The sequence below is a fragment of the Carya illinoinensis genome, chromosome 1, assembly GCF_018687715.1.
Source record: "Carya illinoinensis cultivar Pawnee chromosome 1, C.illinoinensisPawnee_v1, whole genome shotgun sequence".
NCBI classification, from domain to species: Eukaryota; Viridiplantae; Streptophyta; class Magnoliopsida; order Fagales; family Juglandaceae; genus Carya; species Carya illinoinensis.
This window is the reverse complement of record NC_056752.1, coordinates 44,436,004-44,580,182: the sequence shown is the minus strand read 5'-3', so window position 1 is coordinate 44,580,182 and position 144,179 is coordinate 44,436,004. Positions and strand designations below refer to the sequence as shown.

General features: G+C 35.4%; 7 protein-coding genes and 1 long non-coding RNA gene across 13 annotated transcripts in view; 3 read left to right on the top strand and 5 right to left on the bottom strand.

Annotated features, from left to right (window-relative positions):
• LOC122276752 (phosphate transporter PHO1-like) overlaps window positions 1-5,937 on the bottom strand; it is a 10,430-nt gene extending 4,493 nt beyond the window's left edge. The window contains exons 1-6 of the mRNA XM_043086663.1: window positions 5,583-5,937; window positions 4,515-4,604; window positions 3,528-3,768; window positions 1,957-2,314; window positions 1,327-1,375; window positions 364-435 (exon numbers count right to left, since the gene is read on the bottom strand). Coding sequence (XP_042942597.1) covers window positions 364-435; window positions 1,327-1,375; window positions 1,957-2,314; window positions 3,528-3,768; window positions 4,515-4,604; window positions 5,583-5,822 — 1,050 coding nt within the window. The 5' untranslated portion in view covers window positions 5,823-5,937. The remainder of the gene's footprint in view (window positions 1-363; window positions 436-1,326; window positions 1,376-1,956; window positions 2,315-3,527; window positions 3,769-4,514; window positions 4,605-5,582) is intronic.
• Window positions 5,938-55,818: 49,881 nt separating this feature from the next.
• LOC122300279 lies at window positions 55,819-56,546 on the top strand. The gene is made up of 2 exons (XM_043110803.1): window positions 55,819-56,226; window positions 56,319-56,546. The coding sequence occupies exons 1-2, from the start codon at window positions 55,819-55,821 to the stop codon at window positions 56,544-56,546; spliced, it is 636 nt and encodes a 211-aa protein (XP_042966737.1).
• A 5,035-nt stretch (window positions 56,547-61,581) lies between these two features.
• On the top strand, window positions 61,582-65,228 carry LOC122276736 (peroxisomal membrane protein PMP22-like). 3 transcript variants are annotated; one of them, XR_006228933.1, is made up of 8 exons: window positions 61,582-61,897; window positions 62,069-62,167; window positions 62,497-62,598; window positions 62,759-62,834; window positions 63,323-63,393; window positions 63,467-63,552; window positions 64,425-64,524; window positions 64,623-65,100. XR_006228933.1 is itself a non-coding variant. In XM_043086653.1 (7 exons), the coding sequence occupies exons 1-7, from the start codon at window positions 61,826-61,828 to the stop codon at window positions 64,426-64,428; spliced, it is 510 nt and encodes a 169-aa protein (XP_042942587.1). In that variant the 5' UTR covers window positions 61,582-61,825; the 3' UTR covers window positions 64,429-65,100. The 3 variants fall into 3 exon arrangements, 2 of the variants coding, with proteins under 2 accessions (XP_042942587.1, XP_042942583.1); XM_043086653.1 differs by having other exon boundaries at window positions 64,425-65,100; XM_043086649.1 differs by lacking the exon at window positions 64,425-64,524 and having other exon boundaries at window positions 61,583-61,897; window positions 65,018-65,228.
• Window positions 65,229-77,728: 12,500 nt separating this feature from the next.
• Window positions 77,729-79,536, bottom strand: LOC122276729. Its single transcript, XR_006228932.1, has 2 exons — window positions 79,123-79,536; window positions 77,729-79,041 (listed from the first exon to the last, which is right to left on the bottom strand). It is a non-coding gene; the product is annotated as an uncharacterized LOC122276729 (long non-coding RNA).
• A 10,910-nt stretch (window positions 79,537-90,446) lies between these two features.
• Window positions 90,447-96,240, top strand: LOC122276715 (protein NPGR2-like). 2 transcript variants are annotated; one of them, XM_043086624.1, is made up of 6 exons: window positions 90,447-90,769; window positions 91,340-91,620; window positions 92,773-93,025; window positions 93,439-94,655; window positions 95,071-95,224; window positions 95,710-96,240. In XM_043086624.1, exons 2-6 carry the CDS (start codon window positions 91,366-91,368, stop codon window positions 96,024-96,026), a joined length of 2,196 nt encoding a protein of 731 aa, XP_042942558.1. In that variant the 5' UTR covers window positions 90,447-90,769; window positions 91,340-91,365; the 3' UTR covers window positions 96,027-96,240. The 2 variants fall into 2 exon arrangements, with proteins under 2 accessions (XP_042942558.1, XP_042942566.1); XM_043086632.1 differs by lacking the exon at window positions 90,447-90,769 and adding an exon at window positions 90,803-90,973.
• A 3,457-nt stretch (window positions 96,241-99,697) lies between these two features.
• Window positions 99,698-114,120, bottom strand: LOC122276697. Of its 3 annotated transcripts, XM_043086613.1 has the most exons (11): window positions 113,979-114,105; window positions 113,775-113,885; window positions 108,167-109,803; window positions 107,935-108,066; window positions 107,262-107,333; window positions 103,706-103,747; window positions 103,397-103,486; window positions 101,944-102,051; window positions 101,675-101,767; window positions 101,436-101,515; window positions 99,698-101,096 (listed from the first exon to the last, which is right to left on the bottom strand). In XM_043086613.1, the coding sequence occupies exons 3-11, from the start codon at window positions 109,562-109,564 to the stop codon at window positions 100,328-100,330; spliced, it is 2,784 nt and encodes a 927-aa protein (XP_042942547.1). In that variant the 5' UTR covers window positions 109,565-109,803; window positions 113,775-113,885; window positions 113,979-114,105; the 3' UTR covers window positions 99,698-100,327. The 3 variants fall into 3 exon arrangements, with proteins under 3 accessions (XP_042942547.1, XP_042942539.1, XP_042942529.1); XM_043086605.1 differs by lacking the exon at window positions 113,775-113,885 and having other exon boundaries at window positions 108,167-109,806; window positions 113,979-114,120; XM_043086595.1 differs by lacking the exon at window positions 113,775-113,885 and having other exon boundaries at window positions 113,979-114,120.
• Window positions 114,121-116,469: 2,349 nt separating this feature from the next.
• On the bottom strand, window positions 116,470-120,472 carry LOC122276690 (multiple organellar RNA editing factor 2, chloroplastic-like). Its single transcript, XM_043086581.1, has 4 exons — window positions 119,942-120,472; window positions 119,627-119,724; window positions 119,457-119,522; window positions 116,470-116,869 (listed from the first exon to the last, which is right to left on the bottom strand). The coding sequence occupies exons 1-4, from the start codon at window positions 120,346-120,348 to the stop codon at window positions 116,727-116,729; spliced, it is 714 nt and encodes a 237-aa protein (XP_042942515.1). The 5' UTR covers window positions 120,349-120,472; the 3' UTR covers window positions 116,470-116,726.
• Window positions 120,473-121,670: 1,198 nt separating this feature from the next.
• On the bottom strand, window positions 121,671-134,738 carry LOC122276682 (cyanate hydratase). The gene is made up of 4 exons (XM_043086569.1): window positions 134,417-134,738; window positions 134,219-134,290; window positions 133,820-133,928; window positions 121,671-122,020 (listed from the first exon to the last, which is right to left on the bottom strand). Exons 1-4 carry the CDS (start codon window positions 134,683-134,685, stop codon window positions 121,982-121,984), a joined length of 489 nt encoding a protein of 162 aa, XP_042942503.1. The 5' UTR covers window positions 134,686-134,738; the 3' UTR covers window positions 121,671-121,981.
• Between the last annotated feature and the right edge of the window lie 9,441 nt (window positions 134,739-144,179).

Sequence of the window (144,179 nt, the reverse complement as noted above, 5' to 3'; positions counted from 1 at the left end):
GAATTAATTAGGGTTTGAATTTTGGGAAGAGCTACGTGCGTACGTACAATTGATTTAATATTTTCAGCGAAATAAACATGGAATAACATTATACACATAATCGTCAGACTTGCCTTAATTCATTGGTCATGATTTCAGTACTCATTAATTCTTGACCAAGCTCTACGTAAGTGCACGTCAAATGCAAATTAAACCACATGCACTAGCTCTAGCTAATAAAAATCTGTTTTATTTTTATTTTTTTGAATGAGTGATCGTCAGAGATCATCAGGGAATTATAAGGCCGGAATCCGGATCGGAGAGATATATATTTTAAAGTAGTGCTAATCGATTCATTAAACAATATTATATATATGACTTTACCTTGTCGGAACTAACGAAATGAGAGGCCTTCACTGCTTGTAGATAATTCGCAGAAGCATGCTGGTTGGATACCTGCAGCATTCCCACGTACATATTGATCATCAAATACCTCTTTATATATATATATATATAAATATATATTAACAGAGTAATAATATATAGCTCATCATGTGTAGACTTAAATTAATTAACTCATTGAGAGGCCGGAAAATTGCACCAGTTCTACTCTATAATTGTACTTACAATGAAAAAATTCAGTGCAGGCAGTAATTATATATTATTAATGGAGGTACGTATATATATATAGCGTATTGCTGACGCAAAAAATGAACCAAAAAACGATAAAGGATGGACGTCCTGTACGTCAAGATCAGTCTGGTTTTTTACATTAATCAATTCGTGTAAAAATTAATCAGAATTTTACTTTAGTGGCCGGGGAAAAAAGATCAATTAAAAGAAGAAGGAATTAAAGGTCCTGCTCCAATTTAATAAATCCATTTCGGTAACCTGGAAATGGAGTCTCGCAGTCTCCATGCATGTGAGGTCATTTGGACGTACATCATTGTCTACGAAACCGGCATGCTAGGTAGCTGCTAGCTTAATTATACCTAAGCAAGGATCGATATATGGTACCGATCATGCATGCATATTATATATAGGCAAGTGTTTAATTTATTAATATTGAAGGTACTTTTGTGCAGATCAATAACATGACTAAAAATATCTGTGTAATTCCTTTAATTTGTCTCTATGTTCTCCTCTCTCTCTCTCTCTCTCTCTCTCTCTCTCTCTCTCTCTCTCTCTCTCTCTCTCTCTCTCTCTCTCTCTCTCTCTCTCTCTCTCTCTCTATATATATATAATACGTGTGTGTCAAGTATGTATGGTAGATGCATGAGATGATCATCATCAGATATTTCTCGATCATTTGGTAAATTGATGTTCCGATAAAGTACCACACCGTACCTTGTCAAACTTCTTGAGTATCTTTGTAAACGCCATCATGTTCATCGAGCTGACAAATTAAATAGTTTTTTCGATTAGAACAAGCAAAATTCAGATAAATCTCTACATGTATAACCCAAGGGGAAAAAAACTGATCACGCCCATGCATGCATATTGCAGCTAACACAACATTCAGTATGTATTACTTTGAAGTCACTAATTAAATACTTGATGGAGCTCATTCTAATTAGCGAGTGAGTCTGACGCATTTATAATTCGAAGCTAGCAAGCATTCGCCATTCTTATGCCGGCCGGAAAGGATAAACTTTTTTGTTTTTACTGAAGAATGATTTCTACTGCTTGTAACATCATGTAATATAGTAATTATATATATAAATACGTATGTAATTCTGCCTGTTGGAGCTTCCAACCTAAAGCTGGAAACGGCCAGCCGGTATCCCATGAAATTTATTTATTTATTTATTATCTATTCAACAAACTTAAGAGGTTATACCGCAAATTAATGAGATCGATTAATCCTTCTGATCTATATTTAAAATTGTTATTAGTTGTTCACGTCGATCACAAATTAATTAGTAAAAGAATTAATAAATAAAAAAAGATGATAAAAGTAATTACGTACTTACGTACCTGTAAGCTTTGAGCAGACCAAGGACTTTATAGAGCTCCACAAAGGCGCCACGAATCATCTTCTCTGCAGACTGAACCTTCTTTCGACTAATCGATTGTTCTCCACGGCAGTACTCTTTTTTGGGAGTCTTCATGACCAAATCTTCCCACAGCATCGATGTCAAGGCCACGATCGCAGGTGTTGGTGTCTCAGCAGGAATGTCAATCTTCACACCCATATTAGGCTTCCCTTGCTTTGTTAGTTTTGTCTTCGTCCCGCTATAATTCCTACTACTGTTTCTTTCTAGTGCTGCTATTACTTCGTCTGTCTCCGATATCTGATCAGGACTAAGGATTTCAGCTAATTCAACAGAGCTTTCTGCATATTATAAATTTCATCCCAAATATTAATTAGACATGATCACACACACATTTAATTGCCATGTTATTTTGAAAAAAAAAAATTAAAAATCTCATCAACACATCATGATATATATTATATATGGAAAATTATTTGACAAAGCTAGAAGTAGTTCAAAGTTATATGGAAATTAGAAAAAAAAAAAAGTCACAAAATAAGGCCATGGCTAATTGACATCAAGATAGTCAAAGTTTCCATGTGTTTCCAGTCGTGTTTATCAATATTTCACTACAATAAAATTCTTGTTTCCTACAAAAATAACTAATTCCAGTCAAGATGATCAATCTATTAGCCTTTTTATTTTATTTTAAAGGAGGACAGTACCTTCTTAAATTTTATTACCCATCACCTATGGCGAAGAATACCTTCCAAACAAACAAACTAATCGTTCAAACTATAAAATGACAACTTACCGTCCCAACCATAAACACTGCACACTTTAAAGAGTAAGTCTAACATAAGCCGTACTCATTTTATCCAATCTATACAAGCCCCTAATCAATTGAGAAAGCTAAATACAGTCTGTGAATATATTATTCTCACACATCCCACCACGTCTAGCCAATGCATCGGCCACTTTATTCCCTTCTCTTAAAAATGCTTTATAGAATAATCTAATCCCTCTAGCACGGACTTCAGTTGATTCCAAAAGTTCTAAAGGTACTACAAAGTACAATTATTAGTAAGGATCCACAATCTATTAGTGTTACAAATAATAATTTTTGTTAAAAATAACTCGTCGTAAGTATTTATTTTTTTCTGTAAAGAATTTGGTATGCCTTTTTATATATAATGACGTACGTTTCTTTTTCTAAAATCCCAGTTAAAAAATTAAAATTAAAAGGTAGACTAAAACTATATTTATTCATTATATATATATGATAATCTCGATCATATTTCGGATACCCTTAGGCCGCAATATTATAAGGGTATATTTGACCATGTGTCAGCGTGACATTGTTCCATATCTAAAGTACTTGGACTTCACGGGGAATTAGGCAAAAGTCAACAAAATGGAATTACCATTTTACCCGCATACCGATGAACAACACCGACAACTCCGAGGAATGACCTTATAACATGATCAGTGGCTCCATTTTTGGCTGCGCAACTCAACTTTGTGGCACGGAAAAACTGAGAAATAAAAGTTATAAAAGAAAAGGAAGCTCACCGGAATAATTAGAAGACCGGGGATGAGATACAGATGACCAAGAAGGAGGGGAACTTCCGAAGTTTGGACTCGACGGGGAGTTTTTCCTGAGACGGTGGCCTAGAACTTGCTTATGGTCCACCAAAATCTGCAGCTGCTTGTTTAAAGTCGCTGCTCTCTCAACAATCTCACTCTCTCTCTCCTTATAAAATTTGTCGATCTTATTATGTTCTTCGTCCAATTTCTCGAAGAAAATCCTGACCTATACAATCAGAAAATACCCATATATATAAAATCAGCAGACAAACAAACCAAGGTTTTAAAAACCGTTCCGTTCCGGCCGGAATGGTCGAAATTTTTCGTGCTGGAACAGTGACCGGAACCGGATAGGTGTCTATTCCGTTCCGGGTCAAATTCCGGCCGTTCCGGTCAATTCCGGCCGGAATTCCGGTATTCCGGCCGGAATAGTAATTCCGGTCCCAAAAAAAAAACTCTCTTATAAATAAGTTGAAAAATAATGAATAAAATTGTACTTTTAGAATTCAAATACCTCTTTCCGTGTACTAGAAGTATTGTTACTTTTAATAATCTGTCTATTCTTTAATTTTTTTTCCTTTATTTTTATGTCTTAACTCAAGTTTATGATTTTTTTCAATATATATTCATTTTATAAATCTTTAATTCTTCTATATATATACACATATATATATCACATACTTATATATATATATGTATTTATTTGATTAATTGTTAGTTTATATATACATATAAATATTTATATATAATATATAATTAATTCCGAAATGGTACACCGAAACGTATTGGTACCGAAATATTCCGTTCCAGTACCTCGACTGGAATGGTCTCCGGAACGGATTTCAAAACTTTGAGACAAACAAAATAAAAGATGATCAATATGATGGATCAAGTACATCAAAGAATTTGCTTTAAAAAAAAGTACCAAAATGAATATTTAAACAGTAAATTGTGACATTGTACGATTTTAACCTCATCTTCTTGGGAAAACAGTTGAGAAAGATCAGTTTCGTACACCTTCTGATCTTCACCGTCCTCCATGCAGCTTTTACTCCTCCTGAGCTGCAACAGAAAATGGATATATCAGGGAGAAGCTTCTTGCTTTCTGTAGTTTCTTTTTCTTTGGAGCTTTGTGACTTTATATTATTTTCTATGACTCATTCGTGAGATGAGTGTGTGCCTGCAACCGTTTCGTTTGCTGTCGTGAGAGAATGAGAAAAGAAAGGAAAGCATGCAGAAGAAACCAATAAAGGTTCCAATATGGGTTTTGTTTTTTCTTTTTTACGTTTATTTTCCTCTTCTGGTACTTGACAAACTTGTGCATCACTCGAGCTTTAGTTTTCAACAGCCACAAACAAAACGGCAAAGGGAGATCAGTTCTAACTTTTAATTAAGAAACGTAACATGCAGCGGGGTTTTAACTTTGTACGAAGCACTAAATATTATGCATGGGACCTGACTATAAGCGATTTACAAATTCGTCATTTCTCGTATAGGATCTAGCTATCTATTAATATTGTAAGGTAAATTATCGAAATGGAAAATAGTTCCTGAACAGCTTGCGCGAGAGAAATTAGACAGAGGATCCTATCTGGTACGTAGGCCACGAGGACATGGAGCGAAATTTCAGAAACACAAAGTACGACGGTGTTGCCGGAAAATCAGTCTAGCTAGCTATCAGTGCATCGGAAACCCTCTGAGGTTTCTTCTGCCTGAAAATGACGTCACTTCACTTTCTGGAAATAGTTACCAACACCCATATACACAATTACACAACAAGACAAAAATCCGAACTGCGCGCACTAACTTTTTGGGTGCAAAAAATAACTACGACCAAAAAGCTTTCGTAAATTTTGGACGCTTTTTAACTAGCCATAGTAGATCACCGGGAACACGTAACAATCGATGGGACATCCAGAATGAAGCCAACCTGAAATCAGAAACTACAGAGAAAAACACACAAAAAAAAAAAAAAAGTCACCGGAATCCGGTCATACAGTACTCGTTCATATTACGTGTGTGTGTATGTGTGTTATGTACCTGAATCATGTCAGTTTTGCTCTCGGAATTGCGGAACTTATCACAGATTTTCCTAGCGACGAAGCGTACGGGGTCAAAAATAGACAGACCATAGTCTCCGTTCATGTCTTGGTGGTGATGCTTGGATAATTTAGATAGCTTGATTTTCTTTATATGCCTCTTCAATTCCCTATAGTTCATGTAACCATCCCTCCATTCCGGGATTAGCTGACCTTCGAGCTCCTTTGAGAACTTCACCATGTTTTGTTATTTCGAAGTGTGCGTATGGAGGGGGAAGCTAGAGTGAGGAAAAATGAAAGACGGGCTTAATAAGTAAGAATGTGATCAGAGAGGTTTACATTTATAGATGAAGAGAGAGACAGAGAGAGAGCCGTGGAGACAAAGTCAAGACAGATTTTGCCACTCAGATGTGGATCCTTTTAATGTCTTTACGGATTTTTTTCTTTAACTAAAGGGTGATGGTGCTAAAATGGTTGTGATCATTTTTTTTTTAAATAATAATTATAAATAATGTGGATCTAGTACTGATCATTTTGTGGAGCCTAATTCTCATGTGGTAATTATTTTGGATAGTTATGGAAAGCTGGGCAACAGTGGCCAGTGCCACCTTTTTTTTTTTTCCATTCATTTAATTTTCTTTGACATTACCGGGAGACTGGGACATATTGAAGAGACCTTATATATGATTGAACTGGCTATATATATATATATATATATATATATATGAGAGTTATGGTTTATGTAAACCATGCAAAAATAGAAGCAAATTAAAAACAATATATATAATTGTGTACAGAGATATATACCATTTATGTAAAACCAGCAGATGATCAATCGATCGCATGCAATGTGCCAACTTTGCGGCTGCTGAACTACTACTCGTACGTCGGTGCGGCTTGAAGAATGTAAGTTCTGATCTCGCATGCATGATGTTAAAAAAGATTTCTGGCCGGCCTGTTTCAGAAACTATTGCAAATTATACAATGAACATAAATTTATGATATGAATCACAAAGTACTGCAGATTAGTAATGCTAGATCATCAGCTAGCTTTGAAGAAAAAACTGATCTTTTCTTCACCTTTTTTTCTTTTTGGGGGATCGAGTAACAATTTAGTTTCATCGATCACTTAATTAATTAAATGAAGTACACGTACAATTAATGACAATATACTTATGTATGTGATGTGAATGAAGTAGTACTCGAGAACTCAGATTTCAGTTGAGTTGTTCATTAGTTGAATTAATTAAATTAGATTTTCATAGATAAAAAAATAAGAAATTAACAAACACGTACACATGTTTAAAAAGTATGCATGCATATAATAAATCAAATGTCTTCTATAAATCCTTTTTCAGTTAGAAAAACTTTACAAAAAGGGATCAAGATCATATATACCTAATTAGTTAATTAACTTAATTTGTATCATTTGCAGTTACGGTACTACTATGATTATGTCAACATTTGAAGAGAAGCTGATCAGACAGCTGGACAATTAGCAATTAACCAACAGTATATATAAGTGATATATGTACGTACATGTGCATGTATGTGTGTAACATATACGATTAATTGAGAAAATATTAATAAGATAACATACTATTATATATGTATATATATAATTCTAAATACGAAAAATCTATTCATCATCATTTTTATCATCGATTATATTCTCGACATTTCTTGACACTTGACATTATTTGATAGACTCACAACTGAGATATAATAATTAATAATTTTCAATTATTTAATATCATGTTGTGAAATGGTAGGAGGATGATCACAGTAAAAGAGATGATGAATGCCACTACTCGTATTATGAATAATATCCTCGAGTTGTGAGTTTCTCTATTTACATATAAGCTTGGCATATAATCTTTTCAAGTAAACATGATTATCATCATGTGGTCTCTACTGATAGAAAAGGATCCTTGGTTTTTGTAGTACTCTCACAGAATATATATCGTTGACAGCGGTCATCAAGGTACGTAATCTTTCAGCAAATTATGTGGAGCCAGGTCGACGCGCGCTGGCTGCTGAGTAGTACTAGATCATTTGATCAGCTAGCTAGGCATGCAGTGGATCATCATCAATATTCAATTATTAATTAACAATATAATACGAGAGTAATGCACCATTATGATCTTATTATTGTATCACGATCTACTTATATTGGAAGTTATATAATTAAATAGTGTTAGAATTTCTATATATTTTTTCATTAACAATTAATTGATCTAAGAAATTCCCTTGTAATTACATGATCAGCTTATTTTAAGATGATAATAAAACATGATCATGAGTACTAATAATGTAATTTCTATTTTTCCGTAAAAAAATCTTTACCATGATCTCCTATTTAATTATAACGGCAACGGCAAAGAACAATATTAATGACTAATGATCACCACATGATGATCTTTTAATTTCCCTGAGCATCATCAAGAACATTGCACCAGAATTTAACATAAGTACTCATGTACGTACGTACGCAAAGTTCACATGCTCGGTGGATCGATCCATCTCACATAACTAATATGATAATAAAACTTTATATATATATATATATATATATATATATATATATATATGCATCATTCCGGTTAACCAACTAATTAATTGAGTCAGCTGAACTTAAAATGATCAGTACATTTCAGGATCGCATGATCGTTGTTATAAGATAAAGTTTTACCGGCTTGTCAATCTCAAGACAATAGCGGGCCCACAACCTGAAGACTACTGTGTACTGCCCTATTTCTGAAGGGACAAGATCACAATTCAAGGACCCCGGCCCAAAGGCACGAAGGGAAAGGCCAGAGGGAAATTATTTTAGATCAGTACTAAAGTTCTTAATTAACGTCCACCTAAAAATTAAGTATCAATCTTCAAATATATATATATTAATTATTACCGTTTCACGGAAATAAAAAGCAAAAGGAAGGAGGTGTGGATCGCTGATCACTAGTATTCATGATCTACTAAGGTTCTGTTTGGATGGTGACATTATGAGATGAGATTGTTTTAAATGAAAGTTTAAAATTAAATAAAATTTTGTTAGAATATTATTTTTTAATATTATTATTATTTTGAAATTTGAAAATTTTGAATTATTTATTATATTTGTGTAGAAAGAGTAATACTACGTACAGTTATTTTTACATACTGATCTCTACGCATTCCACTGATGTGATTGGTTGCATCAATTTTTTTTAATACACAACTAATCACATTAATAAAATGCATAAAAATATATACAAAAATAACTGTATATAAAATTATAGAGGCAAGATTATATTGTTCAAGTAACAATTAAACGATTAACACGACAACGATTAATAAATATGAATCGTGTGTTAATTGTTATAAATATACTGATCATCAAGGGGTGCAAAGACATTACGATTTGAAGGATGCTTTATTAGAAATGATAAATACATATAATTTAGACGTCTCAATAATATATATATATATATATATGATCATGCAAGGTAACTTACCAGCAGCAAACTGATCCCTAAGCTTTTAGTTTGATCAGAGCCCTAGCTCACCCAAAAATCATTTGTACGTTCTCTAGTTTCTCTTCTAATCTTAATCGCCAATCCAGATTTCAAATCTTCATGGATCTTTTATAGGCAATACGGAGATACGTCAGGTATTATATATAAGAAAGAGATAATTGGTACGTACATATAAAACGGATAATGCCTGTAAGATAGAGATAGTTATTAGAATATGATTAATTTGGCAGAAATGGAACCACCACTAACGTCGTTTGTGAATCGAAATGGTGGAAGCATTGTAGATTAAGCAAATTATATTTTCATATTTCTTTACTTAATTTAGTACTTTCCATACAATGTTGACGTTCCAAGTCATGGAGATCTGAGAGGGATTATTATATGGTTCATGAGTACCCATGAAGAATATTCCCAAATAAATGAAGAAAAGATATCGAGGAAAGAGCTATGGAAACAAGGGCTAAAATCAGTTTAAATTAGAAGTACATGCATGTATATATGAATTGCATGGAAGTAGCCCATCTTAATTAGTTGCTGCATATGTGCTGCGCATTAATGCGTGTTTCTTTACTTTCACAGAGTACCTACGGCGAAAAGCATGCATTCTCCTGTTTATGTTTTCGTGTTGGCAGGGTCGTCGAACCGTCGAAGCATCGATCACGTGTTCTTTACTACGGATTTTGCTGAGGTGAATGTGGCTTCAGACGCGTGGTAAGTAATAAAACGTCGAGTTGTCATTACAAGAAAAATGGGCAATTACAACCAATTTATAGCAAAGAAAATAGCATTAGCAACCAATTTTAGTTGCTAATAATCTTTTCATTGCTATAAATTGGTCACAATTACCCGTTTTTCTTGTAGTGGTGCAAATATTGGGACATTCCTTTTTTTTTTCTTTTCTTTTCTTTTCTACTGATCAAAATGGGGCAATATTGATTAATATTCAGTATGGATGTTGATATTTATATATATATCTCATCGAATTAGTGGACATTGTGTATTGCATGTTTATGTTTCTTCTAATGCTTGTGAATAAAAAAAGTACGTCGCCAACCATTCTGATCTATTTCTTTTACTTTTACAGCTCGGACGACTAACTTTTCTCCCAAAAGAAAATTTTCTCCTCACAGCTTCCATCTTCGAAGCTCCCTATTTGGTGGGAGAGAGGAGTACTAGTCACTCCCACCTCGTGTACCTCTCTCGTCTGTTCAGAAACAGAATCTTTATTTTCATTTTTCATGTTTTATTTTTCAAGGAACAATTAATGAATTGAGGTCGATCCCTCGATCGTACGTGTTTAGGACATCTCTAGCCTACATGTGCACCATCTGATCTGAAATTGCAACTGCTGATCTACAAGACTGAACAAGTGCTGCTGGTGACTGAATTCAACAAGTGTGTCAACCTCACGTTCCGCTCAGACTACGCATCAATAAAATGAGTTTTGCTTAGTATAATATTGTTGGGCCATTGACATTGATATGCGTTGCCGTGCTGGCTTTCCAGCCTCGAATATTTTGAAAGTTCCACTTCCGCCCTTCTCTTGCCAATGCGTGAGCTATACATAAATGCATGGTACCCTCCTATTGTCTTCTTCTAAAACTAGAGCCAACATACTCCACTATCTGTGACAGGGAATGCATATTTATCTAATAAGACCTCTTGAACAACCTATAAAAGCTCACCACTCCCAGCAAATCAAAGTGCTCCATGATCTTCTGGACCGCTAATTTATTGGCGGCTCTTTTCTTGATACTTGAGCGGCCAAGGAAACTTGGGATCATTGGAGTAGTAATCATTTAGCTCTATTTGATCCCTTTTTTTCGTTCTTTATTTTCATTTTTCTAGCAATTGTAATAAAACTCTTGTTGGAGCACTCCATCCCCTATTATTATTATTATTATAATATATGAATTTTTTAGTAGAAAAAGTCGGCAATCACATGTTGTAGGAAGGGTTGTTTGGGAATAGAGATGGTTTCATCTCATCTAAAAAAATTTTCATCTTATTTCCTTCCTATATATCACTCAAATACAAGCACTTTTCTGTTTTAAGTTTTCAAATTTATTATCTACTCATCACTGAATAATTCAGAAAATGATTCTCAAACTTTCAAACAAAATATAAAAAATAATTCAACTTTTTTAAATTTCAAAACAAAAGTAATATTAAAAAATTATATTCTAACTATATTTTTTATCTCACATTTCCCAAAACCCAATAAAATATCTATTCACAAGCTATTTCACTACTATTTACAAATTTCTCATCTCATCTCATCTCATTCTCCGAACATCTCCTAATTAGACAAAAAATATACATATCATGTGCTTCTATTGATCTCAAACGATTTCAAATATATATGTATATATAAACGTATCATGATAACTCCCAGATGGTATAAACTGTTGGCGTGAGCTGTCATACAAGGATCAAATCAGTTTATTTATAGAAAGTATTTCATTGTAAAATCCCTTACTGAAAGGGTCAACCATAATTATAGCCTTAGATTATGTATATCCTAGAATAGCATCTTGTGTATCTATATGTACTACTTGTATACTCTGCTATTGCAAGTATTGAAGATAGAAACTTTTGACATAAACACAGTAGGTCCTATTTTGATAATTCAGTATGTAAATCATTAATCATGCACTTTTTATTCCAATCTCATCAAATTAGTACGTACTATGGACACTGTGTATTGCCCTGATCATTAAGTTCCTTCTACACGATTTGAACATTAATTGTAAATAAAAAAGGTCCCCAAGCCTACTAATGTAGGAATTATTAAATATTGGGCACACAAGTAGTATATATATGATCCCTAAGATCTTCCTTCTCCCATCTATTCTACCTGTGCATCGGTAACACCCTAGCTAGCTACTATTGTAGCAAAGATTAATTCGACAAAAAAAATTGATTTGCTAATTTTTTAATATTTTTGTAAAATTCCATATAGGGGTACTGAGACCGTATATAGGAGTTCCTTAATTTTAAATGAAGTGTTGATATTCGTCCTAAAACTTAATTTATAACGTCAGGCCTGCTTGTATTTAATTATAATCCGGCATGTAAATGTATAATTAACACAGCTCCCCGAATTCTAATATCCATCGATCGTAAGAAGAATCGATAGCCACCCTACCAATGATGGGAGGAGTTCTGGCAGGATTTTTCAACAAGGAAGGGACGTAGCAGCACCATTAATTTTAGATCATGACGTGGCCCTGATGTGATTTGTTTACCTAAATTGTATAGAGCTAGGTGCGTGATAGCGTGCATGGACTATAATTATTAAAGGCTTTGCATATACATATATATTGGCAGCCACGCGGTGTTAATTTAAGCTGTTGATGATATACATATATACATACATACATACATATATATACATATATAAACTCTTGGTATTTAAGCAGTATGAGGCTTTTCTTTTGCTACGAATTCCAGTACTCTCAGAAGTCAGAATGGCTGCTGCATGTAATGGTGATCATGGTGGCTCTTTAATTAGATGTGTGGAACAGTGGAAGGGTGTAAAGATTCTTTGCCATTACTGGCTCTGATCTAGAGGATGATCTGGGACTGTAGGCAGGTTGTGTTCTACAGAGCAAGGGACAGAGACACTGGTTTTAGTGCGATCTATACATGGAAGTGGAGGAGCAAGTTTATGATCCAACACTTTTTAGTTTTAGTGTGCATGACGTTGGAACATTGCCTCCCCTCCCCTTTCCCCTTTTTTGCGTTTTCCCACTAAGAAAAACCCCCGCACAAATCAATTTTACTTATTGGGATTTGTAAGGGACACTTTTGGTGAGGGTGACAATGGAAAAAGGTTAGGGATTTAAGCCAAAAGATTGATAGGTAGCCCAGTACTACTTGGGGCTAGCTGGAGTACTACTGGCAGGACTCATGGGACATACCGTTGGATACCCTTCCAGAATAAGGACAGTATGGGATTTGAGGTTGTCCTAAAATTCGACCAACCGGATGAAACAAGAGGTCAACATGTTTCTGAGTAGTACTATTAATCACTCAATGTCGAGGCCGGGAAACTTTTTAGAGTCTAAAGTGGAATGAAAATCTGATAGGATGGTGCTTTTGGTAATCTAGTCGTGTATATGATCTTGAACCACCAGATCATGTTCTCAAAACCATTTAGGATTAATATGACTGTACTATATATATATATATATATATATATATATATATATATATTTATATAATGGAACGTTTTAGTTAATGTGAAAAAATGATCTTATCCTTCTGATCATGATCCCGCCCGCCACCCAACCACCCCCCCCCCCCCCCCCCCCCCCGGTCTCCCAAAAAAGAAACGAAAAAATTAATGGAGGGTAACAGATAAACCCCACATGCAATTTGTGCAAGAATAATGTATTAATTGATGAAGGCCTTAATTATTATCCTAGGTAAATTTCCATGCATATATAAAATATGATGCATGCAATGCATCTCCCACTGAAACTTCCATCCCCGTTTTTGTTCTTTTTTTTACTTCTACATATTTCTCCTATATACACGAGCTCACTACAAAAAATATGGCTTTTTGCATCGATTTTTTATACGTGGCAAAGAATTGGATGCAAATAAAGAGTAATTGCTTCCAAATTATGGATGGATGCACATTAACAGTGTGAGATTTCTAAAATCATGCAGATGTTTTCGCTCGACTCTCGCTCAACAGGGCGCTCAAGTGAACTCAAACAGAGTTGAACACTTGACTCTCGCTCGACATGGAGCTCGAGCGATCTCAGGCAGAGTCGAACGCTTGACCCTCGTTTGACACTATGCTCAAGCTAACTCAGGCAGATTGGAACACTCGACGTTCGCTCAACACTGAGCTTGAGTGAACTCAGACAGAATGTGCCGCTCGACCCTCGCTCGATACTTCGCTCGAGCCAAGGTTCCAGAACACTTAAAATTTAGGGTTTTGAAGTGCCTCCTTTGATTGGAACTATAAATAGAACAGCAACTTCCAACAGTTTTGTTTTTATAAATTATTTGCAGCGATATATTACTCTATTACGTCAAAATTTTTTGTCATAATAAAAAAATAGGTCATTTGCATCGACTTTTAACTGTTGCAGCGTAATTAACACTACAACAAAATAGGCCTTTTCCCATGAGTTCTTTTTCCACTATTTATGCTCATGAAGAGTACTAATTTATTGTTACAAATTGTATTCGTGGAAAAAAAATGTTCTTTTTCCATTAACTGCGTTAGACGGCAAAATACATTCAACCCTATGTAATTGTTTGCAGTGAATATTTAATCATTTGCGGTGAAATTTCAGTGTCGCAAATAGTCAATGAAACAAAATTAGAGGGAAAGTTCAAATAAGTATAGAAAATGGCAACATGCCCCCTTTATTTTTAGTCGCCGCAAATAAGTTTGCCATAACATCCACTTAATCGAGAGTGTACGATCTTTTGCGGCAAGTTATTGTCGCCGCAAATAAGTATCCTTCATTCAAAAACCCACACGTGTCCTATCTTTTATTCATTTCTTTCTTCTTGCTTTAAAAGCTTAAATATTTCTCCTCTCTTTTATTCAAATACTCTCTCTCTCTCTCTGCTACGCACAGCTGCCTAAGACGGCTCTACCGAACCTCCAAGTAAGCCCCGCACTTTCCCTCTAATTTTTTACTATTTGGGAAGACCCATTTTTGTTTCAGATTTTGGGCTTTGTTCAAGCAGATTCCAATTTGTATAACTTTTAGCTTTCCTTGCACCGGGTTGATAAGTTTAGTGCCTTATATATTGAAATTGGTTTTCAATTTCTTCCATTATTCAGTGATTGTGAAGTTTCTTTTGAGTTTTGATTATGAAGGTAGCTTTAATATGCTTGCTGAAACGATCATGTTTCTCATACCCTGTTTATGATCCCCATGTGTTTGTGCGAGTGCAATCGGATTGTGGGTAATACCTCAATTTTAGGCTTTGAATGGGTTGTTTTTGGTGCTGTTTCAGTGTTTGTGTTGCTGGGTAAATAGTTTTGGAGACATCTTTATCTGAGGAAGTTTCATCATCTGGCTTCTTGTGAATGACATTAGGATTGTTTGGGTAGTCTTGAATTCAAAAATAAAACAGAGATATAACAGATTGTTTTAGTGACATCAGAATTTTTTAACTTGTCTGGGTTATTTTGGTAACAGATTGTCTGGGTTGTTTTTAAATGTGTACTAGATAACAATACGATAACTTTTCTTTCTTGTTTTATTTGAGTTGTGCCGTATCTCTTGGAACTTGGAAATTCACTGTCTTTATTAGCTGTAACAACAAATTTGAAACGTTTGAGTAAAAATTTTGAAAGAACTAACTAGAATGAATAATCGAGCATGTACTCTATGGTTTTCTCAATAAATTATGTGCTTTACAGCCTTCTCTATGGTTATAGTTTTTGGCTATTGGACAATTAGCAAGTTGTGCAATTTAGTCTGGTATTATTTTAGATTTCTAGGTAATGCACGCCATTGCATAAATATACATGAGATACTTGTATATACATTTTTAAATGTGTAACAGATGCTTCTTAAGGAAGGGCTTGCAAGTAGACAAATTGAAAATAATAATAGAAATGGAAAGAATTTGAGCTTCAAATTGGTAATTCAAATTTGCTGAGCTGACCATATGTTTGCATAGATATTGAAGTTTCATATACAACTATTGGACTAATGCCTTTTTTGTTCTCTTATCTTAAACAGAGACCATCTGTTGCAAATATATTGGAAAAAGAAGTTTCAAACTATCATATCCTTTATGGTGGCCTGTTGGATGAAGAAGTTGTACTGAGCAAGTGTACCAATGCCCCACTACTAGTATATACAAATATTTGTATTTTTGCTCATTAGATAATCTTTGGTCATTTCCTGCTTTGAAGGACCCTTTAATTATCAATTATTAAGTTTTTGGTACAAGGTATTTTCCCTTGTGTGCTTTCCACATATTTTAGGTAGAGTTTGTTTCTTAATCAGGTGGTGTACTTCTTTATATTTGGCCCTCTATTACATTTACTTGGTTACAAGTTTATACTTGTAATAAACCTATGGCTTAATATGTGGCTATATTGTTGTTGGAAATGTTAATTTTTGCACACTTGTATTATTTAATGTGACAAATGTTAATTTTTCTTGTTACATTCTTAACACAATTTGAAGATGATGACAAGAGAATTTCTCTTGTTACATTCTTAATTTTTCTGGCACCCTCCCCTTTTGTTTTGTCCTTATGAGCAATTTCATATTTTCTTGTGGATCTCTTATTTTATAGGACTTGATTTAGTTAATTGAAACATTCTCTCAACCCTTCCTCATTATAATTTTAGGGGGCGGGAGCTTTCATCTTGATACAAAAACAATGTCTTGTTTTTTATGGCAAACTCTATGTCCCCATTATATTAGAAGGTGCTGTTAATAGCTCAAGTTGTTTTGGTATTTTGAATTCCAAATTCCTGGGCTGTTATGCTGTTGGAAGTGCTGGAAGTAAAGAAAAGATACCTTACTATTATACTCCGAGTAATTTTTCTGTTCTCTAGTCCTTTATTTGGTGGCTGCCAGCAGCGATTTATTCCAAATCTAGATTTTTAATGGTGAAAGTGATCTTGATTTTACCTTCTTCTATGAAGACATGCTGAAGATGCGGCTGCTTATATGTGGATATTGGTTGGTGCCCTAAAGGAAGCATGGGGAAAAGTTTGGTGGAACTAAGGATGATAGAGAGATGCTGAAAGTGGTTTCAATTTGCTTGAAGAAATGTGACCCACACCTGCTTCCCCAACAGTCCCTTGGAAGTTAAAGCATACCCTCCACTAATTCAGTACATGGCAAGTGTTTAGATGTTTTGATTAGAATTTGATGGGATGAAATTTAGTTATTTATGTAATAACACTTAATTGGAAATGGGCAACTGGCTAAGTATCTAGGTGGTTGTTCCCATCACATGTAACATGTTATAATATATATATATATATATATATATATAAATTAATGTAGATATGGAGTTTGACTTGGCTGACTGAAAGAGCAAAACATCTAAACGTGTGTAAGCAATTTGTAGATACTTGTTAATGATAGTTGGATTTGTCTTGATGATTTTTATACTCTCATGATTCAATAGAATGCTTGCAATTTATATTTTTGTCATGACTATACTTAGAAAATACAGGGAATGCAGTGTACATGGTGATCATGTGGCTGCAGAATGGGGTTAATCAAAAAATTTTCAGATTAAATTTAGTTGTTATTTCTATAGTGCTTTGGTTTTTTTTTTTTGTTGGACATGGAGTTATTGTGGATGCATCCAAATTTTGTTTTTGCATCAAGTTATTATGATTGCAAATGCACTAATTGCATCCAAATAAAGTTATTTTGCATCGAGTTATTATGGATGCAAATGTCCATTCGCATTCAAACACATCAGTGGTTGGGATGACTAATTCCAACCAATTTTGAGTTTTTTACAGCAGATAAAAATCGATGTAAAAAGTAAGGTATTAGTAACCATTTTATCAGATGGATGCTGAAATCCAAAAATAACCAAATAATTGCATCCAACTGTCGACGATAAAAAATCGATGCAAAAAAATATTTACATTAATATTTTCTTGTATTTGCAACCAAAACAAGCGATGCAAATGACTATATTCCTTGTAGTGGCTGGTAAATTAAGCAGTCATATTTTTTGTTCTGCTTTGCGTTCCGATCCTGATCATCTCTAACTTTTGGTGGTTTATTTTAATATGTAGTTGAGAGTCATTTGGAAAAGATTAGTGTTAATGTTGTACGTGTAACCCATTATCGTTGTGGATACCGAATTCAATCTTTCCTTTTATCTGGCTGACAACGAAAATTCACAAGCCAACGCGCACATTGCTGGATTCGCACGTGCAATAATATTTGAAGCTAGCTAGCTAGGTGTACCGAAGTGCGGTAGATATATATATATATATGGATATAATTTATTATTTTATTAATTATGATCTTGTACCGATCGAAGATGCAGAATTTGATACGCATCGTCATCTTCATGAGATCGAGTCACCAAATTAATTCATTGCATCAATATTAATGTATATGATGCCAATTCAATTCCACTTCATTATTAATATTGGGTACAAATTATATTCGAAGTGAGGGTTAGACCAATTAACCCCCGGCCAGTTATTTAATTACCTAACTCGTAATATTTAATGTAATATATATTATATTATATTTGTTTGAAAATGTTAAATATTGTAAACAGCCTACAACTAAGTATTTGAGGCCGCGGGTGGTATATATATATATATATATATATATATATATATGAGATCCCACACGATTTATTTTTGGAAGAATTAATTAGTTCTTATTGTTAATTATAATCATTTCAAGGTAGTCCAATATTACTTATGATCATGACACTGACTACGTACGCATTCCTTATAGAATATAAAACCACATGTGGATTGAGTTTTCCTCATTGGATTATAATCTTTTTTTTAATATATATATATATAGGTGTGGCTGCTACTAGTGCTCATGAAATTCCCAATGAAAGGCCCAAACTATATAATTTATATTCCAAAAGGATTAGTTAATGATACAATTAAAGTTCTATTGAAATCTTATAAAGAGAAAAAACTTCTCATTTTCAAACAATGTAGAATCTTATACACTATCTACCCTTATCATTATCATATGGGGATATCACAATCTACCCTCCTTGAATTCTTGATGTCCTCGTCGAGTCTGTCTATTGTAGGTGACACGGCTCAAGTCCCATATTTTTTATTTGGTTTAGACTAAAACCAAACCGGCGAGCTTTAGTCTGCATTAGTGACAGTCAGTCCCATCGATTTCTACACAGCGCACCCTACCCTGAACATGCAAGTGTATCTAGCTAGCTATGCAACGTCACTTGTATCCATAACCATCTAATTTCTTCTACAAATGTTTATCCAATTCAAGCTGTATTATTTGTATTTTCTTAAATTATCAACCAAAATGCAAAGTTATTTTTAAAAAAAAAGAGGACGGTACCCCAATTTTATTGATAGCCTTCACTTATGGTGAAGAAAAACCGTGTTCTAAGTACAATACCAAACCCAAAAAACAAACACAACAACACCTCAATAAAGAGCACACGAGCAAAAATAGTTATTCAAAGAATAAAATATAAAGAAACCAAACTTAACAAGGCCAAACCTACGAGATGCGAAGATAGGGAAGCCCGAGTTTGTCCATCCGAAGAAGCCCTCTAAGTTGATTAGGCATCTCACTAGCTTCAACCCAGTTTCTGTTTAAACCCCCAGCGCCCCTCTTAGTAAGAAAATCCGCCACAGCATTCCCTTCCCGAAAAATATGGCGAATGCAAAATTCCATGCCCCTAAGATACTCATGTAATTCCTCCCAAAAATCCTCTAAATACCAAATATTACAATTCCCGTTAGTAATCCAATTGACAAGAAATTGAGAATCCATCTCAATCTCAACACGTAAATACCTAAGTTGATAGCACCTACGAATCCCTTCCAACACCCCATGCAGCTCAGCAAAGTTATTAGAACCTTGACCTAAGGAAACAGAATAAGCCATACAAAGCTTACCACAATAATCACGAATAACACCCCTAGCACCAGCCGGCCCCAGATTACCTAAACTACTACCATCCGTATTAAGTTTAACCCAACCATAATGAGGCCGAGACCATCTCACCACACGCACCTGCTTAGGTTTAGGGGCTAAGATCAGGATCTCAAGTCTATTTAATATAGCAACATCATGCAGCGAAATTTTAGAAACTCTCATAATCAAATGCATAATCCTGTGAAGCCAAAATTTAATAACATGTCAAACCGCCTCAACATTAGAAACTTTACCATCATACTGGGCTTTACAATGCCATTCCCAAAGTTTCCAAGAAACAATGGAAGGGAGAAGACCAAAAATGATTCTAACTTGGGAAGACTCACTACAAGAAATTTAATTTTTAGGGACGAAATTAATTTCATCCCTAAAAGTACTTTTCTAAGACGAAATTGTAATTTCGTCTCAAAACATGGAAAATCTTATAAATCCATTCGAACTAAAACATAGTAGTTCGAACTTGAGATTCTGAGACGAATTAGGTCGTCTCCAAAAATCTATACCGTTCGAACTAATTAAATTTAATTCGAACAGAAAATTAATTAATTCGAATGCAATATTATTTGTTCGAATTAGTATTAACGTGTTCGAACGGTACTATTTAATTGAAAAGATATATTGTTAAAATTGTAAGAATACATATTTTTTCTATTAATTTTTTATCATTTCCAAAGTAAATAAAAAGTTCTATATATTATATATTATGATTTACAATGAATTAAAATATTTACAAATTCACAAATAATTAATTTTATGTAATTAATTTAAAAATATTTTAGTTAACTAAATATTAATTTAAAGATAGTGTCATTTTTTCAATTATCGTGAACACTAAGTATAATGAGAAAAAAATATAATTAACAATAAAGAAGCTAGCAAACACTAAAAATAAAAATTATACTGCATTAATTACATTCTAAAATGAGTTAGACATTCTATACAACATAAAAAAGTAAAAAAATTACTAACAATATTTATTTATTATATAAATCAAAATCCTCCTGTAAAGTTTGCAAGCGTCCTTCTAGGTCTTTAAGCTTCTCCAACATGGGCTGAATGAAGTCTCTCAATAAAATGTCGCGGTGGTCCGCCAATATAGCTCGTACCTCATCTGGAGTAGCCCCAGCAGGGTGTCTCTCAATAGGGGCAGCAGCAGTAGAAGCTGGATTAGTAGGCGGAGGCTGATCCTGTAGAACTGCACGAGTTTTTGACAAGTGACCCTTGCTCTTACTGAATGTGATCTTGTTAACGGGTCTCATCTGTGGCGACCTCCGCTCAGTCAAAGTCACTATAACTCCTGAATGGAGTAAGAGGTTAGATATCAAAAGCGCAAATGGTAGACTACCTCCACCCATATAGCGTGACTCTATGTAAATGTGGAGGAAAAAATATAATACCAGATCAATCGGCTCCCCCTGTGCTAACCGTAACAAAAATCTGGCCCGCTCGATCTCGAAATCAATCTTGTGTTTTTTTAAATCAATGTTATACCCAACAATCAAATTAAGCATTCTGAAAAATGCTATACAGTCGACCTGTCGGATCACTTTACTGCCATCATATGGAGGAGCCTTAGGGTCTCGCACTAGGTCACGAACCTGATCGTCTGTAAGACCATCATCAGGTACCTCATCACCGCTCTCGCTATCATCCGAGCTAGCATCCAGCTTTGCGGTCTGTACATCCGGCACTGGAGATGAGGATGCGACTGTTGTGTCCTCTCCAGATGGTGCAGTCACTGCTCTCGCTGCTGCTGCTGCAGGATAGGCACCGGGCTCTCGCCGCAAATCTAGAAACTCAGCAATAACGCGGGGAGAGAATATAATACTCACTCCCCGGACTACTAAGTTATAGCATAGAGCATCATCAGACTGCTCACCCATGGCACGGTAAAACTCACCGACCATCTCAGGATATGTTGTGCCCCTCTGTTGACAGATCGGGGTCCATCCACGATCGGTGATGATGTCATGTATGCTCCGCCCCTCCCAAGTGAGGTCACGGAAGTCGCCTAGAATGATCTCCCGCTCAACTAGTATAGGCCTGACGGCCGGCTGAGAAGGAGCTGCGGAGGTACTTTCGACTGTCTGGGGTCTGGAACGTTTTCTTCCGCTGCTGCTTGCCATTAGTATACTGTTGATGTATAAAATATATATGTGATCTAATTAAAGTGAATTAGAGGAATGATGATGTTGTGCTGTCATGGTTGACAACTGCTTATTCGAATGGCCTTTAATTCCATTCGAATTAAATTATATTCATTCGAATGAAATTTAAATTCATTCGAATGAACATAAAATTAATTCAAATGACCTCAGATAACTCCATTCAAATTAGCCTAAAATCCATTCGAATAAAATTATATTCCATTCGAATGAATTTAAATTTAATTCGAATGGACTTGACTTTAATTCGAATGGAATTTATATTCATTCGAACGGACCTAAGCCAAACAGACATGGCTGAGTCGACTCAGAACCGAACCGACACATTCATTTTTCATAAGGAATCCAATATTTTAATCGGTAGAAATGATTTAGGAGTAAATCCCTATCATTTCTACCGATTATAGTTGTGTCATTTACCCCAAAACAACAAAATGGGGCCGGATTGATTCAAAATCCGACCCCCCCAAAACTAACCAAAAAACTAATAAAAATAAAGTACATTTAACCCATACCTCTTGTTCTAGGAGATTTGAGGAGTTGGTGGCGGCGTTGTGGCTACTAACGGCGGAGGAATCGAAGAGTTCGAATGAGAGGAGGCACGAAATGAATGGAGAAGAAACTAGTTCGCGGCTTAAATAACGTGATTTCGTTCGAACGGAAGTATAATCAATTCGAACTAAAATGGTATAAGTTCGAATTAAAAGGATATAAGTTCGAATGAATTATATAATACTTCATAAAAATATATATATATATAAGTACAAGAGGTAAAACAATTGAGAAGTATTAGTAATACTAGTATATAATACTAGTATTAGTACTAATAAAAAATTTCTCACTAGTATATATAATAATATATATTAGATAACTATATATCAATAGTATAGAGTTTTATACTAGTTACTTATATATATTGTAAGTAACTAGTATATATATTATGCATTAGATGAGTATAAAATAGTATTGTCTAAAGCATTGCATTATAAAGTAAATATAGTAAGTATATAGTAAAACATTGCATTAATTATATGTATAAAAAACATATTTCTAATATATTTAGTTTGTATATTAATAATAAACCAAGTACTTGGACTATATTATAAAGTATTACAGTATTATTAGTTTTCATATTTTGATGCTATCTATACTTTAATATCACTTAGTATTATACTATTAGTGATACTTAGTATTATACTTATAGTGATACTAACTTATAAGTATAACACTATTAGTGATTGTAAATAAAATATTATACTATTTTAAATACTTATTATTATAGATTGATAAGAAACTTAGTATTATGATATTAGTGACACTTAGTATTATATAGTCTATATAATTTTTACATATACACATAATAATATTGGGTGTATTATGTGTATAGTTATAGATTTCTCTAATTATATATTCGAACTAATATAATGTCAGTTCGAATAGAGATAATTCATGTTCGAACGAATTTTTTTTGTTTGGAGGGAAAATTCGCGCCAAGTTATCGGTATATGCTGGAGAATATTCCTTTTTTCTGTTCGAACTGGAAAAATATTAATTCGAACGGGAAAAAATTGTGGAAAAATTAGCGGTATTTGGATTTTCGCGTTCGAACTTATTAAAATTTAGCTCGAACTGAAATGCACATATTATTAATCCGATCCTTTCACTTCATTTTCACTCGGATTGAAGATTGAGAAAATGAGAGAGAGCGTGGCAGAGGCTGTGAGAGAGTGTTGTGGAGGGAGAGAGCTTGAAAGCATTGAGAGAGAAGAGATTCTTGAGAGAGAAAGGAGAAGGACAAGAGGTAAGTTGTTTTTTTTTGTATTTTTCATTCCGATTTTCGTTTACAAATATCTATAAAGTTTTTGCATTTATTTGTTGGGATAGAACAACAGTTTAATGTGTTTTATGTATATATAGGTATTTTGGATGGATTGAAATTTGAATTGCTAGTACAAGAGGTAAGTTTTATTAGTTTTCTAAGTTGTTTAATAATCATATTTAGAGATATTCATATAGTTTTCAATGTGTTGTATTGAAATATGTCATCATGAATGTGAAAATTGTGTTTTGTGGTTCAGTTTTGTGCTCTGTTTCGTGACTGTTTTCTGGGTTGGTTTAATTCGAACACTCTGAATACTGTTCGAATTTATTTTTATTTGTTCGAACAGAATATAACTCGACCAGCGTTCCATTCAAACTTATAGAGTGTTTGTTCGAACAGTATCAATTAAATACTTATTATTTACAGTGATAATTAAATAGCAGTTAATACTCCAAATATAATAATAAGATAGTTAATTAAAAAATTATAATTAAATATTTGAACATAAGTAAGTACTCAAGTATTAATTATGATGATTAATACATAATGTATAATTAATTATATCTATGATATAGTTTAATTAAATAGCTTAATACTCCAAATATAATAATAAGATATTTAATTAAAAAATTATAATTAAATATGTGAAGATATTTAAGTACTCAAGTAATAAGATGATTAATACATAATGTATAATTAATTATATCTAAGTACACAAATTAAATAGCTTAATACTCCAAATATAATAATAAGATATTTAATTAAAAAATTATAATTAAATATTTGAAGATATTTAAGTACTCTAGTAATAAGATGATTAATACATAATGTATAATTAATTATATCTAAGCACACTAATTAAATAGCTTAATACTCCAAAGGAATAATAAGATATTTAATTAAAAAATTATAATTAAATATTTGAATATAAGTAAGTACTCAAGTATTAAATATTTCAAACTCTTTAATGGCCCATCATGTATACTTGTAATGTAATCTTCCCATGTATTTGTGATATATGCTTGTTATGTTTACTACTGAGTGTTTGGATTTTGTAGTTATTTTACATGTAGTTAAACCTTAGACCCGTTCTAGAGTTGTGGCCAAATATTCTCTTAAAGAATATTTGGATATAACTCTTGAATTGTCCAAAGTGGACAGTTTGGGATTCTATCATCTATATGGCATATATACTTAGTTATAACTCCTGTGTTAGTCAATTTAAATTTTGGTTTAGCATTTTCCTACATTCTTCGAGTATGTAGTTCATAAGTTTCTCGGCTCATGAATAGGGTCGACGGCTTATCGTGACTAGCATACTTGGAGAATTGTAGGGAAATGCTGCCAAAATTTTTATTAACATACGAGTTTTAGACTAAGTATATATGCGATATAGATGATAATCTCTCGAATGGGATATGACCAACTACCTTAAAAGTACAAGGTAATTAAACACATGTATTGTAATAGTTGAATGATAGTGTTTATCCCATGATTGTGGTTTTCTTTTATAGATGGATAAAAGTTGGATGTTGTTGGGAGATAGACTTGGTCGAGACTATAAGCAATATGCACAAGGGGTGAAGTCTTTTTTAGAATTTGCTTATGGGAGTGTTGATAGTCGAGGATTTATAAGATGCCCATGTAAGAAGTGCAAAAACCTTAGTTCTTATAATATGACGGCTGTGGAGGATCATTTATTCGTAAATGGAATTGATTCTAAATATTCACATTGGGTTTTACATAGAGAACCATTTTTCCAAGGAGTTAGATTTGGCAGTCATCTCAACCAGATAGATGAATGTAACGAGATCGACACGGAGGATATAAATGTTGATATTTCTGATGATGGTTATGATAATGGAGAAGATATGACTGAAATATTAGTAGATCTTGGCGCAGGCATATTTGGTGCCAGGGTTGGAGAAGGAACATCTACCCATTCATTTGAGGGAAATGAAGACTTTGGATCATTGTGGGAGGATGCACAACGAGAATTGTACGAAGGGTGCACCCATCATAGCAAGTTGTCATTCACTGTCAAGTTGCTACATATAAAGTCTATTTGTCGTATTTCTGCAAAGGCTATCGATATGCTGCTTGAATTATTTAAAGAGGCTCTGCCAGAGGATAACGTAGTACCTCAAAATTTTTATGAAGTGAAGAAATTGAAGCGAGGGTTAGGATTTGATTATAATATCATCCATGCATGTAAGAATGATTGTGTTCTCTTCTGGAAGCAATATGCAGAATGTGAATCATGTCCGGTGTGTCTTGAGTCAAGATGGACATCAGATAAGCATAATGTACCCCAGAAAGTGCTAAGACATTTTTCGCTTATTCCTCGACTTCAAAGATTATTTACTTCCCGGATGACTGCGAAAGATATGACTTGGCATCACACAGAAAGAGTTCAAAATGATCAATTTCTTACTCATCCTGCAGATTCCTTACAATGGAAGAAATTTGATAACGAGTATCCATGATTTGCTGAAGAACCTCGCAATGTACGTCTTGGTTTAGCAACTGATGGGTTTAATCCATTTGGCAACATGAGCACTTCTCATAACACTTGGCCTGTCATAGTAATGCTTTATAATTTGCTACCATGGAAGTGTATGAAGGATCCTTATTTTATGATGACTCTATTGATTCCAGGGCCAAGGTCACCAGGAAATGAAATAGATGTATATTTGCAGCCAATGATGGAAGAGTTGAAAGAGTTGTGGGAACAGGGTGTCAATACATATGATGTGGCCGCTTCGCGTGAATTCAAAATGCATGCTGCAGTACTTTGGACAATAAATGATTTTCCGGCATACGGGAACTTGTCTAGGTGGAGCACAAAGGGAAAAATGGCTTGTCCTGTTTATAACAAAGATACACAGTCTCAGTGGTTAGCGAATGGCCGGAAATTATGTTTCATGGGACACCGTCGATATCTACCTCATGATCATAGATGGCGAAACAATAGGGTAATGTTTGATGGAACGGTTGATCGTAGGTCATCACCGCCAGAGTATTCTGGCAGTGATATTCTCACTCAATTGGCAGATGTCCCAGACAACAGATTTGGAAAGAATGCAAGATGCCGAAAGAGGAAAAGAGAAGCAGTGGAATTGAATTAGACCAAAAAAAGTATTTTTTTTTTGAATTGCCATACTGGTCTACCTTAACACTGCGTCACAATATAGACGTAATGCACATTGAAAAAAATATATGTGAGAATATTTTGGGTACCCTGATGTCAATATAAGGAAAAATAAAAGATACAGTCAACTCTCGTAAAGATTTGAAAGAGTTGAAAATCAGATCAGAGTTGCATTTGCAAGATACTGAGTCATCAGCTTATATGCCCCTTGGATGGTATACACTTTCAAGTGATGAGAGAAATAAATTCTGTGATTGGTTTATGACAATCAAATTACCCGATGGTTATGCTTCGAACATGTCAAGATGTGTCCGACCTCGTGATTGGAAGATAACTGGTCTAAAAAGTCACGACTGCCATATATTTTTACAACGATTGTTGCCAGTTGGTGTGCGCGGAAAGCTTACTCCAGATGTTCGTACAGCTATCACAGAATTAGGGTGATTTTTCAGAAATATTTGCAGTAGAACGTTGAAAGTTGATGCCTTATTAAAAATGGAAGCTGACATTGCATTGATATTGTGTAAATTGGAGAGTTTGTACCCGCCTTCATTCTTTGATGTAATGGTTCATTTGGCTGTGCATCTCTCTCGTGAGGCTTTAGTTGCTGGCCCCGTTCAGTATAGATGGATGCATCATATTGAACGATTTTTGGAAAAACTTAAGCGATCTGTGGGGAATAAGGCTCGTCCGGAAGGATCGATCGCAGAGTCATATATTCATAATGAGTAGCATACATTTTGCTCAATGTATTTATGTAGGGTTGATACTAGATTTACGAGACCGGATCGAAATTATGAAGGTGGACAAATGAGAGTTTCGTCAGCATTTACCGTGTTTTTCCAGAAAGTACATCCTATAGGTGCACAAGAGGGCTATGAACTATGTGGGCGAGAGTTTGAAAGAGTTCGATGGTATGTCTTAAATAATTGTGAAGAAATTGAACAGTATTTAAGGTTCGTGATGATCATCTAATTTGGTAGTAGTATTAAGTGCATTTCTAATAATATAGTATATATTGATACAAATTAATAACTCACATTAACATATTCAGCGAACATATACAACTACTTTGCACGAATGGTGTAACTGACGTAGAAAAGACGCATGAAGAAGAATTTGCCTCATGGTTTGAACATACGGTATTATTCGGGAAAAAATTATGCTTGAAAGTATTTTAAACTTTATTTAATTTGTAGGTGTCATCATATTTATATATGATATTGATATAAGTAGAATAAAATTTATTTATGTAGGTTGCATCGAAATATAATGAACATTCAGGTGAAATCTCACCAGAAGTATATGCTTTGACATGTGGTCCATCTAAGCAGGCTATCCAATATTCAGGATGTTTGGTGCGTGGATATAGATTTCACACAGCAGACAGAGAACGATATAGGAAAACTCAAAATTGTGGGGTTGTTGTCGAAGGAAGCTATGGGGATGAAAATATTGATTTTTACGGAATTGTGGATGCTATCATAACATTAAAGTATGTGGGAGGATATATGGTCTGGTTATTTAAATGTAATTGGTGGGATTTATCGAATCCTAGGTTGGGAGTGCGTAAGGATGAATATTTTGTAAGTGTCAATACATCTCGCAAATAGTATGAGGACGACCCATTTGTTCTCGCATGCCAAGCAAATCAAGTTTTTTATTTAGATGATCCGGAGTTCGGAAATCCATGGAGAATAGTCGAGAAATTTGCGCCAAGAAATGTGTATGATTATATTCCAGAGGCAAACAAACCACATGAAGAAGTTGATAGTCCAGACCATGAAGAAGCATATCAAGAAAATGAATCAGACATCAATCTATTTGTTAATCTAAGCCATTATGACATTGTCCCATTGCGCAGAGAAGATGTTCAACCCGAAGTACGTAATTGAATGTGACATGTCAGAAGAACATGAATCAACTGAAGCGTCTAGTGAGGATGAGAGCGATTGGTCCGGCAATACTGATACCGAATGATTTTCAAACAAATATTTGTGTAGGTAAAATTCTTATAAAAATATTTCATGTATTTTGTTCGAATAATAATTTATTATAATTTCAAACTGATATGCTTCCTAAACGCAAAAGAACACGTGAGCCATCCCCACCACTTAGTGAATCCCCGTGTGCTTTACTTGCCAACAATGATGGGTCACCGTCACCAGAACCAGAACAAGATATTTTTTCACTGCATATCTTTCAAATAAGATTAATTTAATTAAAATATATGCTTTACTTTTTGTATATATAGCTGTTGTAAACCAGCGCCGAGTTAGAAGCATTACGAGGGGTGTCTGCATAGAAAAAGTAAGGAAAGTGGGTAAAATTAAAGTTGATATATCTGATGATCACACCGGTGGTTCTGGGGATTCGGCAGCTTGGCTTGCTTCTTATGTTGGTACACTTACTCGCACGTATGCACCGATAGCTACATCATCCTGGGCTAAAGTTCCCCAAGATGTGAAAGACCACATCAAAAATCGTTGTCTGGTAATAAGGTACTTTGTATAACATTTTTATTTAAATGCGAATGTTTGAAATTATACTAATTGTTTATAATTCTTTGAAGGACGAGTTTGAACTAAATTTTGGTCGGCAGGAGGATCAACTAATGATTGAAGAACTCATGTCGAATGCATTCCGGAGGTACAAAGGTTGATGCCATGCACACTATCAGAAGTTCAGTACTACGATAGAGGCGCGTCAAAATCCATTTCAAGCAATGCCACCAAACGAATGGGAGAAAGTTTGTGATCTGTTTGAAGATCCTGTTTATCAGGTAATTTCGCTACTATCTTTTTTTTAATAATATATAATAGATGTATTAAATAAAAATTATAATACTTTTTTTTAGAAACGGAGTACAGTGAACAAAACAAATAGATCAAATTTAACGATACACCATCACGCGGGTTCTCGATCTTTTCATCGCTTGTCAAAAAAAATGGTTAGTTCTTATTGTCTCCATTAAATCTTAATATATACACTTTTTTCGTATAAATTATGATATTAATTTTCATTTTGCAGCAAGAAGAAAATCCTACTGATTATGATCTGACCCAATTGTATGCTAAAGCACATAAAAATCGTGATGGTGTTTGGAGCAATCCTGAAACAGAGGCAAATTATGTAAGTTTAAGTTTATTTAATTTCATTGTCTAAATATATTTTTGTTACAAATACTAATTTTAATGTTTTTCTTTTTCCAGGACAAGATGATATCTCTTAAAGACACTGTTGCGGATTCATCTGATAAATTATCTGTCAATGATGCTCAAATTTTTTCTCAAGTTCTTGGATCACGTTATGGATATTTGAGGGGCTTAGGACGTTGCGTGAAACCATCCTCAACATCTTCATCATCTTCTAAAGCCAGATCGAATGACGACAAGACTAAAAAATTAGAGGAAGCTGCACTTGAGATAGAACGATTGAGATCGAAGGAAAAAGAGTTGCTGACCCGATTAGATCAAGCAGCAGATTTAGAAGCAAGATTAGAAGAGAGGCTACAATTAAATAACTAAAAAATATTTGAACAATTTCAATTAATGATGTCCCAAAACCCTATACCACCACAATCATAATTCATTTGGTTTTTTTTAATTGTCTTTAATATTTATGATGTTTGTAAACATTTGAACAATTGATGTATATAGATTACAATTTGTATTAGTATCAATTTCATTTTGTTTGATCAATGCCGTTCAAATGGTAAATTACCATTTATGCATACATTCGAACAAAAACATATCCATTCGAATCAAAAAATTCTCATTCGAATAAAAATATACCCATTCAAACTTACCGGGAAATACAATCCATGCGTTCGTTCGAACAACTAAATACTCATTCGAATAAATTCATTTCTAAAAGTCCGTTCGAACAGAAGATTTCTGTAAATAGATTATTTGTTCGAACAGTTAATATTTTTCTTCGAACTAAAGTCGCTTACGAACTTTTTTGTTCGAACGGACTTGGTTAGATATGGTTATTGATTCGAATTAACATTTCCTGTTGTTCGAACAAAAATATTTTCGTTTGAACTTGATTCTGAGACGACATTTTTTTGTCTTAGAAAAAAATTTCCTGTTCGAACGGTTTCGACCGGTTTCTCCCAATTTCGTCCTTAAAAATACTTTTCGGAGACGTCTCCGAAAACTTTCTGAGACAGCCTTTTTGAGACAAAATAGAGACGAAATTTTTTCATCTCCCAAAACTTTTAGGGACGAAATTTCTATTTTTTTTGTCTCAAAAAATCATATCTCTTGTAGTGACTTATTCGCACGACGGAACCAAAAATTAATTTGTTCATGGCAGGTTTGAACCAAAATGCAAAGTTAGAACCCATTAATTAATATTATTGGTCAGATCGATATTGCTTAATTATAATTAGGTAACTTTCCATTGCACGCACCATGGCCTCATGCATGCTTTAATTTCTGTGATTCAATTAGTTGATTAATTAGTCCAATATAATCATGTACGTGTATTTTCATATATACATATATATACACACACACACCAAAATCCGCATTCATGATCTAATTGGTCACGTGCACTTAAACTGCAACCAACCAAGCTAATTATAGTGATCAGGTGCACCACGCATATATACACAAAATTGATCACTCACCAAAAAAGTATATATGCTAGTTTATGATCACCCGATCTGGACTGCTCATGAAATTGTCGCCTTTTTTATACTATATATGCTCGCTACTAAATTATAGCTAGAAATTATCATTTTATAATTCCCCAAGCTCCCACTTCTCGATCTATAAATTTATACATTAATTATTTAAGATCTAATATTATATTCGTTAAGATCATGGGCCACGTACAATATTATTAACTGTTAATTTTATCAATATATATATCAATCTAATTAACTGTGGTACTCATATCATGTTATAATAAATTATCATCATGATCGATCAGGAAGTAAATTACACACTACAAGAAATTGTTCCATTTTTGCCGCCGGAAATAATACCTAAGTTAGCCTCTATTAGTTATTAGCCGCTATTTCTAGTTGCCAACAGATAGCCGTTATTATAGAGCCAAGTAAAAGTTTTTTCAGCTACTTTGAGAATAGCCAGAAATACACATTATTTCCGTCAATAATAATAGCCGCAAATGAATAAAATTTTGTCACAATAATTTTTGCCAAGATCCATCATCTATGATCAAAATTATTTCCAGCTATATTTTTTAGCCGAAAATATATATTTGCAGCTACTTTTTTAAAGCTGCAAATAAATGCTGGCTTGGTTGACCTGGTCAATTTTTTTTTTGGCTATATTTTTTTGCTAGAAATAATTATTTGCAGCTACTTTTTATAGCCAGAAATATGTTTTTTTATTCATACGTTGTTTTTTATCTAAAACGTAAAGGTACTTGTTCTTAATAAACAAAAAAATACTATATTTGGAAAAATTCAGTTTTTGCTTGAAACATCATTCATATAACCTCAAAGTACATATTTGAAATTCACCACTGCATTGCCATTGTTTTTAAGTTTTACATAAAATCATCCAACATATCACAATGGAATATAAATTTACAAGTGAAATTTTTTTTATATGGGTTTAACTTTAATTCCATCAATCTTTGACAGCTTCTGAAATGTTTTTGCTCTATATTTCTTGATATCTTGGTTCAATCCTGTGAGAAATAAGAACAAAAAATAGATCATAAGATTTTAGAGATGTCATCAAACACAAGCTAGCTAGCATGCACAACCAACCAAATAGAATGCAAAATGCAATAAATCAAAGTATAAGTATTCAACAATGTTGTTCATTTTTCTCGTACATGTTTTCTATACCAACTATGCATGCAGATTTTCTAATCATATTTAAATCATAATTTGTAAAGGAAGCAGTTGGGAGTTAAACTGCTCCTTCCAAGTGTGCCAATTGCATGAATTTATATCTAAAACATTGTGCAGTCCGCTAGCTGTTTCTTAGAGAAAACTGACATGAAACAAGCTGCCAGCAACTCTCATCATCACTTCAATCTTCTGCACATTTTATTATTATATTATTATAGATATCTAGGTGCAATGCTACCAAATCCTCTAATATTTGTGACGGTTTGCTTAAAAATAGATGAAAAAGACATTAATACTCTGTCGATCTCTGAAGTTTCAACGTCATTAAACCAGATATTGTAACTCTAATTATATAATGGGTTATTGTAACTCTAATTGGGCACATGTGCAGCGCACGTTGTGCCCTTCCTAGTGTACATCTCGGCTGAAAAGCATTGTGGGGTGTCCAAATGGATAGATAAACTTCCAAGCCTGGCATCCACAGTGGACCAAGCAGGAATGCTTACTTGAGGTGATGAAATTTACAGCTTAAACTATCAGAATTGTCAAGGTAAAACTACAATGACTCTAATATTAGCTATATTAGAAAAATTATACCATCTCAAATAGCTCTTCCTTTTTCTCCTCAAATGACACCTGAAACATTAAGAATAAAAAACATGAATGATTATGGTGTTCACCCAAAGCAAAATTTACTGATTAGTAATATATAAATAATTTTCAACAAGTAACTAGTACAATTACAAGCCCTTGTGCAAGTATTAGTGGCATGTCAATAGTAATATCTTTCTAATCATACACAAGTACATAGAAAAAGAACAAATGAAACCTTCCCATATATTATCATCTTGTAAAGCCAATTGCAGAATGGGGTGTTCCCCTGTGCAGAGCAAAAGACTCTCTCTCGTTGCCAAGTCTGTCAAGTATAACTGAATATACAAACAGAATTGGGCATAAAAAAGATGAGCACCAAAGCTAAATAGGATAAGACATTTAACGAAAGGAAGACAATGCAAGAGGATTTGCATCAGTTAATTTACAAGAAAACTTTACTCACAGAAAGATCTCTCCCACCACTATAAACATGACTAAATGTTGGAGTGCTGGCAAGAGTCCAAACAGAATCTGTATGGACATCATAGGAGTGCACACAGCGCTCCTGACCAAGATCCCAGAGTCTATATATGAGAGCTCAAATAATTAGTTAACAACCAAAGAATATTGTGACACTCTTATATACATAAGTGCTTGTATGTTTACTTATGATGCATGATTATTTTACAGTAAGAAGATAGGTGTGATATGTACCTGATCATAGAATCAGAAGATCCTGATAGGCAAAGTCTGCAATAATGACATTTACCAGAACCATCAAAAACTTGCAAGAGAGCACAAAGTTATACTAGTGCCCATTTGCAGAGATCACTCATCATTCAACCAGTTAAGATATTCAACTCATCACTCAAGCACACCATCTGCAAAATCTTCACGTCATCGCAACAGATCTGCTTTGGAAGAAAAAAAACTAATAGTTTTAAAAAGACTTGTAAATAGATTCATTTTTAAAACAATGCATCCAATGTATCCATCTTTTTGTAACTTATCAAACTGCTAAGACAGTGCCAAAACAGAACCAAATTAATTAATCCCCATCCAAAAAATAAATGAAACAATGAAAAGACAGCATCATTCATTTTCTTAACTATATACACAAAGAAGATATACATACACAATATGGCTAAATAACACAAGTACACTATGGTTAAATTAATTCTAAGAATATGACACTTTGAGAATAGATATCCTTCAACGACAAAGATGACATCTGCAATCTCTGTCTCTAAGGAATTAGTTTCCTGATCCTCATAGATTAGGAGCAATATACTTCTACTACATTCTAATCAAGAAAATTGTTTGCATCAGACAGAAACAAATGAACTGCACAGACCTGATGAAAAACTATAGAAAAGAATAGTTCTATAGAAGCAATCTATAGAAAACATTGGGGACTGAACCAATCGTGAGGGCATTCCATTTAACAATCTTTGAGGCTTTCAAAAGTCGCACAGGACCACAATAATAACAATCAGCAGGGGAAGTAATATGCTGAATTCATATGTCATTTGAAATATCCAAGTTTAGGTTGCTAGCAAACATCTTGTTTTTATCCATATTGAAGAAGGCCATACAACCACTGCGAGGTAATATTAATTAATGTTATCAAGAAGAATGATCCCCGCCTAAGGCGAGCAAGCAATAGACTAAATAAATAAGAACTGCAGAAAAAAAAAATAGAAAACAAAAATAAGAAAGAAAGATCAACTACATGGTAATATTTGGATCTAAAAACCCTACTAATTTTAAGTACTATGTAGAAGTACACGAGACCAAAGCTACTGCATGGAGAGGAGAGCCCCCATTATGGGGATAAAGAACATATGAAAGTTGGCAACATCTTCTTGGTTAACTCCCACTGCAAGAACTGCACCATCTGTTAGAAAATGAGCTAAGAGAATTGTTGGGGACCCAATTCGTGGGTAAAAACAGATATTACCATTTCAAAGATACGGGCAAAGCTGCCCCTGTTATTTATTTTTGGGCCCTGACCATCTTATCTTTTCTTCTTATTCTTCCTTATCTGTTATTATTTTTGAGCTTATAATAATCTTGCTTTCCAGACATAAAACTATTGGGTACGTACTTATAGAATATGAATAATATGGTTGCTGGATTTATACATAGATTTTATAAAAACAAGTTTAATAAGATCGGTTTAGAACAAACATTTCTGGTTTTTATTTTATCACTAAATATCATATAATTTAAAATCTTATGGTGGAGGAAACAAAATCGTGGTAACAACGAATCAAACAAATGACCAGACTAAAAATAAAACCATATCCAAATACCACCAACTAACCCATCATACTTACTAACCTACCTCCTACACTTCCTGATATATGATCATGAAAAAACTCCCTTATCCAATCTAATAATCCCTCTAATGAACCAAGAGCCAGTTTCTCCTTGAGCGCCCCTTTTAGCTAGACCATCAGCTACTCCATTGACTTCTCTATAAACATGAGCTAGAGATAAATTAATACCAGCCAACCGGCGCTGGATCTCATCCCAATAGTCCTCCATATACCAAAGACCACACCGCTGCGACTTCAACCAATTAATAACAAGAAGAGAATCCCCCTCAATTTCAACTCTCAAACAACCCAACCCATTAAGATGTCTAAGACCATGAAATTTAGTTGGATGGCAATGTTTGAAAAAATTTAAAACCCTTTGGACTGAAGGTAAGTAAACAGAAAAATGAGGATGAAGTCAGCCCTAATGGACATACAACATCACCATACCATAATCCAATTCATGATATTGTAAACAAGTGTCAGTTCTGGGACTGTTAGCACATATGACTTTTCTCATATTACCTTTACTTTTCTCATTTTGATTTTTCAAGCATACACAGCACAAAAAACTAAATCAGTTAGAATATATTACACATTAAGGTATTTGTTTGAATGAATCATATATAAAAAAGTTAAGACAAAATCAACTTTCACATGTACAAAATTTTGTTATTACATTTTAAGTATTTTGATTTTTTTTCCCCTTCCCACCAAACATTTCCACTGACAAAGATATATACCACAATCCTCTGCATCAATAGGCAGTACATACATCTAAATGTAAAGGGCTTTGCTAGAAGAACGCTCTGTTTTGGGGGAGTTTAATGGAGTGGTTGAATTGTGTGAATAAAGAGAGGGTATTGACAAAATCAAAACTTTCAGCCAAAAATTTCAGGGCCTAGCTAGCTTTTCTGTTTCATCTAAAATTCCAAGCTCACCAACACTACTGAAAGAGTTATTGTTGCTTTGATTTAAAGAACCATTCAAAGTTGGACATATTTTTTGTTATATGTTAAGGTCTTGGCATAGAACACAGGAAGTTAAAAGTTTATCCTGATAACACAATTTCATTTGCACATTTATATTTTAAATCTCCTAAACTGCCCATCCACTAGAAACCAAGCAAAGAGGACAAACATTTTCCAGAATAATGTAATAATGCCACAGAAAACATTACAACCTGAGTTCGCCAGAAAATAGCATATTTAGGCATTGCATATGCATTTACATGTGTATTTGTAGGAATGAAGCACCATAGTCGCAGGCCAATCGTACAGGATTCGAACCAAATCCTTGAATACCTTCTGCGATTTTTTCCCCTTAGTTAAGCAAACAAGACAATCCATATGGCAAAATCACGAGACTACATTTTAAAATCAAAGACAAAAAAGAAAAACAACTAAACTCTTTACATCTATCAACCCCAAAGTTACAACCTAATCGAGCGAGAGTAATGTGCGGCACAGAGAAACGAATGAGAGTTAGAGAGAGAGAGAGAGAGAGAGAGAGGGAAAATGGGGTCCCGCATGGGAAAATAAGAAGCGGGAGGATTTAAGGGTAGAAAAGTTATTAAAGTCACCTTAATAAATCAAAAAGTCACCGTAACATATATATGTAATGGCAAGAAAGTTATTATGACGATATTGAATTATAAAAACGACTTATTTGCGGCTATACTTATTCCGGCGCACTAAACTCGCCGGAAATAACTGATTTTCCCGGCTACTTTCGAAATTGACACAAACATTTTTCCCAAATTTAAAAACAGGCTTTTTGCGACCATAATTCTATCGCCGGAAATAAAAATAGCCGCAAATAGTATTTTTTTTTGTAGTGACAATTTATTTTTTAAATTGGAGTTTAAATTAGTGATAACTTTAATAATTAGATTGCCGGATTAGAAAATAAGAATTAAGTTTGTAACAATTTGAGGGGATCAGTAAAATCTAATTTTCCGTTCAGTCAATATATATTGATCACAAAATAAATTAGATGTACGTCACCCGCAGACTCCCGTGCATGAATTCATGATATATATATATATATATATATATATGTGTGTGTGTGTGTGTGTACGGTTCTTGACAACAAGAGATACCTATGACTAACGCACTCTTTATCAAGAAGAATTTCCCATGATTTTTTTTATATATAACACGTGTGAGGCAACTATAATTAATTTTATATATATATATAATAAGGGAATATTAATTATTAAGACTATTGGAGAAGTTATAATAAGAAAGTAGTGCCTTATTTAATTAATTATTTGTTATATTGGACGTAGACGCGTCGTTGGAAGTATTAAGAAAGAAGATGGACCATAATAAATTGAAACTTCTGGCCAGTGCCATAATATTATTACTAATTTCGTGATCAGACCATATACCTACGGCCGGGGGCGCAGAGACATCGATCATGAATATGCATCATGATTCATTAGTGATTTTGTAACGCGCGTGGACATTTATATAATTAATATATATATATATATATATATATATATATATATATATATATGAAAGAGAATTATATTAATGCTCGAAAATGCATATATAAATTAAACTCATTATATATTAATGCTGTCAAGTTTCAGTTTCTGGAGTCTTTGCTGGATAGCTTATACGTACGTACAATATGCTTTTTTTATTTTTTATTTTTTTAAATAAAAGAAGAAGAAGAAGAAGAAGAAGAAGAAGCTAAATGTCAACATCGGATCATGACATTCTCTTATCTATATATATAGCTAATGCATCGCTACTAATACTTAATTTACGGCCTATAACAGTACTGAGATCAGGATCATGTGGTATTGATCAAGCATATTATATATATGCATTCTCTGAATGTTGCTTCCATGCTTTTGGATTAAAAAAATATATATGTTGCGCGCACTTCTTTGTAGATCTTTTGAATGGCCGGAGATCATAAATAGCTAGCATGTGGTAAAAGAGCTGAAACATGCATGCTGCGCTTAAAAGGATTTTAGAGATTTTTCCCTTTTATTTAAAAAAATAATAATGAAATTGGTGCTTCCTACGCTTTGATCTTAATTTATTTTTTATGAGGATATTAATTATATATATATATATATATGATGTACATCCGAAATTGAAATTTCCAAAGGTTGAAACTAATTTCTCTTTGTCAAAGCGAATATTATCATTCATTCGTTAAGCAATCATATCGATTAGCAGTTTGTCCTTATATATATAAGATTGGGTGAATTAATGGGGCGATCGAAGAAGCTATAGGCAATATATAATATTATTTTTGTTATTCAATGGAACAAACAAATGGTTGGTTTAAATTCAATGTAAATGGGATTTGTTTGGGGAATCCGGGGTGTATGCATGGGAGCAGGTGGTGTGATGATAGATGATGTTGGGAAGTTGAAACTGGCCTTTGTACATGGCATGAATCATGGTACGAATAATTTTGTGGAACTAATGGCATTAGTACTTATTGGCTTGAGGCATTGTTAGGACCTTAATTGGAATTCGACAGGTAGAAGTGGAGATGGACTTTCCTTTAATTGTTCAGTAGTTGGGAAAAAAAAAAAAACGTTGTGAGATTTGGTGTTTGGAAGATTATTGGGATGAAATTCTATAAATTCTATCTAGTTTACAAGTTGTGGTTCGGCATATATATCGAGAGTGTAATGCAGGAGTCGATTTCCTTGCTCGTTTGGCGTCTGGCCGGGATGGTTTTGGGTACTTGGATAGAGTTTGGTGATATTCCACATCTTCTCAAAGGCATCTTGAAGTTAGACAAGTTAGGCTTTCCTTTTTTGATATTTTAGTGGTTTTTTTTTTCAAAGTCTTTAGTTTTATTGTGCTTGGTGGTTTCTTTTTTGGATGTCCATTTTAATTGGGTTTCCTCTCCCTTAGTGAGGTTTCTGAATAAAATTTGGTAGACGTTACCCTATAAATAAAAAATAAAAAATCTTTATCTGAAGGGTCGATGGCCCAATGTATTGGGCAAGGGACGCTGCCGGGTACTTTTAAGGTATATATAGTTTGATTACAACTGTCGACATCGCTATAAAACAAGAACCAGAAGAATGGCATGATATATAAAACTATTGATATATATGAGTAGTGGCCATATCTTTCTTTTTCAATTGATTCATGACTGATCTGATATTCCACCACCATATTTATATTCACCTTTGGCATCTAAATAATAATAGCTGGCCTCCTTTCTTTCTTCAATCAACTTGTCCAAGCATCACGGAGATCACATGTAAAATAAAACAAAAACCCATGTACTCAAGCCATGATGACAGATGGAAAATTTTCATTCACTATTACTTGCTATATATGTTTTTCCTTTGTTCGATCAGAGTGCATGCATTAATCGTGAATTATAATAAGGATATGTTTCTCAATATTTTGGGTGACAACATTAACCCTCATGAGATCAACTAACTAGCATCCATGTACGTTAATTATTATATGTGCCTGTTATATATATAATTACTGGAGATTTAGCTGAGTGGCTAAGGGTTGGGTGGGAGTTATTTATATATGCATGGCATGTCTAATTGGGTCCCAAAGTTACAATAATTATCAATGCAAAAGCTTTGTATATTGTGGGAAACTGCTGCTTATCAGTTTTGAGAAAGGGGGGAAAAGCTACATGAGGATGGTACATAGGAAGGAATGGAGGACTATGTGTTGCTGCTTACTGCTGATGCAATCATCCACATTGAGAAGAACTTTGATCGTGTGTTTACAATATATAGAAACTGATAGAGGCCTCAACTTGAGTGGGAAACTTTGAAGTGCATTAATGTGCTATGATTAATCAGGGAAAAGAGCCAAAACCACTGAAGGTATTTTAGTGGAGGCCAGATACATAAAACATTGAAAAAGACATGAGCACCACTAAAACAAGAAAGCAAATGAGAGCTAGGGAAAAAATATTAATGGGTATCATATACAGTTCTTTGGCCCATTCCTTTGGTGAGTAACGCTTCAAGACCTAACCCGGCCAACTCCTACAAAGCAATCCATGTCCTCACGTTCAGGTTCATTAAAAAACTGAATAAAATAAAATAAAAAACGCAAAACCTTTTACATCAGCCCATGATTTCGAGAGTTCAACCAATAATTTGGTGCAAACTCGGGCTGATGTCACCAGGATATTATGCCCTAACCAATCGTTCTTCAGTAACAATGTTATCATTGATGTGTGTGATACCCTTACAGACTTACACAGTGTAAGCACCCAATAAATGAGTGTATATGACAAATGAGATCTTCGGTTTGGCAATACAAAATTCTCATTTAATTTAAACTCAAAATTATATTCTCATCATTACAATTTTTTCAAATTTTCATATAAAATATAATAAATAATTCAACTTTTTCTTAATTTTTTCAAATCTTAAAACAATAATAATATTAAAATATAATATTTTAATATTTCATCTTAAAATTCAAAATTCTCAATGGCTAAATTAACCTAACCTTCTCCAGAAAAAGGTGTACGCGTTACTAATCCATGTCAAAAGTCAACCGGGATCATATTATATTGGAGTACATGATATGAAATGCATAGTTTTGAAATAAGTAATTAAATGCATGATGCATCTTTACATGACTTGGTATCAAACAACTGGCCTGCCCTTTTGATCTTGAATCATGGATTTTATTCTTTCTTCCTTTATTTGGGGGATTAAAAATATGCCTGGACAATGAGTCAGATGAGCAAGTGGCTTGCATTGTAACCTCGTGTTTGTTTATGAGACTCAACAATCGAAAATGTTGACATGATTCATACGTAAGTGATCATGACGTGATATTCAGCGCGCATCTGCGGGGCACTAATTAATTTTGATAAACTATCATTAAGTTGATCTAATGGGTGATCTCTAAAGTAGTAGCTTTATTTTATTGGTATTCAGGTACCATGATATCCTAGTAATTAGTGAGATTAGTAAAATTAGTGAGATTAGGATAAACGCACGAGCACTACTAATTAAATGCATCCGAAACAACCTGTATCATTAAATATTCCATGGAGGGACAGATCTTGGCGCTAATTTCGTAAAGGCTGGCGGTCAGAGCCAGACAGATCAATATTGTATTCATCTAGCCCTACAAATAATTAACTTCATGTTACCATATATGTAACATACCTTCTTAATTTCTTGTACTTTGCAGGCATGGTAAAATATTGAGAACACAAATTATAAGTTTATCATCACTAAATTATACATGCAGATTACTCGGCCAATAGCAGAATAATGTGCATATATATATATATATATATAAACTGATCTACCAGTGAATTCCAGAACACCTGGAAAAATCCAACTGCACATAAAAGAAGAGTAATTAGATACTGGATGTAACAGTGGATGGCTGCGCGCGCGCAGAGATATCATCATTTACATGATCATGCATGTCCACGTGGAAATGAAACAATTGTACGTAGAGCTAGCGAAGCAATTAACATATATAATGCAATTTCTTCTCTACATGCATGACAACAGAAGACCATGATCTAAACCCCTTTAACGATTTTAAACACGCGCGTTAATTCGATTGGTCAAAAAACAAGATGCATGCAGGAATATACATATTTATATATCTCGGATCAAGTACCACTGCAGAAGGAAGATATGGGTCGTCTCGATCGCTGATTTGGGCTGAAAATTATCCCTCTCGATTCCATCTTAATATCTTCTTATCTTCATAATTAAGAATGTTCTAAAGTGGCATTTTCTATTCACTACAAGAAAATTGGGCAGTTATTACCACTTATTTATCATGAAAATGACTATATCCTACTAAAATTAGTCTGTTTTAATAGGAAATGATCACTTTTACAGAAAATAAATGACAATAGCTGTCTAATTTTCTTGTAGTGATTATTAGTGATCATTTGTGCTATGATATGTATATGAACTAGAGATTCGAGTAATTGGCTAGTCATGACTTTCATTTTATGAGGCACATATAATATATATATATATATATATAGTATTAATATTCATTGGCCAACCGTTGGTGTTCCAATAAATGGCTGGATCGTGGATTGCAATTAATAGTGCTAGTAGAGAGTCCATCCATTATAAGGACGTTGTTAAACATCCATGGGTCCAAAAACTAGAGCTAGCTAGTTTCAATCTGACCATCATGTAGTTAGTCGATGTAGTCAACGACAAAAAAAAAAAAAAAAAAAAAAGTTTATGCATGTTGAAGTAGGCGATCGAGATGTGATGCATCTTAATTCATTATAAATTAATTAGTGCACGAAGGCCGCCAGAGACAAAATGCATGGAACAGTGGTTTGTTCCACTTTAAACTTAAAGGTTAATATTGTTCGTCTTCGCGCGGTCAATGGAAGTAGATCGTATATATTGAGAACAAATGATCATATGGGTACGAATATTTTGTAGTCGAGAGGCTGATAATTGATCAGCACAACTACCTACAATATTATCCAACAACTAGTCCAAGTTGTACGTGGATCTAGCGAGTTTACCTGGGCCAGTTTAAGTGATTAATGCAAGCCCATCTGCGATAAAGCTAGCTGCCAAGATGTTATTATCATTATTCACACACATACACACATATATATACAACTCAAATCAATAATCATATATCGATGGATTAATGTTAATTTGGCCCCTCATTCCCTAGTCATCAAGCTGCTCGCAGATTATGATTCCCAAAGACCCAAACGCATTTTATTGAATTCGTGCCTTAGAAATATATCCTATTTGTCTGCTCTGATAAGGTTAGAATAATGATTAATTACGTGATTAGTTTAAATATCAGCTTTTGGGATAATAAGTCATTTTTAAAGGAATCAAGATATTTACAACGCACATGCCATGTGTCGTTCAAAATTTAAGTCGTATTGGCGCCTATGCTTAATTTGATAATATGAGCACAACAAATCATGAATAGTACCATTAATTAACCATCCCTTTATAATGAAGGTTTTGTGAGCACAAGAAGCACAAAAGCCCCATGGCCTAGCTTGTTAAAATTCCCATCAATTTACCAATTGACAAAAGGACAAAAAATGATCTAACTCGGAATATTTCACGTGGGTTTAACCTGATCATGAAATTGTCTTTTTATGGTATCCCGCAAAGGAGGAAAATCTTCTTTTCACAATAATTGATAAGCATCTCTTGTTGAATATATAAGTACGCAAAAGATGAAACATGAAGAAGATTCTACTTTATAACCGGATGCTATTATATATATAATATCCTTTTTGTGTCGTATAGGTCCATAGAGGCCATCTAGTTGCAGTACTGTTTGATATGATAAGATTTGGCTTACACCATTACTGCCCGAAATGAAGTCTCGAGCAATATCATATATGCAATGCATGCAGGCATGAGTACTACTTGAGAGCTAGCTGCAACGTCATCCAGCACTCTTCAGTCAACTTGTCCCAGTATTGCGGAGACACATTGAATCCCACCGTATATAATCCATATTGGCCTATATATCGATTGTGACCCTTCAGAATTTGCATTTCTTTTATTGCTATTTTTTTACACAATATAATTGTCATTGCCTTCATGATGTATGGGGGGGTTTTACGTGTCAAACTTGGCAAGCTAGCTAGACCCTAGAATGATGTAGAGACCTCACGCTCACCTGTAGAAGTTTGAAACCAGTATCAAAATCCCCGGCCTTTTTCCAGAGCCAAACCTTTTTGGTTTATCACATTAATATACAGTAAAATGCATGACGAAGTGAGGTTGGTCCTCTCAGTTTTGTCGATGGTAGGAAAGACTAAAGGTCACATCTTGTGATATCATCTGCAAATAATCAAGAAAGTCGTGATGTTTGTAAGTTGGAGCGAATCAGGGTTTTAAGAGGCCCAGAAATGGGAATATATAGAAATTAATGGAAGACTCAATATCGTTCGAGTGGGGAGCATTGAAATGCATGCATGATGTGTTGGTTAGCAAGGAATAGCCAAGACCACCAACGTGTTTTGTGGACGCAACTATGCAAAGATGTTGATAGGGACACCAGCACCAAACCGAGTAATTAAGCGAAACAAGAAAGAAAACAAAAAGAACATCAACCACTTCGAAAAAAAATATGAACTCGATCCTTTTAGATCAATATATGAGAGCAAACTTGTAAAAGAAGGAACAAAGTTGACTCCCAACGACATTCCTACAATTCTTTAGATATGGTAGTGAATTATGTTCAGATGAATAATGATTTCCCAACTTGTGACAGAGCAATCCATGCTGCGTGTAGTACTTTCAAAAAGAAAAGCAATTAAACATCCATATGCATTTATACGGAAATATTGTCTCAATAATTCGATGGAAAATTGGGCCTGCTGATGTCACAATGAGAAACTTATTATCAACAGATCATCACATGTATATGTAGTACTTGGTCTGTAATATAATGATTAAGTAATTGTATGGCACTAATTTAATGCCCATTAATATTGCATTCAGATACTTATAATCTCTTCCCCCAAGAACTGGCTTGGAGAGTGCAACTGCAACACCTTTACAAAGTACAAGTCAACGACACTAGGCTAGCTATATATCTTTAATGGATCAAAAGCTAATTGGCTTGTATTAAAGACGAATTACAAGCTGTGGCCATGGCTTTCATGACTTTATAGATTCTCTTCCTTTTCTGGTTTTGAAAGTTGTGATCTAAGGGCGGTTTTAATGGTCGAAATTCCAGCAGTAGTGGAGGGAGATTAATATAATTAATTGTACTTGGGAAACTACATACAGCCCTTGGGACATTAATATTGTCAGCGCCACATGACAATCAGGCCGCTGCAGCTTCTAAAGTTCGACTAACATTGTGATTGCCATCAGCATGGGTTTCAACAATTTTGTCACTGTTTGTCTTAATTGCTGTTGGTATATATGTTAACGTATATATAATTTTGTCAAAGCGATATACGAATTGTTAAGGCAACTGTCTGTGCATTAACGTACAGAATTCATACGTACCTTTAATTTTAGTGTAGATTTTGGAGCGCGCAGTACTTGAGTTATTTTAGTTTTTCAGGTCAGGGAAAAGAATAATTTGTTTAAAATTTCAAACAAAAAGAGAAATGATTTAACCTTGATGTGATACGATTAAATTATAAACTATTTTTATTGTAAAATAGATCTAACTTATCATACGAAGTCATATCAATTTATGAGTTTAACTTTGTGAGATAATCATTTCGTCGTATAACAGTACTTTTCTTAAAAAATCATGTTCATTGCCAGGTTACCTAAGTTAATGTGTCTTCATCAGGAATTTCTCCTTATTAAACAGTGTTCGAGTGGAAAATGTCGATCAGTGTTTGTCAGGGTTGAAAATATTGGGCCGTCAAGAACATACGCGCGCCAAGCTAGATATATACTGTCAAAAGATATATAAAACTGAGTTGGACCAAAACATATATATAAATTGAGTTACCCGAAAATTTTGGAAAGCACAAGATCACAATTTGCTCGTCGAAATCATGAATACATTATATGTAGTAAGAGTAATTATCTAAATAATGCTGATATGATGAAGTCCGATCGATCACAGTACCTTGACTTGATCCTCTTTCTTTTGGAGCTCGAGTGAAGTAAAAAAAAGGGAGGATTTCCGAAAGTTGGATCGCTCCAATCTCACTTCATCAGTACATGCAAAAACCACAACAATAGTGATGCATGCTAATAATTAATAGAGAAATGCTGGTTGCACCGCCGTTGGGGACACGGCGCGTACACGGGTCCCACGTGGACATTAATGAAACGGTGCGTGTTGTCTTCAATAGGCGTTCATTGAAAAGCAGTCCCTTGCCTTCAGATTAAACAGAAGTTATTTCCCCCTTGAGATGAACAAGAAAAGGAACTCGAGGGATGGCAAAGATGGCCGGCCCCGCTGCTACAGATTCTGATCCCATTGGAAAAGAACTCGATGAATGCAAAGAGCTGTTAATCGACATACCACTTGCTCTGGAGCCTCCTCTTTGGCTGGAGTGCTGCATCTACAGGGTTCCCAAGAGATTTCGGGAGATAAATGAAAAGGCATAATGGTTATGAAAATTCTTCGTCAAGTCCGTATTCCACAGCATGCTTGATGCACGTATCTTTTCTTTCCTTTATCTTTTCGGCAAGCAGTTAGTATATTTTTTCAATATACTTTAGGTTATTTCTTCCATCATCTCTAGCGGTGCCTTCCGCGTCCATTTCCCTCTTCATACACTTTTCTTTTTGTGGGGTTTTTTCCATCGTCTATAAATATATACATACGTACCTGCATGTGAGAGTTTACCAGGCTTATAGCTACCGCAAACCTTCTATGGCAGTCTCCACCCTCCACAACCTCCATGCAGTCACCGTCCCTGTCTCTGAACCTCCACACCCACGGCGTTAGACCTCGCCTGTAGCCTAGTTGCACGACCTCACCATCACAAAAAATCCACGCCCGTGTGCGCTCAGCGAACGGAAGCCACCCTGTGCGAGTTTTGCCCCTGCACGACGGAAGCCACTGGCCATTGCCCAACCCCATGTGAAACCATAAGCCGCCGTAGCCCAGCCGTGAACATACGTGGAGCCACTGCTGGCCATCACTGAAAAGGGACCTCTGTTTTTGCTCCCCAAAACAGAGCATCTACCACTCCATTGTTAGCCACTACAACCAACCCACAACCTCTGGCCAGCCACCGTACCCCAGCCCTGTAACCACCGTGTAAGAAAGCCACCATGTCACCTGCAGTCACACGGTGAGCCTCTGCTTTTCAAAATAAAAAAATAGAGCAATCCACATACAGCAAACTCCGCACATACAGCAAACTCCGCTGACTGCTTTTAGCAAACTCCGCTGACTGCTTTTGCACCACCATAGCAGGCTCACGGTGACCTTCTTTCTGTGCGATGTACGTATTCTATGCTACATATAATTATTTTTACATTTTTTTAATACATAACCATTATGCCTTTTCATTTATCTCCCGAAGTCTCTTGGGAACCCTGTAGATGCAGCACTCCGGCCAAAGAGGAAGCTCCAGAGCAAGTGGTATGTCGATTAACAGCTCTTTGCATTCATCGAGTTCTTTTTCAATGGGATCAGAATCTGTAGCAGCGGGGCCGGCCATCTTTGCCATCCCTCGAGTTCCTTTTCTTGTTCATCTCAAGGGGGAAAGAACTTCTGTTTAATCTGAAGGCAAGGGGCTGCTTTTCGACGAACGAACGCCTATTGAAGACAACACGCACCGTTTCATTAATGTCCACGTGGGACCCGTGTACTCGCCGTGTCCCCAACGGCGTGTGCAACCAGCATTTCTGTAATTAATATTATATCAATTAGGATGGCACTCGACGTGACCAGTTCTCTATATATATAAGACCATTAATTAATTGATTTGGCATGTTTATTGTCTTCATTTCTATGAACCTTTGCGCAAAAGTTCCTCGATCGATCGTCACCCAAAACAGAACTTCAAGGTGACATTACCTAGGAGACTATAGGGATCTACGAGATGTAGTAATTCATAGTTTTTGAGTAATGAAATGCAACATTATCCTAATTAAATATTTAATCAGGCGGAGTTTCCCAAACAAAATTTGATCTAAGTACTTATATGCACTTAAATAATGTTAATTGGAGGAAGCCGGCCGGAGGTATAAATGATCGATCAAGATGACAAGAACCCCATGCATGCCAACTAGCTCATGAAGTACTATCGTATCGCACATGCATTATCTTTAAATTAATTTCCGATCCATCCATAGGCATTCGTCAGTGAAGATGGACTTTATTCGTCGTTCTCTTAGCCCCAAATGGTCAAGTGGTCTTTGTGACTGTGGAGTGAACAAAACTACATGTAAGTGTTTGTGGCTACTGCAAGTGCAAATAAGAGGAACTACCTTCCGAATTTTTCGGAAGTTTGTTTTAGGCGATTTGTGGGCGATTGGTTTGGCGATTTTTTTTTAGGGTGTGCATGGCAGCCGCCGAGGGCCCCCAGGCCGCTCTGGTGGTTGCTTCCCAGAAAAGAACCTTTGCAGATTTGTTGCTTGATTCTCCACAACCTATTCCAGAGGTGGTGGTTCCTTTTCGTGGTCCGAAAATTGTAGATGGTGAAGTTTGTATTTTATTTTCAAAGGAAGAAATTGAGAACTCGGCGCTATAAGAATTGTAAGAACAATATGTTGATATTGGAAGAACACGATGGAAAAGCTCAGTCTTTTTATTTCTCTTGCTGAAGCTATACAAAAAAAACCTCTGCTATTTATAGCAGCCTCATGCATGTCACTATACTACAAAATCACTAGGATACAAAACCTGCCATACGCACTACTCCATTTACATGAAAGAAATGGCATGGCATGTGACAGAAATACACTACATGAATACAAACAAAAATATTTCATCTTTTGCACTCTGTAGGTTTGTACATTCCCTCTGCAGGTTGTAGCTGCTTTTTCTGGCCTGCATTGCAACACAGCAGGAGGGTGGCTTACAATGGTCGATGCCTTTCCACCTCAGCATTTTCTTCATTCTTTAACAGCCCCCCGTAAGATGGAGAGTAGATATCTGCTACTCCCATCTTAAGCATGCAAGAGTGGAGGCTTTGGGAATCCAAAGCTTTGGTAAGCATATCTGCCACTTGTGACTTACTTGGCACATGTCTTGTAGTAATGCATCCTTCTTGTATCTTATCTCGAATTAAATGACAGTCAAGCTCTATATGCTTGGTTCTTTCATGAAACACAGGGTTAGTGGCTATGTATAGGGCTGACTTGTTATCACAATATAGAAGGGCAGCTTGGGGATGCTCTACTTGTAGGTCTTCAAATAAGTACTTGAGCCACGTTAATTCACAGCATAGATTTGCCATGGCCCTATACTCTGCTTCCGAGGAGGATCTGGAAACAACATGTTGTTTCTTGGACTTCCAAGACACAAGTGAATCACCAATTAAGACACAATACCCTGTGACAGACCTCCTACTATCAGGACAAGCCCCCCAATCTGAATCACTGTATCCATGTAGCTGTAACCTTGAATTCTTTGGATAAAATAAGCCTTGGCCTGGTGCCCTTTTGATGTACCTTAGGATCTTGTGTGCTGCATGTAGGTGAGGGATCCTAGGATTATCCATGAACTGACTTAATAACTGGACTGCATATGAGATATCAGGCCTAGTTATTGTCAAATACAACAATCTACCAATGAGCCTTCTGTAAATTGTTGGTTCTGGAAGCAACTCTCCTTCCTCCTTGCTTAACTTCATGTTTTGATCCATAGGAACCTTAACAGGTATAGATCCAATAGTTCCCGAGTCACTCAAAATGTCTAGAGCATATTTCCTTTGACATATATGCATGCCATCTTCAGATCTGGCCACCTCAATTCCGAGAAAGAACTTCAGTTTCCCTAAGTCTTTGATTCTGAATTTCTCATGTAGACTGGTTTTGAGACAATTAATGCTTCTAATGCAATTACCAGCTACTATAATGTCATCCACATAGACCAAAATGGCTGTGAATGATCCTTCAGTACTCTTGGTAAACAAGCTGTAATCAGCTTTGGACTGTGTGAATCCTTGCTCAACAATGAAGTTGGAAATCTTAGAATACCACTGTCGTGATGCTTGCTTTAGGCCATATAGACTTTTCTTTAATTTGCACACCTTTTCACTATCACTACTAGGATACCCAGGGGGTAATTCCATATAAACCTCCTCATCTAACTCACCATGCAAAAATGCATTGTTTACATCAAGTTGGAAAAGGCCCCATCCCTTTATTGCTGCTACAGCCAAGAGGGTTCTTACAGTTACAAGCTTAGCCACTGGTGAGAAGGTCTCATGATAGTCTAGTCCTTCTTGTTGGGTGTATCCCTTTGCCACTAACCTTGCCTTAAGCCTTTCCACACTCCCATCAGCTTTGAATTTAACTTTATACACCCACTTACATCCAATTGCTCTCTTATTAGGTGGTAAACTAACTAAGTCCCAAGTTTCATTAAGTTCAAGAGCATCTATTTCAGCTCTCATGGCTGTGCACCATTCAGGTGAATTTTGGGCCTCTTGGTAAGTGCTAGGTTCAGTTTGGGATGTAATGGAGGAAACAAAAGCTCTATGCAATTTGGACAATTTTTCATATGAAATGCTGTTACTGAGAGGGTAAGGATTACCTGTGAGTCTCTTGCCTTTCTGTTTGTTCAACATTTGAGATGGGTGAAGAGAAGTGGCCTGCTGACATATGAAATCCTGCAGATGGAGTGGTGTTTTTCGAACCCTTGTTGACCTTCTTGGTAAGTGATTGATAGGGGTGGTGTTTGTTGCATTGTCATGAGGAAGAGGATCTTGTGGACTGATTTCTGTCTCAATTTGAGAAGGGACTTCAATGACTTCCTGTTCTGAGATGCTGTTTTGTGAATCTGTCCCATTTTCTTGGGAAGTGTTTGGGATATTTGTGACAGGTTCAGTAAGAATGGTTGGGACTTGAGTGAAACTGATGCTGTTTTGATTAGTTTGCAAATGAGTATTAGTGGAAGTCCCATTTTTGTAGGGGAAAACATTCTCATAGAAAACAACATTTCTTGAAGTGAATACCCTTTTGGTTTCAAGATCCAGCAAGGTATATCCTTTAATTCCAAAGGGATATCCCATAAACACACATTGCTTTGCTCTAGGGTCAAATTTGTGCCTTCCATTTACAATGGTGGTGGCAAAGGCCAAGCATCCAAAAACTTTAAGATGTGTGTAGCTCGGCTTTGTTTTGAATAGGATTTGATAAGGACTTTTGTTGTTTAAAATAGGTGAAGGTATTCTGTTTATGAGATGTACAGCAGTTAAAATACAATGGTTCCAATATTTTAAAGGTACCCCACTTTGAAATCTTAGTGCCCTTGCTGTGTTTAAAATGTGTTGGTGCTTTCTTTCCACCACAGCATTTTGCTGTGGTGTTTCAACACAGCTCCTTTGATGTATGATCCCCTTTTCAAGATAAAAGTTTTTCATGTTAAACTCCCCTCCATTGTCACTTCGAATGATTTTTATTTTGGTTTCAAATTGAGTTTCCACCATAGCACAAAAGTGTTGAAGAGTGGTGGTGGCATCAGATTTTAGTCTTAACATATAAGTCCAAGTACACCTACTAAAATCATCAACAATAGTTAAGAAGTATTTTGAACCATCACTCCCAATCTCATTGCAAGGGCCCCAAATATCACAATGTAAAAGTTCAAAACACCTTTCTGTTTTGTGTGTACTGGTGTGGAATGGTAGTTTGTGAAGTTTGGCTAAGGGATATATGGAGCAAGGTTTATCACTAGGAGTTTTGGCAAAATGCACATCACCACCTATGTCAAAAACTGAGTAAGAAGAGTGTCCTAGTCTATAATGCCAAATATCAAAGGTTTGGTCATTGTTGGTGGTTGGAGTGGAAACTGAATAAGAAGATGAAGATGAGAGATTCATTTTGTCCATTGCTTCTGACAAGGCTGAGGGAGAGACCTCCCTTTGCAGCATGTGGTACAGCCCCTGCCTCACTTCACCCATGCCAATCGTCCTACAAACTGAAAGGTCCTGTATGTAGCAGAAATAAGGAAAGAAAAGCAAACAGCAATGAAGTGTCTGTGTCAGTTTTGTAGCAGAAATTAGGTTGAAGGTGAAACTAGGAACACAAAGAACATCTTGTAGGATAAGAGAATCTGTAACTCTTACTGTTCCTATGTGAGTAACAGCAGCTATCTCACCATTAGGTAAAGCAACAGAGTGAGTTGTTTGTGATTGTATTGAAGAGAACAATGAGGGGGAGCAGATCATATGATCTGTTGCCCCCGTATCAATGATCCAAGGCACATTCAATTTGTTTGAAGATTTGGAATTAAAAACAGATAGGCAAAGTGGTATACCAGACATTTGATGGACATTTTCAGCAGTAGATGAAGATGCAAAGATGCTTTGAACATTGTTGGCTGAAGGGTTCAGATGTGAGGGACTTGAGGCTGGTTTAAGTAGAGCCATAAGTTGAGAATATTGTTCTTGACTTAAAGATACTTGAGACTTGTCATTTACCAAGTCCTGTGCTGAAATTGGAGAACCTGTGGCTTGATTTGCTGAAGGTTTGTTCCTCCCATCAAACTTGTGAGTTGATGGGTATCCATGAAGCTTGAAACATTTGTCTGCTGTATGACCTGGAACTTGACAATGAGAGCAAACTGGTTTGTTTGGATTAGCCTTAAAACATCTTTCTAGAGAATGGCCTGTCATCTTGCAAAAAGAACAATAGTATCGATCCCTCTTTTGTGTAGAAGTGTTTGGTCTACCACCTTCCTTGTAGTTGCCTCGAGTAAATAGTGCCATAGAGTCATGAGCAGATCCCTCAGTGGATATTTCCCTTCTTTTCTCTTCTTGTTGTATTATGGAATAAACCTCATTAAGACTAGGAAAGGGTTTGATTAAAAGAATTTGAGCCTTGATTCCCTTATAAGAATCATTCAGCCCCATTAAGAATTTCATAACCCAATCCCTTTGTTGGTTTTGCACAACAGTTTTCAAGCCTCCACAGCTGCAACTTGGAATTGTTTCATAGTTCAAAAGCTCATCAAGTAAAGTTTTGAGTTTGGAGAAATAAACACTTACAGCATCTTGGTTTTGCATCAGCATGGTTACAGCTTGTTTAATCTCAAAGATTCGAGGTGCATTTTGTTGTGCAAAACGTTGCTCCAACTCAAGCCAAAGTTCATGTGCTGTTTCTGCATATACTGTGCTGCATTTGATATCAAGGGCCATGGTATTTTGCATCCAAGTGATCACAACATCATTGCAACGCAACCAATGTTCCATGAGAGGGTCATTTGGGTCAGTTGGCTCACATAGACTTCCATCAATGAAGCCAAGCTTATTTTTGATTCTTAATGCTCTCTTCATTGATCTAGCCCATGAATAATAGTTACTGGCGTCCAAGCTATGAGTAACAAGCATGGAGCCAGTATTATCATTTGTGCCAATGTAGTATGGACTGCTTGGATGAGCAGGGTCCTTGGTTGGGTTTGAGTTTTGGTTTTAATTGTGGCTTTCTGAGCTGTGTTCTTCCATAGCCTAAGCTCTGATACCATATAAGAATTGTAAGAACAATATGTTGATATTGGAAGAACACGATGGAAAAGCTCAGTCTTTTTATTTCTCTTGCTGAAGCTATACAAAAAAAAAAAAAACTCTGCTATTTATAGCAGCCTCATGCATGTCACTATACTACAAAATCACTAGGATACAAAACCTGCCATACACACTACTCCATTTACATGAAAGAAATGGCATGGCATGTGACAGAAATACACTACATGAATACAAACAAAAATATTTCATCTTTTGCACTCTGCAGGTTTGTACATTCCCTCTGCAGGTTGTAGCTGCTTTTTCTGGCCTGCATTGCAACACAGCAGGAGGGTGGCTTACAATGGTCGATGCCTTTCCACCTCAGCATTTTCTTCATTCTTTAACAGCTCCCTTTCAGATTCTCGATTGTTCTTAAGTTTCTGAGACAAAGGCCTTCGCTTGACTCTATTAGAGTATTTATCCGCTCTAGATGGGGTCTATCTAAACAGCCGGTTGTTTCGTCGATGCTGAAGCCTCGAAATGTTTTTATCAGAATGTCATCTGAGGAAGATTTTATCAAAGCCTTGACGAGGGAGGCGACAGATATTGATGGTGCAATTTATCGTGTTTTTCATTGGACTACCGAATTTCAGGAAGACAAAGAACCTGTAAAAGTTCCTGTCTGGATCTCATTGCCAGGACTTCCACCGAATTATTATCAGGACTCTTATTTGCGTAACATCACCGCTCCGATTGGACAGTACCTGAAACGAGATAATCCTACAAAATGTGCAACTCGGACTGAAGGGGCTCGAATTTGTGTTGAAATGGATGTATCCAAAGAGCCATTAGCTGCAATCTGGATTGGTATTCCACGACAACCAAACAGTTTTCTACAGGAAATCATTTATGAGACGCTACCCGCATACTGCATGAAATGCCATATGCAAGGCCATAATGCTAAGACTTGTAAGTGGAGTGATCAAAAGAAGAAGAAGGCTGGTGATCATAAAAATGATGGTGGGAAGGCAGAAAAAGAGTGGGTACGTAAATCTCAGGTAAAAAACTCAGAAGAAAAGGAGACAATTCAGGAGCAGAGTATTTTGATTTTTCAAAAGGGAGAAACTAGCCGATCGGCGGAAACTATGGTGATTGCCGAGGAATCCAAAGAATTGAAAAAAATTCAAGTTGATGAAGTTAATGGGTTTACTGAGGGAGTGGAAGTTATTGATGGAGTTGAGCTCCAAGTCATGGAAAATAAAAAGACTGATGAACAGGCTGTGCAGAACATAAACGTTGATGATCAGCCCATGCAAACAGAAAAATCAGATGAGGATCCAGAATTAAATAACACAATTTCCACCATCAGGGAAGAGGTTGAAGCTGTTCAAAATCCTGCCTTGGTTTCGGAGGTCTTCCTTGGGGAAGTAAATTTGGAAAAGCTTGATATGATTATTGGGGAATGCAATGAGGAGATCCGATCGGACTTGAATGTTGTGAATGAATTCGTGCCAAATTCTTCTCTTGAAAGAGAAGAAGGAGAAATTCAAATTTGCTCTGAGTCAGAAATAGAGGAATCCTTACAACATTTGGCAAGAGGAAAGGGATGTCTTTCAGAATCAGATTTGCATGTAGAGACAGAGATTAACAGGAAAAAGGCAGTTAAAATAAGGGGATCCTCTAGGGTGAAAAGCAAACCCTCAAGACTTGATTTATGATGAATTCTTATTTATATTGGAATATAAGGGGTCTAGGTACGTCGAGAAATAGGTTAAAGAAATTGATTGGGAAGTTGAAGCCGAAAGTTCTTATGCTTGCAGAGCCTATGAGTTCAAATAATAAAATCCAGGTTTGGCGAAATCGTCTTAAGTTTGATGATTGTATTTCTAATGAGGTTGTTGGTGGAAAATTGTGGTTGATGTGGACACAAGAAACCAATCTTGTAGTGCAAGATATGGGAGATCAATTTATTACGGTTAGTATGTTGGATAATCTGAAAACAATTTACGTTACTTTGGTATATATATATATATATTTTTTTTTTTTGAAATAGGACGGTACCCCAATTTTATTAATAAGCCCTCACTTTTGACGGAGGAAAACCGTGGTAACAACCCGATGCCTGAGGGTTACAAATACGTTACTTTGGTATATGCTAAATGCAATTATCAAGAACGTCGAAGGTTATGGAGTGCTTTAGAAGACACTAATACGAATAACTTGCCCTGGATTGTTGTTGGAGATTTTAATATCATTAGATATGATTATGAACGACGTGGGGGCAAACCTCGAAATGCTATGGCCATGGAAGAATTTAATCATACTATCGATATTTGTGGGATTATGGAAATGCCATTTAGTGGGCCTTCTCTGTCGTGGTGTAATGGCCATTCTAATTACACACGTAGTTGGGCTCGTCTAGATCGCATCTTCTTTAATGCTTCGGGTTGTAATCAGTTTCATGAAGCTCATGTCAAATATCTTCCTCGAACATCATCCGATCATGCTCCTATGTTATTCTCTTTGGTTGGCAAGGAGGAACCTTATGGGTTTTCCTCTTTTAAATTTCAGCAAATGTGGACTACTCACGAGCATTTTTTTTTGATTGTGTCTCAAAGGTTTGGGAAAGAGAAGTGTTGGGTTCACCCTTATCCAGACTTGTTGTGAAACATAAATCTTTAAAATCTGCTCTTCGTATTTGGAATAAGCAAATTTTTGGGAGGACAGAAGCCAATATTGCGAGATTGGAGTTGCGCATTGAGGAAATTGAAAAAAATCTTCAGCGGAATTATTCTGCGGATGAGGAACGTGATCTCTTTGTTTCTCAATTGGAGCTTAAAACTTAGATGGATAGAGAGGAACAAAGGTTGTCGCAACATGCAAAGCAACATTGGCTACCAAAAGGTGAAGCTAATGCTGGGTTCTTCAGAGCAGTTAGTAGGAGGAATTATAGGCAAGTAAGGGAGATGAAAATGCAAGATGGATCCTTTCTTACCACTCCGGAACAGGTGCATAATGGAGCTGTGTCCCACTTTCAAAAATTTTTGGAGAATAGGCCGAGAGGTGTATTGCCGAATTTGGATGGTTTGGTTCAAAAGCTAGTGTCTGACAGTGATAATGAAGAGTTATGCCAACTGCCTTCAGAACAGGAAGTGAAAGATGCTATTTTCTCCATTCCAATAGATAGCAGTCCGGGTCCAGATGGGTTTGGTTCGGGCTTTTATCGATCATGTTGGCATATTATCTCCAAGGAGGTTGTTGAAGCGGTGGTTGATTTTTTCAGTGGTGCTATCCTTCCTAGATTTTATTCGGCCTCTTTCCTTGTGCTAATTCCGAAAGTTCCGAGCCCTGATAGCTTTGATAAATTCCGACCTATTAGCTTCTGCTCAGTTTTTTATAAGGTTTGTTCTAAGATTTTGGTTAATCGTATGACTCCAATTTTAGCCAAAATTATTTCGCCAGAGCAAGGAGCCTTTATTCAGGGCCGTAGTATTTTTGAAAATATTAGTTTGACTCAAGAAATGATGCATGCTTTAAACAAGACTTCTCGGGGGGGTAATGTTGTGATGAAGATTGATATGGCTAAAGCATATGATAGTATTGACTGGGATTTTCTGTTACATGTGTTATGCTCCCTGGGTTTCTCAGATCCAGTTTGCAATATTATTCGACAATGTATTTCTTCACCGTGGTACTCAGTGGTAATGAATGGAGTTCCTAAAGGCTTCTTTAAGGGTGGTAGAGGGTTGAGACAGGGTGATCCACTATCTCCTTATTTATTTATTCTTGTGGAGGAAATCCTTTCTAGGATGTTAAAGCAACAGGTTGAGTCGGGGAAAATTGCTCCTTTTTATCACCCAAGGGGGGCTCCTATTATATCTCACCTTCTTTATGCAGATGATATAGTTATTTTTGCTAACGGTGGAAAAACCTCGATTAAGAATATCACTAAGATTCTTAAGGTTTATGGAGAATGGTCGGGTCAAGAGGTAAATAAAAGCAAATCTTCGATCCTTTTTTCAAAACAAATGTCTTTATCTCGGCGTAGAATGATTTTGAGAATTACCGGATTTACTGAAGGAGGATTTCCGTTTAATTATTTGGGTGTTCCCATTGTTTCGGGAAGACTTTTGGTGGCACACTTTGAAGGCTTGATTAAAAAAGTAAGAGATCGCATAAAGGGTTGGAAGGCCCAATTACTCTCAAATGGCTCTCGGCTATTGCTTTTAAAGCATGTTTTGCAAAGCATTCCTATCCATAGCCTTTCTATTTTACATACTCCGAAAGTAGTATTGGATAAATTGAAGAGACTAATGTGTACTTTCTTTTGGGGTGTTAGAGATGGCAAGCCTAAAAAAAAATGGAGGGCTTGGGATGAGCTGTGTAAACCAGTTTCAGAGGGGGGTATTGGGCTCAGAAATTTGCTTGAGGTGCAGAGATCACTTCATATGAAATTAGTTTGGAATTTGCTTCAAGGAAAATCGGTTTGGTCGAAATTTTTGGTTGCTAAATATGTCGGTAATAATCATATCTCCTGTGTGGATTCATCAAAAGGATCGAAATTATGGAAGATGCTTTTGGATAACATGGTTGCTGTAAAAAAATTTTCCAAATGGAGGGTGAAAGAAGGTAACATTTCCTTTTGGCACGACAAATGGTTAGCTGATGGTCCTCTTAGTGAACAACATGAAGTTCGGGAATTTCCGAATCTTTCTATTGCAGAGTGTAAACTTGGAAATGGATGGAATGTGGAACTGTTTGACCGATTAGTTGGCATGGAAAAGTTGGAACAAATCTTAGAAGAATTGGGTAGAGTGAAGCAGGAGAAGGACACTCTTATTTGGTTACCGAATGCCCATGGGAATTTTTCCACTCATTCTGCATGGGAATGTATCAGGTCTAGAGGCCCAAAAGTGCCTTGGCATAAATGGTTGTGGCATCCTGTAATCCCAAAAAAAATGTCTCTAATAATGTGGAAGGCACATAATAATTGTTTGCCGGTGGATGATCGGGTTCGTAGAGCAGGGGTTCCGTTGGTTTCTAAATGTGATTGCTGTGACAATGGGGGATATGAGGATCAGAGTCATGTACTAGCACTTGGGACTTTTGCCGAGCGGGTATGGAGCAAATGTTGCCTTACTCTTGCTATACCTCAATTGGATGGCCAGAACTGGAAAGACAAAGTAGAAATATGGTTTAGACGTGCTAAATTTTCAACTCAACCAGGTCAATTAATTGGTCTTCTTCCTAGCATAATCACATGGAAGCTATGGACTCGACGGTGCTTGGCTAGAATGGAAGGAAAACATGAGTCCTTAATTTCGATGTGGAATTCGATTAAATATTGGCTGGGTTTGTTTGGGGAAAATCTGAAGGCTTCTTCCAGCTTATCTAAGCGAGATGAGGAGATATTGTTTATGTTTAATATACCTGTTAAGCAAAAACATATATCTTATTTGCCTTTGAAATGGGTGAAACCAAAGGAAGGTTGGCACAAGCTAAACGTGGATGGTTGTTCGTTGGGGAACCCAGGTTCATCAGGTGCAGGAGGTGCTATTAGAGATTGTAAAGGGAAGTTAATTTCAGGTTTTGCAATAGCTACTGGAAATAAATCAAATAATGTTGCTGAATTTTTGAGCTTGGTTCAGGGCATGAGGATTGTGAGATTTTTGGGCATTCAAAATATAGACATTGAGATGGACTCTAAGATTGTGATTGAGTGGATGAAGAAAAAAAGATGTGGGCTTTGGTATTTAGAAGATTATTGGGAAGAGTTGATGCAGCTATGTGAAGGCTTGAATTACAGAGTCGGGCATGTCTATAGGCAGTGTAACTCGTTGGCTGATGGTTTTGCAAGGTTGGGAGCTTCTGGAATGAATCAGACTTGGAATGAAAGCTCTGCCTTACTTGCAGGAATTAGAGGAATTCTTCGCTTGGATAATAGTGGCTTGCCGAGTTTGCGCAAAATGGCTTGCGTTGTGAGTAGCTTCAAGAGGATTTAATTCTTCTCATGGAAGCTTGGTGACGGAACTTTTCGTATAAATGGGACGGTGGTTTTTTTTTGTCTTTTATGTATTTAATTTATTGCTTGGGTCTGGTTATTCTTTGTATTGATCTTGGGGCTGAAGTGGTGTTTTATTTCTTGGACGCTTGGGCTTTAGTTGTCTATTTATTTGTAAGTCCTAAGTGTTAGGTTGTAGTTTCGGTTTTTTCTCCACCATAAGTGAGGTTTTTTTAAATAAATTTGGAGAAGAGTCATTCTTGAACATGTGACTCTGACTCTTTCTTAAAAAAAAAAAAAAAAAAATGTGTTTGTGGCTCTGATCTGGCTTGTGCCATATATGTTTATATTTCACATGCACGCTGATCAGCATGTAGCGGGCAAGCTGATTGCGTGTATGCGCTCTTGATGACGGTCCAATTCCATTGGATCCTGTCCTGCCTGAACAGAAAGAAACTACGATCGAAATACGGATTCCCGGATGAACCATGTTGCGATTGCTGCGTACACTACTCCTGTGAACAATGTGCTCTTTGTCAGGAGTATGCTGAACTCAACACAGAGGCTTGGACCCCTCCAAATGTTATATATATTTGACTAACCAAACGCTACTACTCCTCCGGCCAGATTATTATAAATTTATTACTTATTAATGTTAATTAAGTTGTATTTTAATTAATTATTTTAAATTTTAATGCTCATTAGGTTCAAGTGGCCCACCAAAAGGTATGTTCATGTTTAGATCATGATGATCGAGCTAGGCTCTAGCGAGCTCCTGGCCTCCTAGCTAGCCTATTTCCATGGAAGATTATCGATCAATTCGTCCGTCCGGCCGTTTGCTTCTTTGTTTTTTGTATGATTTGGTGATCATCTGGAGACTGGAAGTATCGACGTTGCAGATTTTCGGATTAACAAAACGTACTGCATGGATTGAAAATTCGTACAAAATAAAATTGTAGTTTAGACTAATTACAGTTATGATCTATCATGTATCTTTAATAATGATCTGCTTAATTTGTTTAAAATGTAATCATCTATATATATTTGGTGTGACAAGTGTACGGACGGCTTGGGAATCATGATATTGAAATTTGATGCAATTCAATATTTCCATAACTATGCTCTTTGACTCTTCTTTTTTTCGATTTAAAATGTCACACGGTAAGTGTGATTAAAAATGACAAAATTAAAAATGAAAAAAATATTACTGTTATAGTATTCATCTACCTGTTGCATAACGAAGCAAAGTACTAGAAAATAAATAAAATTCCTTTTAAAAATATATATATTTACGAAAGATACTATTACAAAATACAATTATATTAGAATGACATTGTAGATATTGCATAATAAAAACAAATAAATAAATAAACTAAAGCGAAAATTAGCTATTCCCTATCCAAGAAAAGTAAAAACCATTAAAGTAAAAACAATGAAGCTCAATCTAAAATTCTTTATTTTGAAAAAAGAGTAATGTTACATACAATCGTGAAGTGTGCAAGTACCGTGTAGTCGCTTTAAAAAAGAATATGGTCCAAAAATTATACTTGCAGTTGTTAGTATAAGTGTCGCGCAATCATTTTAAAAAAAAGTGAATAGATATAAGATCCATATAAAAAATAAATAAATTTTTTAATAATAAACTATATTTTTTTTTAAAATAACTATACGATACTTGAAAACTCTACTATTATACGTAATATTACTCATTAAAAAAAATTATCATTTTCAAATCAGGAACCAGTCTGGGAATTAAACCTACTCTCTTCTCCCTCAGGCCTCAACCCAACCCAAAAGCCCAGTTCCAAAAATCATTGATTCCGAAGCCCACAAAATACTAACTCCTTCAAATCCCCCACCTTCTCTCTCTGCGCGTCTCCGCGACTCTCTCGTGTTGAGGTCTTCGCTTTGCAACCTTTTTTTAAAGTACGACTTTGCGACTCTATAACTTCACCTAACCCCAGTCGGCCTTTCAAATTTTCTACAAATCCCATTTCCATTTCTGTGCTCAGTCAATGCTCGCATTCTCTTGCTCGATCTCTGTCTCTTATCTATTAACCCGTATATCCTGTGAGACGCAGAGTGACAGAGTAAAGGGTTGGGTTGAGACGTTGATCACATACCATGTCTGACATTGTCGACGAGGCTTGGAGGAAATATCTCCTGCAGCTTCAGCTTCACCCTCTCAGAACCAAGGTTTCTTTCATTCATGATTGAATACCATTCGTTTAACTACACCACGCTCTTTAACATCTTTTTCTATTTTTTTTACCTGTTGTTCAGCATTCATTTGTGCCTTTTTTTATTTATTTCGGTTAAAGATGATACTTCATAGTTGTTTTTTGCTTGAACTTTTTGGGTTGCTAGGCAATTACAGCTGGATTTTTAGCTGGGTGTAGTGATACAGTCGCCCAAAAGATTTCTGGGATCAAGAAGCTTCAACTGAAAAGATTACTTCTTGTCATGGTACGCAAACTCTGTTTGCACATTCTTTAATTTGTTTACTTTCGTGTGGAATGGATCAAACTCTTAACCTCAATCTGCTGAACGAGAAAAAAACAAATTTTATTCCTGTTTTTATGTTGTTTTCTTTTCCCTGAATTGATAAAATCAGGAGACCATTCAAATAGCTGTATCAGTCATATAGGCCCAGTTAAGGCCTTTGCTTTTGATCATACAAACTATGGAAGAGTCTATAAATATGGAGTTTCTTGAGTTCGTAGTCTTTTTCCATAAATTGTTAGCCACATGTTGTACTTGTCTCTGCTAATTGAAAAATTAAATTGTTTTGCCAGCTCTATGGGTTTGCATACGCTGGGCCTTTCGGGCATTTCCTCCACAAGTTGATGGATAAAATTTTCAAAGGGAAGAAGGGCAACAAAACTGTTGTGAAGAAGGTACTATGTTTCTACAGTTCATATGCTTTGTTAGCCGATTAATTTATGTTCTTGTACTTGATTCAAGAGATTTTGAACTCATTTAGATGGGCCTTTTGTTCTGTTCTAGGCTATATGCAAATATGTGATTAAGTATTGATGGATGGCGTTCTATTATTAGGTGTTATTGGAACAGTTAACTTCCTCTCCGTGGAACAACCTTTTCTTTATGATCTATTATGGTTTGGTAGTAGAAGGTATGTGCATTGACGAAGTCATTTCTGCCACGGCTTGCTTAGTTCCTAATGTTTACTTCTGTCTTATCGATTGAGCTTTACTGTCTTTACATACAATGGATTAAATATTTGTCAGTTCATGAAATATAATATTGCAAGATGTGGAAATGATGTTCTTGCTTATGTTATCATGGACCGCATAAAAGAAGAAAAATTAAAAAGATACATATTTATGCTTCCAAAGCATAGTTGTGATTGAAGGTAAATATGTTCTCTGTGTATGTGGCTTGGTCGGATTTGGGTTTTTTTCCCTTTTTGCACTCTAATAAGAGAAGCCACTCAATGACTGGAGAATAAGCTACAACTTGATTTTTTTATTTTTTTTTATTTTATCCTTAGCCAGTTCACAGAATAACACTCCATCTAGAATTAATGCTTTTTCCATCAGAATTCTATGTCAAGAAACACCTTCTTAAAGACAAAAGTAATCCTATAGTCTCATATTGCAGGAAGACCATGGGGTTTAGTCAAGCATAAAGTTAGAAAGGACTACCCCTCTGTTCAGTTAACAGCATGGAAGGTATGATGAGTATTATTGTTTGACATGCAAGCCTACTTGTTAAATTGGCAGCTCTGACATTTTTGGCTTGCAGTTTTGGCCTATAGTTGGTTGGGTGAATTACCAGTACATGCCTTTGCAATTCCGTGTTATATTCCACAGCTTTGTTGCCTCGTGCTGGTATGATTGTAATCTTTTAATTTCACCTGCTTTTATTAATTATTTTCCATCTTAAACTTGTGTGCAAGAATGAACAGTCATGTAAATGATTAGTATATACCCTTGAACTTCAGAAGTGCCAATAGATTATCACAACACATAACTTTAGAGGCATCTTAATTCTGGACTTGATGAGTTCCAGAATGGGCTGAAGAAAGAACGTGATAGGTTAATTGCATGTATTAGAAAGTTTTTACCAAAGCTTGAAGGAAGCCTGCTTACAACAACCATGTTGTACATGGTCATTTATGTAAATAATGCTTGATAAATGCTACAATTTCCTAATTAGAAGAGCCAGAGCATTATTGCTAGAATTTACTGCTGTGAACAAGCACATATTCCTTGTACTGGGGGAAGATCTGGAACTGAAGGATATATAAGAAATTCTTCAATTCATAAGGAACACCTATGGCCAGATCTAAATCATAAGGAGCATCATCATGAGCCATTTGGAGGATATTCGAGACTAGCTTTTCATTTTTCCCACCCATTTGGAAGAAAACTGAGTCTTCCTATGCTGCAATAGCCTTGGAATAGTTGCTACTTAAAACTTACCAGGCAGTATGACAGCCTTTTGCCATGCTTGTTTGGAAATCTCGAGGCCAACTACATCATTCCACTTCACATTTGATTAATTTCTCTTCTTCTTCTTTTTTTATTAGCACTAGGTGTCCGAGAACAAAGTCTTGACTAATCTTGGGGTGCACAAGCCCCCGTCACATTTGGTTAATTTCTCCCTAATTCTCACATAACCAAGACCTGCCCTGAGCTTAGCTTGTTCATAACCTTCCCAATCTTTACCTTCTTCACCCTTTGATTTTTTACTTGGTCAGGTAGAGACTATCCCCCCTATCCCCGAAGGGCTTGACAAAGACTGGTAAAGTTGACTCAGGAATACCTTTTAGGTGTCATCTGCCTGCAGCAACTACTCAGGTGTACCTTGAGACTTCCAAGTAGTGAGTCTGTTCGTGCAATTCATGCCAGTTACCTTTCAGTTTCATTATCTTCTTCTTGTTGGTTGTCCTATGTAGGGATACCAATAGATGAAATCAAAATGGAAGGGCCAAGAAGTGGGATTAAAACTCGAGGGAATACCAATTGGTTGTCACATGGCAAACATTTGAAATTCTGCTGTTTCCTTCAGGTTCCTACTGGCATGACAAAAAATGTGAAGCAAATGTTTCAATACGATATCACTGCTGGGAACGACCAAGCGCGTGGCTTCTGGTCTTCATCATTAGGAAAAAAAAATTATTGTAGTAATTATCATGCATTGTTTAAGTTGGTAGTATTATAGTATGCATACGCATATATACATGCATATAACATCATACAAGTATTCTCTTATTACCCAATGTATTTAATAATGTCTGGAATATTTAGTAGTTAGCACTGACTCAGTCCTTTTTCTGCGTGTTAACTTCAGGGCGATCTTTCTAAATCTGAAAGCTAGATCTGTTGCAATTAAGAAGGCATAGAATGAAGAAACTTTCTCATGTTTGGTTTGTAGATTTCGCTTGTCGTGTAGTATTATTGAAGTTCCCACTTGTTGTGCTTGATTGGTATTTAGGCTTGTGTAAAATTGCTAAGAATTGTGAATTGAAAAACAGGGGATATGGAAGAGAGAACTTTGCTTATTCTCATTAGCCGAATGAAAAATGACATTTTCAAGAAATAAAACTATACAAATTATCCTATTTATACAACTTAAGATACAATCAAGTAAGTTATTCTAAGGCTAACTAACTTAACCATTAAACTGGATTAGGAATTAATAAAGTCCTTTGTTTGGCTTCTCGGGATTTCCTTTCCAATTCCTTAACGTGGTTTTCTATATTCCAACCCCCCTCCCCACAACTTAAGATACAATCAAGTTATTATAAGGCTAACTAACTTAACCATTAAACTGGAGGAATTAATAAAGTCCCTTGTTTGGCTTCTCGGGATTTCCTTTCCAATTCCTTAACGTGGTTTTCTATATTCCAACCCCGCTCCCCCCCCCCCCCCCCCCTCCCCTCCCCTAAAGATGGGAATGAATATTTATCATTCCCATCTTGCTAATGAGGTACTGAAAATTCAGATATCCAAGGGCTTTAGTGAGGATATCTACTATCTGATGCTTCAAGGAATATGTATGTAACACCCCATTATCGTAGGATAAAGATGTCACTAACGTACATAACAAATTACCCAATAAAGAGGTTCATATCCTAAAATATCGCATTTACTAAAAACATTAATTAAACTGAACATAACTATTTTTGAAAACTTAAAACTGAAAATGTAAAATAAAAACATTAACTAACTCTACGAGTGACTTTTTATCCAAAAAAAAAAAAAACATAAAAGAATTAAGTCATTGCACTAGATCTACACCTGGTCCTCCAGCTTTACATCCTTACAACCATCATTTGTGACATTTAAACATAAAAGAGAACAAAGAAACAAACAAACAAACAAAAATGAGTCGAATACTCAATAAATAGTACATCATACTGTAAAATATAACTTAACAAGACTTAATTTTTGAAAGACTCTTCAAACAAACATATATCATTCACAGATTTTCATAGCATATCTATTCATCATCAACATGAGCAAAAACATACATAATCAAAGCAAACATATAAACATGAATACATAAATTACTTGTTTATCTTGTTTTTCACTTATTATATGGTGAACCACGCTTGAGTCCGTGGCATCCCATAACTTGTCATAACATAGAGTGAAGCACGTTTGAGTCTGTGTTTTATTTAACATAAGGTGAACCACGCTTGAGTCTTTGGCACTACATAATATAACTTGTGGTGAACACACTTGGGTCCGTGTCATCCTTAACATAACTTGTGATGAACACACTTAGGTCCGTGTCCTTAACATATCTTGTCATGAACACGTTTGGGTCTATGTCATCCTTAATATAACTTGTGATGAACACGCTTAGATCCGTGTCATCCTTAACATAACTTGAAGTGAAAATCGTTTGGGTTCGTGTTTCACTTAACATATGATGAATCACGCTTAAATCCGTGGCACCGTCTTATCATAACTTGTGGTAAATACGCTTAGGTCCATATCACCCTTAAATATTTTATCTTTCTTAATGCATGAGAACTTATTTAATATCATGAGCTTTTCTAGCATGGCATATACTTGCAAATGGTATAGCATGACATGGCATATCTTTGTATATGGCATAACATATCATGGCATATCTTTGTACGTGGCCTAATATGATCTAAATATAAACATTTCATGGCATACATGATCTGAATTCTATATGAACTTTACCTAATATACTTGATCTAAATACTTCATGATATTACATAGCATATAAGATTTAATCACTACATGAACCTGACATACATGATCTAGGTACTACATGAACATGGCATACATAAACTGGTTATTTTATTACATGACATACTTGACTTAAATTACTACATGAACATTTCATAGCTTCCATGTGATTTAGAATCATTCACTCCATCAAACAACAAATTCATTCATACAAGCATAATGTCATAATTCATCAAAGATCATGAAAGGAATCTAACCTTGACTTAGCTTGTAGCCTAGTGTAGACAACATCATATTTTCATACACCATTAGAAAATTTATAGTACACATGCAATTATATGATCATACTAATTACCTCTTAGCGTTGTTTTCACAATCTCACGTCGTAACTCGTGACCTATACGAGGCACTAGACGTTACTAAACTTTTCTAAAAAAAATGTCGTAGCATTCTAAATACTTAAACATAATACCAAAGAGATAACTCAATAAATATTCACTTATACAAAGATTTCATAAAATAATAATATTTAAAACCCATATCATATTACTTAATATTTTGTGTAAATGTATATCTTAATAATTTTATAAAAATCTAGTTAAAGATTAATTGAAAAATTAACCAAAATGATAAGCTGAAACAATATAAAAGAATACTTTAAAATATACTTAAAAGCCCTTAAATATTTTCTATAAAAACAAGTCTATGACTAATATATTTATTTAAGTAGATAAAGCCCATGTAAAAGTGAAGTTTCTTCTGAAAATATAACCAGCCCAATAAAATCACTAAAACAGTTGCTGAAATGTAATAAAGTAAAGCCCAATTTAAAACACAAGTCCATCTCAATGATACATGTCTAACTAACCTCAAGCCCAGCCCACAAGGAAATTAGTCCACGTATCAGGTTTAAAAAATAAGCCAACATAGTTATTTGAGGGTAAAGAAGTAACTTTTCCAAAAGTTCCTTCAGGAGGATTTACGAAAGTCTACAAAACAAGGGGTTTCAGGGGCATTAAGGGAAAACATCCTAATGGGTATGGGTATTTTTGGGAAAGAAATAAACAAAGCAAATAAAAAGGGAAGAAACAGCTACTGTAGAGGAGAATCGTGCGATGGAAAGGCAACTTACCAAGAGAAGGAGAATCAAGGTGCTAATGGGTCTGGGTGCTGGTCACGGAGGCACAAGCTGGCCAGCAATTTCTGAGGGAGTGGGTGAGACGGGATTGGGCTGGTCGGCACTTTTTGTGACTATTTCTGGCGAGTTGGTTGTTTGTGAAAGTGGTTTTCTTGGTTACAGAGACAGTTACCCTGGGCTGGTGTGTAAAATGTTTTCTGTTTTTTCCTTCTGAGGATCTTGTGGGTTTTATAGATGAGGGAGTGGGAGATGCCATGAGTCTTGAGGAGAAAATTGGATAAAGTCTAGAGTTGAGAATTTGAATTCAACTAAACTTTGGAAAACTACTCCTACGAGGAGAGAAAAATCGATAGGATAAGAGTTTTGAAGTGTTTTAAAAAAAATAGTTTTCTGATTAGGAAATCAAACAGAGAATAAAAAGGGGCTTATAGTTATCAAGATGAATCTTATTCAAAACTAAATTACTACCTCAAAACATATCTAATAATAATAATAATAATAATAATAATAATAATCATAATAAATCATACTTTTGGGATCGGATGTTACAATGTATGATGTTGATGAGACCCTCTTGTAATTTCTCTCAAACAATGTGGCAATCAAGTTGAATATGTTTTGTTCTTTCAGGGTGAACAGGATTATAGGCAATTGCAGCTATTGGCTTACTGTCTGTATAAAGCAAAGCAGCTTGGGTATTCTGGATGTTTAGATCAGTTAGAAGGTATACCAACCATTGGAGCTCACATGTAGTAGAGGCTAAAACTCTATATTCTGACTTAGCAGAAGACCTACTCATTGTAGGTTGTTTCTTTGACTTCCATGAGATGAGTGAGTCACCAATAAAAACTGTAAAACCTATGATACTTCTCCTTAAGTCGAGACAGCCCCCCAATCACTGTTTGAGTATGCTTTCAAATGCAATGGTGATGCTGCAGCCAAGAAAATACCATGTCCAGGTGTGGTTTTAATGTGCCTAAGTACTCTTTTAGCTGCTTGAAGATGTAATGTACTAGGATTAGCCATGAATTGACTCAAAGCTTGGATTGAGTATGCCAGATCAGGCTTGGTAATGGTTAGATATAGAAGTCGACCTACAAGCCTCCTATAGGCAACAACATCAATTAAGAGTTGAGAAGAATCATGTACACTCAAGTTGAGGTTAGATTCCATGGGAAATGCCACTGGTTTGGAAGTAGAAAATCAACTATCTTGTGGTATATCGAGATCATACTTCCTTTGACATAAGGCAATACCTTTCTTTGATCTTGCTACCTCAATGCCCAAAAAATATTTTAATTCACCCAAATCTTTAATTGTGAATGAATCATACAAATACTTTTTGACAATAGCAATCTGCTCAAGGTTATTGGATGCTAAGATCACATCATCAACATAGATTAATAGAACCATCATGCTGTCTGAAGTCTGCTTAGTGAAGAGTGAAGAATTTGATTTACCTTGAATGAACCCAAACTGGATTAATGAGGCTGACAGTTTTGAGAACCATTGTCTTGAAACTTGTTTTAATTCATACAAACTCTTTTTAAGTTTGCAAACTCATGGGTCATTAGGAGAAGCAAAACCAAGTGGTAATTGCATATAGACTTCCTCATTTAATTCTCCATGCAAGAAAGCATTATTTACATCAAGTTGATGTAAATACCAACCCTTTATTGTTGCCACAACTAACAGCACTCTAACTGTTGTCATTTTAGCTACAGGAGAATAGGTATCAAAAAAACCTAGTCCCTCTTATTGAGTATATCCCTTAGCTACTAATCTAACTTTGTATCTCTCAACACTACCACCAGCTTTGAACTTAACACAGTAAACCCATTTGCATCCTATGGTAATTTTTTTGGAGGTAAGATAGCAAGATCCCAAGTTTTGTTAATTTTAAGAGTTTTTATTTCTTCTGCCATAGCATATTTCCATTTAGGTTGAGAGATGGTTTGTTTAAAGGTTTTGGGTCCAGATATAGTGGAAACAGCAGATACAAAGGTTTTGTGTTTATCAGACAATTTGGAATTAGAAAGAAAGAAAAAGATTAAGTAAGGCTTACCAGAAGAACAACTAGGAGATGATTGTGCAGCTGAATGTTTGTGAGTCAAGTTGCCACAATAGTAATCATGCAAATAAGTGGGTGCATGTCTAATTCTTTCAGACCTTCTCAAATTTGTAAAGTCAGTATGTGAAGTATTAGAATCGATTATGACAAAATCAATGACATCAAAATTGTGAGAAGAATTATTTGGTATTGTATGATCATATACTTGAGGAAAATTTGGAACGACATAAAGTGTATGATCACTATCAGGATAGATGGAAAAACTTATTCATAGAAAGTAACATTTCTGGATACCAATATTTTTAGAGTGTTTACGTCTAGAACTTTGTATCCTTTAATGTTAGGCGGAGAGCCTGGGAAAATACATTTGACAACTCTAGGATGGAATTTACCTCAATGATTGGTAAGAGTATTTTCAAAGCATAAGCAACCAATACTTTGAAGTAATTGTAGTCTGGTAAAGTTTGAAACAGTAGAAAGTATGGTGTTTGATTATTAAGAATCAATGAAGGAGTTATATTGATTATATGTGTGGCAATTAACACACAGTCAGACCAGTATGTTAAGGGTAATTTTGACTAAAATAGGAAAGCTCTTGCAACATTGAGTAGATGTTGATGCTTTCTTTCAACTCTACCATTATGTTGAGGAGTTTCTACACAAGATGATTGATGTATGATACTATATTTTTTATAGAAATCTGGCATATTGAACTCTTGACCATTCTCAGTCTAAATGATTTGAACTTGTGTATTAAATTGATTTTGAACATAGGAAATGAAATTGTTAATCAAAACTCGAGTATCTGATTTAGATTTCATAATATATAACCAAATAAATCTTGAATAATCATCTACAACGGTAAGGAAATAGGAATAGCCATAATAAGATGTTGTAGAAAAAAGGCCCCAAATGTCAAAGTGCACCAACTAAAAAGCTTTATTGGAAAGAGTAGTTGACGCAGAAAATGGAAGTTTCTTTTGCTTGGCTAATGGACATACTTCATGTGACGCCCCCAAATTCCGTTTGGGATCGAACGGACATTTGAAGCGTCGAGACATGCAACACAAGGTTACCTGCCCCCATTCATGACATATAAGATGCAATATTCCTAACATGCATCTAACAATATGCAATATTCGTAGCGGATAAATTTTTTCTTTAACAATACTATGCACCAAATTGAAAATATCTCAAATGTTTAAAACATACTTCATACATAAAAATCCATTGAACAACTAAGATCACAACACTAGTCCAAAATGGTTATGATCCAAAAAGTACTAGAGATGCAACTTAATCGTACAAGTAGTAATTTACGTTAATTACTATATTAACATTTATGTCGCACCGTCGCTTAGTCAACTGTGTCTAGTTGATCAGCTCATAATTCTCCTTCAGGTCCTGTAACAAGATCTACCATTTGGGGGGAATGGTAGTTGGGACTACCAAAGTGAGATTTGATTACAAATCTCAGTAAGTTAACAAAAAACTTCCACACAAGCTAATAATGCATGGATGACAGTAAAAGCATAAATGCATAATCAAATTCATAAGTAATTAAAGCATAACTTGGCTTACAACATAGCATAATTGACATAACTTAAATTGAAACATGAACTGAACTTGACTTGACATGAACTTGATCTGAAACTTAACTTAGCATGAACTTGCTTTGAAACTTGAATTAACATGAAAAATACATACTCCATAGTTGTTGTGGCCCCATGTATTTTACGTGTAAATACATACTCCACAGTTGTTGTGGCCCCATATATTCTACACAAGCTTGACTTAACATGAAAAATACATACTCCACAGTTGTTGTGGCCCCATGTACTCTACGTGTAAATACATACTCCACAGTTGTTGTGGCCCCATGTATTCTACGGAAACTTATTATTTAACTGCTTAAATACATACTCCACAGTTGTTGTGGTCTCATGTATTCTACGTGTCACAATTGTTGTATCTCACGTAGTGTATGCACCACAATTGCTGTGACCCCATACATAAGTAATCAAGATGAAACGTGACTGGAATACGAAATGACTGAAGCCCTGACGTAACATAACGTGACTTGAACATAGCTTGAAATACATGACCAACTTGAGATAGAAACATTTCGTAACATGGCATAACATATAATAGACAACATATTTAACATGATATACTTGCAACAGTAAATATTACATGACTTGACATACATGTAATAGATGACATACTTAGCATGACGTACTTGTAAGGTACAGTAATACATGACAGAATATATTATCTAACAGATAAAAAATTGATGACAGAATAAATTCTGTATAATAGACAATTACATGATAACTTGGCATGGCATGACATATATGATAACACACATACATACACTGTAGTTCCTTTACTTAGCACACATACACAGTAGACTGCTAGTAAGTTAAAAGCTAACTTACCTCGATCTCCGCGTTTCTTATAAAATTTCAAGTGCGATCATGAGGAATTGTAATTAGTGATTCTAAAAGTTAGAACTAAATCACTAATAATTTGAAATATGGAAAATACTAACTTAAAGAGTAAAATTTTCATTTTACTCTCTACATGTGGAAAAATGACCGTTTTACCCATAGCTTAAGGATTTTGCATATTAATTCCAAAAGTTTCCAAAATTTACATTCCTCATGTAAATTTTGTCCTAAACTTAAATATCAACTCAGAAAAATTTAAAACAAAACACAACTATGAAGAACACACTATGGCCGAAACATCCATAGACCATTTCCCTTGATTTTTGTTGCAATTCCTTCCAACTTCAAAACTCATGCTTAAACCAAAATTTTGCAACAAACATCTTCCAATCCTAAGTTCAAAACCATACTTAAAACATCCATTTAGAAAAAGCTAATAATTAACACCAAACTTTTTTGTAAAAAGATCCAAACACTTGAATCACAAGTTTTGACCTTAAATCAAAACATCTCCAAGAATTTCAAAAATCAAATCTTACTTCTAACATATTCATAATATCATCCTAATATCAACCATGCTTTAAATCATCAAACTAAAGTCACCAAAATCACAAAATAACATTTGGAGTTTTTGGTTTTACACTTAGTCCAAAAACAGAAACTTTTTCCTCAACTAGTTTTGATAAATCTCTTGATCTATAACTTATAAATATATGACCTTCAAACCAAACCATCACATGGTTTAAAAAGATGTCATAAAACATATATAAGCTTCTAATTCAAGATCACATGGTTAGAAATTAACCAAAACATAAATTTAGCCAAGAATATTCACACTTTGGCTTATCTGAATATCCCTTTGCATACAATTTCATATCTTTGAAACTAACATCAAATATCTTCAAAATAATAATATAACATGTATATAAGATACTTAGGATCCTCCAATAAAATTATTAAAGTCATTAGAATAGGTTTAGACCACCAAAGAGTTAAACTTTCTCAAAACAGAAACTGTTTTTCTTCTTCCAGTTTCTAAGTTTTTAAATCTAAAAAAATATTTCATCAAAACCTTTAATCATGCAAAAATATTCAACCAATAGTCACATATACATGTTAACAATACTCCATAAAAATTTCGGACCAATATCTATCCATTAGCTTGGTCAAAAACTTCAAACTATAACATATTCTCCAATTTATCTCCCAGAATGACCTTTCTATAGTTTATATAATATTTGACTGACCAAATGATCTTCAAATGGGGAAAATAATATATCCATGTAAATTAGACTAAAAAATGAACAACTTATATGAAGGAGACTTTATGATAAAACACTTACAAAAGCTTCGAAATGGGCGTGCAAAAGAACTCCTAAAAGCTGTTCGAGAGAAAGTATTTGATATTCTTTTAAATGAACGTGTAAATGAAGATAAGTTTGTAGGTGATGGCTGGAGCTACATATGGACGAGATAAGGAAGATGATAAGGCTGGAGTTGAGAGTTGAGTGTAGTTTTCTCCTACCCAAAATATCTATAAAAGATTATCTCATAATATTCTATCCAATAATATCTACAAAAAATCAATTTAAGATATTTTTATCTAATAATATCTATAAAAAGCAACTCAAAATATTTTTACCCAATAATATTTATGAAAATTACCTCAAGATATTTCTTTTTATCCAATAATATCTACAATTTTGAACAGACGTTTTGTCCGAAAATATGAAAAAAATGTTATTGTGCCATAAGACTTTAAATAACCCTCCGAGTCTAATGGCACAAGCCATAATACATTTTGACACTTCTAACTATCTCCAATAATCAAAAACACACTTCTGATACCATAGTAAATAATAATACTAACTATGTAGTTAGACAAAAACCTATACGATTAATGGATTCGTGAAAACTTATGGGGTTTTCACGAGGTTCCTAAAGTTAATAGAAATTTCACAATTGAATGTCTAGCGGGCTGTTACACTTCACATATATGATTATTTGAAGCTGTTACAAAAGAATCAAATGAATTGATGACTTTTATTCTAGAATTTGGAAGATGTCCTAACCTAAGATGATGTATATCAGAAGTGGCATTACAAGCTTTAGCAAAAATTGAAATAGAATGTAAACTGATCGAATTAGACTTCTCAATTTTTGTAGCAGCAGGTATGTGTTGTAAGTGGTATAAACCTGACTTGACTTCAGCAAGTCCAATCATTTTCCATTTGTTGAGATCCTACAAAACACATTTGGATTGGAAGAAGAGTAGACCAAGTCAGTTATCTTTTGTCAATCTTGAAGCAAAAATAAGATTGATATTGAATGTAGGAACATAAAGTTTATTATACAGTGTTATGTCAAGTGAAAAAAATGACATTTCCAGTGAATACAACTGGAACAGATTGGCCATTTAGAAGATGGACTTTGCAAGGTTCAGTGGGCATTTTTATTAAGGTAAAAAGATCAAGACAACAGATCATATGATATGTTGTCCCAGTATCCAAAATCCAAGTGAAAGTATTCTTTGAATTAGATGTTGTATTATAGGGTAGATAAATACCTGAAGTTGTTGCAATATTAGCAACTGGAGTGGAGTTGATGTTTGAATTGGACAAGCTATTGGCAAGAGTAATTAAATTTTGAATTTACTCTTAAGAGAAAATAGTATTGCAATTACTTGCATCCTGCTCCAAAGATGAAACATTGTTTGCAATAGGTAATCATGAAGTTCTATTTTCGGGTTGGGCAGAAATGGATCTTTTGCCTAGAGGACCCTTCCAGCTAGGGGGATGGCCAATGAGTTAGAAGCACTTATCTACTAAGTGACCAGAATATCCACAATGGGAACATATTGCATCTATTTTGCCTCTTGGTTTCTTAAACTTGGTAACATTTGTTGAATGTTGCCTCTGAGGTTGTGTAGCAAACATGGCATGTGAGTCAAGGGAAATACCAACAATATTTGTTAGTGACCTTTGACTTTCTTCTTGCAGTAACAGGGAAAAGACCTTGCTCATCGAAGGCAATGAAGATTGAAACAGCAGTTGATTACGCAATGTTGAATAAGAATCATGCAAACCAACCAAGAATTTCATTACATAATCAACTTGTTAGCGCTTAGCTAGATTCTTCAAAATTTCACAAGAACATTCTTCAAGATTTCCACAACGACAAACTAGAATTGGGTGGTAGCTAATGTATTCGTCCCTTAGGGTTTTAAACTCACTAAAATATTTAGTGACAAACTTTGACGCTTGAGAAATAGAACTAAGTGATTTTTCCAACAAGAAAACCCTAGGGCCATCACTACGAAGATATCGAATCTTGAGTTCCTCCCAAATCTCGAAGGCACTTGTGAAGTAAAGAAGGCTTCCACAAATTTCTTTGGAAATCAAATTCATTAGCCAGGACAAAACTAGGTTGTTTGCCTTAAGCCAAGCAATTCAAAGTGTCTGATTCTCAAAAGATGGTTGAGATAAACTGCCATTAATAAAGGTAATCTTATTCTTCACTGTAAGTGCGATAGAGACAGAGCGACTCCATGCTACATAATTCTCTCCAGTGGAGATTTCAGAAACCAACAAAGCACCTGGATTATTAGATGGATACAAGAAATAGAAGCTTGAAGAATCATCAGAATGATTGGTTCTTGGAGGATCAGAATTGGGATTAGATTCTACCATAAAAGCATAAAGAGAAATCAAGATTGCAGCAGAAACTTGATACACGATGATAACATGTAAAATTGCTAAGAATTGTGAAATGAAAAATGAGGGATACGGAAGAGAGAACTTCGCTTCTTCTCATTAACCGAATGAAAAATGACTTTTTCAAAAAATAAAACCATACAAAATATCCTATTTATACAACTTAAGATACAATCAAGTATGTTATTTTGAGGCTAACTAACTTAACCATCAAACTAGATTAGGAATTAATAAAATCCCTTGTTTGGCTTCTCAGGATTTCCTTTCCAATTCCTTAATATGGTTTTCTATATTCCAACAGCTTAGGTGGTTGGATATTATAGCAACGAAATAACCAGTGCATTGTTGGGTTGTTTATAGTTTGAAGATTTACAATCATTGCCAACCCCTAATAATCCCACAAAACAAAACCTGCAATTGACAATCAGGATCAAAAGAAATTTTAAATATATATATATAGCCAAGTAAATTCATAATTACACAAAATCTATGTGGCGCTTGAACTGCATGCATCGTGCTAATAGTTAGAGGTAAACTTCTTGTCCTTGCTGTTATATATATATATAAAGAAAAATGTTCTAACCACAAATTGATTACACAAAAGAAATCTTACAAATTGATGTGATTTGATGTCGTTTGTCAAATTGTAAAGTTATTTTTATTATAAAACAGATCTAACGGATTACATAAAGTCATATTAATTTGTGAAATTATTTTTATGTAATTCATTTATAGCAATAGCACCACTCATATATAAAACATAAGAGATCTATTGGGTGATGCGTCCAAGCTTTGCCAATCGAGTTACAAACTGAAAGGGCCTCAGTCTAGCTGCCAGCTCTTGCGTTGGAGTTGTTGTGTGGAACTTTGTTTTTATGTTTTTTAATTCTTGGAGTATTCATATAAAAACAAGAAACAGGATACAGCAATGAGTTAAGAAAGGAGTATGACGTATGAATAAAGGTCCAACTCTCCGATTAAAAATAATAATAATAATAATAATAATAATAAATTTTAAATAGATAAATTTTATGTAAATTTCTTTATAAAAAATAAGTCTCATTAATAAAAAATGATTATTTTTAAACTTTTAAGGTGAAATTCATTTTTTTATAAAGGTTTGTACAATTAAGATTTGTACGAAGAATTGTCACTTTTATAAATCATTTCTCAAGAAAATAAAATGACGGAGGAGCAACACCTTGTATGATCGGTGATATTAATGAAATGAAATAAAGGGTTGGATAAAGATGGTGGGAGCATATGACGACTCTTCCTTATCCTCGTTCGTATGACCACGACCAAACACTGAAAAGCCATCGTCCCAATCCTCAAGCAACCCAGGTGGCTGCCATGAAAACAGAGTTGATTACCAGTACTAAAACCAAGTTACCAACCGCCACCTCAGGCTTAGCTTTTGTCTTTAAAGGGAAAGTGGACAACAAAAGGAAATAGAACCTGGTGAAGAAAACTAAAATCTGAATTGTGTTAATATAATGGATTGGAAAACCTATTAATTAACGTCACACGAAAAAATATCGGGGACATCAGACATATATCACGTCCTTAATTCCTAAAAAAGACGGCTTTCTTGGAAGAGAAGACTCGGTAACCATCTACCCGGCCGGTAAACAAATTACCTCCAGCCCCAGAGGAGAGACAAGCGTACAAGGCCCTCATCTGAGGCCATGGCCACCCGTCTTGAAATTCCAATTACGTCGTACGTTAATCATCATTTTCACATCACACCTACACACACAAGTCACTTGCGCGCATACATGTATGGAGATCACCAACTATCAAGGACAAATCCATCCGTGCGTTTCCATTCATATATGCGCGCGGGCATCGGAAGCTCCCGCTTCTTCAATAGTCAGCTGCGAGCTTTCACGGACTCTTCAAGCTCCATCTATATGACATGTTATATATGATTCGTAACACATGCATAACGTAATTACATGAATATATACATAAATCAACTGCGACGAATGAACAAGATCAAGATATTAAAGCATTTCTCATGGTTTTCCACCCAGAATCCCACATGGAGCTCATTACGAACCAAAAACTAATACAACAACACACAAGGAGGCAGAGAGAAGTGTAATTTTAACATCATTCCCGTGAGGAACATTCTAGAAAGAAAGAGATGAGAAATGAGCCTTCCCTAATTTCATTCGGTTTTGGTTTCCATATTATTACGGGGTACTCCGATACCCCACCGTCTTCTCCGGAGTCCGAATTGATACAATTAACAGGTAGGTTATCGCGCGCATGAGCGCTCTACCTCGTTTGACGTACGTGGACCAACCAAGGGACGCCACATAAGAACCCTGAGCTTTGTTGGGGTCACATCTGAACCCACCGGGCCAGTTGCATAGGGTTGACAACTCCAGTGATGTGGGCCCCATCCGTCTTCAGTATGCTCGCCACCTCAGCGTAACTTTGGTGCACCTTCTTCACGTTGGCCGCCTCCACTTCCGGCTTCCACCTCTTCGACTCGGCCGACGAACTTGCTAGCGGCATCGCCTCGGCTCGTACCGGTTCGAATTTCCGGCCGAACAGGGTACCATTAGTCAGAAACTCGTATGCCATGTAACCGGCTAAGAGCCGATTCGAAGAGAGCCCATCGCCTGGCTTAGCAGCTGGTGTTGGAGCGGAAGTCAGTGTAGCCGACGGGTTTAAAAATGAGTACGGTGGTGCTTCTCTCTCCTTACGCTTTCTGGAGGCCCCAGGCGTCAAAATCGGACGGGCGTGGGTACTACTCATCCCAACCTTTTAAATGATGCCACGTCACAACTCGAAAATTTTAGGGGGTAAAAACGTAAAGCTGCTTTCAAGGGGATAAAAGGCTACCTGCTTAAATGCGTCAAATCGAGAGGTATGGGTCAAAGCACCATAAAAATGTCGAAAAGAACCCTAGGATTTTAAAGAAAATAGGAAAGGCAAAACGAACGAATAGAGAAATAAAAGATTTACAAGAAAGAGAAAATAAAAGAAAGAAGAGAGAAAAGTGGGGGCTGGGGAGGGTTGGGGGTATAAATCGGATCCAAAGAGCGAAGGCCAAAGCAAATGGGAGCGGGTCGGATCCTCGGGTACGGAAGGTGGCGGGAGATACTGTGCCGCCAAGCCTGGTGTCGGTGGAGGGAACGTCAGAGTGTATGTGCGTGAGAGGAATTATAAAATAAGAGAGAGAGAGAGAGAGAGAGTATAGAAATGTAGAGAGAGAGGGGAACGGGTGGGGGAGAATGCCAGAATGGAGTAGCGCTATCGGCGTGGTTCTTATACTTCAAGTGGAAGGTCGTCATCAATTTGCCCCGTTTTCTTTATGTATTTTCCTGAAATGCCATCCGGTAATGCCGGTCGACAAAACTGCCCTGTAATTTTTTTTAAAAATGCTACGTACAGTTGTAGAATTACAAATACCGTACAATTGTTTTGAAAAAAAGTAAGATACATAATTAAAAAGTTAATTTTTTTTTCATGTGGGTCCCATATTAATTTATTTTTTTCAAAGCGACTGCACGCCACTTGCACAATTACGACTGTAAATATCATTTTTTTTTTTATCCAAAAAAAAATCTTTTTTAAATTAAGAAATAAATAAACTTACGTTTTGTTCCATTAAGATGTTTAAGTTCTTACAGTTTTATAATAATTATTACTTATGCAAGTTTATTAAAGAGTTTTAAATATGCAGGCGGGCTATAGATAATTTTGTTTTATTTTTTAATCTATTATTTTATTATTATTATTTTATTTTATTTATAGGAGATATTATTTTATTATTAAAACGCACAACTTATCAAAATGAAAGTCTCAAAGCGACACATACACGTTTTGAATTGGTTTTGTTAATCTGAGATCGTATTTTAACTAAGGGTATAATCAGTCCCATTGAGGGCGTCACCGATCAAAAATTTTGATGCAACCTTTTTATTAGACTATTACATCTATCGGTCCGATTAAGTCTCTATGAGTTAAAAAAAAAAAAAAATTCCCATCTTTTTTTTTAATTATGTTAATATTTACTAATTTAGTACTTTAATATTCATAATTGTCTATATTAAAATTATAACATTTTATATATAATTAATGAATATTAAATAATTTAATTATCCATAGATTATTCATATTTAATTGCAACTTAGATATCTTAAAAAAATTACCTAATTACTTTAATTATATGTAAATAATAGAGCATGTATTTACATACAATACCATATATTTTCATATGACTTATTGTATGATATATTAGTTAATTGATTTTTATATGGTCAATAGTAATATATTAAATGAAAATTATATAATTAACTTATACAATTAATATATAAAATAATATATTATATATTTACAAAATATAAAATTTATATGTAAGGGATTTAGTCGGTTTTGGTTAAGTCCAGTTCAAAAAAATCACACCTTAAAACCAAACTAAAAATCAAATTTTGAATACACCATAGACCAAGACCGAGTATCGTTGAAAATCGAAAATCAATATTCCCAGTTAGGTCGGTTTTTTAAATCCCCTTTTTCAGTCCCGACTAAAAAACTTTAACCCCTAATTTTAACCTTGAAATCCACTATTTTCTTCAATTTATTTGTTATTCTGTGTTCGTTTAGATCAAGTCCTTTTGTTATTTTCTCAATTATGCTGTTTAAGGTACGATGGGGGCTTTTAGTCTCCTACTGTAAACAGATTACGCAAGCATTGAATGATTCTACATTTTTAAATGGAAAATGAACCTTTTTCTTTTTTCCTTAGGAGTTTCATCTATAAATTTATCACATAAATTTTAAAATTTAAATATTACTAATCAGATTTTAAAAATTTAATATTATGAATCAAATTGTAATATTAAAGTAATATAAATGATATTTTTTACACACTAACCTGAGAATAAAATAATTATTCTTTTTATTGATTGTACTGACTTTTGTGAATTTAGAATTGTTTTTTTCTATCGCTTCTGTAGACATCATAACGGATATTTTTTGATATTTTTTACACACTAATCTGAGAATAAAATAATTACTCTTTTTATTGATTATACTGACTTTTGTGAATTTAGAATTGTTTTTCTCGATCGCTTCTATAAATATCATAACGGATATTTTCTCCTTTATTTTGAGTCTTTTTTCTGTTTCAACACAAATATAACACCTATTACATATGTGTCTCAAATTTATTATTTTTTTTAAAAAAAGTACGTGGAACTTATACACTTGACTACAAATATCATTTCTTTTATTAAAATATATTAATATAGTGTAGTGCATGCCAGCCTAATACCGATTAAGAACCATTTGCTATGAATGATTGACAATTGGGTTCCCACATCAAACTCACTATGAGATTAATGACTCTACTGAAAGTATGGGTAATCACGAATCAAGATATAATTAGTATGGTTTTAGTGCGATTCAAGCAATAAGTTTGTACCCTACCCATTCATATTACGTATATGATTTTAGAATAATGTTATATACAATTTTAGTATGTATAAATTTCACGCATTTCTTTAAAAAAAAAGTGAGTGTATTATAAAATATTAATTTTCATGTGCATCCCAAATTTTTTCTTCTTTTTTGTTTAAGAAAATATGTAAAATTTATACACACTAAGATTGTATAAATCATTTTCCTAACTTTTATGTCTTGATCTGAACAACATTGAATGTTAGAAACAACAAAGACACCCTACCTAATATTAATTTTTACTATTTTTTTTTTTTTAATATAAGAGTAGGAGGTTTTAAATTTAGATTTTTTGTTTAAAAAATCAGATTATATACTATCAAGTCATTAAAACTCTTGACATTCTACTAATTCTTGAAACATCATTAAGCCTACCTAAGTAATAAAGGGTTCTACATGTATGGCTAGGCTAGCACCACCATCCGTTGAAATTAATGCATTATTTTTACTCGGCAGGTGAAAAGATAAGTAGAGCCAAACGTGATGGTCAAGGTTTAATTATAAAATATTACTATTCAGTTTCAATATGCATTAACGTTAAAGCTTCTTTTAAGGTACGTACTTCTAGTGGATTCCCCTTAATCATGACTTATGCCAAGAAAAAACCATGAAAATAGCCTACTTGTGGATTGAATTAAGGAGAGAATTTACTGGTTTTGAAAAAATTGGACAACTTTTACGGGTGGACCACTAACACTACACACCAAATCGAGGGAAAAAGACATTGTTTTATTTTCCTGAAAGCAGGTCAGGATGATACCCCCATTATCCGGACTGGTCGGAATTTCGGCTGGTGGGGTTAGAAAAACATGGCACGATTTGACTCCTTCCTTGTCCAGGAAGATGCTTTATGTTGTTAATATATGAAAAGTATAAATAAAAGAATATGAAAAAATTATATAAATGACCCAATATTATTATATATCACAAGATGTCATGTCATTAAGATTGTTTATATAAATATTAATGGCATAATACTCCTAATAAGATGCGATATTCCGATATTATCTAATAATTACTTACTATGTACTATAACAAATATCTATTATTTTGAGATTTGAGATCTCCATAGTCTTGCCATTTATCTTATTGGAACTTTAAAAGGTTGGGACTTCAATTATGCAAGAGCAATGGCATAATAATATATATGGATAGAAAGTTAGGCCAGCCTCCATAGAAACATCTTCCGCATTTAAGGAATTGTCTTCTCTTTTTTAAAAATTTTATGTGTAATTACTTTTCTGTATTATTTACGTATGCTACTAATATAATTAGTTGTGTTATTTTTAATATAAAATCACTATTTTAACTAATTATATCAATAAAATATATAAAAAATACATAAAAATAACTATATCTAATAAAACTCTTTCTTTTTTTTCTTTTTTTGTGCCAAACCCATATTTGTTGAAGAAAAAATCGTTTGCAGCCTGCCAAGGGAACCGGGGGCACCACGTCCCATGTGGCCAGTTGCAAATATAATTTTTCTTCTTCCTAAAAACTAACTTTTTCATAGGGGTGGGCAGCGAGCCCCGCACCCCGCTACCCAACCCCCCCGTTCACCCCACCCCTGCACGACGGGGCAGGGTACACCGCCCTGCATCTAGTCCCCCTAGCGGGGGCGGGGGGCGGGGGGCGGGGAGGGCCCAACCCCGCCCCTCCCTCACCTATATATATATTATATATAAACATAAATATTTATATATACAAAAACATAAATACATGTTTATATATATAAATACATATTTATATTTTACAAATTGTGTATATATAAATTATAATTTGTTAGATTTGTTTACAAATTATGCATTAGCAAATGTAAAAACTATATAGTTTAAAAATTACTACACTACAACTTACACAAAATATGTATTAGTAAATTTAAAAATTACATAATTTTTAAATTATAGTATTTACAAAATTTAAATTTACAATTTAGATCTAAAAATATATTTTTTTTATCATTTTTAGATCTAAAAATAATTTTTTAAAATAATAAAATATAGTTAATATTTAAAGTAAAAATAAGCCAGGATAGATTGGATATCCACCTCGCACCCTGCCTAGCGGGGCGGGGTACCCCCGCGAGGATGCAGGGACTGGTGGCGGGAAGGAAAACCCAACCCCCACACCATATGGGGCAGGGAGGGGCTACCCTGCACCAGGTAGCACCCCTACTTTTTCATCTCTATTCAAATTCTCTTACTTTTCCCTCCGTGAACTTCAACGAACCATCCGCAGCTTATTAGCACTGTTAATGGCGACTCATTTGTTCTTTTCTGTTCCCTTATTTACATTTATAAGCCATTATTACTAAGCTCTTCTTTTCTGTATTATTTGTTTTTCCTTACTCCTAATGGTACTCTTATGACCATATTGCTAAGCTTAAAACTACGTAGGAAAACAAAATCCCAAAAAGCTGCCATTACTGAGTTTAGCGAAGCCATAAGTGTCCAGGTCAAGATTGGACGACAGTTAAGGGTCTAATCACAAACTTTATGCTGGGTTTGCAATTTTTGTTGTGGGTATTCTTTTTTAGTTCTAATTGTGTATTTGGGTCTGGAAGAAGAGATCGTGTTGCCTGTAGCAGAACAATGATCCAAATGCCGTGAAGAAAGACGCAACGATGACTACGACGCGATCTCTACGCAAGTGTCCTTGTCTTTGCTATTTAACATGAATCCTTCCCTCCCCTCTCGTATGTGTTTTCTTCACTTCACCTTTTTCTTTCTTTCTTTCTTTCTTTTTTTAATATATATTTTTTTTTGGGCTGACGTGGTATGCCGATTTTTCCGTGGTTTCGCAACTCGTTTGCACGTAGCAAAGCTGCATTTGTTAATGGCTAAGAAGAAACAGGGCTTGTTTGACGTCTGTAATGGGCTTAAGAGCCAACATGTTTGGCCATAAAGACAAAACATAAAATTCTCATATTATTATTATATTTTTTAAAAAATTTTACATAAAATATAATAAATAATTTAATTTTTTTAAATATTAATTTAATTTTTTTAAATTTTAAAATAATAATAATATTATTATTAAAAATAATATTTTAAACTTTTATTTAAAATAAAAAATTTTCATTTCACTTACCAAACTTAAAAAAAAAAAGTGACGGTGAAAAAGATGGGTGATGTTGCAAGAAACTATTCAACCAAAGGATAATAATAGATTTACCACCTATTTACTATTCATTTACTATTCTAATGTATTTAAAATTTTTATTTTTATTATTATTTTCTTTTAAGTATTTTTTTAATATCCATAATCATTAAAAAAATTTAAAAAAATATATACAACTATATTAATAGTCATTTCTTTAATCATTAAGTAAAAATTAAAAATTAAAAAAATTTTAAAAAAATAAAAAGAATAATAAAATAATGATAATATGATACTAAGCCTATCATTATTTATTAAGTAATTAGCAAGCAAGGATCGACGTAGGAAGGACAAAAAATAAGTGTAGCCGTAAAAGGCAATTGCAGCTAAAGCGTGGTGATAATAGTAGTGGGGGTTGTACATTTATGCATTAATTGGGCGATCGGCGATCAAGTTAGTCGCTGTGACATTTAATGCCAAGGCAAGCGGGTACAAGTTAGGTGAACTGTGTATAGTAAAATGAGAAAAATGATTTTAGATAAAATTTAAATAAAATATTATTAAAATATTATTATTTTGTGAGTTAAAAAAATTAAATTATTTATTATATTTTATGTAAAAATTTTAAAAACTGTAATAATAAAATGATATTAAACATTTTCACTATTCAAGCAGGAGTCTCTTTTTTTTCAAGCAATATATGCATTTATTCAAAAACTACTACAATAGAGTAGCGGGTTAATATTAAAATAATTAAACAATATTAAAGGGAGGGTCCACTCGGGAAATCCAGGATATTTGGAGGGATCCAGTTTAGGAGTATGCTTCCAAAGACTTAATTAGAAGTCGCACATTGCACTAGTTGATGCATACATCGATTTTGAGATCGATAAATTTTTTTTGCAGTCCACTAGTCAAAGCCTTGTAGCAAAAAATGAATGTCTCTAGTGGTTGTCTACATAATCCAATATGTTGCTACTTTCTGATTGTTGATGGCCAAAATTGTCTCCTTCAATGATATTTTATAAGGCCTCGTTTTACTCCTTTTATTACTGCCATTAGTGCTATTAAAGCTTTTTCTATATTGGAATTTGTATTATGGATGACTTCTGCTTGGGCAAAGAGAGGAGCGCCTTTTTTCATTTCTGCATATAGCTTCTATGATGCTTTCATTTTGTCTAACAGCTACATCGAAACAGAGTGAGAGAACTCTTGTTGGTGGTGGATGCCAAGTAGGTTCCTGCTGAGCTTCTATGTTGGCCCAGACTGCTAGGTGCTCTTTGAATTTTTGTGTGACTATTGTGACAAACCAGTGAATGGGAGGGCATTGAGCATCATGGGTGATTTGATTTCTAGTGAATCAGATGTTATCCATTGCAATGATTGCAAAATTTTGGAAAGGATGAGATTCTTCTTGTGGTATCCCTAGTTTTCTTGAGGGATTAAGGATAATTAAGATCCAGTTGTAGATGGGAAGTTGAGCAAAAGTTTTAATATTTAATGGTCATTTAGATTGTTTCCATAGAATTTGAGAGAAATGGCAGTTAAAGAATAGGTGGGACATGCTCTCTTCTTCATTAATGCACCAAATCCTTCCAACCAAATCAAAACTCAAAAGATTTATCCTTACAACCAAACCAAGCGGGGGTCTTAAACTTAAGAGTACTGATTTTGACTGAGAAAGTGTGCCTATCACTTTCTTAGCCCCTCAATATTTTCCTTGTCAATATTTCTATGTTTTAATATAGAAATACTAATAAGGAAAATATTATTTAACCCCTCAATATTATTGTTCAAAAGTACCATTTGAGTATTTTAATTTTTTTGTTACGTAGTAATTAAAAAAATGACTATTAATGAAATTGTATATTTTTTTATTCTTAATAATTAAGAATGACAACAAAATATTTAAAAACATGATTAAAAAAAAAAGAATAAAAAATTTGCACTAGCAGTAAACGCGGGGCAGCCTGCTTGCACCATCCTACTGGAAAAAAGATCAAATAAAGTGATTGGTACACTTTTGGGTCAGAATTCTTGATTCACAAAGTATTATCTTGAAATTAATATGGACGATACTAGGGAACAAAATGGTGCCCCGAGTTGTAACAAGTACCGACAAGTGTAAATGCATTTTTTTCTCTTTTAATTATTTTTAAACATTTTTAAATATTATTATAATTTTTTTAAAAAACTAACTTATTAATAGTCACTTCCTTAATCATTAAATAAAAAATAATAATCAATTTGGTTGATAAGCTTCTTTGGTCTAAGTAGTATTTTCGAATTACCATCGGGTCTTGTGCTTATAAAAGCATTGGTCAACAACGAGCAAAGTTGAGCAAAAATTTAAAAATTCGATTCCGAATCGAAAATGCTTCAATTTTGTCAAAATAGAGTTGGAGTCGCATTTTTTTTTAAGTCAGAGTCAGAGGTGTTATTGGACCAACTCGACTTTAATTCAATCCGACTTCAACTTTATGCTACGAATCTGACTTTGCCATTTGAATTCGACTTCGATTTTGTACATAGGTTATAAAAATATGTATTTATTTATATATTTATCATATATACTAGTATATTTATATAGCTATATAACTATAATCTATATAGTTAAATTTAATAATATACTATTATGAGCTAATTATTATAAAATAATATACTTATAATATAATATAAACAAACTAATAATAGTTTAGTATATATATGTAAACATCATAGTATTTCTACCATACATAATCAAGTATATAAATAAGTTAGACACTAATATTATAATAAGTTAATAACACATAATACTAGTTTACTAAAATATAATAACGTGTAATTAGATACTAGAAATTCTAGTATATAAGTTAGAAATAAGTTAGATATTAGTATAATAACATGTAATACTAATATATAATAATATGTAATTAAACACTATAGTATAAATATTATATAGAAATAAAGTAGACACTAGTATAGAAATAACTAATAAGTCTAGCATAAGGTAATAACACATAATACTAATTTACTAAAGTATAATAATATTTAATTAGACACTAAAAATAAGTCTAATGTAGAAATAAGTTATAAATAAATTAGACATCAGTATAATACAAGAACATATAATACTATAATATAATAACATGTAATTAAACACTAAAAATAATATGTAATACTATAGTATGATAATATATAATTAGATACTATAGTATAAATCGAGTATAAACTAAGTTAAATATTAGTATTAAAATAAATCAGTAGTAAATGATTTAGTTTTAGATTTTATTTTTTAGAAAAACTAAAATTTGAAGGTGTAAGAAAAATTATTTTTTAAAAAATGAATTAAATATGAAGTTAAAAAAAGAGAGCCTAAATTTGACTCCGCTCCGATAAATTAGAGTTAAAATCGGATCAGCAACTACACAGATCAAAGTTGGAGTTCAGATTGATAAAATGGGATCCGGATGGATTCAGGGGTTACGATTTTAGTGCAGAAACACGCCCATGCTTCAATTAGCGAAAAGGAAGTTACAACGTGCTACCAAGACACGATGATAACACAGGAAAGCACATCCATGTTGAAGATTGTCTTTTTTCCCTTTTTTTTTTTTTTTTGTTTTTTTTCATTTCCTTTTAGTAAGAAGAATGTGAAGCCATGCGCTAGTGGAGGAAGACTTCAAATGATGGACATAAGCCGAAAGTAAAAGGATTTATTTAGTGCAAGTTTAGGATTTATAATGCAGTGGCAAATATTTATAGTTTTAGGATTTATAATTTATAACTTAAATTATAAGTATTATTTTTCAAAAGTTTTTTATTGTTTGATAATCATGTATTTAGAGTTCTTTTAAAATTAGTTATATTAATTTTTTAAAAATATATAGTTATTTGTAGGAATTTTTCGATAAAAATTTAAATTTGGTATTTTTTTTAAAAGTAGACTTTTAACTTTTTTAGATAATTAAAATACTTTTTATAAATTTACTAAACATATTATTTTTTTTAAAAAGAATTTTTAAACAATTAAAAATATTTTTTAAACTTTCAAACTCAATTTCAAATAGGCTCTTTGCATAGGATCTTCCATACAAATAAATAAATAAAACTATAATTCTTCCCCATAATGCTTAGTAGTTAGTAGCCAAAGTACAAACCCGTAGATTTTTAAAGGATCCTACAAAATGTATATATAAAATTAGGAAAATGATAATATGATTTTAAATATATTTATTAAATGTGCGTACTTATATTTTTTTTATTTTTTTAATAATTAAAGAAATAATTATTAATAAATTTATATTTTATTTTTTTTAATGATTAAGGTTTGGTTTATTTTTACAAACCATCTCATCTTATTTAATTATTATAATTTTTTTAAACTTTTAAATAAAATATAAAATAAAAAAATAACTTAATTTTTTTAAATATAAAAATAAAAAAAAATTATATTTTAATAATATTTTATTTAATTTTTAATTTTTATTTTATAATCAAATTAAGCCTAAAATTATTTAAAAAAATATAAAAATATTCATTTACACTTTTATGCATATTTAGAATGGACATTTGATAAGCTAGCATTGTCCATAAATGTATAGGGGCTAGGGTGGCCCAATAAAGGACAGAAAACCATAATTTGGAATCATGTCAGTGCATGCAACATCCCATGCTCTCAATGCCTGCCAGAAGTGGGCAAATCAATCACCACCACCGCTACTACTACAAATTAAGTGGAGCCACAAAGGTTCCCCCAATGTGCAATTGCTTGCATCCCTTTCTGTATGATTAATCAATTTAATACGCTCCTCTCCCAGAAAGTCTCCTTTGTAACCTCATATCAGTTGCAGGATACTTGTTATCCAAGATAAAGCATCATGAGCATGTGAGGATTTCTTCCTTTTGAAGTTTTATTTTTTGCCAACTTTTATTCAAACCCATGATTTTAAGGGATCAACAGTACCTATAATTATTTTTTTCCCAATTTCTAAATTTATTTTAAAGAGATATAGATATAATGTGTAGATTTTACGAACTTGAATGCTCGTGTAAGATCTTATATAAGCGCATCATTTGGTTCATTTTTATAGATTAAGCTGTGTTTGGTAAATGCAGAAATCTCATATTATTTAACTACAATTTATAAATAATTAAGTATTATTCACAAATTATTTATTAATTTGTTATTATTATTTACTATTTTTTTTATTCCTATTCACTATTTTTTCAATACTATTCATAGACTATTTGAGATTACCGCAACATCTAGCCTAATATTCATGGGTTGGGAATTAGGATCTATTCTTCTTCTTTTTTTCAATAAATTTTTTAAAAACTGGGATTTTTTAAAAAAAAAAACCATAGGATTAGTTTATTTTGAGTCCTTGGTTTACCTTCTAAAAAAAAAAAACTTTATGGAGGGAGAGAACCTTGGAGGGATCGGCAGTTGACCAATGACCATTTGGGAGAGGACTGATTCCAAACTGACCCACGCCACGCACATTCCTTTAACAGAAAATTATTTGATATTAAAATATTCTTTAAATTATATTAAGAAAGTATAAAAACTCTTTTTCAATTTAGATTTCGTACAGTTATTATAAACAAATAAACAAAATCTTCCTTCTGTTTACACTCGAGCGGACTATTCACACCTACGAAAGTAGATACAAAGAGGTAGATCATAATTTAATGCACGAACTCTGACTTGCTAACACAGTTTGAAGTTTGAACTTTTGAACAGCAGTAGCATAAAGGAAAAAATCGCAGTAAGATCCAAGAGAAACAGAGAAAGCATTAAAAAGAGAGAAAAAAGGTGGTGCAGCTTTGGATTCTTGTTTAGCAAGGGAAAATCAAGGGACCTTTTCTTGTAGGAATTGGAGAGATGCACGTTGGTGGTGATGTCTTGTGGGCTCGGTCAATGCTTTTTGTCAATCAAAAGGTACTTTCTTTAGAAGGTGTTTTGATCTCATTTCTTCCTTCTGCTATGATGCTGTAATGGGTTTCCTTTTCTTCAACTTTGGCTTCCAAAATCATACTGCTTAGCTACATCATAGTTGGCCTCTATTTATTCCATCTGGGTTGTCGTAGAATCTTCTGGGTTTTGAACTATCTTCATCTATGATGGGCTATTAAAGTGCTTAAGGTTTGTTGTTGGCGGATTGTAATTGTTTTGCAGAAATTTTGGTTGGTTTTTCATCTCATGAGATAATTTTGAGTTTCGAATTCTCGGCATTAGGACTTCAGAATTGGAATGTGTTTATGGCATAATAAAATTGTGAAAAAAAAAAACCCTTCTTTGAAATATAAAGTTTGAGATATCAGAGTTATTTTCGTCTTTTAGTTCTTAAATGCTGGGAATCTAATACTCTGCGAATTCACTGGCTGAGAACTTGCATTTGGCTCATGATCTAAGAATTTAAGAGCACTTGTATAATATAGGGGTCGTCTTGTCTTTGTTTTTAGAGGGGTTATGATTGTGTTTGGTTTCTGTGGTTGGTGCTACTCACAGAAAGTTCTCAAGTGGATTGATCCGGTATGAGAACTAAGTATTGGATGAATAAGCTAGTATTCAGCATTCGAGTAAGGTTGCGGAAGATGATGAAGTGTATTTGTTCTGGGGAGCAATTAAAGGTAGATGAAATAGTTCATTCGTCGGACTCACTGGCGACCCGGGACTATTCAGCGAGTGGCTATTCATCCCGAGCTGGTGAGATAGAAACGAGGGTGGACAATAGTAACATTGAAGAAGCAGAGTCGTCTCTTCGTGAGAGTGGTTATCTGAACTATGAGGTCAGTTGCCTGGCATTTGTGCTGATCTCTTGCCTCTGTCGTTGGTTTTTTTTTTTTTTTTTTTCTTGTATATAAGATGACATTTACTCATTTTACCGGTCCCTTTCTGTAGCAAGGACATACCTTTGGTATATCTTTTTACATAGATGCAAAGGTGAATGTCATAAAATATGTTGAAAGGTGGAGACGATTGATTGATGCAAAAATTTGTCTCAAACTAAGGGCCCAATTGGTCATCTTGCAAAATTTAATGGCTCCATGGCATTTTGTATAGTTTTTAATCACCAAGACCAACATTGAAAATGGATCAATTTAAAAACAACATCATAAAGAAGTTGAGAAGAGGGTATTTCATAAAAATTTATATAAATGACTTGTTCCACCCACTAATTCTTGTGTCATCAACATTTGTTCCATGGCATTCTCTCTTTTTTTGGTCAATACAACCCCCGGCCCCCGTGCTACCCAAACGACAGCCAGTATTCTTGTATCATTAACTTTTGTAAATGTCCCCTTGCCAAATTGTACATTGATTGTAGTCAATACTTGGAAGTTGAATGTGTTACGATTGTAATACAACCCCAACACCTCCCCCCCCCCCCCCCCAAAAAAAAAAAAAAATCTTGGAACTATTACTTTTTCTATGATCTCCTTGCTTATTTTAGCATAACACCCTCAAGTTTCACACTGAATACTAAGGATTTAGTTATTCTGGGTATTTTGGTTTCCTGAACCAGTACTTAAAAGTGGAATGGTGTTGCCGTGAGTAATTTCTTTTCATTATTATTTTTGGATAGGTAATTTCTTTCATTATTATTGATCATGTAACATGCTAGTTTTGAACAAATTGTTGAAATTTGTCATTCATACATGATGTGGACATGAAATATTTGACAATGATTGTCTAGGGAATTGATTAAGGTTTATTGTCTTTATTTGTGGGATCTACAATTTTTTGTAAGTTTTTCTTTAAGACTTATTTTATTAGAGGCTTCTTAAGATTTCAGCAAACTCCTCATGTCTGTAGTTTTTGCATAGTTATGGTGATGGCTCCATGTTATCGTTTAATGCTATAATCTGGGGTTTCCCCAAATGTTTCTCAAGATCTTCTTCCCAGTTTTCATGGCTAAGAGAATGCTTAAATTTTCGCAGGAAGCAAGAGCTTTATTAGGAAGGCTTGAGTATCAAAAAGGTAACACAGAAGCTGCTCTTCATGTATTTGAAGGAATAGACATTTCTGCTGTGACCCCCAAGATGAAAGTTTCCATTTCTAGAAGATGCGAACACAATAGACGCCGTTCACAGAGTGATGCTGCCCCGCCAATGTCTATGCATGCTGTTAGTTTACTTCTTGAAGCTGTTTTCCTCAAAGCAAAAGCGTTGCAGAGTCTTGGGAGGTTTGGAGGTATTCCCTCCATCTAAAATTTGACTTCTCATTCTTATTTAACTTCTACCTGCTCGTATTATGTCGGATATCTTTCATGTTGTCTGGTATGTTTTTGGAGCCATGAGCTTGTGAACTTGTTATGAACCAAGCAGCATGCTTATTCTTGATCCCATGGTTGGTTTTATTGACAAATTAGAATTTGTGCATCAGTCTTTGTAATAAATCAACTAGCATTAATTAATTGGTTCTGGTGACCTAAATAACAAGAAAAATCATTGTGCTTGTGTTGGCTCTCTCTCTCTCCCCCCTACATGCAGACTACCGTGTGGTATATATTATGAAAGTGTAAGGTTTCATGGATGGTATAATTACATGGTATAATTGTAATTATAGAAGCACTGTTAAACTTCCTTCCTGACACATTTTTGCAGAAGCTGCTCAATCTTGCAAAGTTATTTTGGATACTGTTGAATTTGCATTACCAGAAGGCTTGCCCGAAAACTTTGCATCAGATTGTAAGTTACAAGACACGCTAACAAAGGCTGTTGAATTGCTTCCGGAGTTATGGAAGCTTGCTGGGGCTCTCCAAGAAGCTATTTTATCGTACCGGCGGGCCCTCCTTTATCATTGGAATCTTGACATGGAAACCTCTGCAAAGATACAAAAGGAATTTGCCATCTTTCTTCTTTATAGTGGTTGTGATGCAAACCCTCCCAATCTTCGTTCGCAGATGGAAAGCTCCTTTGTGCCAAGAAATAACTTAGAAGAGGCTATTCTTCTGTTACTGATTCTACTAAGAAATTTTGTTCTTAAAAGGATTGGATGGGACCCATCAATCATTGATCACCTTTCTTTTGCTCTCTCTGTTTCGGGGGGATTTAGGGCCCTAGCCCATCAGGCTGAAGAATTGTTTCCTAGAATTATGGATAGAAAAGAACAATATCGCACTCTAGCTCTCTGCTACTATGCGGAAGGTGAGGATATGGTTGCTTTGAATCTTCTGAGGAATCTTTTGCATAATCGAGAGAACCATGATTGCATATTGGAACTATTACTGGCTTCAAAACTTTGTGGAGAGAATTTGGTTTGCATTGAGGAAGGGATCAATTATGCTTACAAAGCACTTTCAGAATTGCATGGAAAATGCAGCCAGGTGGCAAGTATTGCAAACTGCTTACTGGGTGTTTTACTGTCTGCTAAATCCAGAGTGGTCACTTTGGATTCTGAGAGAATTTCCAAGCAGTCTGATGCACTTGAGGCACTAGAAACTGCTGAGAGAACGATGAGAGAAAGAGATCCATACATTGTTTATCATCTTTGCCTAGAACATGCTGAGCAAAGGAAGTTGGATGTTGCACTTTATCATGCAAAGCGGCTGTTGGAACTTGAGGCTGGGTCTAGTGTTGACGGGTATGTCCTTTTGGCACGAATATTGTCAGCTCAAAAACGTTTCATTGATGCAGAGGCTGTGATTAATGCTGCTTTGGATCAGACTGGGAGGTGGGACCAAGGAGAACTGTTGCGAACTAGAGCTAAACTTCAGATTGCACAGGGTCGGTTAAAGAATGCTATAGAGACATATACTCATCTTCTTGCTCTTCTTCAAGTTCGCACTAAAAGCTTAGGTTTTGGGAAGAATCTCCTAAAGGTATGTTGCTTTATGGGCAAACGTGTTAGGATTGTTCTTGTGACCCTATCATTAGAAGTCAAAATAGAGAGTTAGGGAAAACTACTTTGATAATTTTTCAAATGTGTCTAGCTGGAATCTCTTTTCAGATATTAAGCTAGATTGCATGATTTCATTTTATAACGGATTACTAATTCCATAGGGGGAATGACGATAAAATTTAAAACATTTATAGAATGTCTATTTAAAGCATACTATTGTTGTCATCATCATCATCATCAACATGATATACTATTTTCCCCATATTCAAAACGCACTAGGAATACGTACTGGTGATTGGTGAAGCTTAAGATTTCTTGGTAACAGGACGGGAGCTTGCATAATTAATATTCACAGAATACTGTTTTGCCAATTTACTTACATTTTTCTCTTATAGAATAGGAGAGACCGTCACCGAAGTTTGGAAATGGAAATATGGCATGATTTAGCTAATGTATATACAAGATTATCACAGTGGCGGGATGCTGAGGTTTGCCTTTCAAAATCTCGGGCTATCAATCCTTATTCTGCTTCTAGATGGCATTCTACAGGTATACTCTGCTTCAAATATTGCTTTAATGCCCTTGGAGACTTTTTATTTTTAGGAGAAAATTAATATTATTGGTGCCCTTGGAGACTTGGAAGTCTAGTTTTTGAATATTTATGGCAACTAATATCAGCTTTAGGAATGAACTTTTAATGCACACTAGATTTATCCTAGCACCCTCTTCCGGAGGTCAATTATAATAGGAGTGTCCTGACTCAAACTGGAATGCTCACCTATGTACTGGAAATAATTCTACTCAAAGTGGGAAAAAGGCTATAGTGGTCTGGGGGCCTTTCTGACTTCCAGAAAACTCGTAGTGATTTTCTTTCTTCATAAATCATAATGGAACCACAAACTGCAGTTTATTGAAATAATATTGAAATGTATTTTGATCTAAATATCTTAAAAACGTTTGCTTTAACATTTAACTGAGTCTTAAGGAGTTTCTTGTTCTGATCTGAAGGACCTTAAAACTTGGTGACTTTTTAGGTTTACTCTATGAAGCCAAAGGTCTCCACCAAGAAGCGCTGAAATCATTTCGAAAGGCATTAGATGTTGAACCTACCCATGCCCCAAGCTTGATATCTGCTGCCTGTGTCCTCCGAGAGCTTGGTGGCCAATCATTGCCGGTTGTGAGAAGCCTTCTCACTGATGCACTTCGACTTGACAGAACAAACCCTTTGGCTTGGTACAATCTTGGGCTGCTCTACAAAGCTGACATCAGGGCAACAGAACTAGAAGCTGCTGAATGCTTTGAGGCTGCAGCTCTTCTTGAAGAATCTGCACCTGTTGAACCTTTCAGATGATCAGCTTTGCACGCACACTTTGTTTTCAGGTTGTAGATTAAAATAGCTTTGTCTATGTGCACTCTTCTTGGTCGAAAATGTAATTTGATTATAAGCACCCCAAGTTGGATGGAGAGAGATTGAGAGAAGAGGAACATGGTAGATTAAAATAGCCTTGTCTATATGCACTCTTCTTTAGAAATTAGAAGTAAAACCTTTACTCCGATTAAGCTCAGTAATCCACTTATTCTATTCTCATTTCAGTTACATATAGTTGCTATATTTCACATAATTATAATATCTAACTCTTCAACCAGCACTCATTGCTATTAAGTATCCCAATTGAATTGGAGGCAAAATTGAATTTAAAGGTTTTTTGAGAAAAATTATTGATATATTTGGAACTTAGAAGGTTATTTTTTCTCCATTCGGAATAGAACACTTGCTCCCTCCTACCTCGTAGGGCTCACGATCTCCGTTTTCACTGATCATTCGATCTTCTGGTATCTATTGCCATCGCTCCATTTCAATTCATGTATATATGGTCTCCATCATGTGACGCCGCATTTTCACCGTCCCAATGCCTGCATGCACCCCACCCCTTCCCTTGTTAATTTCCCCGCCCATGCAATTGCCGACCATTTACTTTGACGCGTGGCCCCATGAGAAATTCTCGAATGATTTTCCCGCTATCGTAACTTATTACTATAGTACTTACACCCCTACCCCCTACTGCATGCATGCACTATATATAGCCTTCTTAACTTGCTGAACCGTTGCATCAACTGTATTAACGACGAGCATTTTTTTTTTTCCTGTTATCCAATCCATTAAAATACTGGATCGGAACCAGACCATTAATTTGGGTTGTACTATATCCTTACTTTCACTCTTTTATTTTTTTACAGCAGTACGCGGGTTGGTGCATTTATTATAATAGCATGCATATATATATATATATATATATATATACGGCTTTCAAAAGTCGACCACTCACATGATGATATTAGATTACCTTGTCCTTTATTATCAGCATTTAAAACTAACTAATTAAGGAATTATAAACCAGAAAAAAAAAAGGTTACAAAATTTAAGTTTTCTACCGGCGCCCCAGGCTGGTTTGTAGTTTGTACCAAAGGAGGTTCTCAGCTTTATGTACATGAGGATTTGATTCCTTAGCCGGTTAGAGCTTGCTGTAGAGGGTCTTCCTCATGTAGCAGCTTGTTGCTTCGGTCTGTGATCATATTTTATATAAATATATATATATATATATATAGCAATAATTAGCTGCATGCTCGATCGGTATTACTGGCCGCAACTGCTTCATGTACGTATTCGGCCTGTTGAGCCCTAAAAACTCGACCGCTTTATGTTTTTCACCATTTTCAGATTGAGTTTTACTATATACAAGTACAGTCGCGTACTAATCTGTATATCAATATTTATTCATTCATATTTAAAATTTAAATTAATACTGTTTTTAATAAAATCTATTTTTTAACCAATCACATCACATTGGTGCACAGATTAGTGCACAATTGTGCTTACAACTATATTTTTCCTTTCAGATTTCCTAGTTCGTATAGTCCTTGTTGTTTTCAAAACGATGTCTTGATTTTTTGTTTTTAAAGTTTATGCAAGGTGTTCATGTCGTGTTTCGAAAGTCTTTAGGTCGAGCTCTTAGTAATTCGAGTCTTTGGTCTTTGGGCCTATGAACACAGAGAGAACACCACGAGATGATGGTCGTGATGGTCATGTTGAGAGTCTCCGATACCAAAATTAGTATTGTCTTAGAGTTTAGTGCAAGAGAATAGAGAATTCAGAAAGACCTCCTAATATATAGAAATTGCCTTTTATACTCGATTTTTGATGTCAACTGCCTATGCCTTGTGTTAGGGGATGTGTCTTTTTAGCAATTCCGTCAATCAAATTCTTTTAATGCAGCGTGGCTTATGGAGTGGCGCAATTAATGGGGACGTGACTCCCTAACCCATTCATTCCACATGTGCATGTCGTTAGTTTCTTCCTTCCCCATTTGTCAAAGAATCAAGGGTTTCTGGTGATTTGCCTTCACTCGTCCGCTCAGGGCTACATGAGGTGGGGTGTTCCCTCTTCCCTTGTGTCATGGTGGATTTCTTGCACGTTTGGAGTTGCAGGCCAACTTTTGCTCCAAGGCTGAGGTCCTCTGATGGGCAAGGATTGCCCAGTTGACTTGGGCCCTCAACATATTTGGGCCTACATATTGGACCTTTGGCCCAAGAGGATAAACCCCCTTACACAAGGATTTATTATTTTAGCCACAAATTAAGAGATTTCAAATAAATATATACATAAATTGATGTGGTTCATTGTTAAATTACTAATAAAAAGTAAATCTTATTCGTGTCATATGAAGTCATGTTTGTAAATTTATTTTCGTAAGATTTCTTTATAAACTTTAGAGCATTGGCAATGGGTAATGCAAATGCAAAGTCATAATTTGCATAATGTTACATGATTTTGCATTTGACTGTTCCAATCAAAACCTATTCCCCACATTAGATTATCTATATATTAGTCAAAATAATAAAAAAATATTATTAATTTAATAATAATTTTTTTTCTAAATTACTTTCACTATATTGACAAGAAATACTAATGTTCTATAATAGGATTCTAGTCGTTCCTTGAATAATTTTATTAGTGATGATTTTTAACACCAACAGTTAAAAAGATGATTTTATTAGAGATAATAAAAATAGTCTTGTTTGGACAGTGAAAGTGTTTCATCTCATCTCATTTTATTATTACAACTTTTTCAAAATTCTAAACAAAATATAATAAATAATTCAACTTTTTTAAATTCTAAAATAATAATAATAATATTTTAACAATATTTTATTAAATTTTTAACTTTTATTTCAACTCATCACATCTCAACTCACTATCCAAATGTCACCTAACAGTTACCAGATGATTTTTATTAGGTGCCATTTGGATAGTTTTATTAATATCCAAAACTTTCCAATGATTTGCTAAATAATTTATAGAAATGTTTCCTTTCCAAAACTCCAGATATCAACACACACCTTCCATCAGTGCGTAACATCTTTTTTACTTTTATTTATTTTTAACTCATGGACTCGATCGTATAATTTTCTGCAGGTCGCTTAAACATTAAAGATGCAATACAACACTTTTTTTCAGTTGGTATTGTTGCTGTAAAGTAAGGTTGATAATTGAATACAACTCTTCATGCTCAGATGCATGCACCCTTGTGTTTTGTACATAGAAAAAAACCCTTTCAGAAATGTTATCTACCGACTGATGGAATGGAGTTTTCGATCCGAGTATCTGATGTTTAAAGGCCAAACTACATTCCCCCAAAATTGATTGATTAGAATATGCTCATTCTTCCCTTCGGACACAATGGGGACCGCTAGCACTTTCCAACATCATGCCATTTGGAAATCAAAAAAAAAAATACAAAATCAAATAGAATGTAATCAGAACAGAACAATTTCTTGAGTTATTAATCAGTTTAATTCCAAAACTTGGTTTCTTCAAATTTCCATTTTCGCTGGGTGGTGTTCAATAGGATTCATATTTCTTGAAAGAAATCCAGGGTTTTTTTTTTTTTTTTTTTTTTGCCTTGTATAACGATTTTAAAGTGCTCTAGATCTAAAAAAAAGTTGGAAAAAGTGGCTACTAAATTGAAAAAGAAAAAAAATTTATCGTGATTATATGTTTCTGAAGAAGCATCAGCGGCAGTAGGCTTGGGTCTCAAATCAAGCCTACATCCATCGATAAGTGTAGGGTTATACAAATTTAAATGTAGGGAAAAATCCCTCCACGGAATGAAGTTAATACAGTGGAGTAAGCAACACCTAATAACTAATTACATCACATCAGTAGTCCTTATCTATCCCATCATCATCATCCTCATCCTCTCTACTGATAACAACAGTCTAAACGTGACATTCTGAATGTAAATAATCTCAGATGCTCAAGGAGGGAGGAAACAGCAACTAATTAAAAGCCAAGCACCCCCACCAGACAGCCAATATGAACCATTTCTGTATGATTTTAGCAAATTGACAACCAGTTCCCACTTAATTGGCATTCCAAAATACGCCTAGATTTGGCCTTTTGGGGCAGGTCAAAATTTTAGAAACAAGTAATTGTCTCCGAGGTTTTGAAATCAAGTAAACCAAAACCAACTGTTGAGCTTCTCCCACCAAATGAAACACAACCAAACGTGCTGAGGACCCATTTGTCAAATTTATCCTTTACCGTTCCCAATGCACTGGAAACTGTAACCAGTAGTAACCATCCAAGCGACTTCACTTTGGAAATCTTGACCTGTAGAGATCAAGAGCAATGTACTCCACTGCCACAACTCGGTTATCAAAAAGCCGTCCATGTAAACAATGCGCTGCCATGCAACAGGCTTCTGTTCTTCCGTACTCCACAAAAACACACCATGGCTCAAATACATGTCCAAGATCATAATCCAGTTCCTCATTGCCACCCCTCTCCATAGCACCTGCTTCCATAGCCAGGCCACTATCCAATCCAGCAGAAGCTTCCTGTAACTTACTGTCAGTATCTTCCAAAGTCAAATGATCTACAGCCTTGAATTTTCTATCCAAACTAATGTCTTTCACTTGAATAATATCACCGACATTTTCATCATGAAAATCCAATTGATCAACCTGACCGTTCAACTGGATGGGGAGTTCTGTAGGGATGCCATCTGCTATGTTCTTACAGCCTAGGTCTTCAGCTACCATGTTATTATCGAGCTGAACCTTCTGGTTCATAGTGTCCTCTCCAATATCATCAGCAGGTTTATCATCACCAAAGCAATTCAATTTCACAACATCTTCTTTAATTTCTTTGATACCACTCGGAACATCTACCTCACTAATTTGCCTGGGCTCATGGTCAACATCTTTTCTTGAGGTGTCTGTTTCTTCTCTTCTGTCATTGCACAATGAATCTTGCAAGGCTCCAGCAGATTCCCTAACCTCTATAACTTTGCATCCGTCTAAGGTGGTGGTGTGACCATTGCCGTTCTTGACAACATTAACACCTTTAACAGTGCCGAATCTGCAAGATTATGGAATTCAAAAAGAAAATAAGCCTCCTTTTTTTTAATGAATATCTCTAAATACCAAAATAGCAGAGTTGTTTGGTGGTAAAATGGAAAACAGGAAACATTGCTTTCAATCATTTTGTTATCCTAAACAGAGAAGAATGGACATAATTGATAACATCATTTCATTTGACGGTATCTGAAGTAATCTGTTCTCAGTATTTCTATGAAAGAAAAAAGATCAAAAAGGAAAAAAAAAAAAAAATTCCTTTAATGAATTTGAAAACAGAATTTTTTGAGGGAAGGAACCAAACAGGCGTTAAAGTTGAATAGAAAACATTGCTCTCAGAGACCTTGCACACTCCAACCGAATATCTTCCAAAACTTCTTCCACATCTGGATCAGACAGTGATGACAAAGCCTCAGGATCGAACTAATTCACAGACCAAAAAACGATAATTAGTTTGATCTAGTACAACTTGGTTTGTAGGGTACTTGGAAAAGATAACAGAACGGATAATTAAGCTCACCCTCACCCCAAAATTGCCCCTAGGAAAAGAGAATAAATTAAATTAAACAGCAAATGTCATACCACATTTTTAAGCTTTAGGACTTGTGTGGGCTGTTTGAGAAGTGACCTTGCATGCTCAGGGATCCCATAGCTTGGAGAATATCCATCATTTTCCTAGTACATGTTCTTCTCTTCATCAGTATGCATCTCCAGGTAAATCATTATAATACATAATAAAAGAGTGGGAGGTATAATCCAAGGCCACAATGGGCCATAGAGGAAAAAACAGTAGTCAATAAGCTACATCTCAAATGTTTTGGGAGAAGGAAAAGGATGGTGTGATAAAGTACCAAAAGTGATGCACCAGGCATAGCTTGCATTACAGTTAATACTCGCCCTCCCAACTTCATACCATTCAAACCGGCACAAGCTTTGTGAGTCACTGATTGGTCTACATACTGATACAGTATACACAAGTCAGAAGTCACTTAAACAGGTTAGAAGAAAAAGTTGTTCAACATGTATAAAGGAAAGCTAAAAATTGGAGGGGGGAGTTCAAAAAGAAAAGAGTATAATACTCAAGATTCCAAATGCATCGAATATCTAAGTGGTCCTAATTCGAAGTCACTGAAATGGGCATTGGGGTCCCAAAAAGAGAAAACTCAATGGCAGACTCATATTATCAATTAAAAAATTAATAAAAACACTCCAAAGCAGATTATTGCAACCTAAATTCTCTCCAATAAGCACACTGTAATGCTCCAATGGAAGACCCAAACCACATGGCCTATACTCTAAAATGACTAGTTAATGATACAATTGGAGCCTCATTGGAACCTTATAAAGAGCAAAAACTTCTCATTCTCAAGCAATGTGAGATCCCTTACATCACCTACCCTTATCCTTATCATATGGGGTATCACAATCTCCCCCCCTTAAATTCCCGACATCCTCGTTGGGCCAATCCATCGTAGGTGACAGGGCTCAAGTCTCACATTTCTGGTTGGGATAGGCTTTGATACCATTTGTAACACCTCAATGGAATACCCAAACCACATGACCTATACTCCAAAAGGACTAGTTAATGATACAATTGGAGCCACATTGGAACCTTATAAAGAGCAAGAACTTCTCCTTCCTAAGCAATGTGGGATTATATACACCATCTATCATTATCCTTATCATGTGGGGTACCACACGCATCAAAATTTCACATATGGATAGAATTGTAGTTGACAAGGCACAAATAAATATCAAATTGATTATTGTAGAAATGAAATCATAACCATTATAAGGGGTAACAATCAGTGATAGAATTCAGTAATGAAAAATCTACTGATACATATAATACATACATAATGACATCCAATGAAGGTACTAACAGATTTAAATAAAGGCAAGTAGGCAACATCCACTTCAGATAAGTGGATGGAAACTCTTCATATAAGTGGATGGAAACTTCTCTTATCCTTTGACCATGATAAATAGCGATTTCAAAACATACAAATAAGATTTCAAACGTAGAGAATGTCAAAAAGTTCAAAAGGATTTTTAAGAATTACTTAAAGATACTAGACAATGTCAATTTATTCAGAAACAGTAACTATAGATAATCAATCGTCAAGATCATGATTTACATTAGGTGAAACTTGTCTAAACAATATTAAAGCATGTTTACAATACATTGCAATGACAGGAAAATCTCATTCCAAATAAGAAACAAAATTAGCAAATACTTGTTTAATCTCTTATTGCAACGCATTTATCCAAAACAAAATTATAGAGGTACAGTTGCCGTATTACCTCAAGAAAAGCACATGGTTCACTGAGTTCTTTATTGACCTCAAAGTGGTAGGCCTTCAAAGGTCCAAAGACACTAACAACCTCCATAAGCTGGAAGACGGCATAAAAGGCCAAGTCACTAAAAAGATTCATTTACAAAGGATAATGGTAACAGAAAGGGGAGAAAAAGAAGGCCTGGTTGGAAGTGAAATATGTTGAAAGGGGTATCATTTCAAAGAGAAGTGTTATCTATATATATATATATATATTTTATAAGTAGATGTGTTATCTATAATGTACTGAAAAAAACAAACATTTAGAACATATTACCATTTTTGATGAAATATACTTTGAAATTCCACCAATGAATATCTGCATTCACAACATACAGAAAGGGTAGTAAGGAACATATTCTCCACAATAACCGCAAAAAATTAGCACACCACCCCATGAAATAGAAGGTATGGAACAGACAAATTAAGAAAAGTATATTTGACACTAAGTGATACCCTTAAGAAAACATAAAATGAAAAGTAGTAGAACCAAAAGATTAAGATAATTAATATCATATGATATTTTAGAACACATTTATGATTTTCACGAAAAAACCCAATGCTGTACCTTGGGAAACAGGTACTTCCATAAATGCTTTTCCCAATACTAATAATGGTGGCGATCCCATGTCTCCTATGGTGTATTTGGAGGGAACGAATCAACCAGAGTTTCAAAAATAAAGACGTAGGGTGGAAGCATGTAGTAAACTTTTTTCAAAACATTATTTCTTAAGACGATGGCAATAGATATTCAATGGTCTTAATGGTCATGAGTTCCTTGTATCTGTTTCTCCCTCTTCTTCCCAAGTGTATTATCTTGTATACGTCCTAATTGAGCTTTGCCTAGATTCCTTGCGATACCTCATATGATAAAAATAATGGTAGGTGGTGTATGCGATCCCACATTGCTTGGGAAGAAGTTCTTGCTTTTATAAGGTTCCAATGGGGCTCCAATTTTATTATTGATTAGTTCTTTTAAAGTATAGGCCAAGTCGTTTGGGACTTCCATTGGGGCGTTACAAATGGTATCAGAACTTATCTCAATAAGAAATGTGGGAATTGAGTCTTGAGTCGTGCCACCTATAACGGACAGGCCCAACGAGGACGTTGGGAATTTAAGGTGAGGAGATGATACCTCATATGATAAGGATAATGGTAGGTGGTGTATGAGATCCCACATTATTTGGGAATGAGAAGTTCTTGCTCTTTATAAGGTTCCAATGGAGCTCCAATTGTATCATTGACTAGTTCTTTTGGAGTATATGCTAAGTGGTTTGGGTCTTCTATTGCAACGTTACATTCCTACTAATAAAATTCTTACTCATCAAAATAATAATAATAATAATAATAATAATAATAATAGTGGTGATGATTCTCAATCAAGTAACATTCACGTTTGAGATGAACAAAGGTGAAGAAAACACAACCCCCACCGTCAAACCTCTGGGAAAGAAGTATGCTCTTGGGTAAACAAAAATCATTAAGAGTTGCTTGGAAAGCTACATTAAGCACACAAAACATCCTGCAACAAATACTAAACCCCCAAAAGACGCATTCAAAGAGGATATAAGACCAAGTCAAACAATCACATCACTTGGATCCATTTGAAGGTAATCTATGATACCCCATTCTGATAAGTGATAAGGGTAGGTGATGTATAGGATCTCACATTGCTTAGGAATGAGAAAAAAAGTTCTTGCTCTTTATAATATTCCAATGGGACTTCAATTGTATCATTAACTAGTCATTTTGGAGTATAGGTCATGCAGCTTGGACTTTCCATTGGGGCATTACATAAACATTTATTTATTTATACTAAGTTAATGTCATGGATAGATTAAAAAAAGGTAAAACCAAGAAGGAAAAGATATTCAAACGGAAGGTCCGATGGCATGGGGGTATGAAAAGATGGAAGATATCACACAGTTACATCATTTGGGTATGAAATTCTGAACTCCAATCCCATTGTACATAAACGCTAGTTTACTATTAGATCATCTTTTCATGACCCAAATTTATCTCATTTCTGCATAGAATACTTCACCACATGTGTACCGCAATCAACCACATTAAGGTCAGAGAAGGATAGAAAAACATGGAAATTATTTTGAGCTTGAAATACTATGGATAGAAGCAAATTATGAAACTCTTCATATTTAGTAGAAATGACACTTCATGGAAGGAACCCAATGGATTCCCCATCTAAGTTGTGCCCACGTTGCAAGATAGCTTGTAAGCTCCATCACCTCAAGTCTGCTTACTTGAGAAGCCATTTTGGACTGTTCATCATTTAATGCTCATGTCTGATTACTATGATTACACTAGAGTATGGTTCCTCCTGCTAAAACCCCAGTGATGATCCCTTGCACTGAGTCTAGCAAAAAAAATTTTAACAAAAGTCTTGCAAAATCTCCACAGTAGAAAAGAAATAAATCCATAATGATTTGCCCTTTAAACAAGGGGCCAAGAACAAAGGACCTATGGTCTGACCCATCTCATCATTCCTTCATCGAAAACTTCATCAAAGGCCAGAAGGATTAAGGTAATACTTAACTGGGAATGGCCTAAACTATGCCTCCAATAACATGAGATCGTGATCATGTAACTTTCCAAGTGAAAAGGAAAATGACAGAAATGACAGCACCAGACAAAAATTTGGACAGTAATCTTCCCAAAATGACCTTAACTCGGTTAACAGTGAGCATGTCTTCAAATGAAAAATCAAACAAGCCTGGGAAATTGGAGCTGCACAAGACTAGGAAATTGACACATTTGCAGATTTCTTCCATCTTGTGTATAATTAAAGAGTGAATGGGGGAGCTGATACGATGATGTGGTCATCGTCCAAGAAGGGAAGATTTGCTATACAGTCATACTATAAGTCCCTAATGAAACATTCTACAAGAGCGTTCCCATGGAAGAACATTTGGAAGACTAAGGCCCCTCTAAAAGCTTCTTTTTTGTATGGACAGCTTCACTAAGGAAGATTCTGACCTTGATAATCTAAGGAAACGCTGACTCATTGTGTTGGATTCGTGTTATATGTGCAAGAAAAGTGGGGAGTCTGTGGATCACCTACTATTGCATTTTCATGTGGCTATGAGTTTGTGGAATGATATTTTTGCTAGAGCGGGGCTCCTTTGGGTGATGCCAAGAAGGGTTGTTGAATTTTTGGCCAGCTGGCAAGGCCTCCGGGGTAATTCTCAAATTGCAGCTATGTGAAAGATGATTCCAATCTGTATGTGGTGGTGCATATGGATGCAGAGGAATGGTCGCAGCTTTGAAGATCGTGAATGGACAATGGACGGGCTTGGAACTTTTTTTCTTCGAACTTTATTCCATTGGCCATTTATAATAGACTTTAATGGCATGAATGTACATGATTTCCTTGTATCTTTAGACACCCATGCATAGGTGTCGCTCTTGTATATGTCCCGTGTACTTGGCTTCACATTTTTTTAATAAAATTCGTATTACTGATAAAAAAACAGTACAACCACCTCTGGAAATTTATTTTAGATGGCCCAAAAAAGAAAGAAGCTTATTTCCAGATGAAGTGAGTAATCTACGTTCATACAAAAAAGAAGGGCAGACCAACTAGAAATTATTAAGAAAAGGAAAACTCAAGGAAGTCATATTATCTGTTGATACTTAAAATTTTCCACTCTCTAAGGAGAAGCCAACTCACACACAAACGTAGCCAGGACCACGACAGAGGAAAAAAAAAAAAAGACATCCTAAAAGAGAATGAAATTTAAGCACAGAAACCATATCGAAACCTATGGGTTCCTTACTTTACAGCTGTTTTAATATAAAAGTCGTCATATACACACCTTGTTAGGTGAATCCTTGACCCTGTCACTGATTGTATCAACTGTAGCCACTGATTTTTCCAGATCACCAGTCTGCATGAAAATAGCAACTGTCTGAAAACCTGCTACAGGGATAGTAACCACAATACACCTCAGAAACTGCAAAGCAGCAGTAGAAAGTGCTAGTTGAACCAATAATAGCTTCTGTTTACGGCATAACTCAATCACATCAATATGAAGATGGAAAGAAAAAGGAACAGAATAGAACCTGACAATATTTAAAGAGAAAGCAATATGCATCGACTTGAATTTAAAACAAAAATAAATAAATAAATAACACTAGCACCATAATCTAATAGTACAGTTTCCATGATAAAATTTCATGAAGGGGGAACCTAAACTTTCAAATAGAATAATGAAAATTAGCATTGGCTTATGGCTTCTAAAATCTACCTTTTATTTAAGAGTTTTGAACTCCTTATACAAGTATTTCAATACCATGAATTCATCAATCTTCCTAAAAACGTATCATGGCTATTAACTCAGAATAGAATACCATCAAACTCAGAATAGAAAAATCAACGGATTCTACAAATATTAAAGAAATTATTGAGGAAATGAGGAAGATGAAAAAGAGATCCTTATCCAAAAAAAAGGAAGATTAGAAAGATATGGTTAGGATAGTCATTCTTACTGCCACTTCAATGAAGTCTTTGGGCCGTTTGATTTTTAGAATGGAACCAGAGAAGGAATTGCCATCAAAAGAAAGGGCTGCAGAGGCATCCTCAGGTGTAAGAAATTCAACAAGAGCCTGGCCCTTGTTTATCTGCAACAAAATATGATAAGCATACAAAGATCTTTAATTGTACTAACCTGCATGAAAGAAATATTGTACACATACATGCAAAAAGAAAAAAGGCACTTACAGTACAATTGAAACATGGGTGGTTACGGCTAACACCAGAAGACATCAACAAATTATTGAAGCATTCCATTACATCTTTTTCAGAGGCTGAAGATGGTATATTTTCAACATAAAGCCTTCTCATAGGCCGGGTAGCCTGAGTTAGTTGGACAGAGTCTATGGAGGCATTCGTCCTTGTTGCAAATGTGTTTGCCACCCCAGAAAGAGACTTCGTTGTAGTCGAAGCAACAGAAAAAGCATTGGCTGTGTCATTTACAGTTGAGGCCACAGCCTGGTTTAATGACTGAAAATATGACGGAACTGGAGGAGAAAAAGGGGCAGCTGTTTTCACAGGTGGGAGATCCCAACCGGCACTTTTTTTCTCTGGTGAATGATCAGACGGGGAAGAAGTCTTAACGGCAGCCTCAATTCTTCTCTTCCTTGGTGAATAGCCACCAAGGCCACTTGTGTATCCACCATGTCTCTGATAATGGCTACTTGAACCATTAATTGATACTCTATTTTTGTCAATTTCAGAATCTTGTCTTCGAGACCTATCTTTAAGAGAATGTGAGGAAAACTCTCTGCGCTGCCCACCGTGATGGGATTTATGCTTGTGTGCCCTAGGTGATAGTGAAATGGACCTTCTACTTCGGTCCTCATGTTCTCGACTCCTTGAACGTCTCCTTTTTGACCTTGATTCCTCATAATGTGATTTTGATGATTCCTTCCTCTCTGAAACATCTAAATCACGCTGTTTTCCAAGGTCATGTTTCTTTATAGTATTCCTGTCTCTACTTTTCTCGTCATCTCCATTTCTGTATCTTCGCTTGTTTCCTCTTTCAGATTCTCCTTTAATTCTATCTGCATGCCTCTCCCTAGTGACCAAATCTCTTGAATGCTTCTTTTCAACCTCAATTGCAGCATCACTGGCAAACCACTCTTCATCTTTTCTCCTACCATGTTGTCTGTCGTTTCTTCCTAGTTTAGCTTTGTAATTCATATCGTTGTTCTGTTTATCCTTTAACTTTCTATCCGACTCATGACTTTCTCTGTTCTTTCCCTTAAATAAAGCATCTTTCTTCATGGAGAGATTCTCTTCTTTCTTTCTGGAACTCATTTTCAGTGATTTCTCTGAGACGTGCTTTTCGACAATAGGGGAAGAGCTTCTATTGTATTTTGTACCCTTTTCAGATTCAAATTGATCAGAAACATTCTCAATAATTCCTTCCTTTGATATGTTTCCCACTTTGATGGCCTCCTCTTTCAAGCTTTCAGACGATTTTTTGTTTTCCCTTCTAAGCATAATCTCGTCAAAGCTGAAAGGCCTTGTCCGCGCAGCACTTCCTTCATCACGATCATGCAGGGAATGTGCACTACTTTTTTCATGCTTTTCTTTTACTCGAATAGATCTGCTCATCTTGCCCACAATAAAATACTACCTGTGCTCTAATAGAGCATAGAGTATGTTCAGCTGGACAACCAAGCAGGAAAAGTTACATAAATGTCAGCTCCTGAAACCTTGAGAACTTTAATGCAGTGTCAACTGTCAAGTGAATATCACTGCAACCCCAAGACAGAACTGTCAATTGTCACTGTCAAGCAACTTTTCAACCAATGATCCCCACAGCTTCAACAAGTTCCAGTCTCACTTTACAACTGCTACAGAAAAAAAAAGGTTCAAAAATTAAAATCAAGCACAAGAACAATCCAAAGAGACAAAAATATATTATGGTGCCAAGTCGGGAAATTAAAACACATTAGAAGCATTATCGATTCAATCATCTAGCTATATGACATATAATAAATTTGTTGAAAGAGACACAAGCACACAGAAAACAAACAGACGTGTCACATAATCAAGAATTTCCCAAAAAAAAGAATATAAGGCGGGGGAAAGCACACTGCATTTTTCATATAACCAACCGTACAATGACTTAAAAAAAAAAAGACATAATCAATGAGAAGTGCTCGACGCCATTGAAATTCTGACCATTCCGTCACCCAAAAATCTACACATGGCAATGAAGTGCAGCAGTCCTACTTGCATTTATTTCTTTGATGACCAAATTTTCACTTCCAACACACAAGCAGCTCGATAAACTTCTTCAGAATGACCTGCTAAACTCCAAATACTGAAAATATTGAAGACTAAAATACTCTCACCACCGAACAGTAAAGGAGACAATCAAACGTTTTACCTGAATATTGCAGATATGACACCAATCACTATAATTACTCTCCGCTTGATTGATTATCCACTGCTTAGAGTTGTCTGTTCTCTCTAGGCGACAATCCGCACATAACCAAAAAAGAAAGCAAAATCTCGAGAAACTTGTTTTCAAGATACACTCCTTTTTTTTTAATAAGTAAACAAAATGTACTAATAAAAGAATAGGCAAAGCCATGTGTAGTACAAAGAATGCCCTAACTACGTAGGGACAATAGATACAAGGAAATCGTGAAAATCATGACCATTAAAATTAACAACAATGGCCCAAGTACAAAGAGTTCTAAAAAAGAAAGCTTTAAGTTCCTCCATTGATCTTTCTTTGTCCTCGAACATCTATTCATTGCGTTTCTGCCACGCACACCACATGATGCATATAGGAATCATTTTCTATACAACCTTGATCTGTTGATTGCCTCTTAGATCTGTCCAGCTAGCCAAAACCGCCACTACTGTCTTAGGCATAACCCAACCCAAGTCTAGTCTACTAAATACCTTGTTCCATAACCCTCAAGCTACTTCACAGTGTAATAGAAGATGGTCCACAGATTCACCCCCATTTACACATGCAACACCAATCTGAGATGATCACCCTTTGTTTCCTCAAATTATCCGTTGTAAGGATCTTACCCAAGGAAGCAGTCCACACAAAAAATGCTGCTTTGAGAGGCGCCTTATGTCTCCAAAGTCTTTTCCAAGGAAACTAAATAGGGAGCTCATGTGAAAGAGACTTATAGAACGAGAGAACCGAGAACACACCTTTACCTGTAGGTATCCACCACAATAAATCAGAATGTTGGTTACTCGGTTTGAGTGAGTACAAAAGACTGAAAAAGGCTGCAAAGCTGTCCATTTCCCAATCATTTGCTACCCCGGCTAAAATTGATGTTCCACTGGATTTGTTCCCCTACTATCACCATGATGTTCGCCACTGAAACATCTTTGGCATTTGCAACCCTAAAGAGTGCAGGAAATAGATCCTTTAGAGCACCATTACCACACCAAGAATAATACTAGAATTTGATCCTAGCCCCACCTCCTAAGCATAATCTTGAGTAGCGAGAGAAGACCCCCCATCCTCTTCTTATATGTTTCCACAACCCCACTCCATATACCCCTCTCACTTCGTTGGTACACCATCCCCCCCATATTTTCTCTCAAATCACCAGTTTCTATAGGGCTTCAGGTTTTTTATGGTATCTCCACAACCATTTTCCAAGTAACGCCCGATTAAAAATTCTCAGATTTCTAATGCCTAAACCACCATTAGAGAGAGGACTACATACCTTCTCCCACCTAACTAGGTGGAATTTAAATTCCTCGCCTATTCCACCCCACAAGAAGTCCCTTTGTAGTTTCTCAATATGAAGCACCACGCTTGCTGGAATGGGAAACAAGGACAAGAAATACGTCGGTAGGTTAGATAATGTACTCTTTATCAAGGTAAGCCTACCACCTTTTAACAGGTACATTCTCTTCTAGCCTGCTAAACAACGCTCTACATTCTCAATCACTGTATCCCATATAGATGCAGCTCTCGAGGTGGCCCCCAACGGAAGGCCAAGATATGTCATAGGAAGTGAAGCAATCTTACACCCTAGAGTATTAGCCAATTGTCTTAGATGCTGGATACCTCCAATAGGCACCATCTCTGATTTGTTCAAGTTCACTTTCAACCCCGAAGCTGCTTCAAAACAAAGTAGGAGAGCCTTCAATACTTGAACCTGGTTATGGTCTGCCTCACAAAAAATAAGAGTGTCATCTGCAAACAATAAATGGAAAGAAGGTTGATTCCTCTATATGTCCAGGCAAAGAATAGCAGTTTCTTTATTAATAAATCCCCCTCCCGGGGATCCAATTGAGTAACCAGTCACACGCCCATTGGAGACCAAGGCTGAGGTCATTCTGCTCAAAGCCTTCATCACAATAACAAAGAGTAAAGGGGACAGTGGATCTCCTTGTCTTAGACCTCGTGTGCTATTGAAAAAACATGTTGGACTTCCATTTATCAAAACTAAAAATTTCACCATAGATATACACCAACGGATCCATGATCGCCATTTCTCTATAAAACCACACCTCCCTAGAAGGTCAAGAAGGAAATCCTAGTTAACATGGTCATACGCCTTCTCTATGTCTAACTTACATATAACCCCTACATCGCTAGCCTTCAGTCTACCATCTAGACATTCATTTGCAATGAGAATTGCATCTAAAATCTGTCTATCTTTAACAAAAACATTTTGGGGCTTTGAGATTATTTTTCCCACTACCTCACTAAGGCGATTCGCAAGTACCTTAGAAAGAATCTTATATACCCCCCATTCACTAGATTGATGGGTCGGAACTCCCTAATCTCCACAGCCCCAACTTTCTTTGGTATCAAAGCAAGAAAAGTGGCATTCAAGCTTTTCTCAAATTTTCCAACCAAATGGAACTCCTAGAACACCTTCATGAGATCATCCTTTAATACATCACAGCATGTTTGAAAAATACCCATAGAAAACCCATCAGGACCTAGAGCCTTGTCTTTAGCCATTTTCCTCAACACATCAAAAACTCAGCCTCCTCAAAAGACATCTCCAAGCGGTTACCATCCATAGGCCCAATAGAATAAAAAACTAACCCATCAGGCTTAGGCAGCCAGCCCTCCTGCTCAGTTAGTAGCTGTTCGAAAAAACCAACTACATGATTATTAATGACATGCTCATCCTTACAATTAACCCCATCAATATTCAGCATCTCAATGTTGTTGGATCTCCTGTGAGAGTTGACTACCCTATGAAAAAACTTAGTACTTCGGTCTTCTTCCTTCAACCATAATGCTCTGGACTTTTGCCGCCAAGAAGTCTCTTCTAATAGAATGATCCTCTCAAGATACACTCCTACACTCCTATTAAAAGAACTAAAATGCCAACTGCTGCTAGTATCTTTGGGGAATCTCCATATTCACATCGTAGTGAAGCTTCATTCCCATCCTATATTACAGAAACCTCATCCATCAGTCTCTTAAATTCAATACCACCATATAAAGTGGCTACCTATGCAAGAGTCAGCAATTGGGCTCCAGGGTATCTACACACCTAGATCATCACTTGAGTGTATATATTGGATTAAATATGGTGAACATAACGTGTATCATTACTACAGTAAACCAACAGAAAAAATGGAAGAATCCCAATTCATTTATTCTGCGAGGCAAATTCAACCTGCGGAAGTTCTAAAAAAAAATGCGAATGAACTCAACAATAATGCTTCTTTTATTTCCTATTAAGAAACAGCGATTAAAATAGTTAAAATAACTCTGGAACTTCGCTCAAAACAAACTTATATACCGAAATCACCCATTCAACTGACCCTAATACCACCACATTGTCTCAGTTGACAACAGCATTTATACCTTCATTTTAAAAAGAAAAATATTCTCACGGACTGAAAAGGTTTCAATTTCATCTTCTCCGCATTTCAGGGAAACCGAACGGAGGAAAGCAAATCTTCAAAGTTAGAAACCCTTTAAAAAAAACAATGCCCGATCAATTGCACAACTGGCACCAAATCACAAGCACTTAAAGGAGGAAAACATGATGCTGAAACAAGGTTGTACCTTTCAGAAGAAAGTATGGCGGCGAAGTTGGGACGAGAGAGGAGTACAGAACACCGGAGTGTCCGTGAGAACGAGAAGGGCTGGCTACGGGTGGTTTTACTCCTTTTTAAAGTTTCGGAGAGAGAGCGAGATAGACAGAGCTATCCACATAACTCAGTAGAAGTAATATTTGTATGCTACCCAGCAGTGACTCTAGACATGAGTCCTAGGTTGGCTGACTGACACCTGGATATTTTCCTCTAGAGATGGATCCTACTTAAAAGAAATAAAAATATAAATAATTTTCCTACTCATCATATACCATACACCACTTATTTTTATTTATTAAAATTATTTTAAATTTTTTTAATTTTATTCTTTCTAAATTAATTATATTTTTTTACTCATCATCCATACACTATATATTTAATAAGAGAAAAAAATTTAAAAATTACGTATAGTGTGTAATGTTAGAATAATGAATATACTTTTTCTAAAAATAAAAACTAAGTTTTGGTATCTTTTCGTGCATGTTTGTAATTATAGTGGACAATTTAACTTTTAACTTGAGGTTAATTTAACTTTTAACTTGAGATTTATAGTTGCAAAGCTTAAGACTTAAGTAATAAGTTTTATTATTAAAAAGTTATTTACTGATTGTGAATTATATGTTTAAAATATTTTCAAATATGTTATATTTGGTTGAAAACAAATTTAAAATTATTTTGAGATAGAAATGACTTAATAGATTATTATTTTTTATTTTTTAAAGATCATAAGTATATCTAAGATTTATGAGAATAATCTAATAGAATTTTCACTATTATAATTTAAAGTGAAAAAAATCATTTCAATATGTGAAATAGCAATACAATTATTCATAAGATAAGGGCAAAGCTGTAATTATGTAAAAAAAGATTTAAAAGTGTCTACAATCTACAATATTTAAAAAAAGAGTAATGCTAGATACAATCATTTTTACGTACTCCCTGTGCACTCCACTGTTATGATTGGCTGGATTAATTTTTTTTAATATACAACCAATCATATCACTGGAATATACAAAGGAGTCCACAAAATTGACTGCACATAAAATTTTTGTATCCATATACCACACATTTTATAAGAGAAAAAATAATAATAATTATGTATTGTGTGTGCCTATGATATGTGAGAATAATGAGTATATTTTTCCTTATTAATATTAAAAGCCAATTTAGTATGTGTCAACCAAACAATCTAATTTTATTATTAAAGTGTTTTAAAAACTAAAACACTTTTTAAACATCTTATCGCAACCAAAACCATTCGAATTTAATTTGTGAACGTAACCTTAAGTTACATACAAACTTTGAAAGTATGAATGCATAAAAGTGAGACGATGATGGTGCATATTAGAAAATATATTCTTTTGCAAATTAGTACTGTGAACGTCCGTAAAATTGTTGACATGATATATAATTAAATTTACTAAAAAAATTTAAAATTTAGCGTCAGAAATGCATACGCATCAATATCAAGAATACCGACCCAAATGATGCTACCAGAAATCAATTGTTGTCTTGAAGGGCTTGGCACGCAACTAAAGAGGGAGCCATATAAACCAGACATTTTGGGTTCAATTGGCATCGAAACTTCTTTTTCTTTTCTTTTTTCTTTTTCTTTTTTAAAAAGGAAACCAGTAATACTATTTAAAAGCAATCAAATACAAAGTTTGTCTTTCGAAACCATCCTTGAAACAACATCAGGAACATCTACAATCCAAACGGACTGATCTTCAAACGAATATCCTTACTTTTCAAGCTTTCAAGCTGGCGGGCTTCACTATTTCCAGCTGTAGGGATAAATACAACTCTCCAATCAGTTCACTCCTCAATAAAGATACGATGTCTTCAATGACTTGGCCATACCAACTTCAGCTTTTTGAATCAAAATTGACAGCTTGAGCAATCACTTGATGCTCCCTCAAAGACAACATTTCTTGTACCAAGCTCAACGCATATTTCCGTAGCTCACCACAAGGTCATGCATTCTGGCCAATATGGGTTTCTCATCTTTTTATGAAGACTCACTGCAACCATGACTTCCCCATCATAGTTTCTTATAACTTCCCCAATGGAAATTGAAAAGAGGCTTGGCATACTTACAGGTGAACTGAGCAACGGCACGAGCTCGTGCTTCTACTTTCTTTTATGTTGTACTTAATGGATGAGAAGCAATATACACTTCAATATTTTTATAGATAGATGAGAAACAACATAAAATTGGGGATATTTTTTACCAGTGGAAGCACCAGTGAGTTGAAATACTAGTCAGCAGGTAATAGAAACTCGTTTGACTACATTATAAACATATTTTCAAATCATTAGTGCTACCGTTGCCCTGCCCGAACCAACTTAGCACCAGCATGGCTCTCAGCTTAACTGATCTATATGTAACACCACACATCACCATTATTAGGCGGGAAGGGATTAAATAAAGTTTTAAAACTGTTAACACCAAGAGCAAACACTAAACATGTAAACAAACAAATATTACTTCAGAACAGTCATCGGTGTCCAGAAAAGGTAGAAGCTGAGGACACCATTTACCATGGTTACAAGTTCTACTAGCCTGAATGGGGAGCTTTTAGGGACCGTGCACAACCTGACATTTGTATATAGGTTCCCAATATCCGAACACTAAAAGGAAAAAAGGTTGCATATTCCTTTTAAGCCAAGAGATATCTACAGGGATAATCTTCCCCCTCCACTGTCTCAATTCCATATTTCACCGCATGTTTTCCCTGCGACGCACATACCGAGTTCTGTCATTGTATCTTGGTCTGTCTTGAGCTCTCTGTGGCTGTGGCTCCACCCTCCTTTGTCTTTCGGGGGACCTCTGAACAATCTCTCCATTCACGAACAATTCAGCTGCAACATGCCAGGAGGATTGCAAAATTTTGATTATCAAATCATGGCTACCTTTCCAAGACAAGGCAAACTTTTGACACAAAATTAAGGAAAAAATCGCTAAGAATTGTTATGATAAATAGATAAAATAAGAAAAACTGCTACTAGGCACTACTAAAGAAAAGTGATAGTTTGAATTGCAAAATTGCTGCGAATGTTTTAAATCAAACAAACTTGCAAAAAAATGCATCCCATTCTTCTGTGGATGAACCACGCATGAGAACAAGAGCTTCTATCAACTAAACGGGGATGCCATCAATATACCAATGAATTTCATTTTTATTACAAGAACAAAAGAATACGATCAATGTCTTATCTCTACTGATTCTGTGACTCTACAGTGTGAAAATCACAGAAAAGGATTAGAGAGAACTTCAATGTGAGTCCATTAGCATTCAAAGCTAGACATTACCACTTAAGAGGCTATTAGCTTTGCCAAGATGGACTGCTGATAGTAAAAGATTTCAAAATTACACCAGCCATTGCTAACAATATGATTGCCATGAAAAATGCATGCCGTTAGTCGCCCAAATTATGCCCAATTTCCTACACTTTTGAAGAAAGTATTACAATCGATAACCATGTCAGAAAAGCATTAACTTTGGTTGATATACTTGAAATTGAAAAATTGCTCCAAATGTTGGAAGCATTAACTTTGGTTGAAATACTTCAAATTATAAAACTGCTCTACATGTTTAAATATCAAAATTCCCATTCTTCAGTGCATGGACTTTATGGGCACGATGACATGGACTTCTATCAACTTAACATGGATATCTTTTTTATCAGTAACAAGAATTTTTTTGATGATATAAAAAGGCATTAACTTTTTTATAAGTAAAAATAGGTATCAATTTAACATGAATACTTGCAATAAACAACGAATTTCACTTTTATTACTGCTGATCAGTAATCTCTACCCAAGGAGAAGGGGAAAAATGCATTCCATGTATTATCTCTGCTGATTCTGCGACTCCGCAGCACGTGAAAAGCACAGAAAATGATGAAAGGAAACTTCAATGTAAGTCCATTAGCATTCAAAGCTAGACAAGAGGCTATTAGCTTTGCCAAGATGGACTGCAGATGGTAAAATACTTCAAAATCACCCAGGCATTAACTTTTTTATAAGTAAAAAAAGGTATCAATTTAACATGGATACTTTCAATAAACAACGAATTTCACTTTTATTACTGCTGATCAGTAATCTCTACCCAACAAGAAGGGGAAAAATGCATTTAATGTATTATCTCTGCTGATTCTGTGACTCCGCAGCTCGTGAAAAGCACAGAAAATGATGAAAGAAAACTTCAATGTAAGTCCATTAGCATTCAAAGCTAGACATTACCACTTAGAGGCTATTAGCTTTGCCAAGATGGACTGCAGATGGTATAATATTTCAAAATCACCCAACTATCATCAATAATATGTTTGCCATAAAATATGTATGACGCCAGTCTCCCAAATTATGCTATGCCCCCTTTCCTATACACTTCTGAAGAATAAATATTGCAACCAATAACCATATTGTCAAAAGCATCAACTTCAGTTAAAACAACTCAAGTTGAAAATTTCTACAAACATTTAAATATTAAATTTCTATCAACTTAACATGGATACTCTCAATAAACCAAAGAATTTCAATTTTATTACAGCTGATCGGCAGTCTCCCCAAGAAGGAAAAAAATATAATCAATGTATTATCTCTATATATTCTGTGACTCCACAGCATGCGAAAGCACAGAAAATGATTGAGAGAGAACTTCAATGTAAGTCCATTAGCATTCAAAGCTAGACATTACCTCTTAGAGGCTATTAGCTTTGCCAAGATGGACTGCTGATAGTAAATATTTCAAAATCGCCCAGCCATCATCAACAACATGCTTGCCATGATAAATGTATGCCATGAGTCACCCAAATTATGCCAACTTTCCTATACACTATTGAAGAATAAATATTCCAACAGAAAAATATATATATTCCATAATGTCATAACCATTCATGTTCCGCAATGCTCATGAGTTAATCACAAGAGAATACACACAAGCATTCATGTAAATTTCTTAAGGATGGGCATTTAACAGAAAATCATTATAGGGCCACAATATTCATCCCCCTGATCGGCATCTCAATTACATATGCAAAGTGCTGAACATCCAAAGTTATACGTTGCCTACAAAATTCATCAGCTTCTCCACAATGGATTGGGTTCACAACCAAATTAGTGTGTTCGTATGAACCCCACCATACGGGCAAAAGATGCACATCAACCATCTCATTGAAGAATAATACTGACCTTATAGCATTAGGAAGCCCACAACTTAAAATCATACACGAAAAAACATCATCTACTCGATGAGTAGAAGACAGCTAAAATCAACAAATCATAGTTGAAATATGCAGGTGTGTGTACTAAGTACCGATGTATAATGTGGGTTCTGAAAGCTGAAATAAAAACATTCAACGTACTCGATAATACAACCAAGTAAACAAGATGAGCCATCAAAATCTTTTTTTTTTTTTTTAAACAAATCAAACCTCGATTACTCACCCCCATAGTCCTTATTTTCAGGATCCACGTAAGAATCCGGAAGAACAAACAAAACACCGGGCAAACCTGTCAACGATATAAGAGAGAATAAAAATCGGTAACGCCAAAAAACACATATCCATACATGCATAAGATATAGTAAAATCAGTAATAGCAAAGTTAACACAGACCTTCAAGCTTATTAGATGTCTCTTCGTCAATCTCGCAGCCAAATCCAAAGTACCTCTCGCACGAAACATTGTAAATTTTCTTTTTCGCTTCCTCCTCACTAATTAGAGTATACCAAGCATTGACCATACACATTCAACAAATAGATTTAAAAAAAAAAAGTACACTAAAAACGAAATGGGAAAAAAGGACTGAGTAAAATCAATGAGCGCAATCGTTAATAAATAACAAGATAAGTACTACCAAGAAGATCTAGAAAGAAACAATTTTTTCCCCTCACACTTCCTCGGAAACCGAACAGATAAAGGGGGAAATACCTTCCGACGACTCTGGCGAGGGTTTGGATGTAGCAGTCGATCATCTGCTGCTTGGTAGCCCCCTCGCCCCCAGGCTTATCCATGACGATGAGCCAATGCTCGTAGTCGCAGCCAGGGAAGAGCGGAGCCATCTCGGTCGGGGGTCGGTCGCTGAAGTTGGAACCGGAGTTGAGGGGTGAGTAGGCGGAGCCACCAGAGCGGTTCACGCGGCATCGAACCGGGGTGAAGCGGGAGGTGGAGGGGACAGATCGGACGGCGTGGGAGAGGGGGGCTAGGGACCGGCGCGAGAGGAAGAAAACAGTGGGGACCGAAGGAGGATGGGTGATGGTGGAGTGGAGGCGTTTGTAAATAACCGTGGGGTGACGGACTGAAGTGAAGTACAGCGCTCGAGCTAGGGTTAGAGCCATTGCTTTTTTCTTCGCGAATGAGATTTGAGGACAGGGAAGGCAGGGTTTCGAACTTTCTGGAGGTTTGATCTCGGAAGTTGGGAAATGGATGCGAGGGTTTTGGATGGAGATATATGATAGGGTTATTACAACGGGTATTTATCCTTTTTTGTCAACTGCATAACGTGGGCTTTGTACTTGGGTTGGATCGAGTAGAGATAATGGGTTTATAACTAGTAGGGTTATATTGGGCTTTGGCCCACTTATTCAGCGACCAATTTTCCGACCCTCTTGTTTCATTCTACCGCTATTTTTATACTTATTATTTCAGAAGAAAAATAATATTTATAATTATAGGTATATAAGCGAGACACAATCATTTAAAAAAAATATATATATATAATTTATATAAAAAAATTAATTTTTTAATTATAGATCTTACTTTTTTTCAAATAGACTACATTATATTTATACATTTCATGACTATACATAGTATTACTTGATAAGTATTTGCATTTTAAGCATTTGGAGATTATAATTGACAATACATTCATGGGCTATTTCGATAATGAAATGAGATGAGATAGTTTTAAATAAAAATTGAATAAAAATTATTATAATATTATTTAATATTATTACTATTTTGAGATTTGAAAAAGTTAGAATTGTTTATTATATTTTATATGAAAATTTGAAAAAATTGTAATAATAAAATGAGATGAAATAACTTCTTATTTAAAAAAAAAAAAAAAAAAAAAAAAAAAAAAAAAAAAAAAAAGAAGAAGAAGAAGGATGAGATGAGATAACTTCTAAATCCAAACAGCCATTTACTTCCCTTTTATTTTAATAAAAGCGTTAGTAATCACAAGATTCACACGTTCTCAAAAATGGATTTTTTTTTTTTTAAATTACATTTATTCGTATTGATAATACGTTCCTACAAACTCATTGCATGTTAGAATCGAGGTTGCATATTAGAATCAATTGAACGCTTATCATAGATTTTCTATTTATGGTTTTTCCTTATTCAACACTACCCTTCCTCAACTGGGTTTAATTTCTTTCAACAGCAGCCTCTGCGAATCAAAAGCAAAAATCTCACTCTCCACGTTTTCCACAAGGGGAGGAATATAGTCACCCAGTAGAAAGAAAAAGAAGAAAATTGATGTACCCTACCCCCTTTAGAAATAGTAAACCTGTTATCGTTAAAAGGCTTGACCAACTGACTCAATTCCTTGAGACTTGAGAATCATGCATCATATATGCATTAACCTGTTAATTGAATAATTTATTTTCACATGATTGTATAAGCACACACGTGCAGTACTTGAAACGCAAAGATCTTGAAACAGAAATCGAAAATAACGTAATATGAATCCATGATTGATACATGAAAGAAAATAGAAGTGATATGGCAATACACGCACAAAGCATTGAGCAGTCATTATTCAGCGAAGCCCGGGGGCAGTAATAGGGAAAATAAGCAATACAGGTACCAAGCGTTGAGCAGTCATTATTCAACAAGGCCTGAAGGCACTTGCAACTGCAGCTAGATTTTAGGCCTTTAGTGACATAAGGTGATGTAGTCTTGTGGACATGAAGTTTGCAACATTCACTGATCCAGAATTCGGCCCTCGGGGGGTATTCATAAACTTCACTGTAGCCTCAGCCTTGAATCCATGTGCTCCGATTTCTGTCCAAAACAATTAGAAAGACTTGCAGAAATCAGAGCATCACTAGAGAATACACGTTCCTAGACTCCAAGGACTACAAAGCATGTGAATTGCCTAAAGGGATTTTTGAGGTATATGTGACATGGCTGATACATACGGAAAGAAAAGTGCAGCAGATTCATTTCTCGCTTCAAAGAAAAAGGCATTCATGTATAACTTTCACTAATTCCCAGATACTCGAGCCTTTTTTATTTTTAAATTTATCAGGACTTGTTATAACACTCTCGTAGCTTTATAAAACTAGCACTATCCACGTCATAAGACCTTGGTGCCCAAAGTGGGGTGAGTAGGATTAAGAGGAATCTCCAGAATGGAACCTCCAACCATAAGGAGAAAAGCAGTTGCCAATAAGACAGGAGGAAGTGCAGGAACAATTGAATATTTCAGCAAGATTGTAAGATGCTATGGCATAACTATACTCTCTCTAACTCTTTTTTAGTAAGGTTAACTACAACTTTCACTAACAAGAAAAAGAGAAAACACGTGACAATAGGCATGAAGCAGTTGTTAGATAGGAAAATTTACATCAGGAACCCCGTGGGAGAACCGGTACCTATAAAGAAAACACAACTAATTAGAACATGAAAATTGGCACTATGGGCTTTAAGGAACTTCCAGAAGTTGGATAGATTTGAATATGCACCCTCATCCAAGTAATCTCCCACAGAGGATATGCAGGTCATCACACTCCCAACTTTTCATGAAGCCCAAGATGGGGCAGCCGCTTTTATGTTTTTAACAGCACAAGCTAGGTAATAACCATATCTTAGATCATCCTATGAAATCAGCAAATCCAGTGTGTTTTGCTGCTGTTGGACCAATTTGAGTACAAGATGAAAGGTGCAGAAAAAGTAACAGACAACTTGAACGGGGCCAACCTCAGCAGCTGGCCTATAGTTTTTTCCAAAGAGTACATAAAATTACCAACTTCTTATGCCCATAACCGCCTAGAAAACACACCAATAAGATATAGAGACAATATTTTAAGTGGTTTGGCAATTACCAAATTCACTATGTTTGTACAAGATTACAAACGCCCAATATAAACTCTCCTTTTGCCTCTTTGAATTTACATATCAACATCATCTTGTTTGTGCTCTCCCAAATCCTTTGGAGTGATAAACTCCACATTCCGCAAATCACTAGGTGTTTCGCCATCATGACTACCTTCATTGGAGTCTTTATGCTCATGTGACTTAAGCATTTTAGACTCGTTGAATGTAACATTTCTATTAGTAATTACTTTTTTAGACTCTATAAACCAGAGTATATACCATTTTACACTAGTACTAAAGCATAAGAATTTCGCTTTCTTGGCTCTAGGATCAAGCTTACTTTCTTTAGTATGAAAGAAGACATCCAAAAACACGTAAAGAGTCATAATCGATAGCATGTGTACCTTTTTAAGTTTCAATAAGCGTCTTCCCGCCATTGATAGCTGTTGGTAGTCGATTGATGAGGTGGCAGATATATGTCACAGCTTTAACCCAATATGTTTACTGAATCTAGCATCCAGTAACATACACTATACTTTTTCTAAAAAAGTACGGTTCATCCGTTTTGACATACCATTCTGCTGCGGTGTTCCTCATATCGTGAAGTGTCTGACAATTCTCTCTCTCTTAAATACTTCCATGAAGGGGCCTAAAATGTACTCCCTTCCATTATCTGATCTAATCCGCTTGATTTTTCTGCCAATCTGAGTCTCAATCATTTTTTTCCAAACAAGTAAGATATTCAACACTTCATCTTTATGTTTCATCGTGTACCCCCATACACAATGAGAATAGTCACCTACAAAAGTGAGGTCTCGTTTGTTTACCCAAACATAAACTATCTCATCTCATCTCATTATTACAACTTTTTCAAATCCACACACAAAATATAATAAACAATTCAAATCCCAAAACAAAACTAATATTAAAAAAATATATTATAACAATATTTTATCCAACTTTCAACAAAACATCTCATCTTATCTGAACTGTGTAACAAAACGAGGCCACAAACCAATGCTTACCTCCCAAAGATGCGATTTTGGTAGGTCCCCAAACATCGAAGTGTACATAGTCAAGTATCATCTATGTATTGTGTACAGCGGTTCCGAACTTGACCCGCGTCTGCTTCTCCAATACACAGTGCTCACAGAAAGACAATTTGCTAATCTTGGCACCTTTGAATAAGCCTTACCTTACCAACATTTGCAAAACAATTTCTTCAGCGTGTCCCATACGCATATGCCAAAGACTAGTAGTGTCAACATCAATCTCATCTAGCTTCTCGCAGCCTATGGAAGCTCTTCCATCAACAATACTTTCCTCGCAAGAAGTGCAAGTTTTCTCCCTTCAAGCTCTTCATAACCACCTGAACTCCCATTATCACTTTGAGAATCCCGTTTTCAATAGTGATTTTGAATCCAGATATCCAAGTAAGATGAGATTCTTCTGCAAGTTCAAAACGTATTGAACTTTTGTCAGAGTCTTAACAGTTCCATCGTGCAGCTTCAACCAAATACTCCCTATTCCCTAAGTCTTACAGGCATTGTCGTTGTCCATAAGTACTGCTCCACTATCAATCTTTGTGAAGTTAGTAAACCAGTCCCAATTAGTACACATGTGATAGGTACATCCGAAATCCATTCAGTAGAATGATAGATGAATGATGAACCTGTCAAGGCAATGTTTAGATCTTCATCTCTGTCGACAACATTGGTTGTGGTGAGTTGATTCTTCTGTTGTCCCTTCAGTTTGGGACAATCTTTTTTCCAGTATTATTGTTGTGACAAAAAGAACACTCGTCTTTGACAAGTCTTCTACTAACTATTGAACCATGTGATGTTGCCTGAGTTCTCGATTGAGAACCTTTCTGCTTTCCTGGATACTTTGACCGTGATCTCCCTTTTACCGTAAATGTTTCACTTTATGATTTGCTTTACTGTTAAAAACTAGATACATTGCTAAAATTAATTTTTTCCTTTCCATACAAGAGTGTGGTAATTAAATGCTCATATGTATCAGGCAAGGAATTTAATAACAGTAAAGCCTTATCTTCGTCTTGGATTTCGACATCCAAGTTTTGTAGGTCAGCAAGAATTTGATTGTAACTGTTGAGGTGTTCAGACATAAAAATACTTTTTCGAAATTGGAATATGAAGAACTTCCTCCTCAAGTGCAAGCAGCTTTCAATGCTATTTTTCATGAACTTATCTTCTAATTTTTGCCAAAGTTTACTTGCTTTTATATCTCTCATGACAAAATACTTTTGATATTTGGCTAGGCACAAACGGATTGTACCACAAGTTAGGCGATTAAACTTGTTCCAATCCTTTTCTATCATATCATCCGGTTTCCCCTCCAACGCGATATCCAACTCTAGTTGGATCAAAATGTCCATCGCTTCACATTGTCATATGCCAAAATTGTTAATTCCAACTTCTCAATTTCAAACTTGGCATTTAAAACCATAGACCTACGTCCAAAACTCCTATCTCCTGCAGAACTTTCCTTCTAAAATTTAAAACCCTTAAGTTGCGTTTGGATGTTGAGCTGAATTGAATCGAATTGATATGAAAGTTGAAAGTTGAATAAAATATTATTGAAGAGTTGATATGAAAGTTAAAAGTTGAATAAAATATTATTGAAATATTATTTTTTAATATTTTTATTTTTTTGAAATTTGAAAAAATTAAATTGTTTATTACATTTTGTATTGAAATTTGAAAAAGTTGTAATGATTAGATAATATGAGTTTGGGATCCAAACTACCCCTTAGAAAAGCAATTTCGAAATTCCAACCGTACAGATGAATCCGGAATGATCCAAATAGTTGGAAAGCACTATTTAATCGTTGAAATCGGACTCCAAATGGCTTGGATCAAGCCCAAAAAATAAATCTGAAATTTGAACGGTTCAGATCAATAGGTACAGCAGACTGCTAGATCAACAGGTACAGCAGACTGCTAGCTTGTGTGATACACGTGCCGGGAGTAGGGCGGGTGATGTGCACGCACCGAGAGCTTTTAGGGCACGTGGGGTCATGTATCTCACGCGTCTTCTTTCTCTGAGTGCGACTGGGACGGGTGTATACTAGTCTTCTTCAACCTCCAGTTGCGAGTGGAGTGCATTAGTGCACACTGCAACCTTCTTGAGACACGTGCAGGCTCCTCCAACGTTTGTTTGCTATTCCATTTGTTGCAATGAAACATCATGGAGTTGTCAAAAGTTGATTTCTGAACAGCGCGAACCTACGACTCTGATACCAATTGTTGAGCCCATAATCGCCCAAAAAACACACCAATAAGATAGAGATAATATTTTAATTGGTTCGGCAATTGCCTACGTCCACTACAAACACTCAATATAAACTCTTATTTTGCCTCTTTGAATTTACATATCAGAGCTCTCCTTTCATAGGAGGCGCTCTACCAAATGCCAACCAATATTGGTGACAAATGGGCACCTACAACAGCCATGTGCAACCTGCGACAATGGAAGGTTGCTCTGCAAATTAGCACCCCCAGTCACGCTTAGAGGAAGAAAACGTATGAGATACGCCCCCACGCACCCTAAAAGCTCTCGGCACGTGCACATCACTTGCCTCACCCACCCTACTCCTAGCACGTGTATCACACGAGCTAGCAGCCTGTTGCACCTGTTGATCTAAACTATTCAAATTCCAGATTTGTTTTTTGGGCTTGATCCAAGCCATTCAGAGTTCAATTTCGATGATCAAATAGTGCTTTGCAACTATTTTGATTATTTCGAACTTATCCATACGGTTGGAATTTTGAAATTGCTTTTTAAATTTCATATGGAAGGTTCTGTAGGAGATAGGAGCTCTAGACGTAGGTCCATGGTTTCAAGTGCCAATTTTGAAGTTGAGAAGTTCAATGGAACTAACAACTTTGGCATATGGCAATGTAAAATGATGGACGTTTTGATCTAACAAGAGTTGGATATCGCGTTGGAGGAGAAACGGATGATATGACGGAAAATGATTGGAACAAGTTTAATCGCTTAGCTTGTAGTACAACCCGTTTGTGCCTAACCAAAGATCAAAAGTACTTTGTCATGAGAGAGACAAAAGCAAGTGAACTTTGGTAAAAATTGAAAGATAAGTTCATGAAAAAGAATCTTGAGAGTCGCTTGCATTTGAGGAAGAAGTTCTTCAGATTCCAATTTCGAGAATGTATTTCTATATCTGAACACCTTTTACACATTTTTAGATGTCCTGCTTACTTCATGCTAAAAAAAGTAAGCTTGATCCTTTTTTTTTTTATAAGTAAGAGATTTTATTGATCCACGTAAAAAGGCAAAGCCCGAGTACACAGGATGTATACAAAAGAGAGCCTAGTTACAAACTAAGTGCTCCGAATAGTAGCATAAAAGTCATGAAGACTTGTTCCGTTCAATACAATAGAGGACGCCCAAAGTAATAGGGTGTGAAAGAAGAAAGCCCTGAGACCGTCGAGGGAGCGTTCCTTGTTCTCAAAACAGCGTCTATTCCTTTCGATCCATGTGCACCACATTAAGCATAAAGGTACCATCTTCCAGACAGTAGCTATCTGACGATTGCCCCTCATCCCTTGCCAACAAGACAATAAATCAATCACCCTCCTAGGCATAGCCCATGCAATACCAAGCCTGGATAGGATTTCATCCCATAAGGTCTTAACTACTTCGCAGTGAAGAAGGAGGTGGTCCACAGATTCACTGTCATGTTTGCACATGAAGCACCAATCCAATAAGTAGAGTCCACGTTTTCTTAACTTGTCTATAGTCAAAATTTTACCATGAGAAGCCACCCATCCGAAGAAAGCTACCTTAAGGGGAACATTGCACCTCCAGATGTTCTTCCACGGGAAGACATTGCAGGGGTGATTTGTCAAGGCCTTGTAATAAGAACGGACTGAGAATTTCTTATTTCCTGTGCGTATCCAAAGTAAGCAATCCTCCCCTCCAGCCCTTAGCTTCATTTCATACAAAGCGCTATAGAAATCAGTGATGACTCCCACCACCCAATCCTGGGCAGCTCTAGAGAATCTCACAGACCACTGGATAGAGTCATCAGCACTACACATATTATCGGCTACCGAGGAACCCTGATCAAAAGCGATCCTGAAAAGAGAGGGGAAAGCATTTTTCAGGGCGACATCCCCACACCAAATGTCATGCCAAAAGCGGATGCGTGTGCCTCTTCCCACCGCAAATTTGCAGTTACCGAGAAAGTTATTCCATCCATTCTGAATAAATTTCCAGACTCCCACGCCGTATGTCCCTCTTGCTTCTTTAGTGCACCATCCCCCCCAAATGCTCCCATATTTGGCATCTAAGGTATGCCTCCAAAGAGCATCTCCCTCAAGATGATACCGCCATAACCATTTCCCCATGAGTGCCTTGTTGAAGGTTCGCAAATTTCTTAGGCCCAAACCACCACAAGACAACGGAGTGCATACTTTATCCCATTTGATCAAGTGACATTTCTTTTCATCCTCTAACCCACCCCATAAGAAATCGCGGAAAGTCTTCTCTAGTCTGGTCGCTACCCCTGCAGGCACGGGGAATAAAGAGAGGAAATATGTTGGGAGGTTAGAGAGCGTGCTCTTAATAAGCGTGATTCTTCCCCCCTTGGACAAGTAAATTCTCTTCCACCCTGCCAGTTTGCTTTCAATTTTCTCAATCATCCCTTCCCATATTGCTTTGGATTTATGAGGGGCTCCCAAGGGAAGTCCAAGGTATTTCATAGGCAAGGAAGAGACCTTGCAGCCCAAGATGGCAGCCACCTCGCTTAAGTTGATAACCGAGCCAACGGGAACTACCTCCGATTTTGCTAAGTTCACTTTGAGGCCAGAAACAGCTTCAAAGCAAAGAAGAAGAGCACGAAGGGATCTAAGTTGGGCTAGATCCGGATGGCAGAAAATCAAGGTGTCGTCAGCGAAGAGGAGGTGGGAGATTGTCAAGCTTCCATGAGGAGAACCACCTACCGAGAAGCCCGAGACGAAGCCGCCTTCCACTGCCCCTTCCAGCATTCTGCTCAAGACATCCATTACAAGAATGAAAAGAAGTGGGGAGAGAGGATCCCCTTGTCGCAGACCTCGAGAGCTGTTGAAGAAGCCTTCCGGAGTACCATTGACCAAAACCGAGAATCTGACTGTTGAGATACAATGCTTTATCCACTGGCACCATCTTTCCCCAAAACCATACCTACCAAGGATATACAATAAGAAGTCCCAGTTCACATGATCGAAAGCCTTTGCCATATCCAATTTGCACAAGATACCTGGAGTGCCGGATCTGATTTTGCTTTCCAAGCATTCATTGGCAATGAGGACCGAGTCTAGAATTTGCCTTCCTTTCACGAAAGCATTTTGGGACTTCGATATGATCTTCCCCATGACACCACTCAGCCGCTTCGCCAAAACTTTGGAGATGATCTTATAAACCCCACTGATCAAGCTGATGGGGCGGAAATCGTTCACTTCCACCGATCTTGCCCTTTTGGGAATAAGGGCAATGAAGGAGACATTTAGGCTCTTCTCAAATTTCATATAGGAGTGAAATTCGATAAAAACCTTCATGAGATCCTCCCTAATGATATCCCAGCAGGCTTGGAAGAAAGCCATGGGAAAGCCATCTGGACCTGGGGCTTTGTCTTTGTTCATACCTTTTAGCACATGAAGCACTTCATCTTCGTCAAAAGGCCTCTCCAACCAAGCCGCACTTGTGTGATCAATGGAATCAAGAGCTAGACCGTCTACCTTGGGTCTCCAAAAATATTGTTCTGTCAAAAGCTTATCATAGAAGTGAACAATATGGTCCTTTATCGCCTCTCTACCTGTTATGACCCTGCCCTCCTCGTGGAGGACCTCTATGGCGTTGTTCCTACGGTGAGAGTTGGCAACTCTGTGGAAGAACTTTGTGCTTCTATCCCCTTCCTTCAACCAAAGTGCCCGTGACTTTTGCCTCCACGAAATCTCTTCCATAAGGGTAAGTTTCTCCAGCTCCGCAACCACAGTTAATCTTCTTACCCCATCATCGACCGACAAGCTGCTGCAACTCTAGGAATAGGCTGTTGCGTTGGTCATTAATGTTTCCGAAGACTTCGAAGTTCCATTTCCTTAGATCCTGCTTCAAAGCTTTTAGTTTCCCTGCGAGAACAAAACTAGGAGTACCCGTGAGTTGATAAGATGACCACCACGCTCTAACTTTCTCTAGAAATCCATCAACTTTCAACCACATGTTTTTGAGCTTAAAATACCTCCTTCCCTCATGGAGACCCCCACAATCTAACATGATGGGAAAGTGATCTGAGCAAAGCCGAGGAAGTCGCTTTTGACATAGGGTGGGAAAGTGAGCCTCCCAAGAAGAGGAGACGACGAACCTGTCCAACCTCGACCAGGCCCTTCCATTTGACCAAGTAAAATCTCCCCCTGCCAAAGGGAGGTCCACCAAGTCTAGGTCAAAAAGGAGTGAGGAGAAATCAATCATGGCCGAACCTATGTTAGAAACCCCAGACCGCTCACTCGGAAACCGGGTGATATTAAAATCGCCCCCAATACACCACGGGATGTCCCACCAACTGCATAGACCAGCCAACTCATCCCAGAGAAGTTTTCTACTACCGTCATCATTTGGCCCGTAAACACCTGCAAAGCCCCAACAAAAACCATCGTCCACATTGGAGAAAGAACAAGCGACAGAAAAATCACCGATGCAATCCTCAATACAATTAACTATTCTCTTATCCCACATTACCAAAATACCCCCTGAGGCGCCCTTAGAAGCGAGGGTGGTCCATCCTGCATAAGGACAATTCCACAAACTTCTAATGATATGCCTATCAATAAGCTGTAATTTAGTTTCCTGAAAGCAAATGACATCAGCCTTCCATGCCCGTAAAAGATTCTTGATGGACAGGCGTTTGTTCGGGTCATTCAAGCCACGAACATTCCATGCTAGAATTTTGGGCTTCATGGATCACCAAGATTCACCCTATCCTTGTGTCTCCCTCTACCCACGCTGCCCTCCCGAGCGTCATAGTTTATCGAACAGGTCAATCTCTTGAGTTCCCTATCTTTCTTGCTTTCAGATCTAGCAAGAGAAGGCTGGCCAGCTTGGATTGCTAAGAGGAGAGCTTGCATCTGGTCCTCGAAGCCTTCACAGGACATGCCCAAGCAATGACGCATATCATTGACCTTCTGAAGAACCCACTCCGGGTGTGTATCAGTCCCTGTATCAGCTGGTGGCAGTGAACAAAGAGGGCTGAGTAGGTCCTCGGTTTCACTTGGATGAGCTGACAAATTCTCGGTCCCTAATTCCTTGCAAAAAAGCTGTAAATCTGACCCATAAATAGACCCTTCCTCCGAGGACCCGCCCTCCACAGAAGAGGCATCAACCTCTCCCATATCTGTACATAAAACCTTGGATAAAGTTTCAGAAAGACCTAAGGAGAGGATCGGATCTTCAGAGACTACCCCCACAGTCGGACCGAGTGCACACAGTGCCCCCGATCCCTTAGAACTACAGTCGGTGGGTGTCTTTGTCTTCAAAAAACATTCCCCAGGTTCGCCGGAGTCGATCGGCCCATTCTGTGTCGACGGCAAGACGTCGGTGGCCTGGGATGCTCCGGGTTGATCCATCGCAGCCAAGGGGGGTTTCTCGGCTCGTGAAAAGGCCTTCGGGTGCTCCATCACTCTTTTGGGTGGCTCGCCGGCGACCGGCGTGATGTTCTGTGTCGTCGGAAGGGGGGCCCTGTTCATCGTCGGCGGGGAGGACAGGTGCTCGCCGGAGGTCGAAGGCTCGATGGCCTGTTGAGACAGGCCTAACACGCTGTCTGAAGGGCCCGTGGCCCGTGACCCGTGAGTGGGCCCGTGGCCAGAGAGTGGGCCCGTGACCCGTGAGTGGGGCTTGGGGCTTGGGGCCTGTAACTGAGGGGCTTGGGGCTTTTTCCCCACTGCCCGGTCTTGCAAGGGCCTAGGGTGTGTGTTTAAAACAGGGCCCAGCCCGTTAAACCCATTAGTCCCAATTACCCCCCCTTCCCCTCCCTTTACCGTAGGCTGTTCAGCAACCAGGGAAAAAGCAGAAACCGTAGACTGTTTTCTCCCACCCACTACGTTGTCCAGTCCCATCACCATGTTCAGACCCAAATCAACCCTTTTCATAACAGAGGAAACTTCTTGCAGTAATCCAGAAAGCTGAGCTCTGACAGCCCAGAGGACACCCTCGACATCCCCCATATTTTTACAGCCATCAGAAGATCCTCCTAATACTACTGGGCAAGAATCAGGTATGATGGGACCACTGGGTGAAATGTGTTCTGGCAAAGAACCAGCCAAAGCAGCTGCGTAAGAGATTGTTCCTGCCTCCACGACGGTTCCATCTTGTTTCACAGACTCCATGTGAGGCACTACCTGCTCAGCCACCTTCCTAAGGTGATAAGAGAACCCCTCCCAGCCGCTGCCCTTTGCTCCTTCTGGGATGATCAACGAACCCCTTCTCCTGCCATTAATGAATTCCTCCAGAAGGAGGTAACGTCCCCTAGAATTTCTAAGCAGTTGCAAAGTGAACAGCCCATTTCCCATTCTTAGTTTCTTAAAAAAACCTTCACGCAGAGGAGCATCAATGGCTTCCATGACCATTCTCACAACCCAAGAGGCTGTTGCACCATTAATGAGAATGAATAAAACCATGCGTCTGTTCTTCTCAGTAATACGAAAACTGTTAGCTCCTACCTTCGAGAAAAAGAAAGATTTTGACTCCACCATAAAACGCCTAACTTCATCCATCGGAACTAACTGTATAGGGTCCTTAACAGAAAAGGAAAGGAAGAAAAGAAGCAAAAAGGGGAAGGATGTCAACTCCGGCGAGAAGCGCCGGAGAGGGGGGTGCGTGCATGCATGCAGGTTGTACGGAGAGAAAAAAGCTAACAATTCATGGAAAGTAGCAATGAAGAAATCTTATAAAATCAAGAAAGCTAACAATTCATGGAAAGTATCAATGGAAAGTAAGCTTGATCCTAAAATCAAGAAAACAAAATTATTAAGCTTTAGTACTGGTGTAAAAGGGTATAGACTATAGTACATAGAGTCTTAGAAGGTAATCATCATTAGAGATGTTACATTCAACGAGTCTAAAGTTACATGAGCGTAAAGACTCCAATGAAGGTAGCCATGATGGCAAAACACCTGGTGATTTGCGAAATGTGGAGTTTACTACTCTAAAGGATTTGGGAGAGAATAGACAAGATGAGGTTGATATGTAAATTCGGAGAGGCAAAAGGAGAGTTTACATTGAGTGTTTGTAATCCCGTACAAACATAGTGAATTTTACTCTAGTGGATGTAGACAATAGCTGAACCAATTAAAATATTGTCTCTATCTTATTGGTGTGTTTTTTGGGCGGTTCTGGGCACAACTTTACTAGCCTGACTTCAAGGAAGTTGTATTTCTTTGTGCATGAGCAAGAAATTGCTCATCTATTATTATGTGAGCAGAGTACTACGTCAAGCTGAGGAAGATCGTTCAATAGTACCGAGTTTGGTTTTACATTGGATTTGTGACAACTGGAATTGAAAGTAGGCAAGTCCTACCACAACAAACTATAGGAATATTGGCTTTTTTATTCCTAGTGCAGTAATGCCCATCAACTACAGCAAATGTTTGCGGTTTTATCCCTCTTTTACTATAATTATTCTACCATTGATTCTAAGCCCACAGGATACAAATAGAATAACTGAATAAGGCATTGATCAAGCCAACTGACCTGCTCAGAGTGAGGCAAGTACTTCCCATCAAAAGTCAGAACCACGCGATCCTTCCCATCCGCGCCTTTAGCTTTGTCGACTGAGCAAAAGAAATCAATAGCTGACATGCTACACAAAAATTAGAAAATTGAATTATAAAGTTAACAATCAAATGACAAACAGCTAAATTTTCCAAGCCAAGATGTTCAATTCACCAGAAAATGAGTGCATGTCATTTTTCTGCATTTGGCATGTTACCATATACCTACTGCCGGTATCAGATTAAAAATACCATTCCAAATGTCATTGGGAAAAGGGATTCAAGCTAGACCACCACCATCCCATTTGATGTAACAAAACCTCATAAATGTTCGAATATCGATTAAAGAATAAAATCTCGAATAACAATTAAAACTCACATGCCATCACCAAACTCCTCATTGATAATCTCCTTGATGCTCTCACCGAAATGCATAACCGCTTCATTCAACCTGAGGAATCGAAAAATAAGATTAAAAAAACACCCCCAATAAAAAGAAAAAACTTCACTCAGAAAAGGAAAAGGAAAAGGAAGTATCGAAGAAGATGAGGAGTGACAATTTGGGGAGGAGAAAAACCTGTAGATGGTGGGCTCTTGAATCAAATTGGGGTCGTAGGAGCGCATGGGCGCCCTCATCATCTCCTGGAGGTCGTCGTCAGTAAGTTCGGGCAGCGCTGCCTTTAGTTTAGGGGCTGTTTCGGGCTTCAGCTGGGCTTGGCGTCTGAGGAGCTGGGCAACGTAGACGTTGGTGAGGCCCGTCTCCACCGCTAAATGACTGTAAGACTTGCCGGAACTGCGTTTCGCCGCTAGCAACCGATTCGCTATGCTCACTTTGCTTTCTGCCATTTCAGACCAACTCTTGCGTGCCTGTGCGTCTGAGAGATTGACAGTTGTATGTGGGCCATTTATAGCTAGAATTGATGACGGTGGATCGGGTCGTTCAAGTTTGGGCTATCAACGAGTGAATTATTATCGGATTTTTATAATGGAGTGTGGTTCGGATAATTCGAATTCGTATCAGAGGCATTCGAATCGAATCTCTTCTTTGTCACTGTCGAGAATTGCAGGCTTGCAGCCACCTTTTTTTAATAAATTTATTTCAATTATAGTAAAGACTAAAGAGACAGTTTAACAGTAAGATGAGAAGAAATGGGTGGATTTAAAAATTTAAAATTAAATAAAATATTATTGTTATTTTAGAATTTGATAAAATTAAATTTTTTATTATATTTGACTATAAAAAAGTTGTTAAAGATTATTAAACATTTTCTGACTTCCTTCATCGCTCCTTGCTGCATGCATCAATACATTTGCAATATTCATAATATTTAAGAATACATTATAAATCTGAAAGGTTAAAATTTTTTGAAAATTCAAATCAACTTTAGGTATTTAAAATAAGTAATGTAGTTTAAAATTTTGAAAAACTGATGAATTTTTACAAAAAGAAAACACAACGTACGTATCAACTCTTAAAGTCGTAGTTGATGGAGATGGCATAGACAAACGTGAGTTATAACAATCTTCTTGTAGTAGTTATGACAGAACATTAATTGAATGGGTGTTCGATTTTAGATCTTCAGTCTAAGATTCTTTGCAATACAAAGATGGTCAAGGATTATTCAATATGCACTATTAGAAATGTGTAGGAGGTATTTTTATCAATGTTTTAAATACTGTATCGGTTGGCGTATTGGTCAAGATATTGAAACGAAATATTTCAATATCTATAGCGTTTCGAGATAGTTAATATATAAATAAATTATATATATAAATATATATTAATTATATTTCAAAATAATAATTTATATATGAATAAATTATGTATAAATATAGATATATAAATATTTATAAATAGATTGGTCTAAATTGAGGGTAAAAAAATAAGCTTGTAATTTGTAAAAATAGAAAAAAAAAAAGTAAAAACCAAAATATCAACTGGTACGTAACCCAGTACATGCTGAAATATCAGCCAGTACGATTGGTATTTAGACCGATACGAAATAAGTATAATTTTTATACCAAACCAATGGCCTGTATGGTATATTTTGGCCATACCGGCTGATATGGTACAAAATTAAAAATTATGATTCTTATAGTTCAATTAAAACTCAAGGATAAAACAGCCACCATAAACTTACTCAAGGGACAATCTTTAAGATGTTTTGAAGAATTGTACCGTGGGTATTAATGTTAGATCATTATGAGAAGGATGTACCATATAAACAAATTATCGGGTCAATCTCATGCAGTTTAGAGTCTTTAGACCAGTTGATCTCTTAATTTTTTCAAATCATTTATAAATAATAATAAAATAATTTGATAATACGTGAGAATAATTATGTTCACAAACAATTACTTTAAAGTAGCCTTAGTTCAATGAGTTTTATATGATATCCTTGAACAATTTTCAAAATCGTTTACTCCTTAAAGTTTACACGAGCCCTCCAATTAAAATATTTTCTTATTTTATGATAAGATCGAAGGTCTAATTTGAAGAGGAAAGTACATAATAATTGGATGGTCATTCATGTAAATTCCTAGCTATTGTTTATAAAATCTTGCATAAAGGGTTTTAAGATCATGTTTTATGATCCACATAATAAAACGACAAAAGGCTAGCTAATTAATTAGAAGCATTCAGCGCTGGTGGGGAAGAAACGAAAATGGTAAGGTTCTCGAGTGCTTGTTATTGGTGTGATTCAATTCTGTCTCTCCTTTTCATGATAAATGACGTGAAAGGTTTTTCTGACTTTTTCTACCAAATACATGTATGACTTATGTACTAATATTAGCACCTCGACGACATTGTTTGCAAGCAAGCAGTTTCAGGTTTCGCCGGCTCTTAGGCATGATCGTCGTTTGTGTACATAATTTAGGTGAAGTAAGATGAGATAATTTATTAAATATTAATTAAATATTATTATAATATAATTTTTTTAATATTAATTTATTTTAATATTTAAAAATTTTGAATTATTTATTATATTTTATGTATAGATTTAAAAAAATTATAATAATTATATAAAATGAGGTAATTTGATTTTACGTAATTAAACTAGTCATAATTTAAATGACATATATATGGTCCAATCAAGAGGAGCCGTGTGTCAATTTATTTATTTTAAAACATTTTTATATGAGACAATCTGGACCTGATAAAGCTCTGACCCAACATATAATATGCAATGCATTTAATAATTTTCTTCATGAGGCCTGCGAGTTTTGCAAATGATAAAGGTATCTCCGGAATCTCATAATGGAGATTAGATCATGACTAGCTACCTATCTGCATATTAGATATGTGATCTTTATGATCATTGCATCCATTAATATTTATATCTTAATTGGTACGTCCTAATCACACACACTATATATATATATATATATCGTCCCAACTTTTCTTTGAACAATGATCTTTAGTTTGTTTTGTTTTGTTTTTTTTTTTTTTAATTATAAGCACTGATTGTTCTTTTAATTTATATATGTTGTTCTATAGAAAATTAGACCGATCATTGCAAGGTAGAGAATCAACTGATCGATAAATATTAGCTAGGCATCAGCTTGACTTAATTTAACTTTTTTTGAAAGAAAGCTGTCAAAAATACTTTTTAACTCTCAAACTAAAAATCTGAATGATAGTTTTATGTTGTGTTTAAATATTGAGATGAGCTGAATTCTTTATGAACAGTAGTGAGTTGAATATGTGTAGTGAGTTATGTGAAACTCATCTAAAACGAATTTAAATGTATTTGAGTATTAAAATGAGTTTAGTAATATTTATGAAAAATTAAAAAAAATTGTGAGTCTCAACTATAACGATGTGTTGAGTTGAAAAAGATTATGAGTTCTACGTATAGAGAGGTTTTGAGTTAAATGGATTTAATAATTTGAGAGTTGAGTATTTAAATATTAGACTCAATTTAAAATTAAATTAAACTGAATTGATCTCAACTGAATTTTACAATCAAATAGAGCTTAGTCAATAGATATGCAAAGAATATTAATTTTATTAAAAAGTAAATTTATAAATTCACATAAAAGTATGCGGTATGTCAAACTTTTAAATTTACTATTATTAAATTTTGTTGATTGTTTTAATAAATAATATTTATTAATAACATACGTTTCCTTTTACGTTTGAGTTTTCTCTCTCTCGATTTATCTATTAACTTCTTACCGACTTGTGAATGGTCTAATAAGTTATTGCAATTGTCTCTTGGTTAATTGGTCACCGTTAGAGCATTGATAATAGTCTTGCCATTACTTCATACAAGTCTAAATTTTAGATTTTGTTGATTGTTTTTCTCCGCATCAAACTAGCCATAGATAAAAAGTTTGAGACTTCAACTACAGTAATTCTTCAACCCTCGCCATCTATAGAGAACTACTGTACAGAGACCAAATTTCTATTTTATTATTTTATCTAACTCCCGCACTCCATTTCTTTCGTTTTTTCCTCTTCCTTTGTCCCGTAATCACCGATTCACCCAATTTTTTCTTTGTTTCCTCCTTCTCCCGAAATCACCCTACATTCGTTCTCTTCTTTAACCCGCATCACCTCCTTCTTTCCATCATCGACGATCTTGTGCACAACTTCTAGCACGGTAATTTTTCTTCACTCCCCTCTCCCTCTTCTCTGTATGCGACTTTTGAGGATTGCCAAGATGCTTGCATAGCAAGAATCGCCGCAGCCATCCGAGTCATCCCAAACTTCCCTAAACTAGGTGCTTTTCTTAATTTTATAAAAATATCTATTTTCTTGTTACAATACTATTTTGCTTCTGTTGGGCGATCCTAGTTGTCTTCTGGGTAGTGAGTAATCTTTTGTTCAATTTAATCGTAGATGAAGGTAGTATTGAAATTCTGAGGATACTTTTGGTTTACTGGCAATCAATTTGGCAGGGATTTTGTTCCAAGATATAACCACCTTGCTTCTTGATACGAGGGCGTTCAGGGACACCATCAATCATTCTGCGATTTTTTGATTTGGGCATCTTGTTCTTTAATTTGAACAAGCTCGAGACTTCAGGCTTTATTGGCTGCCCGATGTAGCTTAGTTTGAACTTTCAGATGTATGGGTTTTGTTTTTCATTTGTTGTTTTGTTTTTATTTCTAATCTTCTAAAAGTTTGGTAATTAGTGACTTGGGTTTTAGTCTGGGATTGACTGGTTTTTCTTGCATGTACGTTAAAGTAAATTATTTTCTGATTGTACTATTAATACAATGCAGGTATTAAAGCTAGAGGTTTTATCTTTGGTCCTCCGGTTGCTTTGGCTATAGTTGCAAAGTTTGTCCCCTTGAGAAAGCTCAATAAGAGCATCCTCATTGACTTGGCCAAATGAGGTGCTTGGCTAAATTTGGAGTAATTTGGCCTAAAAACTCATCACATTGAATTGGACAAATTCAAAATATTATGGACTTGTGCTACAGTCCATGGACAAATATGAAAAGCACAAGTCCATGGCCAAATATGAAAGACCATTTTCATTCACCAAATAATAAACAATTGTTTTCTCACTCCAACCAACCAAGTGGAAGTCTCAATTTATGGAAGTGCAGTTTTTTTTTTTTTTTTACATGAATTCTCATATGTTACTAGATATTTGGTTAAGATATTTAGTAAAGAAATTTTAATAGAATTTTGTTAGGATTAAATGACCTTTAAAAATATGTTTTTATAATATTAATTTAATTATAATATAATATTGCTAAATATTAAATTGGTAGAATTATAAAAAGTGATAATTTTTTTTAAAAATATTAATTTAATAATAATTTATTATTATATAGAAAATGAATGTCTAATCTAACGTGGAGATTGAATTTAGATGGAATAGGAAAATGTAAAAAAATGTTGATATTAGTTAAATTCGAAGATGCATTTGGCCAAGCCAATGCTAATGCTCTAAGTTGCTTGGTATTGTTTCATTCTAAACTTTTTTGCGGTCGAATTGCATCAGTTTTTACTATGTTTTTTAGAGGTCAATAGTATCTTTGATCACTAATTGGAGGGACACATTGTATATTGATCAACTTGATATTCAAGCTCGACAGAACAACTTGACCCAATAGGTATACAGCTCAGATGTGAAAAAAACTTTAGCAGAAGAAAACTAGACTTTAAACACTTGGAACATGTTTGCTTTTCAATTGCTTTTTAGGTTAATCATTGAGGGTTTTCCATAGATGAGCTGAACAAATTTTAGCAAAAGAAAACTGACTTTTTTTTCCCCTTTCTTGTTTTAAAATGAGTTTTAGCAATGAGTTTTAGGGACTAAACTTTGTAAAGAAAATAGAATTGTTTTGATCCATTTTCTCTGTTTTCTAATGGTATTTTTATTATTATATGAAAACTGGTAGATACCAATCAATAGGGGCTTAATGGCAAAAGGTACCATTTTTAATTAGAGTTCCAATAGTAGTGATAGGCACTTTATTTGTATTTTTTCCAATTTTTGTAAGCAAATGTTGGTGTGAATTCAGGGAACAGGGTATAACTCACAATAAAAGCTTAAAAAATAGAGGGTATTTTTCCTAATGGAAGCAAGGCAGAAAAGTGATGGGCATTTAGTTGTGAAAGCAAAGGATAATTATGCCTGCTTGTCTCCATTGATATTTATGCCTGCTTGTCTTCATATTGATGATATCATTTTATATTTTTTTGCAATTATTTTTTAAGAAAGTTTCATTATTGCATTACTTTTGGTTCTTACAGAGATAAATATATATATATGAGATTGTTAGAAATTTTCTTTATAGATAGATCATTTAGAAGGTTGGGATTTTCTAATGGATCGTTAGTGTATTTGCACTATTGGCTTCACAAATTCATCATGAAAAGCAAAACAACCTGATTGCAACTTTTTGGCACACATTCATGAGTTCCTTTTTTTATCCATATCATCATGCTGGCAGGATTTAGCAATATGACTAAACAGATTAGAGCAGCAAAGCCAGCAACTTTTTTTGAGTATGAACTCTTTGAAGGAGACCCCAACCACCTTAGAACTGTCAAAGCCACACCAACTTAGATTGGTCTATGGATTGATCCTTCCTCTTTGAAACTTAAGCATAGGATTGGCCAGGCCCCTTTGGTGATGTTTTCTTAGAAGCTCCGCAGATTGTGTTGGCGATTTGTGGACTATGTTGCTGATGTGTGTTGTTCAATATTGTGTTAGCAATGTGATAATGTATATAATTGTAAATCTGGACTACTTTGCTTCAGGAAATATATTTGTATATATAATTGATAAAATATATACTGCTTTGCTTGGTGCAAGAGTTTTTCCACACTTGTCGTCTTTCATTTATACAGAGGATTTAGCCGCTGAAAACTCTCACTCTCCCAATGCATCATTCGCAACTCCAATCCAATGAACTTGTGCAATTTATTGCCCAAGAGAAGGAAAGAGCAATGGTTAATGAGATGGTGGCAAAACTCACAAATGTCTTCTGGGACAAATGCATCACCGGTACACTCGGAAGCAAGTTTAGTTCCAGTGAGTCTAGTTGCCTTTCAAATTGTGCGCGGCATTTTATGGATATGAGCATCATTATTGTGAAACGCTTCTAGAACATGTAGTGAAGTTCTAGGAGGATTGGCATTATCTCTGTTACAAGAACTGGTCTTTTTGCCTGTGTTTTTTTGGTTAAATTGTTGGTTGAAGATGCTTTGAATTGTTGGGATAGATCTCTTTCAAATTTGTGGAAAATATAAATTAAGTTGTCTTTAAAATATATATATCTTTATATATAAAAAGAGTCTATCTAACAGAAATTTATTGTTTTAATGGTTTTTTGTTGTTTTTCTATTAATTTCTAACGTCGTTTGTATTCTACTAAAGCAAAACCGATACTCAAGAAACGAAACAAATAAAAAGAAAAAAATTGAAGTTGAAGCATATGTGACAGAGATCGGAAGCAATCACACCTGGTTCCAAGTATAGGATGTCGAGCTCGACTTGGCTGCCTTCTTCTTGAAAGGAAACTCGGTGTGTCTGAACTTCTTGGACTTGGCAGAATAGTTACCTCAGCCCAAATCGTGTTCGAGAAGAGATATAAAATCGGTGGCTGCTAAAGCAGCTCTTTTTAAGATTGTGGACGATCCTTCTATGATGGCCCAAGCTGAACCATAAATCTCAAGTTTAGAAAACTTTTGGTGCAGTTTTGGTTCAGAAAATCCTTCTACGATGTCGATTTTAGAAGGGAAAGAAGCTCCTTTGCTAACTCTACTTGGGTTTGAAGACACAGTAAAAGAAATTATTTCTTTCCAAAGGTTTGCAACTGGTTCCGAGAATAGGATGAAAATTGGGCACTTGCCATGGGCTGGGCTTATTCTCCACCCCTTGGCCCACAACAGCTCATAACACAAAAAAATCATATCCTAACCCACTACACAAAAGTCCCGAATATAAAAAGCAATTAATAAAAATAAAATAAAATAAATAATAAAAATACTAATAAATAAATTAAAGCGCACTAATTTTTGGAGTCTCACATTTTACATTTTCGTCAAATTGTCTCCAAATTTAATTTACCCCTGGAGTCCAATAAAACAAATCTTAAATTATTATTATCTAAAGATATTTCTTAAAATTTACTTTTTTTATACATTAAGTTATGCATTAATTAATTACTTTTTGTTAAAAATCATATATTTTTTTTATTAAAAACTTTGTCTCACCCAACTAGACAAACGTACTTTGCACGTTATTCCAACCTATATATATATATATATATACTACTTTGCTTTAGAAAGTGTATTTGTAAAATATCAAAAAAAATATATATTATTATTTTTTCTTTAAGATAACTAGTCTAATATAGACTCATCTAACTAAAATTTAATACTATAGCCAAAAGATGGAATTTTAGTTAAATGTTGGACTCATAACCAATGCTTTTAGTACCATCTGTTATCTATTTTCCCATTTCCTTTGTAAAACGTCAACTTTTGTCAAATTCAATTTTTTCATTGATTGCACAGTTGCCGGATGAAAAACGACTACTTTTTTATTTGAATAGTTTAACTTTTTCGTAGTGTGATTTTTGAATGTGTCGATTTTCCATTTTTGAGCGAGGTATTTTCTTTCTATACAATATATTAAAAAAAAAATCGATAAAGAGACTAAAAGAGAGGATTGTACGTAAATAATTTTGAGATTATTTTAAGATAAAAGAAATGTATCTTTTTGCATAGAATTTCGAGTTTAACTACTTATATAGAGTTGGTTCAGATTATATAACGATTAATTGGATTGTTATATTTTGAAAGAGTCAAGTTAAGAGGAATTCTGCTATACTTATTAATTTGAAACATAATATACCATAAAATATTTAAATCACTTTAAAAAAAAGTGAAATTTTTGTATTTCAGTCCAAATTTATTTCATTTGAAAGTTAATTTTATTTTATTATTATGTATTTTATTAACAGATTTAATGTATTATTCAAATCACGTTAGTTTAATAATTTATTTTTATAAAAATTTTCACGACTATACTACTTTTCTAATTTCAAGCTGTATTTGGTTAGGCGGCACGTCGCTACAGATGGTGTGTTTACTTGCCAACTCCCCCATCTACGTACTTTGTGGCTGGCAGGTTGGGTTGCTTGCCATCTGCAGCTTACTCTTGGATTGGGCTATTGACTCTCTATGGGCTTGACAGCACACATGATTCCCAACTATAATTATATTTGTATGCTAGCTCCGAAAATACATCGTACGTAAAAGAGAAGCTACAACAAATGAAAAAAAGAATTAAAAGAAGAAAGTGCTGCTTTGAGGGCAGGCAAATCCCGCCGTTAAGAAGATGTCTGGCCATTGCTCGTACTTGCAAGTCAACGCAAGGCCTAAGATGCGGTCCGCAAAATGAGGACCCAACTCCCCAAAGAAGATAAGTTGCGTGCGGTCTATAAAAAAGGGTCGGGTTGAGCACCGATAAGTTGATAACATGAAGTAGTAGAGTCTAGAGCAAACTGCAAGGGTGTGATGATCAAATTGATCAGGAAAGAAAAAAGAGAGAGCTTGTCACTGTAAGTAAAAGTACTATGGCGGAGGAAGCAGCGCAACTTGACGGTGAATACACGCAGGACGGAACAGTGGATCTGAAAGGCAACCCAGTTCTTAGATCCAAGAGTGGTGGATGGACTGCTTGCTGGTTTGTTTTTGGAAATTACTAATTATATATTAACCTGATCTCTCTCTCTCTCTCTCTCTCTCTCGCGCGCGCGCGCACACACACAAGGCATATAGTACTCCTTGATTTGGCTATCACTCACAAATAAATTCATATATGTACCTTCTAGGATATACACGTACGTAGTGTGTTGGGTTC

Coding starts and splice junctions, on each gene's coding strand:
- LOC122300279 (XM_043110803.1), top strand. CDS start 55,819: ATGCCTGAGGGTTACAAATACGTTACTTTGGTATATGCTAAATGCAAT. Junction 56,227..56,318: donor CTCCTATGTTATTCTCTTTG/GTTGGCAAGGAG, acceptor TGTGTCTCAAAG/GTTTGGGAAAGAGAAGTGTT.
- LOC122276736 (XM_043086649.1), top strand. CDS start 61,826: ATGTCTGACATTGTCGACGAGGCTTGGAGGAAATATCTCCTGCAGCTT. Junction 61,898..62,068: donor TTCACCCTCTCAGAACCAAG/GTTTCTTTCATT, acceptor TTGGGTTGCTAG/GCAATTACAGCTGGATTTTT. Junction 62,168..62,496: donor AAAGATTACTTCTTGTCATG/GTACGCAAACTC, acceptor TTGTTTTGCCAG/CTCTATGGGTTTGCATACGC.
- LOC122276715 (XM_043086624.1), top strand. CDS start 91,366: ATGAGAACTAAGTATTGGATGAATAAGCTAGTATTCAGCATTCGAGTA. Junction 91,621..92,772: donor GTGGTTATCTGAACTATGAG/GTCAGTTGCCTG, acceptor AAATTTTCGCAG/GAAGCAAGAGCTTTATTAGG. Junction 94,656..95,070: donor TTGGGAAGAATCTCCTAAAG/GTATGTTGCTTT, acceptor TTTCTCTTATAG/AATAGGAGAGACCGTCACCG.
- LOC122276697 (XM_043086605.1), bottom strand. CDS start 109,564: ATGAGCAGATCTATTCGAGTAAAAGAAAAGCATGAAAAAAGTAGTGCA. Junction 107,334..107,934: donor AAGACTTCATTGAAGTGGCA/GTAAGAATGACT, acceptor ATTTTCATGCAG/ACTGGTGATCTGGAAAAATC. Junction 103,487..103,705: donor AGTATATTTCATCAAAAATG/GTAATATGTTCT, acceptor GCCGTCTTCCAG/CTTATGGAGGTTGTTAGTGT.
- LOC122276690 (XM_043086581.1), bottom strand. CDS start 120,348: ATGGCTCTAACCCTAGCTCGAGCGCTGTACTTCACTTCAGTCCGTCAC. Junction 119,725..119,941: donor CTCGCCAGAGTCGTCGGAAG/GTATTTCCCCCT, acceptor TACTCTAATTAG/TGAGGAGGAAGCGAAAAAGA. Junction 119,523..119,626: donor GACATCTAATAAGCTTGAAG/GTCTGTGTTAAC, acceptor TATCGTTGACAG/GTTTGCCCGGTGTTTTGTTT.
- LOC122276682 (XM_043086569.1), bottom strand. CDS start 134,685: ATGGCAGAAAGCAAAGTGAGCATAGCGAATCGGTTGCTAGCGGCGAAA. Junction 133,929..134,218: donor GAGGAGTTTGGTGATGGCAT/GTGAGTTTTAAT, acceptor ATTTTTGTGTAG/CATGTCAGCTATTGATTTCT. Junction 122,021..133,819: donor ACTTGCCTCACTCTGAGCAG/GTCAGTTGGCTT, acceptor TGTTTTGGACAG/AAATCGGAGCACATGGATTC.